This window comes from Phyllostomus discolor, chromosome 2 (genome assembly GCF_004126475.2).
Source record: "Phyllostomus discolor isolate MPI-MPIP mPhyDis1 chromosome 2, mPhyDis1.pri.v3, whole genome shotgun sequence".
NCBI classification, from domain to species: Eukaryota; Metazoa; Chordata; class Mammalia; order Chiroptera; family Phyllostomidae; genus Phyllostomus; species Phyllostomus discolor.
Window position 1 is genome coordinate 197,108,854 of NC_040904.2, and position 109,586 is coordinate 197,218,439.

General features: G+C 37.3%; 2 protein-coding genes and 1 long non-coding RNA gene across 4 annotated transcripts; all 3 read right to left on the reverse strand.

The window, feature by feature from the left end:
- Nucleotides 1-366: 366 nt before the first annotated feature.
- On the reverse strand, nucleotides 367-98,510 carry NTN4 (netrin 4). 2 transcript variants are annotated; one of them, XM_036019436.1, is made up of 10 exons: nucleotides 97,914-98,510; nucleotides 94,476-95,005; nucleotides 57,693-57,971; nucleotides 35,891-36,017; nucleotides 33,741-33,929; nucleotides 16,782-16,995; nucleotides 16,301-16,413; nucleotides 9,087-9,155; nucleotides 6,420-6,590; nucleotides 367-1,683 (listed from the first exon to the last, which is right to left on the reverse strand). In XM_036019436.1, the coding sequence occupies exons 1-10, from the start codon at nucleotides 97,981-97,983 to the stop codon at nucleotides 1,547-1,549; spliced, it is 1,899 nt and encodes a 632-aa protein (XP_035875329.1). In that variant the 5' UTR covers nucleotides 97,984-98,510; the 3' UTR covers nucleotides 367-1,546. The 2 variants fall into 2 exon arrangements, with proteins under 2 accessions (XP_035875329.1, XP_028387434.1); XM_028531633.2 differs by having other exon boundaries at nucleotides 16,301-16,416.
- LOC114512674 (60S ribosomal protein L4-like) lies at nucleotides 65,891-67,291 on the reverse strand. Its single transcript, XM_036019437.1, has one exon. It carries the CDS (start codon nucleotides 67,237-67,239, stop codon nucleotides 65,971-65,973), a length of 1,269 nt encoding a protein of 422 aa, XP_035875330.1. The 5' UTR covers nucleotides 67,240-67,291; the 3' UTR covers nucleotides 65,891-65,970.
- Nucleotides 98,511-105,280: 6,770 nt separating the features above from the next.
- On the reverse strand, nucleotides 105,281-108,282 carry LOC118498748. Its single transcript, XR_004901212.1, has 2 exons — nucleotides 108,189-108,282; nucleotides 105,281-105,549 (listed from the first exon to the last, which is right to left on the reverse strand). It is a non-coding gene; the product is annotated as an uncharacterized LOC118498748 (long non-coding RNA).
- Between the last annotated feature and the right edge of the window lie 1,304 nt (nucleotides 108,283-109,586).

Here is a 109,586-nt window from a genome sequence, read left to right on the forward strand (position 1 = left end):
TTCTATCACTTTTAAAATTAGTTAAAAAGTAAATGTAATATAAAACTGCAATGCATCTGGTGAAAAAAGTTTATGCCCAAATGCTAGAGCTAAACTCATCTAAATTAGCAGCCACTCCATCCCCAAACTCCATAGTAACAGAGTAGAAACACTAAGCCCTTGTTTGATTTTAATTAGAGGAATTAGATCTAAGTTCCTTCATTAAGAGAAGGTAATCTTTACCATCACTGAAAGAGTTGATCAGAAAATAAGGTAAAAATCAGGAGATAATATTTCTTTATTACATATAAAAATTAACAAAGCAATATATATATATATATATTTTTTTTTGCAAATCCACAGGACCTCAGGAAAAAATATGTCCTCTATGTGAAGTTAATTTTATGGCACTGTGGTTTATGTTTTATATATTCAAGTACAGAAGAAACTATATGTAGAGTGACTATCCAGGGTACTTAAGATGAATAATAATGAAAAACTGTAATTTTGTGAACTATCTCATACATTGTGCCAACAAATGAGTAAATACAGATGATCATATACTGTTAATAAAGAAAAGAAGGAAATGTTTCAATATTCAGGTTTAAATACTAAACACAAAAATGAAGCAAATTCTGTATCTACAAGAATTTTTGAAGTGAGTACAGTGCATTGTAAATAAGTGAGCTTTTTAAAACTTAACATTCATTTCCTTTTTGCCAAAGTATATTTCTATACTTATGATTTCTTTCTCTTATTTTAAAGTCTCTTTTTGTTTAGTTTTTTAAAAAGTTTCATAATGGCCAGTAACTGTGGAATCTAATCTGTAGCCTGAAGCTGAGACTTCATGCAAACATATTTTCCTTTAAGGTTGCATCTTCACACAGTTTTTCCAAGTATTCAGAGTCAAATAGTACAACTTCTTTATCTGGTCATTTGTGTCCACATGTAGCGGCAGTGCTTCTGTTTCAGTAGGTTTTCGTACACATCCTTTTCTTTTCTTGCTGTCAACAGCATCTCCAAACTTACACACGTGGTAGGTAGTAAAGTGCTTTATACAAAGAAGTACTATATATATATGTGGAGAGGTTCCTCTTAACACACCACAACAGAAGTTCACACACATCACGCAAGAGAAGGCTCTTTTTAAGAAACACCTTTTCTGATAGAAGAGTTGAGGATTCCTTAAAATCTTATTATTACTTTAAGTAGCACAAATGTTAAGTAACATATCTGAAGTTGGGAAGAGTCCTTGTTATATGTATTGTGCTTATGGATTACTGTTAAATATCATACTGCTATTAAAATATTTTGAATAGTTAGGAATTTCAGAATCAGTTCCATACAAAACAGGTATCAGCATAGACTTTTTTTACTCCCCTTTATGGGGCAAAGTGTATTTAAGCATGGACCCAAAAGAGATAGGTTAGACAAGGCCCGTGCACTGGAACATTTCTATACATTTTGGCACTTAAAAAAATTCCAGTTTCATTATTGAGGTCTTCTTTCCAATAAGTTTGTGTTTTATACATAGAGAAGTGCCATTATGTGCTACACACCTTTATTGCTACTTGCACTCTCTTTTTAAAATATTCATGATTTTTCTTCTAAGAGATGGTTTCCATCGCTGAACAAAACTTTTCATATTCACAATTAGTTTGCCTTTTCTTACATCCTCATGGCCTGCTACAAGGTACTCCAAACCTAAAAGAAAGCAAAACGAGCTATATAGTATCATGACTTTTTGAGGTGACTTCAGTGTTTTTATGTATGCATAGTTAATGGTTTTATATATTCATGGTTGAAATAGGGAATAATAGACAATAACAGCTGACATTAATAAGCATTTGCTAAGTGCTTTACATGTATGATCTCATTAATCTTGAAAATAGCTTCATAAGTATGTATAATTTTTCTTCTTGTATTGCAAATGAGGAAGCTGAGGCTTGGCAAGGTTAAGAACTTGTTCAGTGTCTCTCAGTAGTAGCAGCACTTTGATATAAGCTCAGGTGTATCTGATTATAGAACTATAACTCTATATTATACAACCCTCTATGGTAAAGAAGGATTCCATAGGCTCTTAACATACCACTGCAAATAAGTATTTCATGGGGACTCATTATGTATGGTAGTATATATTAAGGAGAATTTTATAAAAGTTTAATAACCACTTGAGGAAACATATTGGACAAGAGCTATGGATTATACAAAATAGCACATATTTCCTAAATAAAGTCAATGGTGCTTTTGAAATATAGAATGTTTGTTATACATTTTTTAAAAGGGTGAGATTTGACCAGGCCTAGAGCTGATTTTGCTGACTTGGTGATTAAAAATTCCTCTCAGTCTAACACATACACACACACAAAGTGAAAAGACAGTCTCATTATCTCTATATTAATAAAAAGAAATATGATAATCTCCCTCAGTAAATATTTATAGTAATATCAGTATTGGTATTTTGAAACATTTTTCATTAATATTATTGGATAGAACAAGTAAGTAATTATGTTTAAAAAATAAAAACTTCCAATATAAGATAAAGAGACATATACTTTAAAAATCAAATTTATTTTAAAAATTTTTTAAAGGTTTTATTTATTTATTTTTAGAGAGAGGAGGAGGGAGGGAGAAAGAGAGGGAGAAAAACGTCAATGTGTGGTTGCCTCTCGTGCCCCCCCCCCCCCCCCCACTGGGGACTTGGCCTGCAACCCAGGCCTGTGCTTTGACTGGGAATTGAACCAGTGACCCTTTGGTTCACAGGCTGGCACTCAATCCACTGAACCATACCAGCCAGGGCTTAAAACTGAAATTTAGAAAAATCATGAAATGTTAAAATTCAATTGAAAATATCAATTTAAACTCATGGTTTTAAAATATAAATATATTTTTGTTTATTCACCAAATGACCCAGAAAAAAATGCCCTTCCATGAAATTATTGGTTCAGGAAGGGATTACCATTTGGTGATGAAGTCATTTAAATGGTTAATGGGAAACTTGATGTTTGTATAGTGACTAAGTAACATGACACTCATTCTTTAACAAAACTGCCCAATGGAGAGATCAAACTGTTATGGCTCTAACCCAAGGGTCAAGTTTTAGCAGCACTGATGGGGTGTCATCCAGGAATTATATGTCTTCTGATGTGATTTAACATGAAATACAAAACATGAAGAAGTGTAATGAATTTTAGCTAAAATGTTTATCTTGCCTCCATCAAGCTTTTCTTTAGAGTATGGAAAATAGCCCTGGCTGGTGTGGCTCAGCAGACTGAATGCCAGCCTGTGAACCAAAGGGTCACCAGTTTGATTCCCAGTCATGGCAATACGCCTGGGTTGTGGGCCAGGTCCCCAGTAGGGGGCATGTGGCAGGCAACCACACATTGATGTTTCTTTCCCTTTTTCCTCCCCTTCCCCTCTGTCTAAAAATAAATTAAAAAAAAAAACTTTAAAAAATATATAGCAAATATAAGAAGTAGAGCAACAAGCTAAATGACACCACAAGGAACCAGCCAAACAAATGTAGGAGAGTAGGACAAGATAGCTGGCCTGCTTTCTTCAACAATAATAATTTTTTCAACAACAATAAAAAGAAACTGTACTTGAATAAAAGAGACTTGAAGGAATTAAAAACTAGATACAGTGTGTGATCCTGGATTGAATACTGGCAAGAAGAAACCAGCTCAAAAGAACATTTGGGGATCAGTTGTGAAATTGGAATATGTGTGGAATATGGTCTGAGTATTAGATTATATGAAAATATATTAAAATTGAAAATAAAGATCAGTAACTGAATAAAATAGATTGTAGAATAAAACATATATAATGACTTCATTTTGGTTAAAAATATGACATATATGTGCAAAAAGAAAGACCTGGAAGGATTTTCACTAAGATGTTAACTAACAGAGGTGATCTCTGGGGGGCAGAAATGTGAAATTTTAAATTTTCCCCTAAATTTCTATAATGTACATATATTGCTTCTAAAAGAATGAAAGGTTGTTTAAAAAGGTTATTAAAATAAATCAATCCTAATTTTAAAGATAGCTATGATGGTGTTTTAAAAAAAAAGAGAAATAAAAGGAAAATAATGACATAGAGAGGTTTAAACACTGGGGAGCACAAATGAAAGATGAATTATAAGGTATTTAAATTCTTTAAAGGGTAACCATAGCTTCTGCATGAGAAAGAATCTCTATATTTAATTAACAGACTAGTTAAAATGCAATAGAATGCTCTTGATATTGTTCATATTATCTCTAAAATAATAAAATTCTCATTAAAAATTATAATAAGTAATTTTTAGGAAAATTTAATGTTAAGTCTAGTATTTTAAATGAATTTACTTTGAAACTATAAGTAGAACAAATAATATAGGAATTTGCTATTAATTTAAAGTATAAATATAAATTAAATTAATAAAAATGGTACTGAATCCATAAATTATGGAGCAGCCTCATGCTGAAAATTAGCGTAAAGAACAATATTATCTGTTGTATTGTTTGTTAGCATTTGCATTTTATTTTCCTATCTCTATGTTTTTGACGTGAACTTTGCTACATGTTTGAGGACACAAAGTTTATTTTATACCCATAAAAAAGAATATATAACAACTTAGTACTAGTCTTGATATTCTAAAATACATGATTATTGAATGAATGTAGGAACAAATAAATTTGCAGGGATGCCCAATTAGATTGCTTCTTTAGGAAAGTAGCAAAGGAAGCAAGTTGAAGTGTAAGGTTTCAGAATTTTCTTATCAGCTTTCTTTGGCTTTAGCTATTGAACTTGTAAAAATGGAAAAACAAAGTGAAATGAGAGTGTCTGGTTTTGCTTTGGCAGGTTCCAGTCTTTTCTTCAAAGTGAGTAAACATGTTTTCAAGAATTCTTTGAATAATTGTGCTTATGCTTTCAATTGTGATGAACTCAGTTGATTCTTTGTTTGGCAGAAACCTGATTAGGAAGTATAGTTCACTTCCTGGAGGGTGGATCAGATGGTCAAAGCTTTTGTTTTTAATGTCTGGCTAAAAAACTGGGCAGATTTTTTTTTTCTTTTGCCAAGATAGAAAGGGCTTATAGGAAGAGCCCCTGTACACAGATATTTGGGAAGTGGAACACAGATGAATGACCATTCATTTCCTGTATTCAAAATTCAAGAGTTCTGTTTACTTGATTTGTTTTTTGAAACTTTCTTTCTTTATTTATTTATCTCAAATGTCTTTTATTCTTAAAATTTAAATTAATTTAAAGAAAATACTGAAGGAGTATAAAAGGGTGTGAGAGATTAGTTAACAGTAGAAATAAAGTCAAGAAATGTATATCATTCATTATGCAGATGGTTTGGGTTGGGGGAGATATTTTATTAATAGTTTTTTTCTTCTCTCTCTTAGTCATCTGTTTGTTGCTCTCAAGTTTATTTGTCAAAGACCATAAACAACTTGTTATTAATATAACCTTGGTTTCCTGGACTTATATTTGGTAGGAATTATATCTAGAAAATAAATTATGCACTTGTTTCAACAATGACATTAAGACACAGATGGTGACTACACAAACTGGGAAATACAGAAGATTTAAAAAAATTGTTTGTTTTGCTAGAACTTACTGTCTGGGAACTGTTACTACTATTGGGTACTAATGGTAGGTTCTGGGTGTACTATGATCAAAAATCTAAATCCCATCCTCAAACTTAATGAAGGAGACAGAAAAATAAGCAGTTTATGACACAATAGAGGAGTGTACTTACAGTGTATAAAGGTATGAATCCCTTGCTTACTTGCTTGTCTCTACCTCTGCCATAACATTTTAGAGTACAAATTTCACTGCATGCCAAGTTTCTCTAAGATTTTACAAGTTTTTTTTGGGGGGGGGGGGTTGTTTGCTTGCTTGCTTGCTTGCTTGTTTATTTATCTCTGCTGTTTCTAGTTTGAAACCAGAATGATCATTTAATGAAAAATAAGATGATAACTTGGGAGTTGTTTTCTACCCAGGAGAAACAGATGCTTCTCATGCAACAGTAAAAATGAATTCAATATTATTTTCACAGATGGAATTTTGCATTTGAGCTTCCTTTGGGAGCAAGTTCTACCCAGGGCGCCGTAATGGGACCTAGCTTTCAGATACAGTGTTAGTGGCAGATAAATTCATGAAAGTACTTTCTATGCTGCTGACACCTGGAACCAATCTGCAACTTCTCTTTTAGGGCACAGAATATTATATTGATGGATTTTAAAGTATTATACTTTAATAGAGCACCTGGAAGAGAAATAGTTTTTTGATGTCAGTTCAAAGAATTCCATTTGGGCTTTCCCCAGAATTCAGATGTGAAAAGGAGAGATGTTCTTGCAGAGTTTATTTAGGTTGTGGTTCAGAGAATGTAAGACAAACAGCAATTCAGCATAGAGAAGGTAGTTATTAAGCTAGAAAAATCTAATGCTCACCAGGATTGAGGATTGGACAAGTGCAGCCTCTGTTAGTCCATGATTCTGGATACAATGTTCGCATTCCTCGTAAAATTTTCAATTTGGTAGATTTTAAGACTTTTTTTATCTTCACATTGACCTCAGCATGAGATCCTTTATCATGAGCTGATAAAATCTTTACTCTTAGCACTGTAACAATACAATTCCAAAAGTCAAAATGCATAGAATTTCATATCTTTTGAGGTTTGAACAACAACTTAAATATATACTTCAGAGTGTAATGGAAAAGTGAATTAATGATGATGAGAATGTGGAAATTAACTTTAAAAATCATTAGGCTTAGAATTTTGTACTGGCTTCACCTAAATCAACTATACTCTTCCTTTTTAGATATTTTCTACTGCAACTCATTCCCATATCACTATGCTAAAAGAATATTAGCCATTTGCCTACTGCAAGTATAATTAATCTTAAACACATTCAGCTATCAACTAAATAGAAGATATGTAGGAAGTAGAATTGTTATCCTGGTTTTTATTTAGATTCTAACTATACTACACTCTTCTGGTTGATTGTGTACAATGTTTTGAAGAGCAAATGCTACTCCCAGGCTATATTTTAAATATCCTAAAAAGATTAAATAATAATAATATTATTATTCCCTGGTGTTACACCCCTGGTGTAAAATGCAAGCTGACTGGGGTTAGGGAGGCTGTCCTTCTAAATACATGATGACAGTTTCCAGTATTCCATATGACTCATGATTCTGTTATGCTCTAGCATCTATGAAATGGATGGGGGGATTAATAAGCAATGGAATAAATTGGGATAGGGAAGAAAGTAGACCTAAGGAACATTGGATGCAATATTCCGTAGTATTAGTTTTTATTGGTTCATCTGTATCTTGATGAAAGACTGTGTGTAATGAGAGAACCCTATCCTGGCTGGTTCTATATCCATAAGGCTGTCAGACACCTGTCTTTCTAGAATCACCAAATTTTTTATTTCTAAGGGGTATAAGAGCTCATCTAGTTTTGTTTTTATGTATAAGGAGGCAAATTTTTAAAAATTAAGTGAATTGCTCAAGTTTGCCTGGCTGGTTGATTACAGGTAGTGTTTGGATTAGAATTCTGATGAGATAGTTGCATGAAAGGTACATAGCATAGTACGTCACACATAGCCAATGTGCAAGGGTTACTTTTGGTATTTTGGGGATATTTTTTTCACTAGATTGTAAGCTCAAAGACAGTAGGGACCTTGCCTATTCACAATAATAGCTCAATAAATACTTGCTAAAGGAATAATAAAATAAATCAAGTTTTTTTCCATTAAGCCAGAGAATGGGTTTTTTTTCTCCCAAGTCTGTAGGTGTATTGTATTTAATAAAAACAAGATATTTCATTACATCATTAAAAACATTTAAATTCTTTTAAGTAGAAAAAATACAATTGTATTAAAAGATGCCAATGTACAATAGTTTTTTGTAAATTTAGTCAGAAAGCTACTGAACCTATGCAATAATGAAAACCAACTGATATTTCCACTAAACTGACTGACTTTGAACTAAATGTTTTTTTTTTATTTGCTTTTAATAGTAAATACCATTATTAGGCACTATATATTTCATAAGTTTTATTCTACTATTTAGTCAAGTTGGCAGGATAAAGGAGAGAAATACACATGTTAATGTTAGATAAGATTTAAGAGGTTTTTAACATTCACATTTTTATCTCTCATGAGATTAAATACAATGTTATCAAGAACCTAAATACTTGGTTTCAGAAATCATAACTTAAAATTTTCTCTTCATTGTAATCCATATTTTAGGTCCTATAAATATGGAACAATAAAAAGCCTAGACCCTAGTCAATAATATGTTGGCAAGATCAGGTATCTTTAATACATTTAATAGTAAATATAAAGTAATTTAGAATTTGAATATAGTAATAGTCTTTATTTAGGGCAGTGATACTTTATCTATGTGCTGCATTTTTATGGTATTTGAAAGGCAGAGAAATGCAGAGTATATAGAGGGGGCAGGATAAAAATGGAGGCAAACAGCTCATATCCTCTTACTCCTCAAATATATAAATTCTCTTCCTTCTCCCTGCCATTTACTGAGCATCTAGTAAGAGCAAGGTAATGTGCTTTTTAAAAAATCACATTTCATGGGGAAGGTGGCATTACCCCTACTTTACAGATGAGGAAGCCTGGAGAGGTTAAGTTACCCACCCAATAAACCAGAAATCAAACCCATACAGGTCTGAACCCAATGCCTGAGCTCTTGAAATACTGCTTTAGATTGATTTCTGCTTAGTATTACCTGATAAACTGCCACAGGAATTGTTCAAGTGTCTAGAGACTTCCCTTATAGATTACTAAGACAGGAAGCATCATAAGAAAGGATTATGTGTCATTTTTTTCCTTTTTGTTCTTTGCTTCTTTTCCTTATAGTAGGATAACCTTGCCATCGCTCTACAAGCCTTGTGCCCTCACCAGGGCTTGCAGCACCATCTCTATTAGGAAAATCAAGTCCAAGACCAGAATACTATGTTTAACATTATTATACAAGACTAATGCTTTAAAATATTGAGAATGTCATATACCAGGCCTCACATTTCCTAGAAAACTCTTTGTATTTAGTTTGAATAGATTTTCAGAAGCATTTAAGGATTTCAAACTCACCATATGTATATTTCATCCCACAGAATGCCTTGGAGTTTCCTAATACTTGTTCCTTACATTCACATTTACCTACAGAAATTAAATGAGGAATGGTGTTATTTAGAAACAAAGAAAAAAAGAGAAATCAGCAAGGAAATCTAGGTAACATAACTCTTTATGCTTGAGTGATTTATAAAACATAATCCATAAATACTAAGAAAACATGAAAAGTCATTCAAAAGAAACAGTCACTTCCTGAACTGAATTAGTTATTATTCAGTCAAGTACTAGTCTAAGAGAAATACAGAAATGTAGAAATATTGATATAATTTAATGCTTATAATTGATGTTGTGACATAGTCCATGCTAATGGAAAGGAACAACTAAAAAAATAGATGACCTATAAGAGCAATGATTTTTTTAGGATTACTGTTCAAAATAAAATAAAATAATTGGACAGTCCTTTGAAGGTATGCCATCTAATTAAAAAAAATTATTAAGCCCCTATGGTAAGCAGGATGAGGTGCTATAAACTTCAGAGCATATAAGTACCAGCAAGACTCAATTTTTGCCTTAAGGCTTACAACTCAGTAAGGTGAATAAAGCAAGTATATACTGTATTTTTCAGACTATAAGATGCACTCCCCCCCTCCAAATTTGGGAAGAATAATGGTTGTTAGTGCTGCTGTTGAGTTCTGTTTATATTGGTGAAATATGTTATTTATGTTATTAAATATTTTACCACACTTGTTGCTTCTAAAATTTTTTTCCTACTTTCCTCTAAAACCTAGGTGCGCCTTATGGTCCAAAAATATGGTAAGCAGTGGTAAGTTTTCTAAGACAGGTACAATATGCTTGGGTGGGAGGTCACATGTTTGAGAAGATAGAATAAGCTCTATAGCTGAACAAGAATTTGAAATGGACTTTGAAGAACAAGTAGTATGTGTTCTATCAATACTTGAAATTATATACTACAATTATGTGTCAGAGATTTGCCAGGCCCTGCAGAACACTTTCAAAATGCCTTTGTACATACTGTCTATCCAGCATTTTCATACTTATTTATGTATATATTCCCTCTCTAGACTATAATCCTTGAGGACAACGGTTATGCCTTATTCATCTTTGTGTTCCTAGAACCCAGAATGGATAGGATTTTCATCCTTACTAATTTAACAAATAGATATAATGTTACCCCTTTCCTCGCCGGTCCCCTCTTTCCCTCATGCATTGCATTTCATAGGCATCGAGTGGAAACAACAGCAGGTAACTTTTACTGGGGAGGGCTTATGTGCCAGGCAGGCACTATTGTGTTTTACATTTATTTACTGATATAAGATTCTAATATATAATAATTTGACAGGAATATAGAGATAAAAGGGTGAGGGGAAAAAGTAAGAGAAAAAGGGCAGGGTGTGTTCATAGAAGAATGAGTGGTTCTGTTTCTCCCAGGTACAGACTGAGTAGAGAATAGTAGAAGGTGTCATGGAGGGCCCTGATTGATATGTAATTAAGGCCTGAATTTAATTTGTTAGAAAAATGGGAATTTTCAAAGCTATCAGTTTAAAGAAGTTATTTAAATTAAAAAATATGTATATATGGTGGAGGAAGGGGTGGGTGGAGGTGGAAGAGGTTATGGGAGGATAAATGGTAATGGGAAAAATACAATAAAAAACTATATATACACATATATATGAAAATCAATCTGGCATTATATCAAAAGTATTGGAATGAAGAGAAAATGAAGGCAGGGAACAATTAGAAGCGAGTGAAATTAATAACAACAACAGTAACCAAACTGAGTTCCAACTATATGCCATAAACTATATAAGGAATTTATCCACATGATCTTATTTAATTTTATAATAACCTTAATGAGATAGGTATTATTAAAAAATGAAACAATGAAGGTTCAGAGTAATTAATTAGCTTATTCAAGGTAGCATAGCTAACACATAAAAAAGTCAGATTTTAAGTCTGGGTTGGGGAGAGTCTGAAGCCCCTGATCTTTCCACTATTCTGTCTTTCTAAGTCAGATGGCATGTAGGTCTGACAGGTGGATCTAGACAGGAAGAAATATCAAGGGATGCTGCAGAGATAGGGTCTACAAGTCTTGTCAATGGTAAGGGAAGGAGGAGCGTAACAAATCTGAAATTTTCAGCCAAGCCAACAAGAGAGGAGTGTATTGTCACTAACAGAAATAGGGAAGTTAAGAGAAGGAGAGCATTTCATAAGTGTATAATTAATTAAGATTTTTTTGGTAGCAACCAATTGTCTAACTTAATTATTGAAAACATGTGGAGTAGCTCAGACAGGAGAAAACAACCGAAGGACTGGAGCTCAGAAAGGACAAGAATCAGGAGAGTGCACGGATCTGGAACTATTGGGTAGCCTCTTTTATAGCTTCACCATTGGATCTTGAACTCTTAATCATTTTCAGACTTTGTCACTTACATAAAAGATTTAAGTTCCAGGGACAGAACATCTGATTGGCTTCTCCAAGAGTCTATTAAATGGGGGAAGAATGCTTCCTCAAAGAAAAATGGGGTTGAGCTACCACAGAAATAGTGGGAAAGAAGGGGAAACTAATCTGGTCAGGCAAAACACAACAGAGACCTATGATGAAGAGAATGTAATGAACCAGAGATGCTGAGAGAATATTCAGGTGGAAATGACACTAGGATTCTGGTGAGACACATGGTGATGTGGAAAACAGTGACTTCCTGGCTCTAACTAAAGCTTCTCTAGGAATCAGGGAATGAGATTCTCAAGGAGAAAATCACAGTGGAATTAAATAGTAAGAGAAATCAAAGGTGCTTAAAATGAGCTGTTGTGATTTGTTAAATAATACTGCTTTTAATCTAAACATAGCAGAGAGAGGATTACTCATTCAGAAATTATAGTAACTTAAGTGAACAACCCACAGCCTTTGATTTTTCCACCAAAGCAGGACAGTATGGTAACTACCATGCTATGAAACCTAATGGAATTCCAAATGGCATATATTATTGCTTAATATAATGTTCTTCTCTTTAGTCCTTCAGCCTATGAGAACACACATAAATCTGTTATTCAAAGATATTTCTTTGGCTGCTTTCTGGTACCTCCTTTTAATATGTTAAGGCATTGGACAATAAAAGTTGTTTTTGAATGCATCTCTGTTGATCAGGCTTCAGCCTGTTTTCTTAAAAGAAATCTAGAAGGAGAGGAAAACCTGTTTAGCTATACCAAGGTATTAGAATGTTAGAGAGAGAGAGAGAGGGAGATAGGAGACAAGGGGAGGGGAGAGAGGGAGAGAGCACTGTTTACAGTTCTTTGGCACTAAAGCCAGTTTTGTTGTACCGAAAGTGAAATTTTACATCTGATGTTCTCTACCTCACAAGAAGTCATAGAAATTAAGAGCATCTTGTAGGTATAGGATATTGCATTCCTAGTTATGGAAACTTATGGTAGGTAATATGTAGGTAGGCACGTACATTTGAGAATAAATCACAGTGCTTAGGAAACTAATTAACACTTTTCTATTGAAAAAAGGAGGCCAGGAGTACTATTCTATATCCAATGCAAATATTGCTGTTTAGCAGGAAACTGAACAATGTCTTACACAACCTGGAGCTCTTCCAGATGAATTTCAGACGCTCTCTGGGGACGTCGTAGACCTAACAGCTGTTGTGAATGTGAGAGTCTGGAGTCATTCTGATGCCAGTGCTTTATGTGCTTAATTAATGTGCTGCAGCTCCCTAGTAACATGATGACTCGCTTAATGAGTGTCTTAAAACGATTTTTATAGGTTGGCATAGCAGACAAAGTTGGAGAATTATGTACATCATTATCTTAGATAAATGGAAGGAAACTTTCAAAACTGGTCATTAGAATCAGAATTCAGATTATATAGAATTTAGACAAAAAATAATGGGAAAGATTTCTTCTTTATTAAATGTGAAAAGACAAATATGACAAGTTCATATTACCTTATCCTTCCCACCTTCTTCCCTGTTGTGAATTAAAATAAAACCATTAGGAAAATGATCCTGATTGTTAAGTGAAAAAACCATGATACGGTATTACAAATACCAGGGTTTCTCAAATTTGGGTTCTTTATTCTTAAGGGCTCCGTAAGTTTTTTATAAGAATGTATTAAAATTGCAGTTTCTAACTCTGCTTCAGCCATACTGGCCTCCTTGCTATTTCAGGAATAAGTCAGGGCTAGTCCCACCTCAGAGTTTTTGCACTTGCTGGGTCTTCTTCATAAACTCTTTTTCCTCTGTTATTTGTATAGTTCACCCCCTTACCCCCTTCAGACTTTTTTCCCCTCTAATTCCACCTTTCACAGAATTTTCCCAGATCACCCTGTCTAAAAGTATGACCTTCCCAAGCACTTTTTTCCCCCATCCCTCTTTTATTTCTCTATTACACTACATATTATTATATAAAATATTTTACTTATTTATTAGCTTTCTTCCTCTGCAAGAATACAGGCTCTTCAGAGGCTGGGATTTTTGTCTGTTTTGCTCAATCACTATATTTACAATACTGGCACATAGCATGGGTACTCAAATATTTGTTGGATGAAGGAGTGAATTTATAAATACCTTCTACAAATTAGTAAGAAAATTGCAAATAGGAAATTCACAGAAAAAGAAACCTGAATGACCAAGAAACCATGAAAAGTTACCAAACCTGTTAGTAATCAGGAAAATGCAATTTAAAATGGTGAGAATCCCACTTTATACCCACTAAATTGGCAAAAGTTGAGAAGTTCAGTAACATTAACTTAAAAATCCAATAACTGTTGAATTAAACTGTGCCTGAATTAATGAGTTAGATTAGCGCTTGGCCCCTGGTATTTGCCATATAAAAATTTGTTAAATAAATACAAAATGTTACTGATGATGTGTGATATCATATTTTGCTGGTGGAATGCAAATTTATACAACCACTCCAGAGAGCTATTTGGCAATATATAGTAAATTTGGCAATAAGCACATCCATGACTCAAAGAGTTGTGCCCTAGAACAAGGGTCAGCAAACATTTTCTATAAAGGGACAGATGATAAATATTTTAGACTTTGTGGGCCAAGAGGCAAAATTAAAGATATTATATAGGGTCTTAAATAACCATTTAAAGTGTAACCATTTAAACCTTAAAGCAGGTAGAACTCATGGGCCGTAGAAGAATAGATGGCAGGGCAGATTTGGCCAGAGGACTGTAGTTTGCCAGCCCCTGCTCTAAGAAACTTATTCTAAATGCACAAAATCACAGATGAGAACATTCATGCTAGCATTATGTGTAACAGTAAAAAACTAGAAATTGGAAATATCCTGAATGGCCAACAATGGGAGAATAAAAAGTGGTATGTGGATATAATAGAATGCATAAATTAAAAAATAAATATCAATACATATTCAGGTCAAAAAAGTTTTGAAAATGTAGATAATTTATGTCTGTGATAATATATATATATACACACATATCTATTTATTATATATATATATTAAAATCATGAAAGTGAATAATAAACACCAAAGTTCAAGCTAGTGGTTATTCTGTGGAGTAAGAGAGGCTACTGAGGTTGTAGATTGGTACACCAGGGGCTTCAAATGTATCTGTAACACTGTAAAATTTAAATGAAAATATGAAACAATTATGGCAAAGTATAAGATTTAGTAACACTAGAAGGTGTGTTTATGAGTTTTTATATAACATTTTGGCATTTGTAATGTTTAATAATAAAAATATTTAAAAACACATGGGAGGGAGGTGGGGAGGGAGGGGTGGGTGGGCTGGGATGGGAGTAAAGGACAGAAAACTGTACTTAAATGATTAAAATAAAATTAAAAATAATTTTAGACTTATCTAAATTTAATTTGGCAAGCATTTTACAATCAAATGCTGACACAAGATTTCATACTTTTATGTTTTAAGGAGCGAGTTGGTGCTAAATAGAACCACTCAATTTTCTATGAGAAAACAATAGAGGCAAGATGAACACAGAAATCACGTATTCCTATCAATGGTACATCATGCTCTTCAAATGAAGGAACAGATAAACATCACAGGAAAATTGAGCCTGAGGAAATAACAGTATAGACTTAGTAACTCCTAAGAACCATATTAATGTGTTTTGGCTTCATTAAAAATCCTTTTTCATATTCAATTAATGTTAATTTGAATTTTATTAGTTTTATTATTTGGCTTATATTTAGTTTGTAGAATTGTTTTTGTTTCTTAGTTGTGAAGAAGCTTTAAAAATGAGTTCACATCTAGCCTTTGGTTTGTACATATTAAGTTATCCTAGTTAAGAATATTTTTCTTTTAAATGGATCTGTATTTTTCTTAACCTGATATATTTAGCTAGTATTCAACTGTGCAAAGCAGTATGTTTTATAATTTTAAAAAAGATTTTATTTACTTAATTTTTAGAGAGGGGAAGGCAAGGAGAAAGAGAGGGAGAGAAACATTGATCGGTTGCCTCTCACATGAGCGCCAAGAGGGGACCAGGCCCACAACCCAGGCATGTGCTCTGACTGGGAATCAAACCAGAGACCTTTCACTTTGCAGGAGGACACTCAACCAAACGCACCATACATGTCAGGGTGTAAAGCAGTGTGTCTTAGAGAGAAGGAAACACAACAAAGTATTAACACTGTGGTAAAGAGATTTAGGTGACAATATTTTTTTACTATGATGCTTTACATTTTCCAAATTTTCTATACTAATTACTTATGTTACTATAATTATCAAAAATAAATAAAAGCTTGTTAAAATATTTCTTAGTTATATTTAATAGTTTTTACAATGGTCACTGCCTTACTAAATGTCAAAACTGAAGAGTTCCCCTATAGGATCCAAAAGCTGCTCTCTGGTTTGCTATGAATCACTGCTAATCAAGCCCAGACTCACAGATAGAGAGCAGGCTCACAGCTCAGGGGGTGGCGGTTGAGGGGCGAGGTAGGGAGGGTGGAGGGATTGAGCAAAAAAGAAAATAAAAGGAAAAAACTCATGGACACGGACAACAGTGTGGTGCTTGCTGTGGGGGGAGAGATAAAGGAGGACATGGGAGCAGTACATGGTGGAAGGGTGGTGGAACACAATACAGTGTACAAATGATGTGTTGCAGAACTGTGCACCTGAAACCTGTATAATTTTGTTAACCAGTGTCACCCCCAATAAATTCAATAAAAAGGAAAACAAAAAGACATGACCCAAAAATATGTTATAGCTGTTGTCTCACCTGAATGTCGAAGTGCAGAAAATCCTTGCTCATCTTCCCACTCCCAGGTTGGTTCACTCTTATTTTGTGTGGAATAGAAGTCAGGAATTTCATGATACCAGTCTATGTCTGTGCTGCTAAAAAAACCCCAGAAAATGATGAATACATTTTTTCAGAAATTTTTCAGAACTTGAGTGAAATGAGTAAATTTATACAAACTCAAGCCTTTTCAGCTGCCTTCCCATCCTTTAACTTTTCAGAAATAAACATTATTTTAGGGTCAATTGTTAAGAAGAATGATTTATTTTACAAAATGAACTAGACCATCTCTAGAATCTTGCAAGAACAAATGCCTTGATTCTCAATTTGTCAACAATTCCTTAAACAGATGTGTAAAGACATCTTCACTCCACTGATGGCATGCAAGATTTTCCATATCACTACCGGACCTTCAAAGGATCTGAAAGACACATAGGTGAGAACAAGAGCCATGCATATTTACCTGCTGATGCAGTCTCCTGTGAGAGGGTCGCAGCTCCCTGCACAATCACAGGGCCTGCAGCCATAGTCTCCGAAGCCCCAGTATCCCACCATACACCTGTCGCAGCGTGGCCCTGCCACCCCAGGCTTGCATGGGCAGTCACCATTGCTGGGGTCACAGAAGGTCACTGAGCTGAAAGGAAGGGCAGCTGATCCAACTGGATGGCAGGAGCACACTGCAACAGAGAGGACACACAAGGGCTGATGAGTGACTAGATTGTGGAGATTGGGCCTGGCAATCTCAAAATCCCTTTCACCACACAGCACATCTCTGAGGCTCCTCCGTTAGCCAATTGGTGTAAGCTCAGAGAATAAAATCTAATTAAATTACAAATAAGATGACAAAATCAGAAAAGCATGTCTGCTGCAAAACAAACCACGTAATTTATTATAAAATTGAGGGCCTTGAATATGAATAGATTTTGGTCGAGTGATGGGATCAAAGATTAAAAAAGAGCAATTCATGCTACAGAAAAACAATCACGAGGATTGCGTTCTGGAAGCCAAACAAAGTTTCAAAGAGGTGGCCAGCATCAACTGTGTCAAATACTGGTATGTCCAAAAAGATGAGGAAAGCTTTTCTGTAAGGGCACAGAAATGAGGTGGCTGCTAAAACTAAATAGGGATATGAACTCAAGTGAAGGTATCAGTTTTGTTTGTTTTAAGATGGGAGAAATTATAGCATGTTCAATGTTGATGGAAATGATTCAATAAAAAGGGAAAAATTGGTGACTAAAAGAGAGATGGGAGAATTGTAAGAGGAATACTTGCTCATACTTGAGAAAGGGAGAAAGGATGAGATCTGGTGTAGAAAAGATTGTATTGGCCTTGTGTGGGAGGATGATGAGCTCGTAGTGACAGGGTGGAAGGTAGATGGATGCAGGTAAGTAGATATACGCAGTGGTGGCAGTTGATGGGATTTTTCTTCCGATTATTTGTATTTTCTGAATGAAATAGGAAGCAAGGTCATCAGGTGACAGAGAAGATGGGAGTGGAAGAGTGAATGAGAGACTTAGGAAGTGAAGTATAATTGCCAGGTAGCATAAGGACCACATTTGAGGTTAAAGTCATTCATTTGTAGTGACTTTGGTAGGTTGTTTCTCCAGTCCTGGAGAAACTGAGAGGATTCAGGTTTAATAGGGGAAGAAAGGTGGATTTAATTTGCAAGTGTTATGGACTGAATGTTTGTGTCCCCCACCCCCATTCATTTGTTGAAGCCTAATCCCCATTGTGATGGTATTTGGAGGTGGGGCCTTTGGGAGGTTTGGATGTGCTCTTGGAAGTAACATTGGTGCCATTCTAAGGGGATGAAGGGCAAAACACTCTTTTCTCTGTGAAAGATGTGATGCTATAACATGAAATGGTGGTCTGCAACCTGGAAGAGAGCTCTCACCAGAATCCAACTGTACTGGTACCATGATCTCAGACTTCCAGCCTCCAGAGCTGTGAGAAATGTTTATTGTTTAAGCCACCCAGTCTGTGGTATTTTGTTATAGCAGCCTGTATGGACTAAGACACGTAAAGTTAAATGTGGCTCCTCAGGCTAGAATTTACATGAGGCCATTTCTGCAAGTCCCGCTATATTAATCAAGAGTTCTTCCCCTCAGCTCTCTCCCAACATCCACAACTGCTTACTGCTCAGTTTGACAATCCTCAATACTTTCTTTGTTGCTGGGATAGCAAAAATAGTTGAACAAAGTTTTAAAAATGTTCTTACTGGGTTCATCACAAGTTTGTGTACCCTAACCTCAGTTGGGTCCCCTGATGCTCATTAACCTTATTTATTCAATTTTACGTGGCCCTTTTTAAAATAAAAAATTCCTCACAGTGGCTGCTCCAAAATATCCCCAGACTTTTTAATTTACCATAACCACTCAGTGTAAAAATTTTAATTAATTAATAAAGTCCTCTGGATAATCTTTTCTCCACCTCAAAAGCTCTTTTATGGTCTTGCCACTCCCTCGTTCTGTGATCTTGGGAAAGAAATTTAACTTCCCTGAGCCTCTGTTTCTTCAGTGAAGTATCTCTATCACGGAGATTTCATGAGGATAAAATTATTTTAAATGAAATTATTTCAGCAAGGTTCATAGCACAAAGCCTGATATGTACTAGGCCAACTTCCTACTAAGTCTTCTCAACTAATATTCTAGATGTTATTCCCTCCTTTATTTATTGATTATTTTCTTTGTCATTAAAATTACAGTTTGGCTTCAGTCTGGCTTCAAAGCTCAGCTACTACCTATGACTTTGGCAAGATACCTAGCCTCTCATTTTCTTAGTTTTCTTGTCTGTAAAATGGAAATGAGAACAATATTTACCCTCATTACAGCTGTTGTAAGAAGGAAAGGAGATTATGTATGGAAAACAGTGCAGTATCTGGCGCATGGTTAATTAATAGTGAATTAACTAATTAATTCAATGAATAATTCTTGTAGAGTTGTAGAATCTGTGTTGGCATAAAGAATGATGCCAATCCTGAAGAAACTCATAGTCTTGTTGGGGAAACAGGTGTAAACAAAATATTGCCATACTCTGATAAGTACTCCAAGACAGCTCTACATAAAGTGCTACGGGAGACATAAGGAAGGGAACACAGGTTGAGGGAATTACATAGGCACCCATGAAAGACGGGTCATTTGGACATCTGAGCTGATCCCAAAAGATGAGTAGGACTCTGCAGTTGAAAAGGAGGATACAATAGGCAGTTGTTTATTCCAGCCTGGTCTTTAGATACTCTCCCCATTGCATTTCTTTTAAATAATTTTTTAAAAATCTAATTGTGGTAAAAAAAAACACATACCATAAAATGTACCATCTTAACCATTTTATAGTGTACAGTTCATCCCCATTGCATCATAAATTTCTGTATTATATGTGAAAGCACTTGCTGCTTCCTGAAAATGTGAAGCTCTTTCATGCCTCAGTGTCCCTTGATGTGCCTTCATTGCCTTTCACCACCTTCGAGCATCTGGACCACGACATGCTTTGTTTTCCCACTCCATCCACACAATTAACCACTCTCTCCTCTGTGCTGCCTCTGTTCTTTGTATATACTTCTATTCTGTGTACATCACAGTACATCATTATTGTTTGTTTATATGCCTGTCTCCCTTACTATTAGACTCTGAACTTATTGACAGAAAGATCACCATCTTCTTATTTTTGTTTCCTAGGCCCCAGAAAAATGTCTGGTAGATGCCCAAATAAGCATTTATGGAATTGACCTGAAGGACACATGGGCTGTAGAAATCATATGTGAAAGGGCATGGCCTATTGGGGACTACGAGAAATTTAGTGTGTCTGTAGTGTGCATTGAGTGGAAAGTAATTGAAGGTTGAAGTTTATCATACATTTGGAGAGAATGCATACTACATAACATGAATGTATCAAAGTGCTATGTAAAGGAAATAGTTATTTCCTTTAAAGGAAATCATTATTTTGAGGTGAGTAAACCAATAGTTACCTTATCACTCAGTTAAGTCATTTTGGTTCTTGGCAGCAGATAGTGGAACCAGAAGACATGATGTAAGACCCACATCTAGTGTAATACATAGTATTCCATCACCACCATTATCGTTTCCTCCAATAGAAAATGCAAGCCTTTCTAGGATTTAACCTCTTTGTACTACCATATATTTTAAAACCTACACACATTTCAGGAATAGCCAGAGAAGAATGTGATTCTATCACATGTGTTAGTAGATTTCTGTCAATGTGACTTTTTACATAATTACAAGATAAAAATACCACTTGGAAACTATGCAGAACTAGCTCCAGGCAGAAGGCCCTGACATCTCTCACAGCATACTTTTCCAGACTGCACACCGAGGCTTGCCTTGCATACCTATCTCCTGAAGTCTGTACAGCAGACAATGTCTGACACACATAATCTACATTTCTTACTTTCTTCCAAAATACAAATATAGCTCCTTCTTGCTTCAGGAAAAATAGGGGTTTTTTTTTAGATTCTAGTTCTGATTTTTCAGTGTATATTCCTTGTTTGTTGATTCTAAAATGTAACCCAAGCACTTAGTTTTTACCTATTCATTATGATGAATGTCACAGTCACAACCCAATTGGAGTGACATAAACCCTTACTGCAGCTTTGTTATCTTGTTAGACATAAAACCCAATGGTAAACATTTTCTCCAAGCTGCTTTCACAACCAAATTAGCAAAACAAAATTATTTAAAATGTCATTTTTAATTCTTAAATAGTGTCACAAGATTTCTTTGAAAATAGAAATGACTAGTCCTGACCAGTGTGCCTCAGCGGGCTGAACATTGTCCCACAAAACAAAAGGTTGCTGGTTCCATTCCTGGTCAGGGCACATGTGTGGGTTGCAGGTTCCATCCCCAGCTGGGACATGTACAAGAGGCAACTGATCCATGTTGCTCTCTCACATTGAGTTTCTCTCTCAAGTAAATAAATATAATCTTTAAAAAAATGTAAATGACTAATTTAAAACAGTATATTCTTTACTGATATGTACTTGTTATAAGAAAACCAGAAATAATAATGCAAAATATTCAAAACAGATATGATAAAGGAAATGGGTACTTTTTTTTTTAAGATTTTATTTATTTTTAGGAAGGGAAGGGAGGGAGGGATGGAGAGAGAGAGAAAGAGGGAGAGAGAGAGAGAGAGAGAAAGAGAAACATCAATGTGCGGTTGCTGGGGGTTATGGCCTGCAACCCAGGAATGTACCCTGGCTGGGAATCGAACCTGGGACATGTTGGTTCCCAGCCCGCGCTCAATCCACTGAGCTACGTCAGCCAGGGCTAGGAAATGGGTACTTTTATAAACAATCTCATAACAAGTTCCCTTCAAATAATGAATTTAGGTACTTACCTAATGTTATAAAAATTTTATTTACAGATATGTAGTTGTAGCAATACACTTATTATGTAAAGCACTGTCCGTCTATAGAGCATTTATAGAGAAGAGTTGCAACATTAGGTTGCTCTGGAGTTCATTCTGCTAGGAAACTTAACTGTTAATGAAACAGTGGATGAACACCTTTTTAAAAAAAAAATCTTGACTAGAGGACATGCTTATTGATTTTTTAGAGAGAGGGGAAGGGAGGGAGAAAGAGGGGGAAAGAAACATTGATGTGAGAGAGAAACACTAAATGGTTGTCTCTTGTATGTTAACATACAAGAGACCGGGGACCAAACCTGAAATCCAGGCATGTGCCCTTACTAGGAATCAAACCTGCGACCTTTCAATCTATGGGACAAGGCTCCAGCCAACTGAGCCACACTGGGCAGGGCATGGATGAACATGTTTTTAAGTAACTTTGTGCATCCATAATGCTCTGAAATTCGTGCTGTATTTGTTTCAACCACAAATGCTGACAATGAATATAGCTGTTTGAAAATTACCTGTAATACCTTTTAGGAAGCCAGAAAATTTAAAAAAGGTAATATAATAGAGTTGGTAAGGTCATAAACTTAGGAGTCAGATTGGATGAGTTCAAATCTGGTTATGAGGCTTATTACTTGTGAAATTAACCTTCTCAAGTCTCAATTTTTTCATTGATGACATAAAAAATAATAGCTATGCCATAGGTTTGTGTGAGGATTAAATAAGATAGAGTATGTATGCAGCAATGTATCAGGTACTTAGTGGCACCAAATGCTCAAAGAATAAATATCATTACTATCTAGATGAAACATTGGTTTTAAAATGCCCACCATTTATTCATTCATACCTTCATCAAAGAGTTCTTGAACTTGAGAGTTAACATGAACTATGCTAGGAGCTGAGGATACAAAACTGAATACAGAGTCACTAACTCTTCAGTAGGAAAGAAACATATGCAATAAATAATTACAGGGCAGTAAATGTTCTAACAGCATTGTCTAGGGTGCATGGAAACACAGAAGAAAGGGCAATAACTGTTTCTTGCAGGTAAGGCTTGTTTTTAAAGGAAATTAATGATCTAACTGGATTTCAAAATAAGCTGAAACTCCCTACTTTGCACCTGGAAGAAATTTGGTGGCAAATAGCTTTCTTGACTATTCTAAGTCCTATAGAATTAGGTAACTGTCCTGTTACATATTTTTCTTTGGATTAAAAAAAATCAATTTGCTATTACTGTCCTTTTTAGATCAGAGTATGAGAAAAAGTTAGGGCATAATCTAGGGTCCTGCTGCTTATAAGAAGGTACTCAATAATGTCATGTAGGATGAGTGTCACGGCCATCAACCTATGTGAATGTAATAAGCATGTACAAAATGGCCAGGAACAAAACGGAAGAGCTATGGCTTCCTTTATTCTCATGGGTTACTAAAGCCTTTGGTGGTAGAGTCACAGGAAACCATTGCTGTCTTTTCACCTTTATTCCCACCTTCACTGGAACTCTAGGAATCTGTTCACATGTCTTTCACTAAGAGTGATCCACGGTGCCAAGCTTGCTATAGAAATTACCAGTTATGTTCAGCACCTTACCCCTTTAAATTGCCGGGACTCGTTAAGATTACCTTATGGCTCTAGCTTTTGCTATTTTGTTAGTAAAAGCTACACTGGGAGCAAAATATCCTGAAAGTATTTGCTTCTGATTTAGCTTTGCTAAAAATAGAACTCAAAGTTCAAGGCCCTCAGCTGGGAAAGAAGTTGTTGGTCAAGCCCTTTTATCACTGCCCAGTGGCTACTCCAGTGGGCTGCCCAGGCTCCCAGCATTGTTTTCTCCTGAAAAGGCCAAGGCCCTACAGCGTTTCTGATGGGGAATTTTTAATGTCAAATCTATTTTGAAAGCTGTCCAGCTCCCTGCTGAGGTTCTTAGAGAACCAGAAGTTAAAGGAGATGACTTTGAATGCAGCTCTAAACAGAAAAGAGATAACATGAACTGTTATTACTATATTAAGTGAGAAGTTAAATGTTAGATACAATAAAATCTGCTTTTTTGGTACAGTTTTCCTTTTTCTTTCTACTATTAACTATATTTGCTAGTGGATGAGTAGCTATAAACAAATAAAAAATTGTAAATGAGCTTTACTCTGTCAAAGGCAATATGGTTTACCCCTTTATTAACCTAGGGAACAGTTTTCTATTTATCCTTTAAATGCTATATGCATTGTGTTCAAAGATATCTAGTTCCACGATATTCAATATGTATGTTAATTCCAAATAAGATTATGCTAGAATAAACCTAATAAAGAATAATCTAAATTAAGATTTGCCTTTCACTTACCGAAATGCAGTGGCTGCTGAGTTACTATTGTACATCCCACACAAAAGATCTATTTATGCATGAAACCTATCCATTCCTGCATCTATTTAATGCTTTAAAAATAAATGTAATATATTTAAGTATATTCACTACCTGCCTTCTATAAACTTTTAACAAGTAGTGCTAATAAACACAAGTGATACCTTTTTTTTATGCTTCTTTTTTTAAAAATTTTGGTTCAATTACAGTTGTCCCCATTTTTCACCCATTATTTTCCCCTGCCCTTCCTACCTCCTACTTCCACATTCAACCCTTCCCCTGCCCCTTCCCTTGCCCCTTTCCCATTGTCTTTGTCCATGGGTCCTTTATACAAGCTCCTTGATTTGACCCTTCCCCTTCTTCCTCTCCCCTGCCCTCCCCTCCTCTCTGGTCACTGTCAGTTTGTTCTTTATTTCCATGTCTCTGGCTCTGTTTTGCTCGCTTATTTGTTTTGTTGATTAGGTTCCACTTATAGGTCAGATCATGTTATTTGTCTTTCACTGCCTGCCTTATTTCACAGCAAAATGAAAAGAGAACCAACCATATGGGAAAATATATTTGCCAATGACACCTTGGACAAGATTTTGATCTTCAAAATACATAAAGAACTCCACACCAGGAAGACAAACAGTCCAATTAAGAAATGGGCAGAGGACCATACAGAGGGCCCATGGACATATGATACCTTTTATTTTTAATGCTTCACTATGTGACCCCCACTCAGACCCTTAATATATTTTTTTGTATCATTCCTTTCCTGTTTACTGGTTGTAATGGAGCCAGTTGCTATTTTTTCCTGGGTGTATCTCAGCATTCTTTGACAGCTAAATAGCTAACTTTGTATTCCTGGGTTGCTACTTCAGTTAAAACTGAAGAAAGTACTTTTGAATATACAAACAAATTTTACTATTGGCAAACTTTTAGGTATAATTTTAGACACTGTATTTTGCTTTGAAGAATTTGGTTATATCACACACCATTCATTATCTTTTTGTTGAAGAAAGCCTCCTGTATTCCCAATCCACTCAAGCACCATCCACCCAGGCACCTAGCCAGGAGTTGAGGTCATTGCTAACTCCTTTATCCTTTGGAGAAAGACCCTTATTTATTCCATCTATCTTAGATCTCTCTTTTGAACGGATGGTGCTAGTTCCTGCTATAACCTGTCATAGCACCCTTTTCTTTATAACACTTATTGCAGTCTTCAATTACATATTTACTTGGGTAAATTTATTTATAGTCTGTTTCCATGAGGTTAGGGACTGTTTTATTGTATATACAGTGACTACGATAAGCCTTCCACATGGTTGGTACTGAGTAAATCTATGTTGAGTTTATAAAATGGATGAATTATAGTCACTTAATAAATAGTTCTTAATGATTGATAGTCTTCTGGCTTCCAATGTAATCTCTTTATGATTTTTTTTTCTTTTTGCCTCACTGCTATTTCTATAGTACAGTGTGAAGGCCTAGAAAGAAGGAACCATATCTTTTCAACTGTGTATCCTCAAAACCTAGAACCATAACTGACTCACTTTAGGGACTCATTTCATCTTTGTTGAATGAATGAATGAATGAACAAACTTCTCAATAACCAAAAACAATGAAATGATTTCACATTTTAATGAACCTTCTAAAAGTTTTAGTCTATTGATTTTATAAGTTTTTAGTATCTTAGCACCACAGCATTTGCAATACTAAGATACTAGAAACAGAAAAAAAAAACAAGCAAAACAACAAATCTATAGAAAATGAAAATGTTCAAGTAGAACAGATTATTCTTAATCTTGTTCCCTACATGACCATGAGACTATTTTCTACATCTATTGCTTCACTTAGTCAAGTTTTATTATTTATTGTTTGTAATAAAAGTTTTTTTATTCTAACTCTGTAGGAGATATTCTCCACCTATAAATGCCTCTCACTGGTAGCAGAATTTTTTTTTGTTACATTAATGAATCTGAAATTCCTTTTCTCACTTTTATCCAATTATATCCAATTATGACTCTTTGTTCTAGGGAAGTACATTATTTTTTGTCACTCCCTATATAGCCTTATACCTTTTGAGTATGTGTAGAAAGTTATATTCTTGCCAAGAAGTTTCCTAGTTGATCTGAGAATATTTATCCATTTTATATCTATCCATCAGTCTCTTTTCTTAATTATTTTGTTGCTCTGTCTGGAATACTCTCCAGTAACCCCCACCTTTCTTGTACTAAAAAATCCTTAAGATAAATGCAGTTCTTTAATGTTCAAACTTTACATGACTCTTGCTCAGTAAGCAGGGACTTACTCAAACCCAAACCAATATATATTTTTAAAATCTAAGTTCTTTAAAAAAATTATTTTTGGCTCTAATATATATGCCTGATTATTTCCATCTTTGTTAATGCATTTTTGTTTTCATCAACTAGGTCACAGTGTAGAATCAAGTTATTTGGATCTTTGTAGGTCTTTGGCTCAAAGTCCTTGAGGTCAGACTAAGCTGGGTTTAAATCCCAGCCCTGCCTCTGATCAGCTGCACGAACTTGAACAAACTATATAATTGATTTAAGCCTCAGTGTCCTCATTTATAAAGTATAAAAGGTACCACCTAACTCATAAAAGTTGCTAAATGAGATAACTTATGTAAATTGCCCAGTACAATGTCTAGCCCCTAGTAGCCACTCAACAAATGCTGGCTCTCTTTTTTATACCCCATCTAATTTTGCCCAGACTTTCTAAGGATTTTAATATTTTATAATTATTTGCTTGATTTTTTAATTCTGGGCCTCATCAAATGCAAAATGACATATTATTTATTTATTCAGTGAATTACACTTTCTCTTTTGGAAATATTTTAAAGAATTTCATAACCTCTCCTACTTCTCTTCCCCAATCTGACTTTCATTATACACCAATTCATAAAATTTCTTCTTTTTGGGTGAGTTTTAATATATGTTATTAATATTTTAAAAAGATAGTCTTACTCTGATTATTACATTATGTTATATATATTTTCTCTGTCTTTTTTACTTCTTAACCCTCTTGTTTTATATATTAGACTTTAAAAAGCTGAGATTAGAGTATTCCAACTATTATTGCTGAGTCACTAGTCTGTTTAAAGTTTGCTTTTCAAAAACAGTTGCTTCATATTGATTCTATGCTGGAATCATTCACAGTTACTTTCAATACAAAACAAAGATGTCTATGTGTTTATATGACATAAAATGAATTCATGTGGCTTTCTAAAACTATAGTTTGAAAGGGAAAGTTCATTACTGGAAGAAATGTCTATGACCCTTGAGAAAAATCCTTTTCTGAGGCAGACCAGAACACAGGCATCAGAGTGAAAGGAATGGAAGGTACTTATGCATCCTGAATGTGTCCCTGTGGTTAGGTATTATGGACTTTATTAATTTAAAATTTTTACTTCTAAGATAATTTGAAGGGAAAAAAAAGTCCTTGTAGAGGTAAAATGAAATAATTGTTAAATAAAGGTATGAGCATACAGTCAAACATAAAGATTCTTCTTGGGAGCATCATGAGAAGGTCATATCTGTGGCAAAATAGTCACCTATTCAAAGCACTTTTATTTCCATCAGCTAAGCAGTTCTCACCCAAGCCAGAAAGAAGAAAAAAAACTTGGATGGATGTTAGCACTCTTTCTTTACAAAGAGAGCTGGCTAGTTAGGGTAACAGTAACCAAGTAACCAGACATTATCTTGGTAAACACTTGGTTTGGGTTTTAAGGCAGGGGGACCAAAGTTATTTTTATTCAGTCTCTACTAAAAGGCAGTTGACTGCATTTACTTTGGCCCACCAGCCAGGAAGGAAGGGCATGTCAGGTTTTCAAGAGGTTGTTTACTTTGACAAGGAATGAATTCTGCTTTCTTTTCTATTTGCTGAAAAGTTTTCTATTAAAACTTCTCTTTAAATATAGAGAGAGACTATAAAATATGTCTTGACATAAAGGTCAATAAATGTATTGTATAGTCACTAACTGGCTGTTTCCTAAATAGAGAACTAATACTGTTTTATACAGAATTTTCTTCAAACATCTGTTTCAAACCATGTGTTCTACAAAAGTAAGGAAAATTCTCTGTAGGAAATTTGATGTCATGGAATAGCTGTTATATTCCATATCCAATCAATTTCCCATCTGTCTAACATTCAATGTATCTTTTGTTAAATGTTATGGAGGGGAAGGGAAGAGGCACTTTATGAAGAACTAGATTCTATGATTATGTAAATCAAACACAATAACATCCTTATAGTTTAATGCTATGTTTTGAATTATGAAAATATGGAAGTAAACTGTCAATGTAGTAGTAAACGAATTTCATTATAAATTATAGCTGTATTATAATAATTCACTTAAAAGTATGAGATTTATGGTAAATAAATTTATATATTATAAATAAGAGGACATTCTCTGAATGGAATTGCTAGGTGTTTATTGTGACATTTTTACATGAAAAATAGACATCTTAGAATTCTGCCAGAAATTTCTTGGAGAAAAGCAGAGGTTCTAAGTTAGGCATTCTTAAGCGGGTCATTCTTACCAGCATTCATATCTTTCATTGTGTCAGGAAAAAAACATGTCCTAGCCAGAGCTTTAGTAATCCTTCAGGATTCTCTGTCAGTTATGGCTAATTCAGTAAGTAGGTTAAATTATGGATGATTATTAATTCAAAATCTTTCATCAAAGAGGAAAGTAAATAGAGCTCACACTGAAAACAGTAGTGATATGTGTACTGGTTTTCACATGCTGGCCAGGAAACCAAAGAGCTGAATCAGAATCTCCAATGATGCTTTAAAAAATACAGATTTAGGCCCCCATCCCTGTTGGAGATTCTGATTTGGAAAATCAGTGTCAGGACTCTGAGATTTCATATTTTCAATAAGAGCTCTCAAGTGAGTCTGAATCCACATGCAGGTTTGACAAGAGAGAAGCGCTTAGACCAGAGAAGGGGCTGTGAGGGCAAGACTTTGTTCAAAGGAGAGAAACCACTCCACTTTTGGTTTAGAGTCTATCTGAGTCACTGAATTCTTCATAAAAGACAGTGATTGGGTAGCTTGAAACTGGCATGGTGGGAATATTTAAACCACAAAAATTGGCCGATGCTACAAATCAGGGCTCCCCCCCCCCCCCCCCCCCCCCCCCCGCCCAGAGAGTCAACATGCCACTGTCTATTAGGGTTATTCTCACATTTAATAATGTGCCTGCTAAAGGAAAATCTACTTAGGCTATAGGATACCAAAGGCACATAGTGACTTTAGAGATTTCAAAGAAGTTACTCTAAAAAAGACTGACTTCTCTTTTAGAACAGACAAAGCATTCCTCCAAGTACCTTATTGATACTTAGTAGCTAAGTACTATGTACCTAAGTACTAAGGTACATAGTGATAATTATATTGTCCATTTTATTTCTGTACCTTAGTGACTAGCCAGTTTTAGTCTTGATTTCTGCTCTTGGCCCTAGATTCAGCTGAGCAGGTTTCACAGAGTCCCTTGTGTTCACAGACCTTAAATGCACTGTCCTTTCAAAATTCTTCCTCTGAGTTGTAGAAATAAATTTAGTTTCAATGATCTCCAGTAGTCTTAAAAAAACAAACAACATCTTTGGAATCCTCAGAAGTGATTTCTTAGCAATGGAAATGTGTAGTTGATTATTTGGGTCTCACAGTTGACTCTGTTTACAGTTGAAATAAAGAGGAAGTGAGAACAGAGATGGTTTAATTGCTTACAGGAATAAATCTATTGGCTAGTAGATTTGGTTCATGGTCTTTTCTTAAATTTAGGTTTAATAAATGTATGACCATCAATTAAGTGTACACATAAGGATAATAGCAGAGTGCTTATCAGGATAGTGGGAGGGAAAATATAGCCTGGAACATGAATGAGGCCAATAAATCCTTGGTTTATTTGGCAGTGAGCTAGCTGCCTAACTGTGAACAGTGTCCAGATTAGTGTCACTAATATTTGTTGAATGAATGATGTACCTAGGTAAGTATTCTATTGAATGTGCAATAGATTGAATAACATCAATTCATTCCATTTTCTAGATCAACTCCTTAAAGGCAACAAAGGCAATCATTGATTAGAAAGTAGGGCAGCCCTGGCTGGTGTGGCTCAGTGGATGGAGTGTGGACCTGTGAACTGAAAGGTCGCCAGTTTGTTCCCCAGTTGGGGCACGTGCCTGGGTTGCGGGCCAGGCCAGGCAAGCCAGGTCCCCAACTGGGGACATACGAGATGCAACTGATCAATGTATCTCTCGCACATCAATGTTTCTCTCCTTCTCTTTCTCCCTCCCTTCCCCTCTCTTTAAAAATAAATAAATCAAATCTTTAAAATAAAAGAAAAAGAAAGTGGGACAAATTTTGTTTCGGTCCTTTAGATGAAAAAATAAAACAGCCACCAAAGTGTTGGAAGCATCTTATCAAGAAAGTCTCCCCTTAACTGCCTTCATCCCACCGCACACTGTCCCTCAGGTACCCAACATATCTCTTTCATGGCACTTTCCTTTTATAGTGAGGATAACAGTAGAACCTACATCAAAGTGCTTTTGTGAAAGTTAAATGAATCAATGCATATATAGCCCTTTGTATGGTGAATGGAAAATAGTAGGAACTCAATAAATGTCAGCTATTACTACTATATCATTACCATTACCACAGTGTATTGAAATGGCCTGTTACTATAAATTTCTCCTCATCTAGAGTGTAAGATCTTTTACGGAAGACCTTTTATGTTTACAGACTGGTGCTTATCACAGTACCTGTCACGGAAAAGACACTCAATAAACGTCTCCTGATCTAAACTGAATATGTAGTTTATATGCTTCCCGTAAACTTTGTGTGGGCTGCTGAGGAGACATAAACTAGGAAATAATGGAGAGACATGTTTTCATATGTCATTGCTGATATGTGGCTGTAGATTGTCTAGGCTTATGTTTGTTAATATTATGTTAATATTATGTTTGTAAATATTTCACTGATAGAAATATAAGATTTATTATTTCCTTGATATACAGTTGTGGGATCTAGCACTTGGAAAAAAGTAACAAGTGAAAAAGGAATCTTCTAGAACATGGCTTCCCAAGTGAAGTCCTCATATAGATATGGCCACAATATGATAGCAACATTTCCCAGTGTGTTCTGTAGTAACACTGGTCCCACACGATGTTCTCTGTAAGAAAAGCATTCTCTGGTTAAATTTCAGAGATGTACCTCCGAGCTCTGTGGGAAGTTTGTAATAAACATTAGCATATAGAAGGCTCTGAGAAATCCTGAAGTAAAGAAACCTTTGATTAATTTACCATTTCCTGAATTTTCAGGCCATAGAAAAATTTCCCTTTATACCAATTCCTATTAACATCTCATGGAATTAGTGTTTCGTGGATCAACTTTTGGAAAGTGCTATAGTACAGAAACATATTTATCCAGATTTCTATTTCTTTTCCCTCAGGAAATCCTGATGTTATTCAATTTAAAAAAATTCTAAGTCTATATACACAGGTAGAAACGCAAACCTTTGTTAATTCAATGCTCAGGGAATGATAGGATGTTCTGGTTAATTTTTAAGAATCAACCTTTACAGCAAGTGCTAAAATGCATTTAACTGTTATTGAAAAACATTCTGCAGCATTCTCAAACTTCCATATGATACAATCACCTGGGAATTTTGTTAAAGTGCACATTTGACTCAGTAAGTCTGGGTCAGAAGTTCTGAGTTTTCTAATCAGATGATGCCAGTGGGATTGCTCTCTGAAGCACACACTGAGTAGCAGGTTACTTTTCTGCCTTGGTGAGCACGGTAAAATAAATGTAATAAAATTGTTATTTTGAATAACATTGTACATGTTGTTGATGGAACCACACACTGAGATAGTTTAAATTTTTAAAAATATCAACTTGTTTTCTTGATACTCTCTTCCTCATAAAAGTAAAGTGGGAACTAATGAGGAGAAAAGTTGTGGCTATAGCAAATCTGTATCAGCACCTAGCATGAAATCTGATACATTATAGGTACTTAGTAAATATTAAGTACATTAACTTGTCAAAATTTTATTACCAGCATTAATAACTCTAGAGGTGACATGGGGGTAGATCTGCCAAGGAGATAGTTAATGATATGAAAATGTTGCTAAGTAATAGTGAAAATGTTGCCAAAAAACACTGCCAATTATACAATATATTATAGAGAATATTTAGCTAGAGAGAAGAGCTGAATGTGCTAATAAGTGTTGGGATCTACTCTGGCTCAGAAAAGGGAAAAGAAGAACCAGAAAGGTGCTAATAAGAAAAACCATGCTAGGGAAGTGAACAGACACAGGCATCTCTGCCCCAGACGGATGCTGGAAGAGTCATAAAGTGAGCAGAGATATAGGCCTTCCTCGGGCAGTCTACCAGTCAACCAGGGAGCTGCCTGGAGAAGAAAAGGAGATACATCTACCTCCTACAAACTATGCTAGAAGGATTAAATTGGTATCAGTTGTTTTCATAAATCCCTCCTTGGTGCATCTAAGTATTTGTTAACTAGAAGAGATTAGCAATGTGAATTATTACTATTAGTTTCTAGCTTCAAGTCTGAGTATACACAGGAGCAGGAGTAAAATAGAACCTTGAGAAATATGACATCCAAATTTGGGGCTTAACATTGAAAGTGAGCTGTGCCACAATCTATCTTCCATAATTTAAGAGAGAAAGTTTGTAACAAATAAGCCCGCTCAAATTTTCATGTAGATATCTCCTAATATTAAAAATATGTATTTTTCAAGAGCAATAGATTTGTTCCTTTAAATTAAAAAAAAACCAACAAGATTTGAAATGATTATTTCCCATTGTATTGCTCCCTTCCTGTCACTGTTTTGAGCTAGAACATGGAGTCCTCAGTAGGGGAAGGAAGGGCATGTTCATCAATCTCCATTAACAGTCTTGAGTGGTTTTGCCCTCTAATAATTTCTGACTTAAGAGACATGTAAATACTCATGTAGTTTGACAAGCTATTCACCCACATTGGATATTGACTTAACTTTTATATATACCTTTTACAGTCACATTTCAGAAGATAATTGGACAGATATTTTAAAATTCTACTTTTTTCCCCCAAATAAATACTTTAGAGTTATACCAACAAAAAAAAGCAGAATCCATTCTATATAAATTTAGTATTTTGGGGGAGGGTAGGGATTTATTATGTTCTAAACTTGTTTACGATGCAGGGGTACATTAGAGCAGTGTCAACCAAAGCACATTCATATTGAAACCGAAACAGGTGTTCAAGTTCACTCTGGCTATGAAAGCTAGAATGACCCACATGCAGGTAACCACTCTTTATTTCATTAATTTCAGCCCATTTATTACCTATACTCTACTGATATATTTTGTCTTAGATAAAGTATATCTCCCTCTTTATCATTCTTTCTTTTATACTAGTTATCTTGTTTTCCAAAATGTGGTGCTGCAGGAAGTAATTTTAATTCATGGAGAGTGAAAAAGGAGAATTACCTTTATGAATATTACACTGTTTTTACCTAACTAACAAGTTGAAAATTCTTGCACCTTATCAATCAAGAAATAAACTGATGTGTGTGAGTGTATTCTGTGGAAGTTCATGACATCTCTTCCTTGGGCCAGCACATGAAGGATGAAAACATCTCTGTTGTACAAATCACAACCCCCCCTCCCTTTTTTTTTTTTTTAAGTAACCATGAATTCACTTACATTTGCAAGCATCTGGAGCAGAGAAGGGTCTCCGGAGGTCCCGGTAGAAACCTGGCTTACATCGCTGGCAGTGCTGACCTTCTGTGTTGTGCTGACAGTCATTGCAGACACCGCCACTACGATTCCCCGATGCCTCCCACACATTGATGTCAAAGTGACAGGTATTGGCATGGCCATTGCACTTGCAGGCTGAAAAAGGAAGCACGGATGAAAAACAAATAATCAAAAATATAAAGTAGTCAGTTTTCTAATATTCAGTTAAAATGTCTTAAGTTCAGTTTTGGTGTTTTGAATAGTGTACATTTGCACAGGACACAAGAATCAAAACAATATAAAAAGCTATACATTGAGAACTCTATAGTCTCCCATCCCCTTTTACCCTGTTTCCTCTCAACTTTAATAGGTTACTACTTTCTTTCTTTAAAGTTATTTTTTGTGTATACTTTTAGTGTTTCTCTATTGAATTTTGAGATATATGGGTAATTGACATATTACATTTTTAATTAAAAAATAAGTTTGATCAAATGTAGATTTATCTACTTACATAGAGATATTACAGTTACTTCCAGTTACAGTTAGCAACTGGAGTTCACACTTATTTTGGAAAGACTATTTGAGTGGCCACCAATTTTTTTTCTCTCTTTAATGGTAATACATCACCATTTCCATTCCTGCTGCTTCCCAAGGACCACTGTTATCACTGTGGGTCCTATGGCCTTACTTAGAAAACCCTAGATTGTCAAGCATTACTTGAAAATGATAATTCGTATTGCAGATACAGGCCTGAATTTAGGCTCACTAATGAGTCTAGAAGGAAGCTTCTGGTTGACAATAGTTAGTAACTTGGCAGGTAGATTGATTTATTTTTCTGTTCATCAGCTATTGTTGCACTGGTGAGTTCAAAGTATTCTCTTATAGAAGCCTCAGTTTTCTTATAGAAGATGCCAGGAGTGTTTCTTATGTAACCAGTTTCTCAAAGGCATTTCTAAGATTAACAGTCAATAGCACCAAGTGACAAGTCTCTGTGTTCTATATGTGTTTAGATATGCAGCTGGTTTCTCTGGAAAGGGCCACAATGGCATTCTAGGAATTTAGGAGAAATTCTTTAGATTCTCTTGATGAGTGATTTAGAATAAGATTCCAGACTTTTTTTGTAGAGGTCAACTGTGTTTGAGAATGTTTGTGCTATTGTTTTTCATTGTTTCCTTGATGTGTTATGATATTTTGACCAGATTCATAATCTTGAAAAAGCATAGTATAAGATAATTTAAGATTTATGCTTAGAGGAAATCCTTTACATTTCCTAGAAACTAAGATAAATTAGTTATGCTTCCAAATTATGTATGAGAAGGCACTTCTCACAAATTTACCCACAGTGTTTGCCTGTAAAGCCTAGTAAAATTGAAGTTTGTGTGTATAAACATTGTTATGGGCATGTGAATTTCTCTGAACATTTTGAATTATAAAAGAAATGGTTCATATTCCCATATTTTTTATCCTCCTATATAATTTCAAAACTTAAACCCAAAGTTAACCCTGGTAATGCAGTCTCCTTCTTGACTAACTGGTACAATTTCAAATTTGATTTGTCCTTTCAAGTAATATTATCGTATTATGGGGAAAAAAGTACTTCATATGGAGTTTGAGGACTTGGAACCAAGTCCTAACTCTATTACTTACTAATTTTGGTAATTTACTTAATCTTACTAAACTTCAATTTCCTGTTCTCTAAAATGGGATTAACACCACCTACATTATAGGGTTGTTTGAGAAATATGTTTAAAATAGTTATTTGCATGATTATAATTCATTAATTCAGCTACAAGAGTAATTGTACACCATAATGCTAGTTGCTTTTGTGTCTAGCCGCATTTTTATGATGTCAAATTATCAAAGAAGGGTGCTTAGGTCCTGAAAAGTGGCCAGACAAATGGGCAATTCATTCTTGGCAAAAGAGTCACATTGGCAACTTGGCAAGCAGCAACTGTTTCCAATGGTTGAGGTCACAGTGGGCAGTGATATGGGCTGTTTGTGTAGGTTACTGTGTCTGTCACCCACCACTTTATATTATGTTTCCAGAGACAACAAGAAATCCACAGATAAGTTTACTTTATTAAGAAGGCTTTGAGTCTTGTGGGCTTGGTACTTACTTGTGCACTCATTAGGAGATCCTGTTTTGCCATCAGCTGCCTGCCAGGGGCGGTCATTGTATAATGGTGCACAATGTTGACAGTGAGTGCCTGCTGTGTTGTGTTTACACATACATTTCCCATGGACCTAAAAACAAAAATAAGTAAGAGCTACGAGCACAAATGATGCTAGGAAAGAACATTCTTTCCACAATCTTATCTCATTAGTTGGCTTTAGCCATATGACATTCATTCACCTACTTTGGGGATATTTTTATGTATTATATTTTAATGCTATAATGAATATCTTTGGAGGTATTTGTGTACATCTTTAATTATTTATTAAAATGTGTCTTCTAGAAGTAAAATTACATGGCAAAATATATGCATATTTTTAAGACTTTGAATGTACTTTGTCATAACAACTGGGTATTTTCCTTTAATCCACAGTTCAGAATAGTTGAGGGTTTATTAAAATAGTATTTCTCACAAGGAGGAATACTAGAGTAGAATTCTCTGGGCTCTGAGACTTTTATGAGCATTTTAATATTTTTGTATTATCTCACTAAATTTCTATAAAGTAATACTTTGGATCATCTTGAAAACTTCCTAATAACTAAAGATTGCCATGAATTCCAGAACCGAGTTGCACTTACTGACACATGATGTCATGACTGTACAAATGAAAGTTTTGTCAAGTAGCTCAGAATGGAGTTCCCAAATTTGTATCTATGAGATGTTTTTTTTCTTCAGAAACAGTATTAAATGTAACTCAGCATAAAGGTAATAAATTATATCAACCAGTCAAAAATTATTTACTGAGTAGGCACTATGTTAGGCAATGTTTGGTACACAAAGCATCATAAAATACAATTTGTTTTTAAGAAAAGTGTATTATAGAAGAAGAAAAAAGATTTGCATAGAAAAATATTACAGGTAACTGGACAGTAAGTAAGTCCCTAAGAAACAAAATTATGTTGGAATTCAAAAGTTGCAAAAATCACTATAGGTTGGCAGTTCTGGAGGGCTTTATGAGACAGGTTAGATTTTGAGCTTGTCTTTGAAGATGGACAGTATTTCTGATGGAAGGGAAGAAAGTAACCAGGAATAGGAAACAAAATGAACCAAGGTGTGGTGCTAGGAGGCCAGAGGCAGGGATGGGGCGGGGTGGGGGACTGGGTGAAAAAGGTGAAGGGATTAAGAAGTACAAATTGGTAGTTACAAAATAGTCCTGGGGATGTCAAGTATAGCATAGGAAATATAGTCAATAACATTATAATAAATAGGTATGGTGCCAGGTGGGTACTTGAAATATCAGTGGGACCACTTTGTAAAGTACACGATTGTCTAAGCACTATTCTCTATACCTGAAACTAATACAAAATAATATCGAATGTGTAAACTGTAATTGAAAAATAAAATTTAAAAAGAAAACAAAAAAAGACTTAATATAAAGTTTAAAATAATAAAAAGTCATATAATTTCCCACCAATACATAGTCTGTTATTGTCTTTCTTCCCCTTCTTCCTTTCTTATCCATATATGTATGTGTATATATATGTATACATACACACACACTTTGTTTTTATACCTCAGCTTATACTTTCCAACAGCCAGTGGTACCCATGTGTATCTTCTGGTAATGTTTAGAATTTTAAAAGGTTGTTAATTCTTATTTACTGCCTTTAGACATCCTTTATAACTTTCAACAGCCATGGATAGAGTATTACATAAAGATAGATGCTACAAAGTGCTGCTAGAGGAGCTAAACTATCATTATGGGTCAATTTTTTAGGTTTGGTCTTAGAATTCCCACAGCCTGTAAGTAATTTCACTGGATTCATAGGTTAGCCCTAGATGCAAACTCCAGGCCTTAGGAGGCCACAGACATTTAGGAAAATCTCATCAAACATTCACATGTATCACAAGATAATGTGGACAGGTCAGTTCCCTCTGGAGTAAGGATTTCAGAGCATTCCCTTGTTTCCCACATGCTGAGAATTGGGATAAACCTCCCAGGGTCTGAAAGATGCCAGCCCAGCAAATTTTTCTGCACACAAAAAGATTCAAGGAGTTGTCATTTTCAGTATTATCCAAAATAGCTGTAAATTATTACCTAGATCATTTGAAACAAGAAATCCTTCCTCAGCGATACAACTGTTACTGTTCAAGCTTGAAAGATCACCCACTATTTGATGCTCGTGAAAAATGTGCAAGTAAAACTAGGTCTTCATTGAAAAAAAAAACAAATAAAGGGAACTTTAATAGCTCTTGTTTGGTACACAAATATAAACTAGAAAAAAGGCAAGAAAATGGGATTATATACTTAAGGCTTATTTGGAGAGGAGTGGTGTCTGGCTATCTAATTAGAAAATGAGAAATCTAACAATAAATCTAGAACTCCTAGTTATCTAAGAGGTATACCTTGGCATTTGGGGTATTCTCTGAGTTTTATAGCTGCTCTATTATACTAAAAGTGCCTTATTCTGTTGATATAAAAGTTTTTCCTACTTATATCTAACACTTTTATTAGTTACTAATATTAACCTACTTGCAAATCATTTTTAGCATATTTATCTTACAGGGAGGGACTCATACAAATTTAAAGCATTATTGAAACAGCAAGCTCATTAATAGCTGTACATTTTGGTGACAGATATATTATAGCCAAGTAAGTAAAGAAGAGAAATATACCATTTCTTTATATTGAATATTTGAGGGTACAGACACAGGAATCTAGGTGGGGAGCAAAGTGAGGAAATTACTATCTTTGAAATACATGATTGGAAGATACACAGTCTTGCCTAGAAAAGCTGCTTTTTTACTGTTGTTCCTTTGGGAACAGAAGGCCTTCCAGTAGTCAGCAATTATGGAGTTGTGAAAATCCGGTCACTGACAGTGTCAGGCAAATGGGTTGAACAATCGCTTATCAAGATGTAGAATATTTAAACATTAAATGGGAGATTGGCTTAGACAACTTTGAGGGTCCTTCTAATCTTAAGGTTCTGTGATTTTAAGGTTTCCTTTTCTGTGAATACTGCTTGGTTGTAGGCAACTACCCATAATCCTTTCTGAGCTGCCAGAGACTACTTAAATGTTCTAACTCTGCGTCCTGTTACCATCTTACCAATACAGAACATTTCCAGACCATCCAAAAATCATACAAGAGGGATAGGACAATATCTCCTCTTTCTTGCAGGTACTACTTGTGACATAAATGAAAAAAAATGTTAATAGATAGTTTCTGAAGACGGACTTTCATTCGTCAATACTAACTATGCCTAAATGAAGTTCTATTCTTTCTGATTTTTCTGTTTTCTTCCTTATATACTGCGTTTTTTTCCATTGCTTGTGACTAAAGAAATAGTAGACTAAATATTCTAGCTCCTGTCTTCCAAACAGAGGTATACTTCACCATCTAGGGATGATCACCAGATAGTCACTATAATGGAATTACCAAAGAAAAAAAAACATTAATCTGGTTAGAGCTCTGGAGGTGGTACATTGACTGAATTCTTTTAGGAATGTGTGATAAAATTTGCTTCTCAATTGCATTCCAAGGAAGAAAGGAACAACTAGTAATTATGTCCAACTAAAAATTCTGATGAAAGTTTGTGGGGAAAAGGAAGATTTTATAGCTAAGTATTTAGAAAGCCTTGCATTTCATAAATAGGGGAATTTCCTGTGTTGCTATATCATTATTGTTTATGCACACATGATTTTAATTGATTACCGTCTAACTGGGTTGGACACCTGATATTAATGTAATATTGTGTGCCAACTGTAATTGAAAAATAAAAAATATATAAAGTAAAAAAAATCTTATTTCATATCATCACTGGAACTTCAAAAAATGTTTCTGTAAAGAGGATACAAACAATCCCTACTCTATGAGCCAAAGGAAAATGCTTTCTTAAAGGCAGCTGCATTTAGCTATGACCAATAATTTAGAAGTAGAACGATGCTCTGAAGAAATTTAAGGCAGAATGTGACGGCAAAAACTGATTAATTTGTAAGGAGATAGTATGTCCCTTTTAGAGAAAAGGATTAACTTTTAAAAGAATAAACTTCTTAAGCACAAAAAGAGATAAATTATAATAACAAGCTAGCCTGTTAGAACCTGCTCCTCTTATGCAGGACAAAAACATGCACAACAATGCTAGAGCACAAACCTTTGAATAGAAAGCACTGTAAGAAAAACATGTCTTTTCATTTACGAACAAAATATTCCTTTTCCTTTTTAAAGGTCTGCATGTTTCAATTTAACAGAAGAGGGAGCTCATTGGTGAATATGAAGCATAATCATTAAGTTTGGTAGAGAATGGGGCTTGAAGCAGACTGTCAGAATGGGGCAAAATAGGTTGAAGGCTGAGTAGTCCAAAGCTTTGTCCAATAATATATATAACAAGAATGCAAGCAATTGAAAAGCTCTGCCATCTATTCATTGGTCTGCACTTGAACACTTGAAAAAACACTTGTCACAAAGCATGGGCAATAAGATAAAAACAGATATAGAGCAGTAGCAATTATGATTAAAGAATTAACATTGGCCAGTACTTTGAGACTTCTCTCTTCCCAGCTAGCAGATGCCTGAAATTATTCTTGTAGGGATTTATCTCTTTAGCATCTGAATGGTGTTTTTAGGTCCAGGAGCTCCCTACAAGAATGCACTTCCACTCAGAAGGGGAGTATCCTTACATTATTGATATTAGCAACAAACATATCTGTAAGGATTATTGCCATTGGTTCTCAATAATAGAATTGGACTTGAGTTACCTAGACAAGGAAGTGATTTCTTGGTGGAGGGAAAGGGAATGTCTTAGGGGAAGTGTTTAACAAATTTGCCTAAGATCACAAAGTCAGAAAGTGGTGGAGCTATTTGAATTTTAACAGTCTGCCTCAAGCCACCATCTTAACCCCTAAACTGTGCTCTTATAAGACCTTGGGGTGTAAGATTTTTGAGGGATCCACTTTGGCCAAGGCTCTTCAGGGCCTTACCTAAATAAAATTGGTTCCAAACCAATTTGTCCTTGAAGAGCTCTTCAGGACAAAGTCTGGTTTGGACTCACAGTGAGCCATTTCTTTCAAGAGTGTTGTGTTCTTGAGTAGATTATTAGTCCCATTCCTCTGGGAGAAACCTAGGAGCTTTGGGGATAGGTAAATACAGAAAGACTGATCCCCATTTCCCACACCTGGCATAAATAAGTTTGGGGCATGGAGGGACAGAGGATCCTTTTAGATTCTCATTGGTTCAGTGTAAAACCTACCTGTGCACTGGCCACTCGGATGCCTCCCGGGGCATTTCTGGGCCACTTCAAGCCCTACTTATCAGAAACACCACTGAAGACATTTACAAAAGGAGATGATAACAGGAATGTAAATGAATTCTAATTAGAGATTTGTTCTTTGCCAACAGCACGGCCAGTATGTTATTTACTCTCCCTATTAGATATGATCTGGTATGGATAGTAAAAGTAGTTAAACTGCCTTTACAATCAGTTTTCATTTCGGTTACAGAGCATGGTGAGAGCATTGAACATAACCTAATAATTTAGGTAACTTTTTAGATTTGGGTTACTGGTTTATTTCCATTTTTTTCATGTATAAAATTTTGTATGCCCCAAAGCTTTTATTTATATATCTAAATGATGGTTTATCTGTGGCATTATGCACCAATAAAGAAGCAGGCATACCCACATACAAAGTTTCCAAATCCTACCAAATCTGCCTAATCCTAATTATGGGCCTTAATTCCCAAATTGCTTAAAGACCTTTATTTTGTAGTATTACAACTAGAACTAAGAACTCAAATCAAGTTTTGTGGTTTATCTTTCAATATTCATTGTGGGCCCCTTTGTGAACATTAGATAAGTAGTCAAAATCAACACATAATATAACAAAAGCAACACCCTCCCTACTCCAAGCCAACCCATTAGTAGAAAGGAAAGCAGAAACTGCTCCATGGGAGAGGAGAACATCACTTGGGCCTTTCAAAGAAATTGCAGTTTTGAGTTTCATGGTATTGTTAATAAAATAATCTTACTTTTTAAAGTTAAGTAAAAGAAGGTTTTAAAATATTCCCATTGTTTTAAAATATACTATTGGCTCAACAGTATGTTTTTTCTTAGTGAGCACTTCAGTTTAAATTTTAGGTTCTTGAGTAATTTTAGGTAGGATTCTATTACCCTTCAGAGTAATGATCTCCTAGGACAAAGTAAGTCTTTCTCTTTCTTTTTGTGAGTTCAGGGTTAGAGATTATTTTTATTATAACCACAGGTGTAAAAGTTCAAATGTAACATCTTTTTGGAAACCTCATTATCAGAATATCCTTTCTTTGCATATTTCCCTAATTAATGTGTAATATTCTTTCTGTTGGGAAAAGTTATAAAAGACTTTGAAATCCTCCCCTACCTCAAAGATTACAGTGTTTTGTTTAGCACATTCTTCTGGGTTATCCCTACCTGTTATTATCATGGAACTATTGCATGACTCTCCAAGTTGTAAAAAATTAATATTAATGCAAATAATTCATCTGTAGAAATGCAAATCAGTTGTGCCTGGTAAGAATGTAATTGATTATTGCCTTTCATATCGACCTGTTTTGCATCAGTTTGTAAATATATTTTTGCATTTTTAATTTGCCTATGTATGTATGTATGGTTCTTTGAATTTTCCTCTGAACACTTTATAATGTCTTACTGGTCCATCATAATAATGAGTTAAGTAAAATTGTTGATACATGTTTCTTTTTTATTTCTGTGAGAGTTATGATACTTTTTAAAAACATATCTTTAACACTGCCATTTCTTATCTTCCACTATAGTTCTTCTATCAAGACTACTTGAAGATATACTTCTAAAATTAGAATTTCAACATGCATTATAAAGCTAAATGGGTTTTGAATGTCTTATATTTTCACAAGATTAATTCTACTAGCTTCCTCTTTTCTGTACATCAGGCACTTTATCTTTCCTCTGATGACTGTAAAAAATATGTCTGCCATAAAAATGCAAATAGCATTGAACTGAAAATTGTAATGCCCAGAAGGCTTATGAAGATTACATTCAGATATGATCATACTATTTCCAAGTTATAAGATTGTTTTCTACTTTTATTTAATTGTATAGAACTGTTTCTTATTTATTCTTTGTTTCCAATGGGCTTTAAGAATTATTTCTGATTACTGAGCTTTTAAAAGTGATGTCTACCCAACACATACATTTATTTGGCTGAATTCTCTGAGTTATCCTAGGTTAAATGCATCATTTGGTTTCAGATTTGCTTGTATATGATGGCAATAAAGTAAGACATTCTGATTTTAAGATGTTTCTTTCAGTATATCTAAGACTTCCTTGACTTAAAATACTAAATTAGCTTCTTTTCTCCTCTATAAAAGTCACAATTTCTTCAGCTGCAAGATATAAAGCAAGAGAAGACTGGCAAATATCATTTTATTCTTGTTGCAGTTGTTGTGTATAGACAGACTTTGAGTTTCTTACAATACTATATAAGCAACTATCTCAGTATACAGCTAACTGATTTGAAATTCCTTTCAAACAAGATTGCTACCTGGTCACTGTGTTGAGTGACTAGAACCATTGCTAATAGCCATCCCATCCACTCCACCTCTGCTCTTCATTTGATCTCAGTTAAGTCTTTTCATAATTTCATTTTATACTTATCTTTTTATACTTAAACTTTTCTAAGGTCAGAACGCAAATCAGTGGCAGAGCAGGGAGCAGAACTCCCAAGAGAATCCTAAAATATTAGAGGCTACATCTTAGAACAGTGATGTCATCAGGAGGATTTTTTCCTTCCCACACCTAAAATAACTTCTTAAAATCTCATTTAGGGAAAAAGGCATCATACCAGTGCCAATTTCTTAGTACCTATTAACTTAAATAATTTTAGAAAAAAGCAAAAGTATTATTAACAATATAGAACTTCTAATATGCTGTTAAAACTATTAACACAACAACTATGGGCAAGAACCTGGGAAAATGAATAAAGGCAAAAACTAGTAGAACTCATTTTGTAATCTGTCAAGCAGCCTTTGATTTCAGAATGAAGGAATGTTTTGTGGGGTTTTGTTCAATGTCTTTTAAGATTTAGATGGGCTTTTACAATTAGTTGGGGGCCAGGTAAATTCTATTAGAAATGCTATGGGGGATTATTAAGTACTTTTCACCCCATTGACATTCACTTGCTCAATGTGCTCACATGGCTCCTCGTTATTTTAAAGGAAAATTCCTTGTCACAGGCTATTTTGCATTCTCTTACAACTTTTTTTTTAATTCATTCTAGTTCACATTTTCTACTTTTTCCTTTTTTCTTGACAGCTCTGTTTGGCTGTCACTCAGTATTCTATACAGTGCAGAGAGTGTTACAAAAGTTGACTCGTTTAAGATAAATGAGCCCCTGATTGTAGTACAAGAAGCCAGTTGCTAGGGCATGTTTTCTTCCATAGTCTGTCATTGTTGACTTAATTCATTCACATGCTTCTTTTTATATTGAAAAAATGCTTGTTTCTAGGTGAACCTTATAAAACGTAGTCTTTATTAATGAGTATGCTCATATGAAAGATCAACAATGATTTATTAAAAACTTATGATTATTTGGCAACTCATCAGAATGCAGTCATTAACAAACCCATGATCATCTGTGTGATGATAAAACAACAGCCACAGCCACTGCTATTGAAAGAATTGCTTTTCTCTAATACCCATCTACCCAAAGCTATTGCTTTTTAAAATGGTCAGCTTAATGACTGGGGCTAGAAAAGAAATATATTCATACTGTGAAATTCCTATGTAATCAGCCATGGTTTTTTTGTTTGTTTGTTTTTTTAGGTATAGATTTTTTTCTTATTGAGATTATGTATATATAACATAAAATTAATCACTTTAACCATTTTAAAGCATACAATCCAGAGGGTTTTAGTATATTAAAAAAATTGTGTAGCCATTGCCACCATCTAATTCTAGAGCATTTTCATTGACCCCCAAAGAAACCTGGTGCCCATTAAGCAGTCACTCACCATTCCTCCCTGAGTTCCTGCTCCTGGAAACCATAACCTACTTTCTCTTTATGGATTTCCCTATTTTGGACTTTTATATAAAAGAAATAGTACAATATGTGGCCCTTTGTATTTTTCTTCTTTACTTAGCATGTTTTCAGGGTCCATTTACATCGTAGAGTATATCAATACTTCATTCCTTTTTATAGTTGGACAATATCGCATTGTATTGGGTGTACCACATTTTGTTCATTCAACTCATCCATTGATGGACATTGGGTTGTTTCCACCTTGGGGTTACTACGAAGAATGCTGCTATGGACATTCATATACTAGATTTTGTTTAGACAAAGGTTTTCAGTTCACTTGGGTATGTACTGAGGGGAATTGCTGGCTCATATGGTAACTACATTAAACTTTTTTAGAAACTGCCAGACTGTTTTCCACAGTGGCAGCACCATTTTACATTCCCCCCGGCAATGCATGAAGGTTCTGATTTCTTCACATACTGGCCAACAACTGTTATTACGTCTTTCTGATTATAGTCATCCTAGTGGATGTGAAGTGGTGTCTCATTGTGGTTTTAATTTGCATTTCTCTAAGACTAAGGATGTCAGCAATGACCGAGGACATCGTTTCATGGGCTTATTGGCTATTTGCACATCTAATTTGGAGAAATGTCCATTTAAACTTTTGTCCATTTTAAATTGGGTTCTTTTCTTAGCATTATGTGGATAAATGTGATGTGAAGAAAATAAATTTTGGGAATAGATACATAGGATCTCTAATCCCTTCTCTCAATAATCTTGAATAAGTTCCTTAATAATAAGATATATTTTCCAACCTATAAAATAAACATAATGATACTGGCCCCATGTGTTTGAGGATTAAAACAGAAAATGTATGTAGATATGTAATGTAATCAAGAACAATCATTATTATTAATGTTATTAACATTTATCATCTCAAGTGAATAACATTATCTCTTATTTTTAAAATGTCATTGATTAAATTATTTATATACTGACCCAGGAGTTTTTGAACCTTTTTTATGTTATGCATAGTGAATGCCCCAGTATTTGCCATTAAAGAATCAGACAGCTCAGCAGATAGGAAAAGTTAGATATGTAAGCAAATAATTATAATACAGTTAGGTAAAAGTTTCAGTTGAGGGATGTATAGGGGACTCTGGAAGGATAGAGGATTCTTTGACAAAAAAGCTGTAATTCCTTGCTTTGTAAAATGTTAATGAAGTTAGGTGGCAAAGTGTAATCCAACAGTGTTAAATTCCCTTTTTATTATGTTTGAGAATTGAATTAAATTACAAATAAGAATTAGAAGATTAATAGGCTACAAACTACCATCTTTAGCCTCTATTTGGCATATGGAAATACTAGGATCCCAGCCCTGACTGGGATGGCTTAGTTAGTTGGGCCTTACCGTGCAAAGTGAAAAGTCACTGGTTCGATTCCTGCTCAGGGCATAGGATCGATGCCTTTCTCTGATATCAAAGTTTCTCTCCCTTTCTTTCTCTCTCACCCCCCTCTCTCTAGAAATAAATAAATAAAATCTTTAAAAAAGGAAAGAAATACTAGGATCCTACGTTCTCTTTAATTTTAATGACTGCCTGGGCCTTATATGGGAGACAATGAAACCACTACCCTTCGGAAATTCTGTGAGCTGACAGCCAGCTAAGTTACATGCCTGGTAGTGGTGCCTTCAGAGATGCAAAAATAAAAGGCAAAGGACACTTGATCAGTGTTTACTCTTACAAAATACATATATGTGTATACATAATACTTAATAGTGGAACATGGAATCTTTTTTCTATTTCTAGTGTGTGAGCTCTCTTAAATATATTTTAGTTTTTGAACCATGATTTTATTCTTTCTTTCTATCTAAAGAACTAGAGAGAAAAGTTAAAAAGATGTCAGATTCTATATGACTAAAAAAAATAATGAGTTAATCAATACCATAGTCCCTCTATACCCCTACACATGTACTGTTTTATTCTATTAAAATATTTATATTGCTAAGAGTTAATACAACTATAGTTCCAATTATAATATTAAGGTTTTGAATGCCAAGATTAACAGACTTTGTTTTTCTCACTATTCAAAATGGTTGTGAATTTTCTCTCTAGTGGAATAATTACATATATGTATATGGTATGTGTATGTGTGTGCGTTTGTATTTTAACCTTATGAGCCTGGCCACTAAAAATTTTTTTTCATAAGAGGGACTAAGGATTTAAATTACAGTTTATCTCCTACTGAATGTAATTGTTTTAGGAAAAATTGAAGTACATTTCCAGCTCTTACAAAATTGGCAAGACACAAATGAAATACCTTAGAGATGTGATAGCTGGGACTGTGAACCAGAAGTCAGATATCTATCTGTAACCTCAGCTCTTCTCTTTCTGTGAAGCTTCCCCCTGCAGCACATCATATCAGCAGTTAAACAGGGAAACTAGGCTTTCCTGACCCAGAGCTCAGACTCCAGGCTCCCAACTGTCCACAGGATGGACCCAAAACTGCTACACTGAATATGTATTAAAAAAGGTATTTAATATGTATTTAATATGTATTAAAAAATTTGCAAAGTGAGATATCTAAGGAGCACGTTTATAGTAAGAAGAACTATAGTAAGGTTTTTAGAGGTACTAAAAACCTTTGTACCTCTGTGATGCCCCAATTTTGACTTAAATATACATGTGTTTCACATTCTGCAAAGCAGGTTCATGAAATGTTGAATCTATAAATGTCATATTAGGAGAATCACCCTTATTTTCCTATTGGTCTATATTTACCTTCAGAGATGTCAGCTCTGACACCAACATTTTAGCTTTCAGGTATTTTTATACTTTAACCTATCTGTGAAATAGTCAAAAACCTATAAATAAATATTTAAATGTTCTGGTGGAACTCTTAAAAGGAACCTCAATGGGAATTCTTTCATGAGTGTAAAAACTATTTTATAATGCCTCTAGTTCTAAAGTCTTCTGGTTTCCTGAACATCCAGTAAGAAAGTAATCTCAGACAACTTTCTTCATTAAAAGAGAGAATGTCTTACTATCCAGACAGAAAATGAGGCTAGATTAATTGGAAGGTTTACAGTGAAAACACTAGTAATTTCCAACCATGAACATATTTTACTGGCTTGCCCTTCTACTAGGAAACACAAGGTAGTAAATGAAGTATAACAGCATTCTGTTCACCTTGTATGGTATCTGTAGTTATTCATTGCCAAGGGACTACTGGCAAAACTATACCATGCTCACACAGAAACATTGAAATAAGGAGGTTAAGACCTTGAAATGGATTGAGAACAGTCTCGCACTAAAAGTATCACGTTGGCAGGCCTTACACTTTGTTAATGTTAGGAATACAACACTGTGCCCTGCTTCATGATAGGATTACCCATTCCTCCAGATCCAATGTGATGAGATGAAATAACTGCGATTGCTGCTGTCTTTCATTCACAGTGATCACTACCTAGTGCTAGAGATGAAACTAGGATTGTAGGCCAGAAATCCCTCTTTCTAATAAATCCAAAAATACCCATCAAAGATGACCTCTATCCCCCCAAAGATAGTCACTCCTAAAGTATTTACTTTGTAGATTATCCAAACTTACTGCTGTGACTCTTTCTTCTTTCTTCTCTTTGAGCCTTTTCTCTAGTTACTGAATGGAAGAGAAGAGAATTAACGACAATTTCTGATTCCATATTAAAATGTGGATGACTCGGACAGATTACCTATCCCTATAAACAAGAGTCTCTTTAATAAGGGTTTTTTCTTGGTAGCCTATTAGGAGTGAAGGTGGGGTACAGTACTAAAGATTTTGAGTGTGACTTCAAGCAAGTAAATTAGTCTACCCACAGAAGTGAAATAAAAATATGTATTTCCAGTGTTGTAGTAAGGATCTAGTGAATAATACATGAGAAAGGGCTTTATAAAATATAAAACAGCAGACCTTTAGTGGTAGGAATAGTCTATGTTCTCGCATGTCCTCACTTTCCTCCTTGCTCAGTTTAGATTCTACAGTCCATTGTGATAATCAATCCCTCGAGCCCATTCCCATCTCCCTTGCTCTTCCTGTCCTTTATCCCGTCTTTTTCCCCTTTTCTTGGCATAATGTCAGCTCTGGTTAGATCCAAATCTTTAACAGCACAGCAGTAGCAAAAAGAGAATGGGCCTCAGTGTCTGGCAGGTGAATTTAAACAGTGGCTCTATCCTTTCTAAACTTTTGAGAAGTCAGATGACATTTCCGAGCCTCACTTCCTCATCTGTGAAAGAAAGTGATGATAATGCATCATCTAGTTGTTGTGAATATTAAATTTAACAACATTTATAGCCCAACAGCACAAGACTTGGTACACAGTAAACATTTGATAAATAGTAACTATTAATAGTAGTATGATAGTTTTTTTCTCTCATAAGAAGACCTAGAACTAATATACAGGTGTTCACTTTCAAACATAAAACTATGTTTTATTACATAAAAATATTTTAAAATCCCAATAAACTGTTCTCATTTAATGACTTTGTTTTTCTTTTCACCCTCACTAGAGGATATGTTTATTGAGGATATGTTTATTTAGAAAGAAAGAGAAACATCATGATGTGTGAGAGAAATGTTGACAGGTTGCCTCCCATGTGCACCCTGACTGTGGACCAAACTCACAGCCTAGGTATGTCCTCTGACTGGGAAGGGAACCTATAACCTTCTGGTGTATGGGATGATACTCCAACCTACTAAGACACCAAGCCAAAGCCTTTATTGATTGTTTTTAATCCCTCTGTTCTTTTCCTTAACATCTTGAAGAGTCCAGAGCTTTCTAATGATTACTTTTTTGCTTGTTCACAATACAATAAAGAATTTTGAAAGAGGACATAAGAACAATGGTGTTAAACCTACACTGAATTTACAAAACATGACACACAAGAGGTGCAAACATAAATACACAAATAAATGTACTCCGGTTCAGATGAGTAAAACTTCTGTCGGGAAGCTGTATGAATGATTCTAAACCCTGCCTCATACAGCTAGGCAGCTAAGTAACATTTTCCTCAAACCCCACTGCATGGTTCTACAGGTTTCAATATTACTTTTAGATTTGAACACATCAGTCAAAACACTGATACTCTTTTATAATGAGTCTATGATTGCAAAAGAAAAAAACTACCTTAACAAGTGTAACTCAAGACATTTAAACAATTCCTCATGGTGTTCTAAGGCTTCTGTGTTATCCAGTGGATGACACTTTGGTAAAACAAAGAAGCTTTCCACGTTCCTTCTTATCATCACCCAACATTCAACAGCTGTAAAATCACCAGCTGCTAGGAAAAAAAAGAACTAATGAGTCCTCTCCAGCTGCAAAGGAAAAAAAAGCTTGAAATCTCTTCACATAATTTCTGGGAACCCAGAAGGGTGGAGTCAAAGTGTAGGGTTTTTTTTTTGTTTTTTTTGTTTTTTTTTTTGCGACAAAATCTCTACCCCTGTATACATGTCAAACAAGATATAATTTATTTTTGTCATTACTGGGGTAGAAAACTATGTGGGAGAAAATGTGGAAGTGGCTGATATCACATAGTTTAATAACAGCAGTAACCGCAAGTAGTATCTATCATATCCTAGGCTATTTTTAATTATGCCAAAATATGCCATTTTTAAATTTTTATAACAACTATATAACATTGATATTAGCCTCATTTTCTTAGGAAACTGAAGTACAGTGAGATTAACTTAATAAATGGTGTGGTGAGTCAAATCCGGGTCTATTTGACTCCAATGTTAGGGCATCAATCACTGTTCTGTCTTCCAGTGAAAGGAACAAAAATTGAACTAGCAAAAGATAAATGAAATAGATCTGAGAAGGACAAACATGGAAAAGGTGATACTACTTTAAAAGATCCAGGAGTGCGCCATGGCTGGTATGGCTCAGTTGGTTGGAGTACCATTCCATGGTCCTAGAGGTTTCAGGTTCGATACCTGGACAGGGCACATGCTTGGGCTGCGGGTGTGGTCCCTGGTGGGGACTTGTACAAGAGGCAACCCATGGATGTTTCTCTCTTTCCCTTCTTCTCTCTCTAAAATCAATTTTAAAAAATGTATCTTTTGGCAAGGATAAAAAAATAAAAACACACAAGAGTGTTTTAAGGTAAATGAAGTTACTGACTTACATCCCACTTTATATCTTTTCCTACTTCCTTCTCCTAAAGAAAGAACATGACCCTAAAATCTTATACAACTTAAGAAACAAAGTATCAGTTCCATTAACTTATGTAATTGTCTACCATCAACCATCAAATATTCTAGTGCACAAAATCAAATTTCAATTAATTAGTCACCCTCACAGCAGTATCAGGTGTAGCTGTCTATAAAGCAGCACCTTTCAAACTTTAGCAAGCATTGCAATCACCAAGAGGGTTTGATAAACACAGGTTCCTGGGTAGAGTTTCTGACTCAGTAGTTCTCAGTTAGGGCCTGAGAATTCATAATTCTAACAAGTTCCCAGGTAATGCTGATGTTGCTGGTTCAGGGACCAACTCTTTGAGAATGACTGCTATGAAAAAAACTGTGCCAATTTGTTTATGATGGCCATTATGACCAGTATGAAATGGTATCTCGTTGTGGTTTTAATTTGCATCTCTCTGATGGCTAGTGATGCTGAGCATCCTTTCATATGTTTATGGGCCTTCTGTATGTGGGGAGAGTAACAGGGGAACAATGGGGACAACTGTAATTGAATAAAATTTTTAAAAATGAAAAAAGAAAAACTGCTAAATCAAGTTTGATTTACACACACATACCTAGGGCAAGCTAACTAGTGAAAGAAGAGCATTTCTTAAGAGGCTACCTTCCATTCTACAGGCACAATTTACAAATCTGACTATTTATTCCCACATACCTATAATGAATGGTGTTCATAGATACACAACTATGGGAGGACAATTGATCTTGTGAGCATGTTTTTCATGAAGCAAAAGACTATGCTTCAATGTGCAATTTGCTCAGCTAAGCAATCATAGGAATAAGCATATCATATTCAAAAGAGGCAACCATACCCAAATTCAATCCAGCCCTTTATAATCCAGGGGAAAAATACGTAAAAGTAAAATGCACCTAAGCTTAGGAAGAGGAAAAATCTGAAATCAGAACCATTCATATTTCCAGCCATAAGCCTCTGCTAGTCCAACCGCTTTTGGCTTCCTTCCTTTCTCTTTCTTCCCTTCTCTCTCTTTTTTAAAAATAGAGACAGCAAGCAAGGAGTCAGGGAACTGGATCCCTGGAAGCCAATATAGCCTTGACCACACAGCTGTTTTTTTTTTACCTCTACCTGGTTCTAGCTCCAGATTTGACTTGGACTTGGTCTTGCCTGGTTTTGGCACATGATACAGTTACAGCAGTAGAGGCTATCGCTACTGCTGCAGAAGTTGAAATAAGTATGAAAGCTGGGGAGCAGGAAATCACAAAACTAGTATTATTTTGAAAGGAAATTGCTTCTGATTTCAAAGCAGATTAATAAAGAGGTTTCCCCTTGCCCCACCCCACAGGGTCTTCTAGAATAGATACTTCTCATTCTAACATCCTTTTGAAATGAAAAACCTTTACTCTATAATCCCCTTTACTTGGTTATCCAGATCTTTGTTTTTTTACAAAATTAAAAAAATTATTTATTTCTTCTTAGACAGAGGAAAAGGGAGGGAGAAAAAAGAGGGAGAGAAACATCAATGTGTGGTTACCTTTCACACACCCCCAACTGGGGACCTGGCCTACAGCCCATGCATGTGCCCTGACTAGGAATTGAACCAGCAACTCTTTGGTGCACAGGCTGGTGCTTAATCCACTGAGCCACACCAGCCACAGCCATTTCTTCTTTATAGGTTGATAGTCTTCTCTCTCTCTTTCTCTGTCTCTCTCTGTCTCTGTCTCTCTCCTTAATCTCTTTTTTTTAAGGGAAGGGGTTCCTACAGTAACTTCATTATAACTGAGAAACCAGGCTACAGTAAGTCTACATGATTGGAGCAGATGGTGGTCATCTTTCCAAAGGGTGACGCCTGAGCCCAGCTGGCAGCACACACAGTAAGCCAAAGCCCAGAATGACCTCTTTCCTGACACTGTGCCGCACTGCCTGACTCACTATGAGATGAGTGACTGCACAACCACAATGAATCAAAGTATGAGGTCCAAGTGGGCAGAGGCAAAAACCCAACAGGAAATAACTGATCACTGGAGAGAAGGCTGAAATAAAGCACAGTTGCTTACTCTCCACTATTCTTTGCCAAGAAAGGTGAGGGTATGGGATGAGCAGTAAGTTATGTTCTTCAGTCTTCAAATAAGTAAATCCTGAGAGGATGGGTTTGATGGTCAGTCAAGCAGCACAGCAGGATGAAAATCTAGGCTAGTATTATATATAAACCTACGTACCTAAGGGAAGAGAGAGGGACATTAAAATGCCTTCAATTATTAAAAGGGAGAACCTTTTTTCTTTTTTTTTTCCTCAAATAAGACAAGAAACAGCATCTTGTGTTTTCCTTGGTTCAGTGGCAGCAGATATGCTGGATTTCATAAAACACAACTTCTATCACATTGTCTGTTGATAAGATTGCTCAGCCATGGGAGGGGAGTAACAGATGTTACTGTTAGAACTAGATCTTCGCACGAAGCCTCTAATGTGGGCTACTTCTCACTATGGATCCACAGAGGAAACCCTCAACACCATAAGGTGCCTAAGTTAAAGCTCCTGCAGTATTGCAATGGTGTGATTGGCAGGTGTGTGGGTGCTGTGATATTTTTTTTGCATGTGTAAGCGCTTTTGGAAAAGCTGGAGATAAAAGGACAAGGAAGAGTTTGCTTTAGAGCCAAAGAATCCCAGACATCAGCCACGATGCCTCTGCCCCATTTTTCTACATGCTCTTTTCCATGAAACAGATTCAATCAGCAATGTGGTTAAAAGAAATGATCCACTCACCCTCCCTCAGCCTCCATGTAAATCTTACAATAGTAGAGGCTGAAGACAAGGAAGAATGTCTCTGTTCCTTCTCACCAGGAAAATCATTTGGTGTCCAAGTAAATGAGCAAGGTAGCCCCGTTGTCTGAGGTGACCCCAGCCACAGAGATGTGGCTGACCTTTGCCATGTAGATGGAGAACTCCTTGGTAGCCCCGTGAAACAAAACATGCCAGTCTGGTAGGAATGTGCTGCTGGTTGTGGGAGAAGTCCTTCTTGAGGCTGGAGACCAGCTGAGTACGCATGCTAATGATGAAGTTGGCCATGACTTGAACTTCTTGCAATCACTGTTTTCAAAAATCCAGGATGGTCAGAATGGTTGAGGCAGTCTTGGTTCCAACTGAGAGGAGGATTGGATCACATTGGATGGATCAAGACCTTTAACTGTAATTTCACTCTTTTGGCTTCATCAGTGTCTGTGAAGACTGCAGTGAAGGCTCCCACATGCTCGCCATATAAGCACATGCTCTTGGTATAGAATTGGCAGAGAAAAACATTAATGCCGTCTTTGATGAAGTGGCACATAGCTCAGGCATCCTTGTTACCATCACAACTGGCAAAGCCTTGATAGTTCAAAGAATGCAAAGAGATTCTTTACCCTCACTACTGTTGTTTCCTTCCTTCCAGTGCTCAAGGCAAGGTGTCCACTCTTACGAGATTGCAGGCACAGGTGTGCAGAAGAACACTTTGCTCTAACATTTCTGAAATGCCCTTCTTAGTGTCTGTGAAGTCAAAGCCGCAAGTCTTGGTGGCATAGTATATATAACCACATAGCTGCATGCCAGTGTCCCTGAAATGGGTGTGTAATTTCTCCAGGATGGTTTGGGCAGAAAGACATCTCCACTGAACTTAAAACCTCTTTGTAGGTATCTGGCTCCAATCCTTAAGTCTCAAATTCCAGAAATAATATGCATAGTGACATATTGGTCACTTTCCAACACTTCTATTCCCATCCAGGGCTAATTCTGCACATGTCTTGCAAAATTCAGCCATTTCAGCAATGGGCAGGTGTTCTTTGCCCAGATTTTTTGCAGCAATCTGGACACTAGAGTGCAGGTAAGGCTTTCCATTATCATTCTCATAGGCGCCACCTTCCAGACATCACCTTCTTGATGTTGTTGTCTCTCATATAAGTTTTTGTAGCTCCTAGGATGGCATCTCCACAGGAGCTCACCAGGGGCTGGCTGTGGCAAAAACCAAGGCAGAAAGACTTGGGTGGAAGGTGGCAGTGACCCAGACAGGATGCAGCTGGAGGGTGTCAGAGCTATGGTGGGCAGTAAGAGAGCAGGGTGTAATGGTAGGATAGAGCAGAGAGCCAGCAGGCACAGACACAGGGGTGTAGGCACATGGTTAACAGTTTTCTTACTGGCAGAAGATTGTATAAAATAATTGTATTTGAAGACTTTAACAACAATCTCTGGTAAGTCTGTGTAATTATCCCTTGTTGAATTTGGCAGAATTAAAAGAATTTATTTCCTTCTTAAGTCATAAAGGAAGTTTTTTTTTAGTTTCTAAAACTCTAGAATATATTGGGTGCTGATGGTCACCTGCCACACCTGTACCAGGCTGTTCATATAGCTGGCAGAGTCTGGCCATCAGCAGACCAGGCGAAAGGGGTGCGCTGGGGTGGCTCTGCCTTGCTGCTGGGGCTGATAACTTCTTGCTTCAGTTCATCTACAATGAACTTCAAATCCCTTCAAATCCAAGATCTTAATGCTGGAGCCCCTGGCAGCACAGAGCCAGTAGTGGATGGGGCCAAAGCACAGGGTGATGATGAAGCCCCATTATCTAGCATATAAAGGTGCTTGCCTTTGTTGAGGTTCCAGAGCATGGCCTGGCCATCTTGCCTCCAGAAGCATATAGAGATCCATATGGAGAGACATTCACAGTGTTTAGGTAGCCCATGTGTCTGATATGGTTTGTCTTCAGCTTGCAGCTTTGACAGGTTCCATACTTTGCCCAGCTTGTCCCAGCCACAGGAGACAATACTGGGAGTGTTGTTGTTGGATGAGAAGCAGATGCAAGATGCCCACTGAGAATGGTTCTCATCCAGGACAGTGTAGTTGCATATACCCGGAGAATATAATAGAAATGTCTAGAATTTTCTCTTTAGCCATAGAGAGTCTTGCTATCTCATTGAAAGTTTACATCAGAGGACTTAGTTTAAAAAATATAAAGAAACTATTGCTTTTAAATGCATACACATGAAAGTTTTGTAAGGCTCATGAGAACTCTGGTAATTTAACTTGGTTGATCAGAGCCATTCAGATTGTCTCATAGGTCATTCACTCCACAGGTGGATGACTCTGGGACATGTTATAGGGGCCTGCTTATGTATGCCCTTTTGCTCAGGACTCTATCCTGAAGTGACCCTATAAGGCTTGGATTCTAGGAGACAGTTGAAGAAACAAAGACCAGCATCTTAGTTCAGGCTGCTATACTATGGACTGAGTGGCTTATAAGCAACAGAAATTTATTTCTCACAGTTCTGGAAGCTAAAAGCCAAAGATTAGGGTGCCAGCATGATCAGGTTCTGGTGAGGATCTCTTCTAGGTAGCAGACTATATCAACTTGTCACTGTGTCCTTACATGGCAAAAAGAGAGCTAGCTAGCTAGCTGGCCTCTTCTTATAAGGACACTAATCCCATTTATGAGGATTCCACTCTCATGATCTAATTACCTCCCAAAGGCCTCACCTCCACATACCACCACATTGGGATTAGGGTTTCAACATATGAATTTGGGGGCGGGGAGATAAACACTAAGTCCATTGTAGCCTATGGGTTCTCCTTTCACTAATTCACTTAAATATAATGGCAGAAATTTCTAGTACTCTGCCTCACACAAACTACAGTCCAGTATGTTGATATATCTCAAGAATATTTGGGTTATTTTCTATTTGAATCATATATAAACTCAATTAACTTAGGAATAAGAGGTCATCTCATCTTTTATTTGAAGCAATAATTGTTCAAAGATCCATTAGTGTCTAGAAACTAGTAGGTTGGAAGAAAGTGAGGTGAGATCAAACAAGGACAGTAATTTTCATCATTTCTGTGTTCCTATTTTGTCCTCATTCAGTCAGACACACCTACCGAAGGCCTACTGCTGGCTCAGGTAACACACTGGGTCCTGAGGTTACAAAGATCACAGTCCCTGTCCTCAGGGAGTTTGTGTGATCTCCTAGAAGATGCATGGCAGTAAAAGTTCTGAAGAAAGCACAAAGAGATGTGTGAACCTAGAGGAAAGAGAGCCTAACTCTGCCTTAGGAAGAGATGGGGTGAGTCCACTCTTCACAGGGAAGAATTGTTATTCAATCTAATAATATTCATTCATAATCTATTCAATTCAATTGACTGAACAGCAAAAGATACTAGGCATTAAACCAAGGTTCGTACTTTTTCCACTATAAAATCCATTCAACAATGGTTCCCATTTATTGTTAAAACGGGCTTCTGTGCGATAATGCCACTAATATGATTATGCCAACCTCTCCTACTGCTCACCTTACACTTCATATCTGAAGGTCACGGTACTAAAAACTGGCATGGATGCTGTCCAAGGAATCTTGTTGTCATGCTTGACTACTTATAATTCTAAAATTGAAGATTAAAAAACAAGTCAATACACACTTTATAGGATGGGCATGGAGTTGGAGAAGTGAATCAGCAGCAGAGATAGAAATAGGAGCACTATACAAACACAGACCAACCTGAAGGGAACTTAGACTACCAGTGCCCAAAGCTGGAGGTAATGTGGTTTGGTTTCCATTGATGAGAACTCGTTTTACATACCACATGGAATGTTCCTGGGCCCTTGACAGGCCTGAAGCCATCAACAGGTACACATTGATCAGCATGGCCATTACAGAAGCAGCTGCCCTTGACAATGAAATCATAGATTGCGTAGTGTGTAAAGTGTCGAGGCTTTGTGTTCAGGTCATTTCTCTGACAGGGACAAGACTGCTGTTTTAGCAGCTGCACACGAAGGTTGGTGATCTTCAGCTGCTCTTGCGCTTTGGCACTGTAAGGGTTCTCCATATCATACGGTGGTGACAAAGCTCTGAAAATAACCTGTAAAGAAAAAGAAAATACCATGAGCATATAGGACTGTGTGCAAACCCCAGGTTGTTTGCCCCTTATCATTCTGGTTTGATTCACATCTCTTGTTGTCTGTAAGTGACATAATCACAAGAGGTTTTAGCCCCTGGTTATGCTGGGGGAAGAGTTACTCCATTACTCCAGGAACAGATGTGCTTCCTGTTTGGATGCAGACTCATAAATTGAGTCACCAGCAGAGAACTGACTGTTGGGGTGAAGGCAGCCATGCAAAGATTGAGGGGGTAGAGCATTCCAGGCAGAAGGAACAGCAAGTTTAAAGACCTTGAAGTGGAATCAAACTTGGCTTATTCAAGAAGGGACAACAAGGCCAGTGTGCCTGGAGTCCAGGGGATAAGGGGACTGTGTTTGGAGAGGAGGACAGAGACAGTGCAGGACAGATTCTGAATGCAGCCCTTTAAAGGCCAACACAGAGCTGCTCTAAGTGGAAGCCACTACAAGCCTGTAGGCGGAGAAGTGATATAATTTGATTTACATAAGTGGAACCTAATCAACAAAACAAACGAATGAACAAAACAGAACCAGAGACATGGAAATAAAGAACAAACTGACAGTAATTAGAAGGGAAGGGAGGGGGTAACGGGGTGGAGAAAGAAGGGTCGAGAAATGGGAATAGAAGACTCATGGGCACAGACAATGGGAGGGTATTGGCTGTGGGAGTGGGAGAGGCGAGTGGGGCCGGGGAGAGCAACGAGGGAAAAGGTGGGACAACTGTAACTGCACAATAATTTAAAAAACAACAAAGACAACAGAGCACCAAACACGCACATGCAAAGATAACTCTTGCTTTTGTGAGAATGGATTATAAAGGATAAAGAATAGAAACAAGACGGCCAGTAGGTAGTGATGGCAAAATCAAGATCTGGGCATTTATACTTCTAAATGAGGTGTGACTCTTTCAAAGACTAGTCAGTTATTTCATGGGGTCCCTGTTGCTACCAATATTCTTGGTGCTCCTTTTCTGTATCTGCCTTCCAAGCTTGTGGCACTGTTTTTGGAATATCCTTACTGTCAGTAAACATACAATCATTTGAGGGTAGATTTGATATCTGAAATTAATCAAAAGTCACATAAACCAAGATGTGGTGAGTAAAGTGATTGACTAAATCAGTTAATGGCACTTTTGGTTAAATGCAAAGCATAATTAACTAATGAGACTATCTCTACTGTTTAGTTATTGATGAACTCTAAAGGCAATTTAAAACTTCAGTTCTGAAGAGAAAACCAGAGGGAGGAAGGTTCAGAAGGGGCAGGCTTTGGGCATGTGGGTCAGGTACATCATGCCGGGAAATAAAAGGAGCTCCAGGGTGGGGTGGTGCAAAATCCTCTAGTGTTATTTTGGGGAAGTAGAGGTTGATGGAAGTGGAAATCACTGCCAGTGGAAACTAACGAATATAAGAAAGGAATTCCAAAATATAACATGAAACATATTTTAAGGAGGCCAACACTTACTTATACCTTATTATGCAAATTAAAAAAGAAAACAGAAAAAAAACTCAAGCAATCTCAATAATGTATGTAATAAGAGAAGCAAATTTCCCCTGAAAAATTCCTAAGTATTTCTTGGCTTTTTAAAAACATGTTAGAACTCTATTCACATGCAAAAAAAAAAAAAAAAACCCAGAAATATTTTTTTCTTTTCAATTGAATTATAGTTGACATATACAGAAATATTTTGAAAACCAAACACAGTTGACCTTTGAACAAGGTAGGATTTAGGGGCACCAATCTCCTGCACAGTCAAAAATCTACATATCTTTTGACTCTCCCCTAACTCAACTACTAATAGCCTACAGTTGACTTGAAGATCTACCAATAACATAAAGTCAATTAACACATATTTTGTAGTCATATGTATTATGTACTGTATTCTTACTATAAGTAGGCTAGAGAAGAATATGCTATTAAGAAAAGCATAAGGAAGAGAAAATACATTTACAGTATTTATTGAAAAAATCTCCATATAAGTGGACCTGTGATGTTTAAACCCATGTTGTTCATCAACTATAGTATAAAAGTAAGGTTGTTTCAAAAATAGAGACTTTAGATAAACTCCCATTTAAAAAGAATGCATCTAAAAGTAACTTTTCAGAAAGACACTTCTTTAAGGAATAGTTTAAAGATAAAAATTTCATTTTAGAAACTAGTTTTACACCAAGAGTATGAAAGGTAAGAATCAACTGTGTAGGATCGTTCCTCAGTGAACTATAACTTTGGGGGAGGGGTGAGAATTCAGTGGATACTTGGCCTCCTACAGCCAGCGCTCCATCCGGCAGCCAGGGTGATTCTCTCCACCCCCACCCAAAGACTTCCCATTTTTCTCAAAATACCAAGTCCTTATAATGGCCCTGCCTTATTTTTGTTCTTAGTGCTCATTACTACCTGACATGTTAGATTTGTAGTTGTTTAACGATTTACTCTCTTCCCAGTCTTGGATATAAACTTCCAGAGAGGCGTCGCTGATGTATCCCAGAACAGTGTCTGGCACAGAGTAGGTATTCAATACACTTTTGGTAAATTAATTGACTAATTATAACATTGTTCTTGGCATTCAAGTAATAGGTGAGAATTTCAAGTAACTTAACTTCCTTTTATAAGGTCCTGAACAGATTCACATACTGAATTCATGTTATAGCACCAGTAGGTGAGAGATAAGAAGTTGTATTATAAACAGTTATAAATAGTTACATAATATACAAGTATCTACATTTCTAGCTATCTTCAAACTTGCAAAAGTTAGTAATTATATCTTAAACTCAAACAATACTCTACCACACTTATTCACATGTTGAGTGGTGGAAAGCAACATATTATGGAATAAAATTTTCCAACAAATAAAAATGGCACTTACTTGAAAGTCAGTAGAGAAATAATGTCTCTTTCTTTTAACAATAGCTTAAATTAGAACATGATTTTATATTTTGAATCATTTAAAAAACAAGAAACATAGAATCCATTGTGAGTTTCCTGTGGGATTTGTTTTCACTATGACATCCCAAACACTGGCATTCTGTTAGACATTCATGAAGAACCCTTGCTCTAAACAAGACACGTGATGCTACTACCTCCTAGTTTATCAACCACAGTAATGCAAGGACATGGAGGAGGGCGACCAGTGCTAACCAAATAAGTACTCCATTGAAAAGCCTGTGGAGTACTTCTCTACACGGTCACCCACCCTTCCCTTTTCTGAACATTGGTGACGAAGCTGTTTGCTCTCTCTGCTCCTGTTACACATTCACCCTTGACATTTATCCTGTTCTCTCTAGCTCCCTTGCCCTCACCCGCCTCGCCCTGAAAACTGTTCCCATGCAAGGCTTGAGAAAGATCTGTCAAGGTTTGTAGGAACTTAGAAGCTCTTTTGCTTCCTGACCCCAGACTGGAAGCTGAATGGCAGCTCTGTGCTTGGTGAGCATGACACCACAGTTGGCACGCCGATATCAGCAGGGAAGGGACATCATGACCCCTGAGGCTGCCTGCTGGAAAGGAGACAGCAGAGTGCCACAGACACAAAAGTGAACGGGAATTTAAACCATGAAATCTTTTTTCCAGAAAGGAGACGCCTTAATCTGATACCCTGGGAAATGGATCTACCCTGCATCAGGAAACAAAGAGTGCGCCAATCCAGATGCTTCAAGCTTCTGGCAGGTCGCCCTTTGGGTTCCACCCAGTTTTTCTTCAAATATCCCCAGAAGAAGCCTGTATGGCACTACTAAAATGAAGTAAGAAAAAATGTAGAAGCCCTTCACAGAATGCCAGCCTCTTCTACTTTTGTTCCCATCAGGAACAGGCTGTATCTATGGGCCCATCACTGTTTCTCTGTGATTGCTTCTGAGGGTACACTTCTAACAAGACCTAGTTAAAAAGTCAGAGGGGGTCTGGGATCATGTCTACTTTGATGTTTCTAGTGTGTTAGTACTATTGGTCAGGACTTCATAATCTTATTATTTAACAAATTTGAGCCCCAGTTGGTGTGGCTCAGTGGATTGAGAGCTGGCCTGCGAACCAAAGGGTCTCTGGTTCGATTCACAGTCAGGGTACATGCCTTGGTTACAGGCCAGGTCCCTAGTCGGGGGTGTGTGAGGGGCAACCACACATTGATGTTTCTCTCCCTCTCTTTTAAAAAATTTGATTGTATTTTAGTGATTAATACTATGCTCATTACAGAAAAATCTGTCACTGAAAAATGTAGAAGACAATAAGAATCTATAATGCAATCCCCCCTAAAGACATATAATCCCAAGAGGATTATATTTTTCCATCTAAACTTCTGTATATATATATATATATATATATATACAAAGAATGTAATGTAAACAGCTTTGTTTCAACTTAATGATGCCTTGTGAATACTGTTCCTAGTCAATAAAAATAACTCTACATCAGTGGCTCTCAAAAAGTGGCACCCCAGACCAACAGCATCAGTATCAACCTGGGAACTCGTTAGAAATGCAAGTTCTTGGGCCCTATACCAAGCTGATGAAGCAGAAAGTCTGGAGTGGGGCCCAGCAATCTGTGTTTTCAACAAGCCTTCCAAGTGATTCTGATGCTGAATAAAGTTTGACAAGGACTGCTACCTTATTTAAAGACCTGGTTAGAATTCCATTGTATGGCTATGATATAATTTATTTAGCCAGGTTGCTATTGTTAGACTTCTAGGTTGTTTCCAACTTCTCAGTGTAACCAGTGACAATCTTGTAGCTAGAATGTGGAAGTTTATAATATTTTGAAGATACATTTCCAAATGTGAAATCAATGAGTTAAAGGAAATGCATAATTTTGAAATACATCTGAGCTTCTGAATGAGTCATGGACCTTTTCCCACCTAACCTTTGGAATCTTCACATTTCCCTGATCTTGCCTCACTTCTCTAAATCTGGGATTCCATCAAATTTTGCCTAAAGATTTAGATTCTTGGCTTATGTTCTGCTATTTCTTATAACCTAGTATAACAGAGACCCTTAAAAAGTTCTGAACAGGTTAGAATCATCTGTATGTTTTATCTTTTCTAGAATACTTAAAAAACTCTATATAATACTGAAAATTAGTAGGAAAAAATAGCATTCTATATGTCTTATTTATACTCTGAGGTGAAAATTTCAACATATTTAAGTAAACATTAGCTACATAATAGTCAAGGAATTTTTTCAGTACCAAACTGATACCTTATATATTATTCCATACTTAAAATAAAGTATGGAATAATTTTAAATAAAGATTTTATTTATTCATCTTTAGAGCGGGGGAGGAAGAACAGAGGGAGAGAAACATCAATGTGTAGTTGCCTCTCATGCACCCCAACTGGGGACCTGGCCTGCAACCCAGGCACGTACCCTGACTGGGAATCAAACCGGTAATACTTTAGTTCACAGGCCAGTGCTCAATCCACTAAACAACACCAGCCAGGGCTAACTTTTTTTTTTTAATTTTTAAAATTTATTAATGAGAGAGAGAGAGAGGGAGGGAGAGAGAGAGAGAGAGAGGGAGGGAGGGAGACTGATTTGTTGTTCCATTTATTTACGCATTCATTGGTTGCCTCTTGTATGTACTCTGACCAGGGACTAAACCCACGATCTTGGTGTATTGGGATGATGCTCTAACCAACTGGTCTACTCAGCCAAGGCTCCATGCCTAAAATTTTATTAAATCATAATAATTTAAGAAACTTAGTTATTACATTGAAAAAATCTCTTTAGATGCTAACTTGAGGAATATTTCAAGTCCAAGTTGATTACCCATCCTGTGGACTCCCGTGGCATTTGTTCTTTGCACGATAGCACTTTTATAAGAGTGCGTTGTTATTGTCCATTTCTTGTCTGTATCTCACATTAGACTCTGCTCAGTGGGCAGGGATCTTGTTTGTCTGGTTAACAGCTGTGTCCCGAGGCATGTCCCATAAGAAATGAATGAATTATCTTTTCAAATAGCATTTTTAAAAAGGAGAAGCCAAATATGGAATAGGGTTTAGAAAAATAGAAAAAGCAAGATGTCCTTACCACGCTCTTGATAAGTATGTGAACACACACATATGTATAAATACCTATATAAAAACATGTAGTTTCAAATGGCTTTATAGATTCTTTTTCTTCGGTAGCACACAAGATTTTTTACATGGTTAAGAAAACAGGTCAGGCAGGCAAGAACAAGCACCAAAACTCATGTAAATACTATATTTTTTCTATGATTTCTGGTCTAGTTTCTTATCTTCCAAAAACAGAAGCTTCAGGATCATTAAAGAACTGCTGTTGTTCTTTAGTGGTTTTTGAAATACATCTTCAAGTTCTCAAAAAAAAAAAGGCAGCTTTTCATTTCAATGGTTTTCTCTATTGTTTTTCTATATTATTTTTGCTTTTATCTTTATTATTTTCTCTCTTCTGTTTACTTTGGGTTTAATTTTCTCTTACTAGTTTCTTAAAATGGAACCATAGCTGATTGATTTGAGAACTTTTTTTTCCCTAAGTACTTGCTTAATTGCCTGCCATAAATTTTGATGCATTGTGTTTTCATTTTTATTTCAGTTCAAAATGATTTCTAATTTCCCTTTTGATTTCTTCTTTGAGACACAGGTTATCCAAAAGTATATTATTTGACTTCAAAATATTTGGGGCTTTCCCAGATATCTTCCTGTTATTGTTTTCTATTTTAATTGCCTTGTGGCCAGAGAACATACTTCATATGGTTTGATTTTTTTTACATTTATTAGTACTGGTTTTATGGCCTAGGAGATGGACTATTTTAATAAATGCTCCTTGTGCCCTCAAAAAGATTGTGTATTCTACTGTTGTTGGTGGAACATCATATGATGTTAAGTCAAGCGGGTTGACATTATTATTCTAATCTTCTGTATCCTTACTGCTTTTCTGTACTTGTTCTGTCAATTACAGAAAGACATTAGGATCTTCAACTACCATTATCAAGTTACCTCTTTCTTCTTGCAGTCTTTGTTTCATGTATTTTGAAGTCTTGTTATTAGGTAGACAAACATTTAGGATTGTCATATCCTCCTGATGAACTGGCTCTTTTATCAGTATGAAATGTCCCTCTTTATCCCTGGTAATATTCTTTTTTTTTTTTTTTTAAGATTTTATTCATCCATTTTTAGAGAAGGAAGGGAGGGAGAAAGAGAGAGAGAAAGAAACATCAATGTGCGGTTGCTGGGGGGCCGTGGCCTGCATCCCAGGCATGTGCCCTGACTGGGAATCGAACCTGTGACGCTTTGGTTCGCAGCCCATGCTCAGTCTACTGAGGTATGCCAGACAGGGCTTTATCCCTAGTAATATTCTTCGATCTGAAATGTACTTTGTGTGATAATAATATAGCCACTATCAAAAACTTTTTTTCCTTATTTATTTATTTTTTCTAGAGAGAGGGGAAGGGAGAGAGAAAGAGAGGGAGAGAAACATCAATGTATGGTTGCCTCTCATGTGGCCCCACTGAGGACTTGGCCCAAAACCCAGGCATATGCCCTGATTGGGAATCAAACTGGTGACTCTTTGGTTCACAGCCTGCGCTCAACCCACTGAGCTACACCAGCCAGGGCCAAAAACTTTCTTTTGATTAATGTTAGCATGGTATATCTTTTCCCATTCTTTTACTTTTAACTTGGATATGTCTTTGTATTTAAAGTGGATTTCTTATAGGCAGCATGGTTACATCTTTTAAAATATTTTGTCCAAGCTGATAATCTATGCCTTCAATTGGAGTGTTTAAACCATTTACATTTAATATGATTGTTAATATGGTTGTATTTAAATCAACCACCTGGCTTTTTGTTTTATATTCTATTATAAGTATATTTTTTCTGTCTTCTGTTGAATTGAATACTTTAGGGTTCCCTTTTATTTACTTTTTTATTTATTAGTTTAATTTTTTTTTTTCTCACTGACTTTGACATGTTTATTCAAAACCAGCTGTCCATAGTGACTTGACTGTTATAGAACAAACAAATATAAGTTTATGCCACAGGCTTCTTTTCTTCTGTGGTAGGTTTCTTTTCTGCAGGCTTCTTCTCAGCTGTTGGTTTCTTGGTAGCTGCAGCCTTTTTTCCCACCACAAGCTTCTTCTGCTTCTTAACACCAACAACCTTCTTTCCTTTCTTTCCTACCACAGGCTTCTTGCCTGGAACCCCCTTCTCATCTGATTTGGCTTTTAGTGCTGCTGCTGCTCTATCCACCCGGAGCTTGTGATTCCTGGCCTGGCGAAGAATAGTGTTCCGGCGCATGGTCTTTGCATATGGATTTAACTTCAACATGATTCTCAGGTTTTTCAGTGGATTCTTCTTCAGGAGTCTGCGATGAATCTTCTTGCGTGGTGCTCGGAGGGCTCTTTGGATCTCTGGACTTTTTAGGATTCTGCTAAGATCTGTATTGAGCATCTTGTGCATGGGAAGGTTGTAGTTACTCTTGAGGGAGGCTGCTTTACGCCAAGTGCCATACAGATCATCTAACTTGCGGAAAGCACTTTCAGTCCAAATGCAGAAACGGCCCACATGCCCACCAGGAGCAAGTTTCAAAACGTTCAGTTTGCTTACATTAAGCAGAGTAATTCCAGGAATGTTTCTGAAGGCTTTGTTGATATCATTGTCCTCATTATAAATGATGCAGGGTCCCCCGCGCTGGATACGACGACGGTTTCTCATTTTACCCTTGCCAGCTCTCATTCTCTGAGAGGCATAGACCTTTTTGATATCATTCCAAGCCTTAAGCTTCTTAAGAAGCAAAACAGCCTCTTTGGTTTTCTTGTAGCTTTCAACTTTATCTTCAACCACCAAAGGAAGTTCAGGAACTTCCTCAATACGATGACCTTTAGACATGACCAGTGCTGGTAAGGCCGAGGCAGCTAGGGCAGAGCAGATGGCGTATCGTTTCTGTGTTGTGTTCACTCTGTGGTGCCAACGGCGCCAGGTTTTGGTTGGTGCAAACATGCGGCCCCCACAACACATATTTCCAAAAGCACCCTGGCCAGAACGATGAGTTCCACCACCTCGAACTCTGGGAATTCGAGCCACAGCTCTACCAGTACCCCAAGACTCAGCACTGGTTTGATGTCCTGCTAATTCACTGACAGCATAGGGCTGTCTATTGTTTTTGCGCAAGTTGGTGTGAACAAAGTTCACAATATCTGGTCGAATGGGAGCCTTGAACACAGCAGGCAAAGTGACATTTTTGCCAGACGATTCCCCCTTTTCGGAGTACACCGATATCAGTGGATGAGCACATGCCATGGCGTTGAGAGGAGAGAGCACACTCCTCTCAGCCCGGCGGCTCGCACAGGAAAAGCTAATTTTTTTTTAAATAGTGGTTGCTCTGGGGTTTATAGTATATACATCTTTAACTTAACACAGTCTATCTTTCACAAATAGTGTAAGAAACAACACTCTTCTTCTATTTCCTCCTCTCAACCTTTGCACTACTACTGTCATGCATTTGACTTCCACATATATTAAAAACTCCACAACACATTGTTAATATTTTTGCTCTGAAAATTCAATTATCTTATATTAGATAAAAAGTCATTGTATTAGAGTGATTTTAAAAATAAGGAAAAAGCATTTACATGTCTCCACATATTTTCCCTTTTTGATGATCCTCATTCCCTTGTGTAGGTCCAGATATCCATCTGGTATCATTTTTCTTCTGCCTGCCTGACTTCTTTTAACATTTCCTATAATGCAGGACTACTACTGACTTTTTTTGCCTCTATGCCTGCAAAAGTCTGTATGTCATCTTCATTTTTGAAAAATACTTTTGCTGGGAAAAAATTCAGGTTGACCTTTTTTTTCTGTCAGTCCTTTCAAAATTCCACCCCACTGTCTGATAACTTACATTGTTTCTGTCATAAGCTGTGAGTCTTATATTTATTCTTGTGTACATAATGTGTTATTTTTTCCCCTCTGGCTGCTTTTGAGATTTTCTCTTTACTCTTTAAGTTACTTGGAAATAACAATCGGATTATAATGTGTGTTGGGGTAGTTTTCTTCTTGTTTATTGTGTTTAAGATTTGTTGAATTTCTTGGGACCTGTGGATTAATAGTTATAATCAAATTTAGAATTTTCTTAGCTATTATTTCTTAATTATTTTTGTGCCACTCTTTTCACTTCTCTCATTTGTGGACTCCAATTACACATGTATTAGATTGCTTGAGGGTATTCCACAGCTCCTGATTTATTTATTTAAAACTGATTTATTTTCCCCTTTTTACCATTTCATATTGGATCATTTCTATTGCTACATATTGAACACCACAAATCTGTAGTGTCTAATCAACTGATACCATTCAATATATTTTTCATCTTGGAAATTGTATCTTTCAACAATAGAAATTCAATTTGGATTTTTGCCATATTTTCCATGCTATACTTGATATGGTCAATCTTTCCTCTTTTTTTCTTGAACATGGGAATAGTTATAATAACTGCAATAATGCCCTGAACTACTAATTCTACCATTTCTGGGTCTGTTTCTATTGATTTATTTTGCTATTCATTATGGATTGTATTTTCCTGCTTTTTTGCATAGCTTGACTGACTACAAGACATTGTGAAATTTACCTTTCTGAGTGCTAGATATTTTTGCATTCTTTTTTTTTAAAGCTAAAGGAGTTCATCATCACCAAGCCATTATTTTTTTTTTAATTTTTAAGAGTTTATTTATTTATTTTTAGAGAGGAAAGGGAGGGAGAAAGAGAAAGAAAAACATCAATGTGCGGTTGCTGGGGGTCATGGCCTGCAACCCAGGCATGTACCCTGACTGGGAATTGAACCTGCGACACTTTGGTTCGCAGCCCACTCTCAATCCACTGAGCTACTATAGCCAGGGCTTATTTTTGCATTCTTGAGCTTTGTTCTGAGTTGCAGTTAAGTTACTTGGAAATAGCTTGATCCTTTTGAGGCTTGCTTTTCAGTTTTGCTAGGTGGAACCAATGCATCCTTTAGTATAGGGCTAATTAATCTATTGATGCATTAAAATTTTAAACAATAAAGTTTTCCACTCTGGCTTACTACAGTCCTGGTCCTAAGTGAGCTCTGAAAATTTGTCCCTTTGTTTTTTCTCTGGTCTCAGGTAGTTTTCTTACATGCATGTATTGATCAGTCCTCAACTCAGGACTTGAAGGGGACCATCTGTAGGTCTCTGGAAGTCTCTCCCAGTGCAACTCTCTCCTCTCTGGTACTCTGCCCTGCAAACTCCAGCCTCCTTGGTCTTCCCAGACTCCCAGCTTATTAATTCAGGAAATACATTAGGATTCCCCTTGGCTCCTACTCACTGTGCTCCAGTGTGGAAATGCTCTCTAGGAAGGAAGCTGAGGCAATCATAGGACTTGCTTCATTTACTTCTATTCTCTCAGAGATCATTGTCCTCTGCTACCTAATGTCCAATACTTAAAAAGAGTTGTTTCATATATTTTGTCCAATTTTTTAGTTGTTTTAGGCAGCAGGGTTAGTCTGGTACTTGTTACAGCATCTTGGCTGACAGCTGAAGTCTAAAAAACCAAGTCAGCTTAACTCATACCATCTATAAAACTACAACTGGACTAAGTCCTTATTTTTGTATAAAAATATCATAGAAATGACACATTGGAAATCTTGTAGTAATAAATTTAGATGTGTGGTTACATTTAGCAGGAAAAAAAGCTTGAAAACAAATGAGTTTTCTTATTGGGCATACCAAACTAATAAATACAAAAAATAATTTAAAATATAAACATTTAAACTTTATATGTTTATTCAATTCTTTTTCAGTAACTTGCATCTTTTAAAAGATAAGTAAGCCCTCACTATAACTTTTTAAATAATTTATGATACCAGTTTTGTTTATCTTATGTTTTGATGCATCTTTATATTCCTATCTAATACTACTTTGTCTTAGAGATTCTCAATAATACATATAAAGGCATTGACTCAGTATGGAATCATGATAAGACAGGCTTATTTTTATTTTATGATATAAGAATAATAATATAAATATAATTTTATTTATATAATGTGCATTTTGGTTTTTTAAAGGTTTTATTTATTTATTTTTAGAGAGAGGGGAAGAGAAGGAGAAAGAGAGGGAGAGAAACATCAATATGTGGTTGCCTCTCATGAACCCCTCACTGGGGACCTGGCCCGCAATCCAAGCATGTGCCCTGACTGGCAATCAAACTGGCGCCTTTTTGGTTTGCAGGTCAGTGCTCAATCCACTGAGCTACATCAGCCAGGGCTGCATTTTGTTCTTAAGAGAATATACTAGGTAATTTATCATCTTACAAAATATCTTAGTTGTATGCTAATCATATACTACACCCCACCTAATAAAATGTTCCTATTTAGAAAAATGGATTTACTATTAATTAATATTAAAATACTCTTTGAGTGCAAAATTTGAATAGTTATAGAGTATAATAAACTTATACCAACTGTAAGAATGATAACACATTTAGAGAGGAATCCCTGGAACTTTATAATCTAACATAATCTAATAAAAAGACAAATCACCTTATACTAAAAACTACTTCTATATAAGAATAATTATATTTCTTCCCTACTCTATTTAAGCCTGGTTAAAATAACATCTACATCAAGAAATATTTCCAATTGTATTACAAAGCCATCATTTGTTTTATATGGTTGTTTACTAGTTGTTTATAAATAGCGTCTGGTGAATTCAGTTGAAGCTTGTTACTATACATTGACAACTGTTCTGCTTATTGTTTGGTAGATGACATACCTAAGACCTAAATATAGAAACCATTATATTTGTCTCCATTTCTACTGTTTATCAAGCTATCCCCAAATTGAAAACTCTCATTTTTAAGTTCCTAAAATTTACTGGGATTCACACATTGGGATTTTTAAGTTCCTAAAATTTACTTTGTATTGTCACCTCACTAACAAGGAAGGTTTTATGTCAGTTGACTTCTGAAGCCAGATACTGCCACCATTTGAGTTCAAGGTTTAGTTATTAGAGATGAAAAGCTCCAAGTGTATAGATTCCTTAAGTCAGTACGGGTACCCTAATATTAATATGTTCTTGAAAAAGGCTTTCTGCTTTCCTGGATAGGTAACCTTTTGGAGAAAGTATGTGAAGTTTCAGGCTTTTAAAGGGTTTCCAGGAGTGGGAGTTCTGGTTTCACGAAGAGAGAAGGCTGGACAGGAGAAGACAGCACAAGTGACAGGTGGGCATCTGTGCGAAAGCAGCTGGTTGGTTTAATTTTAGAACATTTGTCCTTGACTGTGTCACTTTAAGTGGAGCACCTACTTGTCTTAGAGAAGTGTGTCTGTCTTTTGGGCAGCACCAAAATCCTTTTGCTTACACTCTGGAGCATTAGGCACCCTGTTTCATCAGATAGTTCACTTTTTAAAGTGGGAAAGTCTTATCTATTCGACTAGCCCTTCTAAGATAGGGCAATATAACCTAATAAAGCTCTCAGTGGAGCAAGCTGAGGAATGCAGTGCACTCAAGTGACTTACTTGTACGATAATAACCTCGATTTGTAAGTACACAAAAGCCTCTTTGCCTGTTTCAAGGGCATATTTAGAGTTTTGAAGTGATGAAAAGGCAGCTTCTTAAATATCTTCAGTAGGAAAAGAAATTACAGAACTACAAGGAGGAAGGAAAAACCAGACAGAAGACCAAAATAAAAATTAAGATGGGAGCTAAAAATAAATATTTCAAATCCTCCAATACATTTGGAATCCTAGCTTTCTTTTGCCCTCAGTACTTACTGTCATAGGATTTGAGTGTGAGAAGAGTCCTTAGCAATTGATGATCTTGTCTGGCTAGAGAAAACTGAGGCACAAAATGCTTACAGTGACCTGCCAAAGGTCAGCCAATAGTTTTGTGACAGAGCTAAGACTAGAATCTTAGTTTCCTGATCTCCAGTCTAATGATTTCCCCACTATATCCCATTTTACATTTGTTTTGCAGCTAGCCTCCCTGGATTAAAGTTAAATTTAAAATGTAGGATTAAAGAAAATACTACATAGTTTATCCCACCTCTACTTGTCACTCTAATAATGAATGGATAGGACTAACTGTGCCACCTTTATTCTATTAGTGGATGTGACTAATTGTACCCTTGATAAAAGTGTGATACCTGCTTGGCCCCCAAAGATGCAATGAAGATTTTTAAAAAGGTACCAGACGTAGAAGTGCCTTGAAAATCAATGCCGTTTATACATAAAATTGGGTTGTGAAGAGCTTTTACTTGAGTTCTGCCCTATTTTTTGCCACTCTCCCATCTTTGGGGCTGAGCCCTATCAGTGAATGTAACACAGTGGCTAGGAGACAGATGCTGACTGTCTACATGGGCAACTTCCCAATATTGATCACCTGTTCCTTATCACCATGCTGGCTGCACAGTTTGAATCACTGATACCTTCTGTTTGCTTGACCTGTGCTGGAAATTGCCTGCACTATCTCTGTGTTATCACTCCTATCCCTTCCAACTCTTACTCCCTCTCTTTGTACTGTAGTTATACTGAATTCCTCTCTGTTCCTGGAAAACTCCATGGTCTGCCTCCCTTTTCTGGCCTTTGCCCATGCTGTTCTCACTGCCTAGAATACTTTTCACACCTCTTTGCCATTGCCACACACTTTCCCACCCTTTTATTTGGCCAATTCAACCTATTGTTTTTTGTTTGTTTGTTTTGTTTTGTTTTTTATTTTTTAATGTATTTTATTGATTATGCTATTACAGTTGTCCCATTTCCCCCCTTCTCTCCCCTCCACCTTGTACTCCCTCTCCCACCCACATTCCCCCCTTTAGTTCATGTCCATGTGTCATACTTATGAGTTCTTTAGCTTCTACATTTCCCATAATATTCTTGCCCTCCCCCTATCTATTTTCAACCTACATTCTATGCTACTTATTCTCTATACCTTTTCCCCCTCTCTCCTCCTCCCACCCCCCTGCTGTTAGCCCTCCATGTGCCCTCCATTTCTGTGGTTCTGTTCCTGTTCTAGTTGTTTACTTAGTTTCTTTTGGTTTTGCTTTAGGTGTGGTTGTTAATAATTGTGAGTTTGCTGTCCTTTTACTATACATGTCTTTTCTTTATCTTCTTTTCTTAGATAAGTCCCTTTAGCATTTCATAAAATAAGGGCTTGGTGATGATGAACTCCTTTAACTTGACCTTATCTGAGAAGCACTTTATCTGCCCTTCCATTCTAAATGAGAGCTTTGCTGGATAGAGCAATCTGGGATGTAGGTCCTTGTCTTTCATGACTTGGAATATTTCTTTCCAGCTCCTTCTTGCCTGTAAGGTCTCTTTGGAGAAATCAGCTGACAGTCTGATGGGAACTCCTTTGTAGGTGACTGTCCCCTTATCTCTTGCTGCTTCTAGGATTCTCTCCTTCATTTTTACCTTGGCTAGTGTAATTATGATGTGCCTTGGTGTGTTTCTTCTTGGGTCCAACTTCTTTGGGGCTCTCTGAGCTTCTTGGATTTCTTGGAAGACTGTTCCCTTTGCCAGATTGGGGAAGTTCTCCTTTATTATTTGTTCAAATACGTGCTCAATCTGTTGCTTTTCTCCTTCCCATTCTGGTACCCCTATAATTCGGATGTTGGAACGTTTAAAGGTGTCCTGGATGCTCTTAAGCTTTTCCTCGATTTTTTGAATTCTTATTTCATCATGCTTTCCTGCTTGGTTGATTCTATCTTCCTTCTGGTCCACTGTATTGTTTTGAGACTCAGATTCCTTCCTTTCACTATTGGCTCTCCTCCGCATATCTTCCTGCATCTCTTTTATGGTAACCTGCATCCTTTTATCTAAATTGCGCCCAAAATCAACCAATTCCGTGAGCTTTCTGATCACCAGTGTTTTGAACTGTGCATCTGACAGATTGGCTATTTCTTGGTCGCTCAAAAGGATGAGTCCTGGGGGACTGATCTGTTCTGTTGGAAACATGTCTTATATCTTTCCCTATCTCTCCTCCTTTTTTTTTTCCCCCCGGTCTGGTTGCTCTTGTTACGGTGGGGGGCGGAGCCTTAGGTGTTCACCAGGGCTGGGCACTCCGGTCGCTAGATTGTGACGTTATATGTGGGGGCGAGGGGGAACAATGGCGGTAGTTCTGTTCCCCTGGGCTCAGACCCTTCTCTGGGATCCTGGGCTGCGAGCTCTGCCCTGGTCCACAATCGCTGCCCCACTGGGTCCGCCAGTCGCAGCTTGCGTACTCAGGGATCACTGCTGCGTTCTTGCGCCCCGGATGGCTGCTGCGCTGATATCGTGCCAAATTTTCCCTGACCTCTGCACGCCGCCGACCCGCGCCAGCCCCGCGACCACCCGGCTCGTTGTCTCCTACCAGTCTGGATGTACGGGTCCACTTCAACTTCTTGGCTGTCCGACTTCCATTCAGATAAATCCTCTGTCAGTTCTGAGTGATATTCTGTCTGCAAATCTTTGTTGTTCTAATCTTGGTTGTGCGAGGAGGCACGGTGCGTCCACCTATTCCTCCATCTTGCTGGAAGTCTCAACCTATTGTTTAGGTGTCATCTTAGATGTCATTTCATTCAGAAAGCTTTCTTTGCCATTCCTCTCCACTTTTAGCTTAGATGAGCTGTTCTTCCAATGTGCTACCTCAATCACCTGTTATTTCCTCCAGACACAGAACTTACCATATCTCTTTTAATTGCTTATATTCCTCTCTATACTGTGAGCTCCCTGAGGGCAGAGGGCCTGTTCTATTTGTCCACTGGTGTATAGCCAATGCTTGACACATATAAAAATAAACACATATTTGTTGAAAGATTATACTCATGCTTAATGATTTGCATTTTACAAATTGCTTTTATTATTACTATAATTTTATCCCTATCATAAGCCTATGGTACATTATTATTCCTTCACATTTTTCAGATACAGAATATCTGAAAAGACGTTAATTGACTTGTCTAGGGTTACCTAGCTAATAAGTGACAGAACTAATATTTGAAACCAAGGTATTAGATTCAAGCTCAGTATTATTACCATTACATTACAGCTAACTGTGTTTAATTATAGACTCATTGAAGGTCTTATGCTGGTCTTCAGGGGAGTTAAATGATCAGAACTTTTTTTCAGGAGAATAAATCTGGCAAAGAGAAAAGCCTGAACCATGCTATAGGCAGTGGCGGCAGGGTGGGCAGAACAGCCATTTGTGGGAGGCAAAAAAATGAATATCAGAACAAAAACAAAGAAGAAAGGGCCAAGTTTTACTTTATAGAAATAAAAAAAACTAATTAGAAAAGACAGATGCACCCCTAAGTTTATTTCAGCATTGTTTACAATAGCCAAGATATGGAACCAGCCTAAATGTCTATTGATAAACAAATAAAGAAGGTGTGGTAAATATATAAGAAAATATTATTTAGACAAAAAAGGAATGAAATCTTGTCATTTGTGACAACATGGGTGGACCTAGAGGACATTATGTTAGTGAAATAAGTCAGACAAAGAAATACCATGTGATTTCACTTACGTGTGGAATCTAAAAACCAAAACAATAAAACCAAACAAACCAGAAACAAACTCATAGATACGGAGAACAAACTGATGGTTTCCAGATAAGAGGGGGTTGGGTGAAAAAGAAGAAGGGATTATGATGTACAGATTACCATAAAACCAGTCATGGGAATGTAAAGTACAGCATAGGGACTATAGTCAGTAATATTGTAATAACTATATATGGTGTCAGAAGGGTACTAGACTTATCAGGGTGATTACTTTATAAGTTACATAAATGTCTAGTCACTATGTTATATATCTAAAACTAATGTAATATTGTATGTCAACTGTAATTAAAAAATTTTTACATTTCTCACAGTGGTGGAAAAAAAAAACCCCTGGGTCAATATGAATGAATGATTGATGGCATTTAATTCATGGATTAATGGATTTAATTCATGGATTCATGATGGATTAATTCATTCATATGAATGAATTAATTGATGGCATTTAAAAAATAGATTCATCCCTGACTGGTGTGGCTCACTGGATTGCGTGCCGGCCTGTGAACCAAAGGGTCACCAGTCTGATTCCCAATCAGGGCACAGGCCTGGGTTGCAGGCCAGGTCCCTAGGTGGGGTGTGTGGAGGCAACGGATCGATGTATCTCTCACACATTGATGTTTCCCTGTATCTCTCCCTGCCTTCCTCTAAATATGAATAAATAAAAATATTTTAAAAATAAATGAAAATAAGAGATTCATTTCAGGTAATAATGTTATGACATTAATAATGATTACTCTTGATTGACTGTGTCACACATCTGCACTCATCTTCTGTTCTAATCCTCGCACGAACACATGGGGCTCGTATTATTATCTTTATTTTAAAGGTAAAAAAATATACTTTGTTATTAAGGAACTTATCCAAGGTTAGTGAGACCTGGGATTAGAAACCCCATGTAAATAATTCTAATATTTGTGATCTTTATGTCACATTTATCCATAGAATGCTAAGAAAAGAAACCAATTTAAAAATGGGCAAAGGCTTGAATGTCTATTCCTCCCAGGAAGTTTTGGAAATGGCCAATAAGCACATGAAAAAATGCTTGACATCCTTAGTCATTAGGGAAAAGTGAATCAAAACCCCAGTGAGATACCATGTCACAATGATGACTGTAATCAGAAACGTGTAATAACAGTTGTTAGCGAGCATATGGAGAAATCAGAACCTTCATGCATTGCTGGTGAGAATGTAAAATGGTGCTGCTGCTGTGGAAAACAGTCTGGCAGTTCCTAAAAAATATTTAATATAGTTACCATAAGAGCCAGCAATTCTCCTCAGTACATACCCAAGGGAATTGAAAACCTATGTCCACACAAAATCTTGTACATGAATGTTCACAGTAGCGTTATTCACAGTAGCCCCAAAGTGGAAACAACCCAATATCCGTCAATGCACAAGATGTGGTGCACCCATACAATGAGATATTGTCCAACCATAAAAAGGAATGAAGTACTGATACATGCTACAGTATGAATGAACCTTGAAAACATTATACTAAGTGAATGAAGCCAAACACAAAAGGTCACATGTTGTTTCTTCAAGTCAGTGAATCATCGGGGTCTGGGTTTCCCTCCCTGTGCTGTGGCTTAGAAATGCCGGTCAGTAAACAGGGCAGTCCGAGGGCTCGCTGTGTTTGTTTCCCTTCTCAGAAATCAGTGTTTAGGCTGCCCGTTGTCCAATGTCTGAAACAACTGTATCACATATTTTTTCTGGCTTTCTGGTTTTCTAATTTTTTTAATGTGGGAAGGTAATTACTATAGCAGCTAATCCTTCACTAGCAGAAACAGAAAGCCCATTTCAAATTGATAACATGTTGTAACTTATGGAGTGTCAGAAATGAGACAAAAGGAAAAACCTATCTGATTTTAAGATCAGTTTGGATATGAAATGTAATTATTTTTTCTTTCTTATTCCTTTCCTACCCATCTCCCCTTCCTCCCTAAAGGCTAGAGGATTCTTCTTGAGATTTTTCCCTTGAGCAAACGAAACTTGCAAATAAAATTGCTTTCTATATAATTTGTTGTATTTGGAGGCATACTCAGTATTTAAGTATTATAGTGTGGCAGATATTGTTTTTTTTCAAAGTAGATGAAATTACAACAGCTCTGGGTGGTTATTTCACTTATTGAATTAAAAGTTCCTAGAATTTCATTCTGGGCCTGCTATCTTCCAACATGATCAGAACAAAGCTACTTACACTCTTCTCTGCCTCAGGCACTTAGCTATAATATCAAGGTATTTTAACGCAGAATGTAAAATAATGTAAAATTATATATATAGTAAAAGTGAATTTTCCTCCCTCAGGACAATAGGGATATTACTTTAAAAAATGCACTGAAGAGTCATCCTTGGACCCCCTATTGGCCTACAAAACCTAGTCACATTAGAAAAAAAGGAAATCATGAATATTTAGTTGTTAACACCCAGAAGAATTCTCTAAGTCTACCTAATATATCTTCATTTCTGTAAACACAGTTCTTTTTTTTTAATCTTCCTCTTTAAGAGTAAGACAACTCTTAAAATCTAACAAGACCAAATGCCAGTAAAATTATCCACCATGGCTAAAGCCCCAGCTATTTCTTCACAGTAAAGGCTTTAAAATGGTTTTATTCACCTCTATTTATCACCTCAATCTTCCTTATAAAAATGTATGTATACATAAAACAGTTTCCCTGACTGAGTGCCATAGAAAACCATAGTTGGCAATTACAGCAGCCTCCCCTTATTCATAGTTTCTTTCTCCTCGGCTTAACTCACCAATGGTCAACCATAGCGTGAAAATGCAATGTTCCAGAAATAAACAATTCATAAGTTTTAAATTGCATGGTGCTCTGAGTAGCGTGATGAAATCTTGCTCCAGCCCTCTCAGTCCCTCCCAGGGATGCAGCGAATCCACACTGCATATGTTCCCTGCCCAGCAGTCACTCAGTAGCCATCTAGGTTATCAGATCAATTGTCTTGATATTGCAGTATTTGTGTTCAAGTAACCATTATTTTACTTAATGATGGTCCCAAAAGTGCAAGAATAGTTTAACTTTATTCTAGATATGTATGTATAAGGAAAATCACAATATATATAGGGTTCGGTACCATCCGTAGTTTTGGGACTCCACTGGGGGTCTTGGGACAACATGCCCCCTGGATATCAGGGAGAACTACTGCAGTGTGACTTTAAAGCTAGCTTTCTTGTTGAACATGTGTGTCCCTATTGAGGGGTTTCCATAATGCCAACCTAACTAAAATGTACTTTCATCTTTTAATTTAGGACATTTAATCAGGAGCAACCAAAATGTACTGATTAAAGTTTTTAAAAAATATCAAACTTTAAACACTGTTACCCTGGTGAGGACATCTTGACTACCAAACAAATAGACTTCAAAGGGACCTCCCAACTTTCCCTAAACCACAGACAAATATTTGCTGTTGCTGTTGTTCTAGGGAGCACAGGGGCACTTTGTCCTTCATTTGTAGGAGACCTTCAGGATGGATTAGTCGCCATCAAGAAAAGTTTTCCCGGCAGACACGAATGGCATTTATCTTTTCCCATTAACTTCCAATCCGAGATATAAGGATTAGTTGCAAGAGATGAGTTAAGGAAGAGAAGCTAAAGCTGAATTAGAAGAAAAGACTTGGTAGAAATAAAAGCCAGTAACTGGCTTAAAAATTAAAAAGTAGATACTCTTTTTCTGTACTTTGACTTACACTTAGTGAACTACAACCAGTGCAACTGAAAGACTGGTAGCCTAATTTATAGGATTCATAAAGACATAAAACAGTAGATACTACAACATTTGTTTATGTTTTCTTCTGTTCCAGAGTACAGGGTCTAAAGAGACAAGCTGGAAATACAGAAGTTTTCTAGAATGTTTAAGTCATTGGGCTTACAAAGCAAGAAAGCCCACAATGGAAATCCTAACCTCCAAAAGAGAAATAAATTAAATCTCTCTTCAGTTTCTAAAAGTGTTTCTTTCTTATACTTTAGATGATAGAAAGACATTTCCAACCTGGAGAGTTTGCAAACTTGGCTAATATAAATTCTAATTGTGACATTAAACTTTTTAATAATGGAATTCTTATCATTTACTTACTACATCATTTATTTATTAATTCAATCATTACTTCATATCAGGCACTCTGGTATGTATTCTGGATATAAAACTGAATTTAAAAAATCAATAATATGTACAGATTTCAGTTGTCCCCTAACTCTTGAAAATTAAGCTCTGTCAAAGTGAGGTTAGAAAACAGCTCCAAATACTCTTAAAAATCAGAAGAGAACATAAGGCTACTTAACCCAAATTTCTCAATGCAGGAAGTTCCACTAGACGGGCTAATCCATTCATTCTCTACTAGATCCCACACCTTCATCAGTCAGCATGTTTCAGTTTGTGATTCTAGTTATAGGAAAGCTCCTCTGTGTTAAGCTAGGATCTGTCCTCTGCAGCTTCTGATACGGGCCTGGGAGCTACACAAAATAAGTTTATTTTATCCTAAATAAGGAGTCCTTCAAACATTTAAGGTCAGCCATCAACTTAACTTTCATTCTCCAGGTAAAATATCTACTGGGTATCACTTCACATAATTTCTAGACCATCTACCATTCTGGCTGAGTGACAAATGACCTGTTTTATTTCTATGCACAAGTTACTGATGACATTATTTTCCAGACATTTTCCTCTCTAAGATGTCAAACAAACTCCAATCTCTATTTCTGAACATCTCTTTTCCTAATTTTATTTATTTGTTTTAAAAGAAGGATTTTATTGTAATGGATCTCTATGCTGTTTGACACAATATTTAATACATGGATGGCATACAGTAAATATTTCTCTTTTTTTAATCCTCACCCAAAGATACATTTATTGGTTTGAGAGAGAGAGAGAAACACCAATATGAGAGAGAAAGATCAGTCGGTTACCTCCCATACACACCCCAACCAGGGACCAAACCTGCAACCTTGGCATGTGCCGTGACCAGGAATCAAACCCATGATCTTTTGGTGTATGGGACGATGTTCCAACCAACTGAGCCACATGGACCTGGGCTAGTTTTATTTTTTTTATTATTTTTTTAAAAGTTTTCAGTCATTATTTCTTTTTTTTAAGATTTTATTTATTTACTTTTTAGAGAGGGAAGGGAGAGAGATAGAGAGAGAGAGAGAGAAACATCAATGTGCGGTTGCTGGGGGTTATGGCCTGCAACCCAGGCATGTACCCTGGCTGGGAATCGAACCTGGGACACTTTGGTTCCCAGCCCGAGCTCAATCCACTGAGCTTTTCCAGCCAGGGCTTAATTTTATTTTTTTAATCCAAATGTATTTCAAATATTTTTCTGCAATGTAGAGAATATTCAGATTTTAAAAGACCTACCATGTTTTCAGTGCAGCAGTTTAGGAAGAAATGGAGTTGATGAGTGGAGACAGGGAACTAGGAGGAAACAATTAGTTCTCTGTGAGAACACCAGTTATGTAACCTCTTGAGCACTCCTCTCTAATTGTGGTAAAACAGGAAGGCATGATTGCAGTTCTAATGTCATGATTTTCGGAAGTGGAGAAGGGAATGAAAGAGTTACTTCCACATCTGAATAGAATGTTGTGATATTATCTGCATATTTCCATAACATCTGTCATTGTATTATTTAGTTCATGAGAAAATAATATTTCTGGTTACATGCCAACTAAACTGACAGGCAAACTGACAGGAAAGGCTGAGGTAACAAACGGGTGGGGCGAGGTGGGGAGCTGGCAGCAGTCTAAATATTCAGTAGCTACCTGTGATAGAAATCAGTTCCCCTTTCCTACCAATGAAGTGAGTAAAGTACCTGGCTAGAAATTGACTAGGAGATTTAAAATGGCCTTTGAGGGCAACAGTACCAGGGGACAGCTTCATAGGGAACATATCTTCCTGGTTCCACTCACAGCACCTGCTAGACCATACAGAAGTAGTTAAATGCTGTAAGTGGGCCTTTAAAGAAAGGAGGCTAAAAAGGAGCAGAAATAGCACATCACCGAACTCCCAGCTGTGAATTTCCATATGTGTCTGGTGCGAGTTCTTGGATAAGCAGGTGCTTGAGAGTTATAGCTGCAAAATTCCAAATTGATAATCTTATTAACTTGAACAGGGCCTCAAAGAGACTTTTTCAAGCATATTATTTTAAAAGAGTGTTAATCTCAACAACAACCTACCATACAAATCATGAGGAGTATCTATTCCTAATGAAAGAACAGGGAATCTAGATGAGGGCCAGAATGCAAACTTTGCTTGCTCACTTTAAGTTCACTACAGAGCAACTACTTACTTGAATCATTTGGGAATTCCTCCTTGAGTCTGAAATGCCAACAAGATGTGGGTGACTACATTTTTTTCAGTTTTGATAAGAAATGTTGCTTTAGGTTCATACGGGTATCATATCATAACATTGCCATCTAAAAATATCTGTAAAAACTTAGTTCCTTATCTAGTACTTAACATTCATAGTATAGCCTAAAAGAATTTGTAGAGTCACAAATAGACACGTAGGACTAAATATGGCATAAAGACATGACTTGTCCTTTGTATATATGACTTGTTCATTTTCTCTAAATCTAACTCCTTCCAGCTTATTTTTGGCTGTCTATGAAGGTGACTGAGCTACTGCTTTCATAAAAAGTATATAATTCCTTATGTTAACTTTATCAACTATTAAGTGACTAAGACAGATGCTAAGTAAGTGTCCAAAAGCACTACGCAAAAATGTAGACTCCTGACACTCTTGGAAATGCGTGTGTGTTACATGTTGTCCTCAGCTCCAATGGAGCCCAAGATGTCCACACTATCCTGTCCTCGACAGTGCTGCTCAGCTCCTGTACACTCATGCCTGTGGCTTCTTTGATGGAGTCAACCCATCTCATACTTGGTCTCCTCTTTCCCTGCTGCCTTCTACTTGCCCAGCATTGTTGCCTTTTCCAAGGAACCCTGACTTCTCAGTATGTGCCTGAAGTAGGAGAGGTTCATTTTGTCATTTTTGCTTCCAGAGATATTTGAAGCCAAATTTGCTCTAAATCCCACTTGTTCATCTCTCTGGCAGTCTAGGGTATCCATAGATCTCTCCTCCAATACTGTATTTCAAATGAATCCATTTTTTTCCCTATCAGCCTTCTTCACTGTCCAACTTCATGTCCCTGCATAGTAATGCGCAGCATTATATAGTAACGCATAGTAATATAAACATGAACAGTTGACCAGTGTTAGCATGTCAACTTCGCCAATGATGTAATTGAATTATACTATGAATGACAATTAGCATTTATATAGTAGTTAGCCATTTATAAAAACATGTGTATGCCTTATCTTACTCTTTTTGACATTGACTCAATTTACAAGCAAAGAATCTAAGACCCCTAAATTAAAGAGCCACTTAGGCTACTTGAGAGGCTCAAGTGTGAGATGAGGGAGCTTGGACTGGAATGGTGACAGTGGAGATGAGGACCAGCTTAGAGACAGAACCACCAGAACCTGGTGACAGACTAGATGTGGGACTCCAGCTCCCACATTATGCTACCCAGTAATATTATAAGCTATAAACAAAGTGTCATGTATTAATACAAGACAGGGACTCGGAGAATAGGGACTCATTTCTTTTTTCCCTGCCTCCCCTTTCTTTGTCAGTTAAGTGACTTCCTTATGTTCAGGAGTTATGAAAAAGGACCACTTGCCTTGTAAGAAATGATGTCTCATAAAAAAGGTTATACCAAAAGTGAGGGCTTCTGTCTACCTAGCAGGAAGACTGTCATGACTAGCTACATAATTTGGATGGGAAGGATTTTTTTCAGTCGTTTACTCACTCTGTGGTATAATCTACGCATTCCGAGGTGGGTGAGACATTAGAGAGTCCTGACACAGGCCTTTCAATCTGCACATGATTACAGATTCCTCTCTGTAACATCTCTCCCTGGGGATCATTCAGACTTCGCTGAAACATTTCACAGATGAGAAACTCAAGGGAGCTCTCCTTGTCTTTTGGATACATCCAGCTTTTAGGGAAGTCTTTCTTTGGTCATACTCTTGCTTCGTGAAAGCATCAGCATCCATTTAATCCCTCTCCAAATATCTGAGGAATGCTAGCAATGCCTGAACATCCATAAACCCTCTCTCATAGGTGAAATAGCCCAAGTTTTTCATTATGTAATGAGGTTTCTAATTGATCTCACCAGTTCTGTTCAGCTTTTTCTAAATAGGAATATCTTGGCCAAACATAATATCCTAGCTATGCTTCAACTAGAGAACACAACAGAAGGACTATTCTCTCCTTTGTTTGGGACATGACTCTTCTACCAATGTACCCTCAAGTTGCATTAGCTTTTTTGGTAGTCATAATACATTGTTGACTTGTATTGAGATTACACTCAACTGAAACCTTCAGGTCTTTTTCACATGCACAACTGGTAAGTCACACATTTCTAGTGATAGTACAGATGATTTTTTAAAAGAGGAATTTATGTTTAACAGTATTAAATTTAACCTCATAAGTTTTGCTCAAGAATCTTTTGACTGCTTCCTGAGTTGTCTGTCTAAAACTACTCTGATTATGTTATCCCTACCTAGGAGAACTGCTGATTGATGTCTACTATCCACCAGATCAAGTCCAAAATTCTTGGCTCACTAGACCTGGATAATCCGACTTGAGCCTCCAGGACCAGCCTCATTTCCCACATCCCTCTCTCTTTCCCCCTACCCCCCACTTCTATACTCTCTACCCATTCTAAGGATTTACTTTCCTCATACATATGCATTTTTTCATGGAATTCCTTCTCCTACCTTTCAATTATTACTCACCCTTTAAGAGACAACAATTTAAAAGTCTCAATCTGACTGTGGACTCCTTGAAGGAAGGATTATGTTACAATGAAGTTCGGGCAACAGGAAAGGGACATAGCTTACAAGTTTTGGGACTTTTTTTTTAATTATTTTTTTGTTTGTTTTATTAAAGAAAATAATATTGAAACCTCGCTCTTCAAAGTTACTTTTTCCTCCCGCCTCTAGAAATGCAGGGAAATTGGATTTGACTTACTTGAAATAACAGTCCTTACTTAGGGAGAGGTAGTGACAAGCTCGGTGGTTTATCCAAGGGAACCAAGTAATTGCACAAGTTTGTCCAGAGGCAATGTCATGAGGCAGTTGTTTTCCAGAATCCCAAAACAACCCCCTTCACCCAACACCACATTGTGAAAAGAAGCTCAGCTGGAAACACTGCAGAAGCATATGAAAATGATAACATTTTCTCTCTCTGATTCTAGAACAAAGTCTTTTTCAGTAGCTGCTGAAAAATAGTGTTAGCTCAAATAAGCATGGCGTCATGCAGAAGACATCTGAATGTTTTTCATATTTTTTGTTTGTTTTAGGAACTGTGATTATAAAGTATACATCAACAAATATAGCCGACACCTGGAGAGACTTCTGTTCCTCTGTCAGTTGCAGGAAGGTTAGGAAAAGAAGAGAAATATGACATAGAAAGAGGTTGGTGTTTTGTTTTGTTTTGTTTTGTTTGTTTGTTAATAAGCCAAACTGTCCATAGAGGTAAAGTGAGACATGTGCAAAATGCCCAGCACAGTAACTGCACATTCTACTGTGATCTCTACATGTCGGTTTTCTCTTCTCCCTCTTAGTGGAACAATTAAACATCAGTGCAGTAAACATTAATTAAAACAGCAAGATGCTCTGCATCACATTCCACAAATCCAATTTTACAATATATTAAGAGAAAAATGGGTACAATGCTATATTTTAATTTCATTTCCAATATTGTGATGGCCTAGGGGCATTCCAAACACATATCGTTCCTATAGTTGGAATTCTGAGTCTAAAAAGAATAAAAAGTTGGAGGAATCAAGGTAAAGTGAATATGAGGCCCTTAAAACTTGAAGGCCCCCAAACTCAGCATTTCTCTTTCAGCATGGCGTTTGCAAAGACATCTTTCTCCTTCCACACTGTTTCCTCTCTCTTTTCCATTATCATTTGTTATCCAGTGTTTTCGCTTTCCTCTATTTGTTTTGGTTTGTCTTCTGAAAACCTCAAATTGCAGCTCTCATGCCTTCTCTCTCACTTGTCATGTTAGCATTTACACCCACTGTTCTGACTGTGGTTAGTCAATGTTATTTGATTCATGCTGCTGCTTAAACAACTGTTGGACCTATAGATTGTTGAGACTGGTTTGCGTATAAGCCTTGGAAATGTCAAGTGTTTTTGTAATGACAGTTTGATCCTGCCCTGGGCTCAGGGCTTGGACCTTCCTCTTTCCTATCCACACCCACTCCCTGATGATCTCATCCAGTTTTACAGCTTTAAATATCATCTCTAAGCTGATGACTCCCAAATTTATATATTTAGTCCAAACCTCTCCTCTGAACTCTAAACTCACAGATCCAGCTACCTACCAAGTGTCTCCACTTGGACAGCTCATGGGCAACTCATACTTAATGTGTCCAGACATGAGCTCTTGGCATCCCTCTCCAAATCTGCTTGCCCAAGAGTCCTCTCCATCCCAGTAAATGGCTATTCTGTTCTTCCAGGTACCCAGGCTAAAACCATCCCTACTACTCTTTTCCTCTCGTACTCTACATCCAACCTTTCAGTAAATGCTATTGGTTCTCTCCATTAAATAGATCCAGAACACAACCGTTTTTCACCATCCCCACGGCTACCCACTGTCCATGCACCATGATATCTAACCTAACTTATTTCAATAGCATGTTAGCTAATCTTCCTCCTTCCCACTTCGGTCTTTTCTTAATGCACAAGCCAGAGCGGTCCCATTCAAAATAAACTGATCACATCACCCCTCTGCTTAAAACTTCAAATGGCTTCCAATATCATTCAGAGTAAAAGCAACGACCTTATAATAATAACTTGTAATAACTAATGGTCCAAATTGGGATCCAGTTAAAAATGAAAGGGCATGATAAACATAATTAATAGGCTTTAACTGATGTAGTTGTAAATTTGAGCCATCCTAGGCACCTATGTACAAGGCCCCATCACCCTCCAGGATCTCTGACCTCTAACCTAACCTATTGTACTGTACTTTGACTTTCAGCCTCTGCACCCCCTCCTCACTCCCCCGGGGGCACCAGGTAGACTTCCTCAGGGCCTTTGCTCTTTCGCTAGATGTGCTCACTGCTCACTTCTCTTTCCTTCAGGTCCTTGTTCAAAAGTCTTAGTGAAGCTTTCCCTGAGAGTTCTGTCTAAACATTAAAAAAATCAAAACCAAAACCGCTTCCCTACTTCCTAGTCTCCTTCCCTGCTTTATTATTATTTTTTTTACTTACACTCATCAATAGCTAACATTCTACACATCTTACCTTGTTTGGCACCTTACATTTAGAATGTAGGCTGAATGGCAGGGGTTTTAAACTTTTTGCTCTGTATCCCCAACTCTTGCAATAGTGGCTGGCACATAGGAGACACTTTATAAATATTTGTAGAAAGAATGATTGAATCACAACCAATTTGAAAGGATCAATACTTAGTAGATGTGTAACATCCAACACAGTTAACAAACAGTTATAGTTCTTTTCATAAAATTCAATCCAACAAATGTATTTTGGACATTTATGCCTGGTAGGGATGTGGGCTAGGGGCAGAGGTTCGGGGGCTGACAGCTACAAAGCATATACAGTGATGGGAGGGACAAAGTCCCTCAAAAGCAAACACTGCTGGAGTAGGAAGGATGGGGACATGATGTCACAGTTACATGTGAGTGACACAGAGTGCATGGCCATGCAGAGGAGGGAGCGACTATATTCATCGACTTCTCAGACACTTCTGAATACTGATCAGAAGTGATAATTTCCATATCCTCTGGCATGATTCATTTTCTTCATCTTCCAGGGCCCCCAAACTTCTAGTATCCCCATTCTGATTTGTAAGGTTCTCCAATTGCTTGGTAGGAAGCTGCCATGTATGCCAGATATACCTGACCTCCAGGTGCCTGCTCCTCATCTGTTCTTCATTGTTCAGCCCTAAGTTTTCAATGTAAATCATTCATTACTAACTCAGCATTTACAATCTGCTGTCTCAACATTTCCAGAATATTGTAATCAAATATTGGCAAAGTTAAACTATCAAATCAAACAAAATACAAGGCAAATATGTGCTAAACAGATTTTTAAAAAATAACTATACAGAAAGTATTTTTTGGATGAAAAAATCCTCCTTTGAAATTAATAAGTCAAAGTTTATTGATTTTATCTTTGCATTCATTCTAATTTTTATGTCACTTCCTTAAATAATTTTAATTGATAACCACCTTGTGGGTTTTCTTTAAACTAGAGGCATTTTTTTTAATGTGCTGTTATAAATCTCTAGCCATACCCTTATAGGAATGGTATAGCCCCAGGGTATGGATAATTGAAGAACTCTAAACAAATATATACAATATTATATTTTCAAGGAAGTTCAACAAAACCGTATCAGAGAATATGCTTCAAAGCAAAACATTAATACACTGGATGACTTAAGCAGCTACTAGCTAGCTAAAAAGTACTTCCCTATCCCCTAAAACAAATCAAGCAATTAAAAGTAAGCTAAATGGTATTGAAGAACAGTGATACTCATTCATGTTCAGTTCATTTTAAATGGTCTTGGGTAAAGATAGAAAATTGTACTTGAACAACAATGAAAATAAAATTAAAAAATGACCTTGGGCAACATTAACTACAAACAATATTTAGTCATTCTAGATAATTGTCCTGTCAATGTAAAAAAAAAAAAAACTATCCACTTTTTAAATGAAAAGTTCATGCAACCATTTACAAATTGTCAGTTAAACAGTAAATTGTAGGTAATACCTAATTGAAGAAAGCAGTAGCTAACCAAAGAATAGTGCTTAGAAAACAGTACTACTGCTGTGTTGCTTTGCTTTAGCTTTTAAGTTTAAAAATCCTAAATATTGCTTAGCATATTATAAATGTAAATACCTATAGAAGCCTGATTAAGTAATTTATCATTTTCTGCATACTTGTGCTCCACTGACTTTCTCACAAGGTATTGAAACATAATCCTTCCAAAGGCCTAAAGAAACAAATACTCAGATCTTAGGCATATTACCTGTCCAACGTATTGGAGGAAATAAACTCATAAATTATCACACTTAATCTCTTACCCAGGAGATTGTAAGGACTGTGAAGGAAAGGAATGTATACAGTTTTTGTGTCTTTCACACTACCTGGCGTGGCACAAAGGAACTTCAACCTAGTGCAAACAGCACTGGGCTTGACGTCAGGAAACACAGATTTCAGCTGAGTAATTGTAGACAAGTCGCTTAACTTTCTTCAGGTTTCAGATTAGTCATCAGTCATGTTCTTTCCCATCGATGACATTTAGGTTCCTTTTCCAAAGCTCTCATTCTAAGAAACACTAGCCGGAGGGATTTTTAACAACGTGTGTCACTTAAACACACAACTTCATTTTCCCATATCGACAAATGGAAAGAAATGGAACCCTTGATCACAGATTTTCTCCCCTGAAAACTTGCCAGGAACTCAGAGTTCTTGTCATGGTCTATTCCATCAAACACAAATCTTTCCATCTGCTTTAAAGACAGCAAGCCCTTCCCTGCCACATTCCCCACCCTGTACACCATTTTATTTTCTCCTTAGTTCTTATTTGCTATCACACTCTGACATACTATATATTTTATTTAATTATTTGTTCTCTATTCCCCCTTCCCTCCACTCGAACTGAAACTTCATGGAGACAGGCATTTTTATCCCTTTGGTTCACTGCTATATCCCCAGTACCCAGAATGGAACCAGACATATAGTAATTCAGAAATTATTCAGTGAATAAATGGATAAATAGTTTTAAAAAATCTTTCATTAATCACCTCTCCTCAACCACAACTTATCCTACATTGTTACCAATGCAGCGTCTCCATATTAATCAGAGTTTCTGAATCTTATCCCCTACCCAAACCCTACATTCCTTCACCTGTCTCATTTAAGGATATTCTCCTATCCTACCCCTGCTTGTCATAGCATTCCTTTGTTCATTCATTCAGTTATAGATTTACTAAATGCCTACTGTGGTCCAAGAGATGTGCTAAATGCTGGGAATACAGAGCTGAATAAGACTGGTGCAGCCCTTGCCCTCTCTAACAATCTTTGCCCAGTGCTTCACTGGAGACCCCACCCTCCACCCCATTCTTGGCCCCTCTGTGCTGCCCCTCCGTTCAAACATTATATATTCATAATGTCCTGCAGAAAAACTCTGTACAGTTTGGTTGGTTGCCATCCAAATCTGAACAGAGTTCTTTTAATAAGAATTAATAGAGCAGGGAGCAAGTGATGCTAACTTCTGAGGAGATGGTAACTCCATCCCTTGAAAGTTGTATTGGAGTCACTGGAATGATATTGTTTCCTAAACAGTGATAATCAAACCTTTAGCTCCACGAGGACTATGTGGCTTGCTGCATCTCCCCACTTCCTTCTGTTCTCTGTACCAGAGGTAATCTTAGGTGCTTCTTTGCATCTCAAAAAAGTCTAATTAACCTATCATCTTTAGCCTCAAGGTGATTATTATCTATTGCTCCAACTGAATAGGAGACTAAGGCCCCAATTGACAGAGGGCCTTGATGTCTTACCAAGCCTGTCTGTGCCTTTTAAAAAAATTATTGAGGTATATTTGAACATTTAGAATTGCATTTATTTAAGGTGTACAATTTGATCATTATATATACATTGTGAAAGAACTATGACTTTCAAGCTAATTAACATATCCATTACCTAAATGGTTACCACTTTTTGCACGTGTGTAGTGAGAACACTAAGATCCACCCTCTTAGTAAACTTCAAGTTTACAATAAAGTCTTGCTGACCATAGTCACATTTGCTGTTCATTGGATATCCAGAGCTGATTCATCTTGCATAACTGAAATTGTGTGCCCTTTGAACAGCATCTCTCTGGGCTGTGCCTTTTACCAGAATTTTTGGGAGCACTATATGCCTCCACCCCAACATTTCCAAAGTTGTGTTCTGGGCACCTTTGGAATTCTGAGAGGCAGCAACTGGAGTTGTACGAGAAGAGGTTTCCATAGACAAATGAGTTTGTGAGTGTTATGGCCTATATTTCTCACTTGAGGATACAGGATAAATAATGCAAATATTTATGTGTTTATAAATGTTTAATTTTTGTTAAACCCAGTCAGTATTCCCCAACCTGCTTTGACCATGCAACCTTTATTCTCAGAACACCATAGATATCTCAGAGGACATTCCTGCCCTGAGGAATGTTGTTTGGCAAATTCTTCTTACCTTCATGTCATATCCAAATGCACAGCAAGTGAGAGTGAGCAAGGAGAGAGAGATGCATATAATCTCTCTGCTAGCAGTTCTTGGGGGCCAATTATGAAGAGAGAACATAGTTTTATGGAACAAAGAGTAGACTTAGAGTAGGAAGACATGATTTAGTCCTACCTCTGTGATATAACTGACTATGTCTTTGGACAAATCACCTGTACTTGAGTCTCGATCTGCTCCTATAAAGGAGAATTTTAGGATAACCCTACCATATTGTTTGAAACTGCTGGTCTGGTTAGGAAGTTTCTATGTAGCAGACTTAACTTTGATTTAAAAAGTATTCTTCTGCCTGGCTGGCGTAGCTCAGTGCAGGCTGCGAACCAAAGTATCGCAGGTTCGATTCCCAGTCAGGGCACATGCCTGGGTTGTAGGCCACAGCCCCCAGCAACCGCACATTGATGTTTCTCTCTTTCTTTTTCTCCCTCTCTTCCCTCTCTAAAAATAAATAAATAAAATAAATAAATAAATAAAAGGAGAAAACTAGAAAAAAATAGAATGAAAATATTGTTTAGAATTTTTTTTAAAAAAGTATTCTTCTGGGTGGATTTTTAGTCCTACTTTTTTTTTTTTGGTTAAAATATTTTATTTACTTATTTTCAGAGAGAGGGGAGGGGAGGGAGAAAGAGAAGTGAAAGAAATATCAATGTGCAAGAGATCCATCGATCTGTTGACTCTTGTGCGCCCCAACTGGGAACCTGGCCTGAAACCCAGGCATGTGCCCTGACTGGGAATCGAACCCGCAACCCTTTGGTTAACAGGCTGGCACTCAATCTATTGAGCCACACCAGCCAGGGCCTAGTCCTACATTTTTTTAATTGATTTTTTTTTTAGAGACAGAGAAAAAGGGAGGGAGTGAGGGAAAGAGAGAACAGAGAGTGAGCAAGAGAGAAATGTATTGTTTCATTTATTTGTGCATTCATTGGTTGATTCTTATATGTGCCCTCACCAGGGATCGAACACTCAGCTTTGGAGTATCAGGACATTGCTCTAACCAACTGAGCTAGCTGGCCTTTTTTGGATGACTGGTGCCTTTAATTTTGTAAATATAGCTATCTGATTTCTTCGACATGAAGCTACAGGCTCTGCAAGGCCTTAAAAGCCCAAGGAACTATTTTGGAATAAACAATGGAAACAAATTAAGTCTGGGATATATTTATCTTAGCCTGAAGAGTAGTATAACACCTAGAGAAGTCCTGAGAAGTCTTATAGAGAATAGAGGAAGATAGAGGCCTATAATATTATAAACAAGCAGTAAATGAAGTTGGAGACTACTTATTTGACAATAGATTAATTGGTTTCGTTTTCTAATCACTCAATTTCCAAAGATAGATATTAATGATACAAAGGTACACTGAGAAATAAAGTCATAGATCAGAACTAATTGATATTCCAAAACAGCACAGGAGAGGTAGGTAATAATCATTTCCAGGGAGGCTTGCTCTGCTCTTTATCTTTGAGGAAGATTTTCTTCTGTCCTCTATCTCAGGAGGGACAGATTCATTCCCAAACCTGCCCTCTAAAGGGAAGAGATTCCTTGACAGTTTAATGTCTACTTGCAAATACTGCTCTAGAGGGAAATAGGTGGCACTTGATGTTTGTCTTGCCACTGAAGGATGTCTGTTGAAATAACAACTACAATGAAGAGAAATTTTTAACTGGATAGAAAAGGTGACCGTACATGGAAATAACTAACACATTTTGGTCTCTATCTGCTGGAAATTTGGTGTTAGCATTGATGACAATAAGTTGTTTGGCTTTTAAAAAGACAAGATTTTTGCTTCCACTGCAGGTTAAATAAATGTTACCTTAGTCATCTCTAAGTTATTGCTGGACCATTGTAATACATTCAGTGTGATGTTTGCTAAGCAAGCATACCTGCCATCTGGTTACTGAAACTGTACTTTTGCTACTTCATAGATACACATGGCCCAGCAGCACTGAGATGCAGGGAGCTGATATCAGCCCATGGATCAATTCCAAAGCAATCTGAGAGTTCAAGCCATTCATTTGTTTGCAACACAAAGTGTTCTCCACATAAGAAAACAGTGAGTCTAACTTATCTGTCTCTTTCCTGTCCTGGTATCTTTAAAAATGTCCCATCATGGCAGGGTGCACATGCATTTACAATATTAAGCCAACTTTAGAGACCATGAAGAAAAATGGAAAACTGTCTATTTGCTGTTTGTGCCACATCCTTTGGTTCTGGTGCCAGTAGCATTGTTCCTGGTCTTCAAAGTGCACACAGAAGGAATAGCTGGATCGTATAGCAAAGTCCACATGCACCCACAGAAGTGGAGGGAAGAAGTTCCCAAACCAACCTTTCCATCAGGCCCCTGGCAAGAACCCCTCCCCCCAAAACCAAAGTCAGAATTAGTAGCACTGACCCCAGTGCCTGACATGTAGTAGAGGTTCAATAAATGTTTACTAAATACTAGCATATGGGAAGTCTGCAAACAGTAATAGCTGCTAAAAGAGTGTTTATCTTAGTCTCTGTAGCCACTGTACTATATGCATTAGAGGTATGTCTAACAACTAGTCTTGGCTTTCTTAACCTTGGTGCTATTGCCATTTTGGGCTAATGATTCTTTGTTGGGAATGGAAGGGGTGCTGCTTGTGCACTGTAGGCTTAGAAGTATCCCTGGCTTCTACCCACTAGATGCCAGCAATATCCCTCCCCCCAGCAAAAATGTCTCCAGACATTGTCAAACGTCCTCTGGGAGGGGGCCCGGTAGCAAAATCACCCCTAGTTGATAACCACTCATTTAATCTGTGTGTTCATCACTTGTGCCAGAATTAGACAAATTATATTCTCTCTTCCCTTTTTTGATTGAATATATCTTGATTTATATGCTGAAGGTATTTCATTCTCTTAATCTGCTTTCATCCAATTTTCTCTGAATGTTTTCATATATCTACTGGTACATCCACATAAGTTAAAAACACCTGCTTCCCCCTCAGTGGAAAGGATATATGAAACAAAGATAAATCATTCTATACAAAAAAAGGGACTAATAGCTAAGGAGGTTGTAGGTTTTTGCAAAATGAAGTTGGCATGGTCTGGGACCCAGGATAGACCCAAGACCCTAAACTGGTTAGTGTGTCTTTGAGGATAAAAATAACTGTTGCAGCTTAAAAAAGAAACCTACCTTCATTTGCTTGCTATGCACTCATGCAATCTTAACAATAAAACTCCAATGTTATACGAAGTATCCTTCTGACAAACAGATTTTTTTTTCTCCCTTGGCTTTATTTCTATTTACTTCCTATTTATGTTAACGGTTTCAGGAAGATAGCAGCACGGGCTCCAGGAGCAGGCTGCCAGAGTAACTCTTGCCCCTGCAGAAGTGCAGTAAGTAGTCCCACTAACTGATGAAATCATTAGTGTTTAAACCCTCCAAGGCAGAGTGATGATAGTGGGAAAAGAAAAAGAAAAAATAAAAGTCTTAGGATTCCGACTTAAACCAAGCCGGTGGGCAACCTGCTTGAAAATCACTACACATCCATGTCTAAGGGTGAGAAATAATTTATGACAAATAAAGCCCATGAAAAATTCTAATTTCATTCATGTTGCTACAAGTATACCTTCATGCTTTAAAAAAAATGCGGGCTGGTAACATTTTTCTACCTCACTTACAGCGTAGAGTTAAATGTGTGCCCTTACCTCTCCTCCAGTGCACGGAAAAGGGCTGGAGTATCTAGAAGTGCAAAGAGCTCCCTTCTTGACAACATCATCTTCTAGACCAAAAGTAGCTGAGCAGTTAGTTGCAAAGTACTTGTAAGGCTTCCATGTCTTCCCAAAGTCCTGGGACCGGTCCAGCACCATGGCTGCCGGCCTGGGGGACTTGAACACAATAATTAGATGAGTGAAGTAGAATTCAGCTTCCAGGTCTAACTGGATCTTTTCTCTGTGCACATCCTCAGCAGACTGCCACCACGTGCGAGGAAACCTGAAGGACGAGTCTGCCATGGCAGCTGGCAGGTGAGCCAGGTGGGGCTGAGCAGCATTGCATTTGTCACATTTGGGCTGCCGACAGGTCAGATCAGTGTTCTCAGTATAGAAGCAGAACAGTTCAGTGGTGTTCTGACCACAGGTGGTGTCTGACCAGAGTTTTCTCCCTAAAGCCAAATTTCCCATCTGAGGGTTACAGGCTTTTTCACAGCGGGAACTCATTCCATCTACTCCATTTGGTCCTGGGGAAGGGAAAGCATATGTTACTCCAGAAAAACCCATCTGGAAAGCTCTTTTGTCCACCTAGTTCATCTTCAACAGCCAACTTATCCCTACCAAGCTTCAGACTTTCAGGAAAGAGGAAATCCTACCAAATTCGAGCACAAATAAATACCCTGTATTTACACCACATTTGCATACACGAGTGTGTATGTGCATTTTATGTTCAGATGTAAAATTCACATGATAGAAAATAAAATCACTTTACTTAATATTAACAATAGCTATTGGGCATCTGAGTACCAACAGTCTCTAGCTTTGCCTCCCAAGTGAGGGCCCATTGCACACTGATTAGACATCTCAGTACATAATGGTAAAGGGCAAGAGGACGACAAGTGGAAACACTGGGGTCGAGATAATGGGCCTAGCCCTTTTCAAGTGCTTTGCTTCCTAAACATTCTCTATATTTGAAGTATAATTATTTTTTCAAGGTCATGACTTAAAAATATCCAAAACAATGTTTTTTGAGATCATCCAACTGAGTCTTTCAAATATAATTTGAGTCCTTAACATTATCTAACATAACTATGGGAATGCATTAAGGAGGAAATGTAGAATTCATTATATTTGTAAGATAAAAATATGATGGGACAAATTCCCTAGGAAAAGCAATATGAGATACTTAAGATGCAATGGGATCTCATTTGGGAGGCAAAACTGGAGACTACTGGTACTCAGATACCCAATAGCCATTTTTAATATTAAGTAAATATAAATAAGAAAAAACCCTCTAAACTACCAAATGACAGAAAAGCTTACTTGACATGTTCTTTGCCTCTTGAGTGTTTCTACCTACGACAGGTTATATAGTAGTTACCTGTTTGCTTAACAGGAGACTGTTTACAGACTGGCTGCCACCAACAGCACCTTTAAACATTATCTGTGAACTAAAGCACCTTCTTAAAGAAACATGCACTTCCAGCCAAACAAAGGTCCAACAGACTTTAATGTTTCAAAATTACTGAAAATGATAAACATTATCCACTTATTAACATCCTGACTACGTATTATAATCCTTTAATTTGGGTTTCTCGCTTTAATTATGAATATCGTAAGCAAAATCATCTATTTTAAACGTTAAAACAGACAGGGAAAGAAAGAAAAGGAAGTCAAACCCCAAATTCTGGCTAATTGAACGTTTGTGCTTCTTAACAGGGAGCACCTCTGAACTGTTATCACAGCACCACTGTTGGAGAGCCAAATGACAGCTTAGAGGAAAACAGAGACATTTCACACACTGAGGCTCACCAGCCCCACGTGGCCTTTGCAGCCAAAAGGAAGGGATTTCTTAGGCATATTCTTTAAATATCAACATTCAAGTGTGCATCATGCCTGGACTCTGCTTGCTGCTGCTCTTGTTAGCTGGGACAACGGTTGCCCGTGGCCAGGATCGCCCAAATACACAATGTGCCATGACTCACCTGCCAAGCATTTCAGGGAAAATCATATACTGCCCGTACAAGTATTTTTGACTTGAAACACTTGGCTTGTGATATTTATTTACAACCTCTTGATTGCTTGCATGTTTTTGCCATAACATGGTTTGGAAAGGGAAAGGTTTATTAAAGTTCATTTTGCGTTTAGGGGAGCATGCGTAAGTCCACGCAGGGGTTCACAAGTAGGAGGAAATAAAGTAAAAAATCTTAGACCTTTAAGACTCCTTGAAGAAAGTATTGGATACGTTTCAATTGCCTCTAAACTAACAAGAAGTCCAGGAAAGATTGGAACCAGATAAATAATGAGTGGACAAAACACTTGGAGATCCCCTAAATAAATGATCAGCCAAGTATAGCAAGGATGCTCCTATGAGTCTGACCGGTTCGGGATGCAGATTCTAGAGCCTGGCTGTCACTACCTGTCAGCGGCTCTGGGGACGAGGTGGAAGGAACCGAAGGGCAGAGGAAAGCGATGCCCTCTATCCAACAGCCCGTTCCTGTACTCCCCTTTCTGGAGCAAGCGAGGTAACTTGGAAAGACCGGAGGGCCAGAGAGTCCCTCCCTTTCTTTCCTTCTCACACCGAGCTGCACTTCTGTTTAATTGGAAACCAGGTGACCCTCCAGAGGGAGGTAGAGGAGAAGAAACTCCCTAATTTAAAAAAGGTGAGCTAGGGACGGCTGGCCACAGGCAGCCCAAGAAAGCCTGGATGGGAGTGGGAGGGAAGGCGCATCTGACTACGCCTCTGCCTGTCGTCCAGTTACCGAGACAGGGAGCAGACCCGCCTCCGACCTCCCGCGGAGCCTCGGCGAGGGTACCAGTTCCCCAGGGGCGGCCAGCCTGTTCTTGCAACCGAGGGTGATCACCACCTACCGACCCAGCCCCGAGTCTCACTACGTACCAGCCAGCGCCCTAAGGAGAGGGCATTCACCCCGCCCCAGGTGTCCCTACCTGGCTCTCTTAGTACCCAGCATGAGGTCGGGAACTGCGGCGATCGCTCTCAACGAGAGAGCGGCCCTGGCCCACGCGCGCCCGAGGTTGCTGGGCCACCCCTCCCCATCGTTCCTCAGGCCATGAAGTGCCGGGGGATGGCGAGCTTGGTCCTTTGTTCCCTCACAAAGTGGAAAGACAGTTTTTTACTAGCCCAAACAGAGAAAGAAACCAAGGTCACGGTATCTCCAGCAGAGCGCACCCAGGATATTCAAGGGCGTGTGTACTGCAGTTACAAAAAAAAAAAAAAAAAAAAAAAAAATCAACAGTATCAATATTTTAAACTGCGGAGACCGGGGAAAAGAGGCGGAACATGGCCACTCATTTCATTCTCGGGAGCTGCGCTCGGCGCTCCCAAACCGCACTCCCCTGCACCCTCGAGTCCTGAAGTGGGGAACCGAAGGAGCAAGGGAAGAAGGGTGGGGGGCCGGCAGCATCACCACCCACCTGCGGCCACCGCGGAGCAGCCCCAGAGCAGCAGTAGCAGCAGCAGCAGCCGCCGCGCGCAGCTCCCCATGTTCGGGAGGAGCCGGGAGGACCGGGGCCGGGCGGGTGCGGGAGGGAGCCGAGCCCTCTCTGCTGTGGGATGAAGCGCCAATAGTCCTCGGGAGGAACCGGGGCTCTTTATTTCTTCCTCCTCCTAGGGCACCAGGATTAGTCAGTGGTCGCCGGCTGAGAGCCGCGGGCCGGGGTCGCGCCTGGCGGAGAGGTTACCCTTGCGCACTGGCCTGGTGGGGTCCGGGCACCTCGGGGGCGGCGGGGGCCCCGGGACCATAGCCGGCCGGGCCGCGCGGCCCGGCTGAGCGGTCCTGCGGCTCCTCCGCTGCTAGCCCGGGGCTCGGCGCTCGCAGCAGCTGCTGCTGAACTTTGCGAGACCTTTCACTTCCCCGCCGCCGCCGCTGCGGTCTCCTGGGCGTCCTCCTCAGCGTTTACCACCTCCTCTGGCTGCTGCGTCTCGGTCCCGTCCTTCTCCACGGGCAGTTCCATGGGATGCATTTTTATTGCACCGACACCGCGGCGCTCCGGTGCCAGCCCTCCTCCCCTCGCACCTCCACCCCTTCCTCCCGCCCGCCCGCCCCCTGCGCTCGCTTGACAGCCGGGGCGGTGCGGCCCGCGTGGCCGGGTCGCCAACGCCGCCCCGGGAGGGATCCCTGCGCCAGACCGGCCACCCCTGGTGCCTCGCTGCCAGCTCGTCCCGCCCGCCTTAGCCCCCACGCGCGCCCGTCACCTCAGCCCCCAGCTTCTCTTGTGTCCCTCCTGGCGTTTGCCCTGCATCTCCCTGCGTGACCCCCCTGGTGCCCTCCTGCACCCACAGGCCTCCGGGAAGCAGTCTTCCACCTTCTCCCGGAACATTCCAGAGAGCAGTTGACTTTCTGGATCAGGTCAGGGCATGCCAAGGGGCTTAGAAAACCGCGAAACAGACTAGCGCCTACTTCCCACATCCCCGGGGAAAACAAGCCTTCCCTCTCCCTCTCTCTCCTCGCACCCCAGCCGCCTCTTCTTCTCTGGGAGTCTCACGAGCCCAGGAAGAAACCCCCAGCTCAACCCCGGGTCACGGGCATCCGAGGGCGCACTAACTGCTAAGTGGCTGGGAGGACCTCTCGGCTAAGCAATCAGCACTATAGGTGAGGTGTATCCGTGTTTGACGTAAAAGGTATTCCCCAATTCAAACTCAAGGTGCTTAAAGAAAAGGACCACAAGACTAGCCAGTGGGCAGTTTAAGATCATCGTTGTCTACTAGCAGGGACAAGACAAAGAGCACGTCCTTGGTCCTTCTGAGCACTTGCACTCCACAGAGCGCGTTGTGCTGTGAAACAATAATGTTGTGGGACGTTATGGGGAACAGTTCAGTAGCAACCACAAGTAACTAATTGTGGATAAATTGCTCAAGGCTGCTGCTTATGGAAGGAGATTAAATAGCACTTGAGTCTAGGGTTTTTGCAAGTTCTACGAAAACATTGTTCTGTGTACGCTGATGGGGAAATTGACAAAGTTAAGTAGAAAGCAATTTTATGGCAGTGTTTATTTTGTGCCTTTGAATGTTTTCCAGAAAATTAACTACTTTACAGATACCATTCAGCTTTGTGTGTTACTGATGAGGACAATTCCAAGCTTTGGGGCACATGTAGGTATTATTTATAATGACTCAGCTGGGGAGATAGAAGAGGTTTAAATCTCCCAAGAGGAACTGAGGTGAGATCAGCATCATCCACTTGGGAGACATTAAAATTATTCTTCTGTTCAACACTGGAAAGTGGCAAACAGTATGGGACTGCAATCCATGTAACACTTTAGGAAAAAAATTTGCATTTTCAAATATTGGCAATGTTTGGGACTTTCTTCATGTCTTGTAGATGTGGCCCCAATGGAGTCCCTGGAACACCTGTTCAAATTAATTTTTTTACCAAATAAATGATAGGAACTTATTACCAAAAGCTCTTAGCAACAATATTAACCTAATGGTCAAAGCTAATTTTAAAGGAGAAAATGCACATTTATTACTAACTTCTGATATAATAACATACAGCAGCATATTGAGGCAAAACCACTCCACCTCTCATCGCACGCTTTGAGAGCATTGACCACCTGCAGCAATCCTGCCTTCATACTACAGGAGTGGGCAAAAGTAGGTTTACAGTTGTTCATGTGGAAAAAGACAAGCAGGTTCTGATTAAGGATATGAAATAATGTCAACAATATTAAGACACGTAATACAAACAAATAATACGTTAAGAAATAATATAAGAATAAACTGCTTTGCATAGTTACAACTATAAAACCACTTTTACCCACCCCTGTCTATGTTCTTGGTTCTTGTTTCTTTTAACACGGCGGTAAGTTCCTCAATGGTAAGCCAGTTTTCATCCTTAGTCTATACAAACCATTATTGCGTTTTGCTTGTGTCCTTCAGTGTTCTCAACTGAGAATATCTGCTAGGTATATAGTAAATTTTCATTCAATGTTTTTGACTGAATTACATTAAAATTATTGCTATGTACTAAGAACAGGGATTAAGAAAAAAGTGAAATCAAAATTATTCTCTATATTCTAAATGAATCTGTACCTTTACAACAATACTTTATATATGAAACAGCTCAGGAGAGCAAAGTAATTAGCATTCTCACCAATTTTATTTGGTTACATAGTCTAATTTAGTTCTAAATTCAAATTAAATTCAATCATAATTTAGATAGAAATGATCTTTTCATTTTGAAGAAGCTATTCAGGAAAATTTTACTTATATAAGGAGAATCTTTGATCAGCATATCATTGCTTGTGATTAAGTGTTTCAGTAATGAGTCCTAGTTTTCCAAAAGCTTAGCATATCTATGGAAGTTCAATAACAAGTTTCCAGAAGCTGCACAATTGACAAATTAAATCTAGAATACTCCTGAGAACTTGGAAGAAAGCCAAAGGACCTTTAAGAACCGAAATAGATGGCAAAATGTTGGTGTGCCAAAAATCTTATTGGTGGGAAGAGCTCTTTAGGTATTCACTTAAATTATTCTTGCAATGTTAATCAGTTTGGTTATGCTGTCTTTCTAGGCCACAGCATATTAGAAGTTACAACTTAGAATGTGATTAAAACAAGGAATGAGTTTGAGACAACCTAGTAATAAGGTGGATGGGAGAAACGCAGAAAGAAGCCATTAGGACAAACCTCCCACAGCAATCCGAGGCCTTTTAACGCAGAGGCAACGCACCACAAGCTGTAGAGGTGTCGCTCTACTGTAAGTAGTACAGTCTGTGAGGTTCCTAATAGATCATGGGACATTCAGCATCAGAAGTGACCTTAGGGACCCTTGAGTGCAGCTGCTCTCCCTATCAGGAACCCTCTCCACAAAGTCTGTCCAATGGTCATCCTGTTTCTCTTCTAGAAATTTCAGTCAATGAAAGCCTTGAAAGCAGCCCTTTTCATTTTTGGTACTGTTTTATTCAACAGTGACACCTCTCTTAAATTCTACCTGAGTTTACAGAAGAGGTCCAATTTCTTTCCTGATAGGTATTCGAAAATAGTTTTAAAATTAAGTTTATTGGGGTAGCATTGGTTAATAACAAGATAGAAGTTTCAAGTGTATAATTTTATAACATATCATGCATTGTGTGCTCACCACCCCAAGTCTGGTCTCCCTCCTTTACCAATATATTTGACCTGCTTTGCCCTCTCCATCCTCCCATGATCCTCCTGCCCCTCTGGTAACCACCCTTCTGTTGTCTGTGTCTTTCAGTTTGTTTTGTTTGCTCATTTGTTGCTTTCTCTTTTATACCTCACACATGATTCTCATCCTTTTCCATCTGACTTATTTCACCTAGCTTCATACTCTGAAAGTCCATCCATGCTGTCACCAATGGCAGCTTTTCACCCTTTCTTGTGGCTGAGTAGTATTCCATTATATGCATACACACACACACACACACTATGATTTCTTTATCCAATTACCCACAGGAGGACACTTGAGGTTGTTTTCACATCTTGGTTACTGTGTATAATGCTGCGATATTTGAAGATTTGAAGTTTTATTGCTTCTTCTAACTAGTCTTTTCTCCAAGTATTCATTTAATCACCCAAGTGGCATGATTTCCAAACCTTTCACCATCTTAATTAATCATCCCTTTTCAGACACACTACAGTTCGCCACTGTTGCTCTTATGCTGTGCATCTAGAAACTTCAGGTTTGTCTGAGTCGGTATAGAGTAAAACAGGAATAGTAGTTCCCTTAACTTAGGTCTAGGACTTAACATTACTGTAGCCTAAAAACACATTAGCAGCTTTGTGAGGTTGGCTGATATTATGCTTGAAGCAAACCAAAATCCCCTTTTCATATATTGATGTCTTAAAGATACTTGATAGAAGGTAAAATATATTTTGTTTAACCAGAAAGAAAAAGTCCCATTCAAATACATTTCAGGTAATATACATTTAAAGAATGAAAGTAAACAAAATAAAATTGTAAAATTTGAAAAATGGTTAAATTTTAAAAAGAAATTGTTAGTCCAGAGTTGGATAAGTATCTATTTGCTGGAAAAAAATCACTCATGGAAAATCTGAATCTTCAGCAACATTGTATACACATGGTATTACCATGCATTTCCAAAGAAAGGAAGGACCATGAAACAGTGATGTTTAGTATATCTAGTATCTTCCCTCCATTGGAACTATAAACATTATCTCATTTATCCTCGCAGCATCAATGTGTGGGAAGGAACAGGAATAGCTGTGCTCATTGAAAGAGAAAGAAAATGATGTGAAAGATGTAAGTGCCAAACTTACATCATCCAACAAGTACACACTGAAGACAGGACGTGGGTTTCAATTTTTTAAAATCATTTCTTATCCATCAGTTTTCCATGGATACAATCTTCTCTCTCTGAACTAGAAGACTATTGGGAGGAAAAGAGATAGAGAATTGTTCCCATTGAAATAATCCTGTATTTTGTTTTATACCTGGTCGAAGTCTTTCAAATACCCTTTAAAAGACATCATCTTGGGAATTTCCTTCAGCTTTAATCTCAGCCTTCTGCCACTGGCACTCTTTCTTACTGCATGTGCTTCCTGGCTACAGCTGCTCATTCCTAGGAAGGGAGTGAGAGTGTTTGAAAATACACGTGCTCTTCCAAGCAGGTAAGCAGTACTTTTCTTTAAAAACAAAACAAAAAACTGTGCACGTGCTCTCTCATGTTTAGATTAATTATATGGAGCCTAGAAAGTTCAAACAAACAAGAACAGTTCTATTGTTACTACAAAGATAGCTGCTCCGGACAGCACTGTATTGACACAAATTTTAAACAGCTCTTAGCTAAGACTTTCTATACATATTGCTATTTCTGACATTAATGAAAAGATGCTTGGAGTCAAATGGCCACTTCTTTATAAAGTGTAGGGCAATAGGTAGCAAGACAAACTGCCCGAGGCCTCCAGAGGATGAAAGAACAGCAAGCTGTATGGGTGATTCCTCTTATTTACTTATGTCTTGTCTATTGCAGTGTAGTGGTTAGGAGCACGGACAACGAAGTCTGACTCCCCAGGAGTCAGTCCTGGATCTGCCACCTGCTAGCTGTGTAATCGTGGGCAGGTTGTTTAACCTCTAGGTGCGGCCATTTTCTCGTTTGCAATACAGGAGTAGTAACAGTACCTAATTAATAATTTTATTATCAACATTAAATGAGTTAATACTTATGAAGCTCTAGAAAGGAGCAAAACACACAGGAAGCACTTTACGTTTAGTTAAATACATAAAATAGTAAAATACAAATCTGTTGTGTACATACAATCTCTTTTCACCTGCCCTGGGATTTTTTTTTTCTGATGTTTTCCAATTTTTATTTTATTTATTTATTTTTTAAAGATTTTATTTATTTATTTTTAGAGAGGGAAGGGAGAGAGATAGAGAGAGAGAGAGAGAGAGAAACATCAATGTGCGGTTGCTGGGGGTTATGGCCTGCAACCCAGGCATGTACCCTGGCTGGGAATTGAACCTGGGACACTTTGGTTCCCAGCCTGCGCTCAATCCACTGAGCTACACCAGCCAGGGCCCAATTTTTACTTTATTTTTTAAAAAAATTTGTATATTTATTTTTAAATTATAGTTGACATACAATTTTATGTTAGTTTCAGGTGTACAACATAGTAATTCAACATTCATATACCTTATAGAGTCTAATATATATATATGTGTGTGTATATATATATATATATACACATACTATTGATAAATCTAGTGACACTCTCTCACCATAAAGAAGTTATTATGATATTATTGATTATATTCTCTATGCTGTACATTGTATCCCCATTATTCAGTTTATAACTGGAAGTTTATACCTCTTAAACTTCTTTCACCTTTTTTGCCCAATCCCCCAACCTCTCCTCTTTGGCATCATCAATTTGTTCTCTGTATCTATTAGTCTATTTTTGTTTTGTTTTGCTGTTTGTTTTGTTTTTAGATTTCACGCATAAGTAAAATCATATAGTGTTTGCCTGTCCTGCAATTTCATCTCCAGTTATATAGAGATATTTAATAGATAGAAACTAAATTGTTGTCCTAGCTTAATTTTAAATGCTGTCATACATCTATAAAAGGCACTACACAGGAAATGAAAGTATGAAGCAATGCAACAAATCTCTAGCTGGAGGGAGAGGGGAACTGGCACTGATGAAACATCTGTAAGCTACCAGACACAATGCTGAATACTTCATTATTCTCCTAACAGTGCTTTAAGGATGGGTTCTCAACCCCTTGATGAGCATACTGGAGCTCAGAGAAATTAAGTGTCTGAACCAAGTTCACAAAGATAAATAAATGAGTCAGGATTTGAACTGCAGTGTGTCTGACTTTAAATGGATTATTCTTCTCATTTCTTCTTCCCAGAGAGGTGGCATACCAAGGCAGTTAAAGGAGGGGTTCAAAACTAGACTCCCAATTTCCTCATTGGTAAAAACACTCCTAGAATGTTTTCTATAACAATCACAGTTTGATTTTAACCCATAGAGCCATGGGTTTAACCACCACCTACTTTGCTTACCTCCAAATCTCACTCATGAGCTTCAGGGCTGTACGTTCAATTATCAATGGACACTTCAAATTCAATACATTCAAGAAGAAACTCATTCTCTTTTTCTCCTAATACCTTTCTGCTCCTGTACTACCTATCCTGTAGACTGTCACAACCATCTATTTACTGGATCAACACAAAGAGGGTAGAATTTTCCAAACTTCTGCAAAATATTCATGTTCAGTGAGATATACTAAGTCTTCTGAGAGAAAAGAGTTCTGTAGTCAAATAACCTTAACGTTTGGTTAAACTAAGTTAAATAGGATTCCTTGGAATCTTTAATATGCTAAGTACATTGCAAATCTCTAAGGAAAGGATACAATATTATATTAGATAGGATTGCATTCAGTTACATGAACCCAACTCAGTAGGTTAACCAATTGAGATGAATTTTCTCCACATGACAGGAAGTCAGGAGGTAGACAGTCCAGTACAACTGCAGCTTCTCAGTGAAGTCATCATGATTTGTGTGGTTTTCTTCCTCGTGGTCACAAATGCTTGCTCCACCTCCAGGTCTTGTGACCCCGTTCTAGGCAAGAAAAATGGAAAAAGAGAGAAGGGAAGAAGATAAATGCCAGCTAAGTCTTAAAAAACTTTTCCAGCCACCTTGCCCACAGGCTTATATCTAATTGTCCAGAACTTAGGTCGTGTGGCCTCTCCAGACCATGAGGAAGTCTAAGGAGGTGATTTTTTTAATTGGGCACACTGCCACCCTGTAAACAGCCAGGGTCCTATTAGAAAGAAAAGGAGAGAAATGTCAAGTAGACCACTGGCTGTATATGTCATAAAAAGTTAGCAATTTCACCAATGTATTTGGCCCAAGCACCTATTAACATATTGCTTTACTCCCTGTCATTGATCGATGGAAGTCATTCTGCTTGACTTGGTACCCCAACCATCTACCCTGTATCAGGCCCTCTAGCCTGATAGGCTAGAGGGTCCTGCCCAGGCCCTCTAGCTCCACCCACAGTCACTGAGATCTGCAGTCTCTGAGATGCACAACAGGGCTTCATGCCTCTTGCTCCTGCACACTCTCTTCCCTTGCCTCCCCTTCTCTCCTCCTTCTGGCTAGCTTTGGCAGTCCTTGGAAATTTAGGTCAGACCATAACTGCTGTGACACCTTTCTTTCTTTCTCCTCTACCAACAGGGTTAGTTCCCATCTATCTTTCATTATCCTTCATGGATTACCTCATTATCCTCAACTATATATATATATTTTTTTTTTTTTTTTTTTTACAAATTGAGTGAGGGAAAAAAAGGAAGCAAAATTATATTTATCCTTTAATTATAACTATGGGAAACACATTTGAAAATGCATGTACTACATCAAAATATTAAGGATGATTGTTTTTCTGCCTTCTGAACTTCTAGCAATACAATGTAACTAGTATGATTATGTTTTTATTTTTAAAATATAATGACTTAAAGCAGAATATGATAAAGCAGTACCTGGAGCAGGTGATTAGAGACAGGTGGAACACTGGGGGCTCCAGAGGTTAAAACTGCTACATGGAGGATGTACTTAGGTGGGCTGTTAACAAGTGGGCCAGTATGGATGGATGCTGTAGTTGGTGTGGGTGAGCCTTGCTGGTATTGGTCACATAAGTGCCTAGCTGGGAATATATAAAGTGCTTCCAGGAGAGTGAGTTTATTGGATCAATGGGAGATAAAGAAGAAAAAGTCGATTAGGGTCAAAAAGTTAAAGGCTGCAGCGAGTCCAGCTAACTTGTGTTGGGCAATTACATAATTATGGCCACTGTTATCTAGAAATAGCATAAAATGGATAAGAAAAGAAGGGACCTAGGAGGAAGGTTAAGAGCTACTCTATGAGAAGATCTGGGTCTAAACCAAGGTAATAATAGAAAAATGGAAACAGAGAGATGGATTGAAGAAAAAACAAAATCCAAGGAATAGACAGGACTTTGTCATTGATCATGGGAATTGACAGAAGGTAGGAGGAAGTTAAGAATGACTTGGTAACTCTGAATCTGGTTAGTTGAAAAAAATAATAGTTTTGCCCTGGCCAGATAGGCTCAGTTAGTTAGAGTGTTGTCCCAATGTGCCAAGATTGTGGGTTCCATCCCTGGTTAGGGCGCATACAATAATCAATCAATGAATGTGTAAATAAGTGAAACAAATCTCTCTCCCCCCTCTCTCCCTTTTTCTTTCTCTATAAAATCAGTAAGTACATTTTTTAAAATTGAAAGAAAAATTATAGTTTCTTTTTTAAAGAATAGGAAAATCAGGAAATTTAGTTGTTTTGGAAGGTGGGGTAATAGGAGTCCATTCCATTTTGAACAGATTGGTTTAGAGAGAATGTGAGGCCAGCCACGTGTCGAAGACAGTTAGCTAACCTGGCTTTAGAGCTCAGCAGTGCAGTCAAGTTCCAGATGCAGGTTTAGGAATTATTCACATAAAGGTATAGCTGAAATAATGAGCAAAAATGAAATCTCCAAGAGAAGTGAACTATTTCAAAAACATGTACCATTAATCTTATAACTTTACCTAATTTGCAATTATCATAATAAAGCATTTTTATTACACAGAGGAAAACATTTTAGATGTTAGTTAAGCCAACCTCCTTTTTTGACATGAGAAAACTGAGGGTCACGGGGATTTATGTATTTAAAACCTAGCATCCCATAGGCCCCAGCCTGGTCAAGTTTCTACAAGCAGTTAGATTTGGTGACTGAGCTGGGATTGAGCCTTCTCTGTGCCCAGGAAGCACTCATATGTCAGCAGTCAAGAGCACTAAGGTGCTACCAAATATTTTTTTAGCTCTTTAGCTTAAAATCAAAGAAACTATTGTCCAAAAATTATAAAACCAATTTTAAAAAGCCCATAATCTCCTAAACAGCAATTCAATAAAAAAAAAACACTTTTGTCTATAAGTGTGATTTCAAGATTAATAATATAGGACAATGTATTTGAGCTGTTAATTAAGTGAGATATGCTTCTAGTTTGGTTTTACCTAGAGCTCTTAATTTCAACAGATGTTTTCTAATCCTAAACTTGTACTGCAATTTCAATCACAAGAACTTTTCCAAATATTTTAATTTCAAATCTCACAAGATTGCAATGCAATTTAGAGGGTAAGTCTATGGCACAATTTGTTTTAACCCTAAATGCAGTACAGTGGAGCTCATTGTAAAAGAGAGATTCAGTTACCAGGAATATCAGAAGAACTTCATTAAGCAATGTTGAACCATGACACCATCCTCAGAGCTCAAGGTAACAGCTTCAGAGTATTAATACATTTGGAAAACCTGTAAATGATTGACAAAAGAAATTGGGAAACCATAACCACACAGGTTAAAATAAAAATAAGTTCATTTATGTTCCTGCAAAACTCAAAATAATACCTCCAATGTCCTACCTTAAATCTTCTCTACTTATAAAGGCTATTTGCTCACAGAAATACTCTCTATATATTGAACTTGAGGAATAAAAACCTTAAAGCCAAAGTTAATACAAAATGAATACAAAAACGTCTAAGCACTTCTGGTGAAGTCTAGGCACTTTTTCATGCACGCAGTTCATCTCTTCAACATAACTACAGAAGATTCCTCATCATAAAGGAATGGGACATCATTTCCACTTCCTTCCTTCCTTCCTTCCTTCAGGAATGTTTCAGTGCAAGTTTTATTGCCAACTGAGAAAAGGAATCTTTTTTAAAAAATTATTAATTACTGTTAGAATACATGATACTCCTACTATAAATAGAACTCTTTCTGGCTATGAAAGTATATAGAACTATATTAACACTTTCAAGGCAATATTAAAATATTTATTAAAAAGAATTCTGCCCTGGCTGGCGTAGCTCAGTGGATTGAGCACGGGCTGGGAACCAAAGTGTCCCAGGTTCGATTTCCAGCCAGGGTACATGCCTGGGTTGCAGGCCATAACCCCCAGCAACTGCACATTGATGTTTCTCTCTCTCTGTGTCTATCTCCCTCCCTTCCCTCTCTAAAAATAAATAAATAAATAAATCTATAAAAATATTTATTAAAAAGAATTCTGAAGCAAGAAGAAATTTCTCAGCCTACTAATGACCCTATAGGATGTTTGCTCAGTGGAATTATTGTATTCTCTGACTTTCTACCCACCCAATGGGGAAAAGAAGGAGGTACAGATTACTATTTCTTACTCTGGAAAGAAAAAAATAAATAACCCTACAGACTTGAGGTAATAAGTAGCTAAAGCTAGTAGCTTTGAATTCTTTTCTCAGTCTCACTGGGGTGGGTCTAGATATGGCACTTTTCAATGTACAAAGACAGTCAAATACACTTATGATTTCCTAGTATGTCTGCCCCATTTTTTTGCTATATAAAAGGATATTTAATTGCTTCTTTATAGACTAAAAATATTCTGCAATGAGTAAACAAATAACTTGAATATGTATATAATCCAAAGGGTAAGTAAATAGAGTTCTATGAAGAAATAAAAACTCCCCTATGCAAATCTGAATGAACGTGTCCTAATGTGCTTACTCTTGATAAGATTTTTTTCCTATTATAACCCATATTGATGGCTGGACTTCATGTATGGCAGGAACACTCTAAATAC

Excerpts from the sequence above, each read along its gene's own strand:
- LOC114512674 (XM_036019437.1), bottom strand. The coding sequence starts at position 67,239 with ATGGCATGTGCTCATCCACTGATATCGGTGTACTCCGAAAAGGGGGAA.
- NTN4 (XM_028531633.2), bottom strand. The coding sequence starts at position 97,983 with ATGGGGAGCTGCGCGCGGCGGCTGCTGCTGCTGCTACTGCTGCTCTGG. Across the intron at positions 16,417-16,781 it reads ACAGGAGACTGCATCAGCAG|CAGCACAGACATAGACTGGT; the intron begins GTAAATATGCAT and ends GGGTTTTTTTAG. Across the intron at positions 6,591-9,086 it reads TGGGATGAAATATACATATG|TGCTAAGAGTAAAGATTTTA; the intron begins GTGAGTTTGAAA and ends GTATTGTTACAG.